This window comes from Anolis sagrei, chromosome Y, assembly GCF_037176765.1.
Source record: "Anolis sagrei isolate rAnoSag1 chromosome Y, rAnoSag1.mat, whole genome shotgun sequence".
Lineage (NCBI taxonomy): Eukaryota > Metazoa > Chordata > Lepidosauria > Squamata > Dactyloidae > Anolis > Anolis sagrei.
Window position 1 is genome coordinate 42,431,131 of NC_090035.1, and position 144,179 is coordinate 42,575,309.

At 44.4% G+C, this 144,179-nt stretch overlaps 1 protein-coding gene across 5 annotated transcripts; it reads left to right on the forward strand.

Moving 5' to 3' along the window:
* Positions 1-14,553: 14,553 nt before the first annotated feature.
* Positions 14,554-81,244, forward strand: LOC137095564 (thyroid hormone receptor-associated protein 3-like). Of its 5 annotated transcripts, XM_067462345.1 has the most exons (13): positions 14,567-14,622; positions 20,513-20,751; positions 27,979-28,059; positions 31,792-31,952; positions 53,420-54,286; positions 59,464-60,222; positions 61,118-61,290; positions 62,267-62,372; positions 63,578-63,662; positions 66,664-66,845; positions 67,702-67,897; positions 71,465-71,680; positions 79,959-81,244. In XM_067462345.1, the coding sequence occupies exons 4-13, from the start codon at positions 31,816-31,818 to the stop codon at positions 80,178-80,180; spliced, it is 2,943 nt and encodes a 980-aa protein (XP_067318446.1). In that variant the 5' UTR covers positions 14,567-14,622; positions 20,513-20,751; positions 27,979-28,059; positions 31,792-31,815; the 3' UTR covers positions 80,181-81,244. The 5 variants fall into 5 exon arrangements, with proteins under 5 accessions (XP_067318445.1, XP_067318448.1, XP_067318449.1 ...); XM_067462344.1 differs by lacking the exon at positions 20,513-20,751 and having other exon boundaries at positions 14,554-14,622; XM_067462347.1 differs by lacking the exon at positions 20,513-20,751 and having other exon boundaries at positions 14,554-14,622; positions 71,468-71,680.
* Positions 81,245-144,179: the final 62,935 nt, after the last annotated feature.

Sequence of the window (144,179 nt, forward strand, 5' to 3'; positions counted from 1 at the left end):
TGGTGATCGGGCACTTAGACAACATGGCATTCAGTCCAGTGGAGTTGACGGTGTAGGAGCATCACTTCAATGCTGGTAGTCTTTGCTTCTTCCAGCATGCTGACATTTGTCTGCCTGTTTTCCCAAGAGATTTGCAGGATTTTTCAGAGGCAACACTAATGGAATCATTCCAGGAGTAAGTTGTGAGTAAGTAAGTTGGATCAGGTACATTTTTAGTGTAACTCCATCCATAGGGAAGGGTTAACACCCCTGCAATGTTTGTTTTTTTGTTTTGTTTTGTTTTTGTTGTCTCAGCCCCTTTTCAGAAGATTCCTTCTCACTTTCTGTCCCTATGAGAATTAGATTTTGGAAAGTTTGGTTTCCTGTAGAAACAAGGATTGGAGATAAAGCTCCAGTGGAGACCTCTTTTTCCTTAATAATAACTTCCTGGAGTGAATTTCCCTTCCGAGGAGTAGATTCCTCTTGCTTCCTATTGTCTTAGCCTTGTTCTTAACTAGAAGCCATTTGTAACTCGGAGACTGCTTGTATACAAGCATTTCCGGTGGAGCTATTCCCTGAGGATTTGTTAATGCCTCTGTGTTGTGTAACCAGTCAGGTTTCCATGTCAGGTTCAATTAAAGTGGGGCAAAGGGCAAAACAAAGGGGAGCTGCTCTTTCGGAATTGCGAAGTTGTATAAAATCAAAATAAGAATTCATGTAGCTTGTGTTAAGTCCATCTTTTAGAGGTGTCAGTGTCCAATTTCCCGATAACAATTGCTCAATGCTCTGAGTCAATGGAGTTGCAGTGTTGCAAAGTCTTGTGCCTTCTCAACCCAAGAGGGCTGGTGCCTCAACAAACTGCAGATCCCATGATCCCCATAGCATTGACCTATGGATCAGGGAGAGGGGAGAGAAGGCAAGGGCCTCCCCGGCTGATTTCCATAGGGCCTGCTAGGCCCCGCCGTTGAGCGCCCCCCCTCCCGCCGCTCCGGGGGAGGGGAGAGAAGGCAAGCCCCCCCCCCCGGCTGATTCCCATCGGGCCTGCTAGGCCCCGCCGCTGAGCAGCCCCCCTCCCGCCACTCCGGGGGAGGGGAGAGAAGGCAAGGGCCCCCCGGCTGACTTCCATCGGGCCTGCTAGGCCCCGCCGTTGAGCGCCCCCCTCCCGCCGCTCCGGGGGAGGGGAGAGAAGGCAAGGCCCCCCCCGGCTGATTTCCATCGGGCCTGCTAGGCCCCGCCGTTGAGCGCCCCCCCTCCCGCCGCTCCGGGGGAGGGGAGAGAAGGCAAGGCCCCCACCCCCGGCTGATTCCCATCAGGCCTGCTAGGCCCCGCCGCTGAGCACCCCCCCTCCCGCCGTTCCGGGGGAGGGGAGAGAAGGCAAGGGCCCCCCGGCTGACTTCCATCGGGCCTGCTAGGCCCCGCCGTTGAGCGCCCCCCCCTCCTGCCACTCCGGGGGAGGGGAGAGAAAGCAAGGGCCCCCCGGCTGACTTCCATCGGGCCTGCTAGGCCCCGCCGTTGAGCACCACCCCTCCCGCCGCTCCGGGAGAGGGGAGAGAAGGCAAGGCCCCCCCGGCTGATTTTCATCGGGCCTGCTAGGTCCCACCGTTGAGCGCCCCCCTCCCGCCTCTCCGGGGGAGGGGAGAGAAGGCAAGGGCCCCCCCGGCTGATTTCCATCGGGCCTGCTAGGCCCCGCCGCTGAGCGTCCCCCCTACCGCCACCCTGGGGGAGGGGAGAGAAGGCAACGGAGGAGTGTGGAACATTGACAATATCCCCATCGTTGTTGCTGTGATTTATTTATTTATTTATTTATTTACTGCACTTGTAGACCGCCGTTCTCAGCCCTAGGGCGACTCACGGCGGTGTACAACATATAAAAACAGATTACAATATAGACAATATCACAAACAACAATAACAACATCACTATCAATAATACAATTACACTAAATCCTCGCCATGGTGATCCTCGCCATCTGACTCTTTTAATTTTGTTTGTTTATTTTCTTCCTACTTTTCTCCTTTTTTGGCTAGTCACTTTATAGTTATAGTATGGCTGTATGTTCGTATGTTGTATGTGTTGTTGCTGATTGTTTCAGGAGGCACGAAGAACTAATTAGGGTTATATATAGGAATTGGAAGTAGAGGATAGGATTGCATGAAAGGTGACCTGTACGAAGTGACCCAGGAGAGCGCATGAGACTGGCTGTGGTAAAGAAAGTGGAGACATAGGAAGGTGTGAATGGTAGTTGGATGTATATACTTGTGAGAAGTGTGAGGGTGAGTAAAAACTTCCGGTGTGATGGCGGAGAACTAAACAGCTGACTCGCAGAGCAGCCCGGTGAGATTACTAAATCGAAGCCTAATCCCCCCCATCCAGCCCTTCTACAATCACCAGCCGCCACTTTTGACACCCGGGGGTTTGAAGGAACCCTCTGGAGGTCTTTTTGGCAAGCTTAATCAAAAGAAGGGAGTCAAAAGGAAGGAGGAGGGAGGAGAGGTAGAACGCTGAGGCCTTCGCCATCTTAGGGCCTAGCAGAGCGTTCCCTCCCAACTGCTTACTGGGGCTGCCGGACCACCTAACCCCCAACCGACTCATGACCCACGGCCCGGGGTGTGCTGAAGCAAGTTCTGACCTGCACCGGCGCTGTGGATGCCATTGCTGCTCCAGCAATTCGGCCCGACATCTGGCCTGGCGCCTGCGATCAGCACTCGGCTGCCTTGACGTGTGGGTTGGCGCTTTGCTGCCGCCGCTCACTCTGCTGCTCGGCCGCCCTGTGGGCCCGGCGTGCTTGCTGCTCGGCGGCGGGGGACTGCTCCGGTTCCTTCGCGCTCCAGTTCCATCGCCCCTGGGTCCATCAGGAAGAGGTGGGCCACGATCTCCACCATTGTTATCACCGTGGCGGCCGCTGCGGCTGGGAGGCTGCCGCGTTGCTGCTCCTCGGCCTGGCACACTGCTTGCGGTTTCGGCCCGGCCTCTGGCGTACCTCGTGACTTCTCAGCACTGTCCTGCACCTGCCTTCCCAACACCCAACTTTTGCACACCAGGAGCTCGGCTGGCGGAGACGGAGGCCTGGGCGCGCTCCCACCTGTGATCTTCTGCGCGCCTATTACTGGGGCCCCCCGCGCTCTCGCCTCCTGTCCTTGCGACAGTGGCCCGGCCGCGGTCTGGATGAACATCTCGCCCGCTTGTACTACCATCTGGCGCTGAGAGTCGCTGCTGCTGCCTACGACCTGCGCGCTGCCGCTTGGTCGCCTCGGTTGGGAGAGCTAATCCATCTGGAGCCTAAAGCTCCTCTTTTCCATCGGGGGTGACTTGCTATTAGCGTAGTTCTGCCACCAGCCGCCATCTTTAGGATGCCATCTACCGCGTTATTGTTGATAGTGTGTATATGATTCTTTGTGAACTGTGCCATTATTGTAGTGGTAGTGTAATAACAGTGCAATAGCAACAATTAACAATAGTTAACACCATATCGCGGTTGTCTGGGCTCAAAATAAGACTTTACACCACGGACAGTTGAGCCAAATGGAAATCCGGAAGTTCTGTCCGCTCATGACTCGGGGTTTTAATGTAATCCGCAGAGATCCATTCCAAAGAACTAGACACTCATTCCTTCCATACTGCCCTCTGTGGCCAAGATAAAAAGTGCAAATAATATCTATCATACAACGGACAACCTGCAAACCGTGCTGCTAATTGCAACAATTGCATACACTGCCTTCATTACGCATACTACCATCTGTTCTGCTGGGTTATCCCCACCCAAGACAATCAAGAAGAACCGGAGACCTGACCCTGGGTGCCGGCTTGTTGTTCCACGGGCCCAGGGAGCTGGGTTTCCTTGGTGCGAATTGGTTTGTCCTGACTTAGTGGTTGGAAAGTGCTTTCACTCTTAGAAGTCAGTAATTTCTGCATTAGTTGCACTTTAGAATATTAGAACTACCTCAGCACGAAGTCACTTTAATCTGAGCACTTTAGGTCCTTTTATCAGAACCCATACCATTACTAAACGGTCAAGTGGTTACAACAATTGCACTTTATGTTCTGTACTCTGGGTACTCACACTATTAATTGGAGTAAGCACACTTATTGTTAACTTCGGTATATTATCTTTATGTCAATGTTTGCTCTACCTTTGCTGCTACTGTTATCCCTCCAATTTCCAGCACAAGTGCACTTTATAACAATCATTGCACAAGTGCACTTTATACCAACTTTAGCACAAGTGCACTTCACAGCCTTCGTTACACTGGAGGGAATAGATAGCATTAAGGGGGGGGGGGGGGAATTATTGGGACCCAGAGACAGATAACAATAATTGTAAGCATGCGCCTATCACTGAGATTACAACTGCTGGAAATGGAGGGAACATCCCCGGGGGGGGGGGGGGACCACGGGTGGGGGAGCTGCCATAGAGGTGGTGACTGGAAGAGGGAGATACGGGAAAGGGAGAATAAAAATTCCATTTCGGCCCAAAATTTATAGCAATAAATTGGCTACCCCTAAAGATGTTAGAAATCAAAGACAGAAGCAAATTCGGCCCAAAATTCTCAATAGGACATTGGCAACTCCAAAAATAAACATTATTATTCGGCCCAAAATTAATAAAAATAGATTGGTAATTCCAAAATCTACTCCCGACAAAATACAGCTGAGGTGCCAAGACGGTGGCCCCTCCAAGCTAAAGGTGGTGCTGTTCAATGCCAGGTCGGTAAACAGAAAAACTTCCATCATCCAAGATCTAATCCAAGAAGAACGAGCCGACCTGGCTTGTATAACAGAAACCTGGTTGGACGAGGGGGGAGGCGTTAATCTCTCCCAACTCTGTCCATCAGGCTATTCTGTTCAGCACCAACCAAGGCTTGGAGGGCGGGGAGGCGGAGTCGCAGTGGTCTATAAGGACTTTATCCCACTGATCAGGTGTCCCATCCCACAATCATCTTCTTTTGAATGTGCCGGCTTTAGGATAGGTGACCGGGACAGGATAGGGATTCTGTTAGTGTACCGACCACCCCGCTGCACTACAGTCTCCCTACCTGAGCTAGCGGGAGTGGTCTCGGACATGGCGTTGAACTCCCAACGGCTCTTGGTCCTGGGAGACTTCAACATCCATGCCGAGGCTGCTCTCACCGGTGCGGCTCAGGACTTCATGGCCGCCATGGCAACCATGGGCCTGTCCCAGCTAATATCTGGTCCCACCCATAGTGCTGGACACACCCTGGATTTGGTCTTCACTCAGGGATGGGATGAGGGTGACGGGATGGAGGAGCCGACCATCGCCCCTTTGCCATGGACCGATCACCACCTGATCAGTTTTAGACTAAATGTGCCTTCTAACCTTCGCAGGGGTGGTGGACCCATTAGAATGGTCCGCCCCAGGAGACTGATGGATCCAAATGGTTTCCTGATGGCTCTTGGGGATTTTTCCACCTTCTTGGCTAGCGACACTGTCGATGCTCTGGTCTCTGGCTGGAATTGTGAGTTGACCAGGGCAATCGACACTATCGCTCCGGAACGCCCCCTCTCGAGTAACCGAGATAAACCAGCCTCTTGGTTCACTGAGGAGCTGGCAGCAATGAAGCAAAAGAAGAGGAGGTTAGAGCGCGTGTGGCGCCAGAATCCCACCAATCCAGCCCAAACACACCTTAATGCCTTTTTAAGGTCCTACGGTGTGGCAATAGAGGCGGCTCAGAAAATATTCATCACAGCCAATATTGCATCAGCGAAGAATCGTCCAGCGGAGCTCTTTCGAGTTGTCAGGGGCCTGTTAAATCCGCCAAAAAGCGAGGCCTGGGATAACTCGGTGGCTCGCTGTGAAGCATTTGCTCGATTCTTCGTAGATAAAATTGAGCGGATTCGGTCAGCTTTTGACGCCATGTTAATGGCAGTCTCTGGGGATGTAATGAGAGCATCTGCTTGTCCAGTTTTGTTGGATTCTTTTCAATTGGTTCAGCTTGAGGATGTGGACAGGATCCCTGGAGAGGTGCGACCCACCACATGCATCCTAGACCCCTGCCCTTCCTGGCTGATCAAGGAAGCCAGAGGGGGTTTGGCAGAGTGGGTGAAGGTGATGGTTAACACCTCCTTACAGGAAGGAAAATTTCCAGCGAGCTTAAAACAAGCTATTATAAAACCGCTGTTGAAGAAACCATCACTGGATCCCACTCAATTCGACAACTATCGGCCAGTTTCCAATCTCCCCTATTTGGGCAAGGTCATGGAACGTGTGGTGGCAACACAACTCCAGGGGTTTCTGGTAGACACTGATTATCTAGACCCGGCACAGTCTGGCTTTAGGCCGGGACATGGAACTAAGACAGCTTTGGTCGCCTTGGTAGATGATCTACGCAGGGAGCTAGACAGGGGGAGTGTGTCCCTGTTAGTTCTGCTGGACCTCTCAGCGGCCTTCGATACCGTCGATCACGGTATCCTTCTGGGGCGCCTCATGGACATGGGGCTCGGAGGCACTGCTCTGCGGTGGCTCCGATCCTTCCTTGAGGGACGGACCCAGAAAGTGTTATTGGGTGACACCTGTTCGGCTCCGCAACCGTTGCTGTGTGGAGTCCCACAGGGTTCAATCTTGTCCCCAATGTTATTTAACATCTACATGAAGCCGCTGGGAGAGATCATTCGGAGTTTCGGACTAAGATGCTATCTCTATGCAGATGATGTCCAAATCTGTCACTCCTTCTCACCTGTCACCAAGGAGGCTGTCCAGACCTTGAACCGGTGTTTAGCTGCTGTGTCGGACTGGATAAGAGCTAACAAATTGAAATTGAATCCAGACAAGACAGAGGTCCTACTGGTCAGTCGGAAGGCCGAACAGGGTATAGGGTTACAGCCTGTGTTAGACGGGGTTACACTCCCCCTGAAGACCCAGGTTCGCAGCTTGGGAGTGATCCTGGACTCATCGCTGAGCCTGGAACCCCAGGTCTCAGCGGTGGCTGGGAGAGCTTTTGCACAACTAAAACTTGTGCGCCAGCTGCGCCCGTACCTTGGGAAGTCGGATCTGGCCACAGTGGTCCAAGCTCTTGTCACATCCCGGTTGGATTACTTCAACGCACTCGGTGGGGTTGCCTTTGAAGACTGCTCGGAAACTTCAACTAGTCAAGCGAGAAGCAGCCAGATTGCTCACCGGAGCGGCGTACAGGGAGCATACCACCCCCCTTTGCGTCAGCTCCACTGGCTGCCGATCCAATTCCGAGCACAATTCAAAGTGCTGGTCTTGACCTACAAAACCCTATACGGTTCCGGCCAAGTGTATTTGTCCGAACGGATCTCCCTCTACATCCCATCTCGAAGTTTAAGATCTTCTGGGGAGGCCCTGCTCTTCTGGGGAGGCCCTACCCTGGTTTGTATCATTTCGAGACCCCATCTGCCCCAGTTGTCCCCACACAATCAATCACTCTTTCCCGCCCAAGAACACGTCCCTTATTCAGCCCATTCAGTTCCCTCGATGACTCTCTGTCCTCCCCAACATCGGAAGCATCCCCATCTAACACCCAAGGGAGATCATACTCCAGCCCTACCTTTTCTGAGAGTTGACTAGCCACAGATTTCATCCATGTACGGGGGGAGGGGGGCCCGGAGGAGGGGGGCACCATTCAGGTTGTGTGGGGGAGGAGATTTGCGGGTCACCAACATCCCAGGGAGAAGCGCAACAGAGTTTTTGCGACCCTGGAGAAGGTAGGAAGTGGTAGGCTCCATGGCAGTCCCCTCGGTCTTAAGGTCCTGCTGATTAATGCTAGATCCGTTAATGGTAAGACTGCTGCCATTCAGGACTTGATCCTGGATGAGAGAGCAGACCTGGCATGCATCACTGAAACCTGGCTGGATGAGCTGGGGGAAGTAAATCTCACTCAGCTATGCCCACCGGGCTTCGGAGTGCATCAGCAGGCCAGACAGGGGGGGCGGGGAGGAGGGGTCGCAGTATTCTTTCGGCATTCCATCGCCGTAACCAGATGCGCTGTTCCGCAAGCACCTGGGTTTGAGTGTGTCCACCTGAAGGTGGGGAACCGCGACAGTGTGGGGTTTCTGCTGGTATACTGCCCACCCCGCGACCCAGCAGTTTCCCTGTCTGAGTTGGCAGAAGTGGTCTCCAATTCGGCCCTTGTCTCCCAACGCTTGGGTGGTGCTGGGAGATTTTAACATCCATGCCGAGACCTCTTTGTCCGGCGCAGCTCAGGACTTTATGGCCGCCATGACAACCATAGGACTGTCACAAATTATATCAGGACCCACCCATCAGGCTGGACATACACTCGACCTAGTTTTTGTGGCGGACAGTGGAATGATCAGAGTGGAAGAACAAAACATCCTTCCAGTGTCATGGTCTGATCACTATCTGATTAGTTTTAGACTTTCTGTGACCCTCAACCTTCACAGGTCCGCCCCAGGAGACTGATGGATCCGGATGGATTCCTGAGGAATCTTGGGGTTCTTCCTGTCATGGAGCCTGGTGATTCTATCGACACCTTGGTGGATCTCTACAATAAGGAGATTCCAGGGCGATAGATACGATCGCTCCCGAACGTCCCATCTCATTGCGTCGTTACAGACCGTCTCCCTGGTTCACCGAGAAGCTGGCTGTGATGAAGCATACGAGAAGGGGGCTAGAGCGCAAGTGGAGGAGATCTCGGGACGTGTCTGACCAAGCACGGGCTAAAGCCTCTCTTAAGGCATATTCCGTGGCTATACGGATGGCCAGGGAATCTTTCACGACCACCCGTATAGCGTCTGCAGCAAATAGATCATCGGAGCTTTTTCGGGTTGTCGGGGAGCTTCTTCACCCACCCGTGGTGGAGGAGACCGTTGACTACCCAGCAGCTTGGTGTTGCGACTTCGCACACCATTTTGCAGGCAAAGTTGCTCAGATACGCCTTGAGCTTGACTCCAATTCCATCGCAGTGCCAAGGGAGGTGACGGAGGCATCTGCTTGTCCAATTTTGTGGGATTCTTTTAGGCTTGTTCTTCCTGAGACCATGGGGGAGGTCCTTGGGGCTGTGAGGGCGACCGACTCTAGACCCCTGCCCATCTTGGCTTATTAAATCTGCCAAGGAGGGGTTGGTTGATTGGTTTGTGTTGATTGTTAACTGTGCTGTCGCACGCTGGGCCTGTGCATTAGACTGTACACAGGACATAAATTCTTTGTGCCCAGCGGGACGCCGGGGCTGCCTCAGAATAAAGGCCCTTAGATTCCCCCAAACAGAGTCTTTAGAATGCTTAAAGTAAATCCAACAAAGTTCTTTATTGATGAAACAAACAGGTACTTTCAAGCTTTCTTAACTGTCTATAGCCTCTTTCAATCTTGTCCACTAGGAACAGGCACTGTCTTCTCAACTGTAACTGACTGATGGGGAAATCCTAGCTTCTAATCTGGGCAGTCTGTATTTGCCTCTATTGACGTGGAGCCCCTGCATCCGGTACCAACTGCGTCTGGCTTCCGCGAGTGACCCTTGCCTCAACAGAGCTTTGTAGACCTCCAGGGAAAAAGAAGGAGTTCAGGTTGCTGTGATGGCCGGCTGGAGTCCCTCAGCCAAGCTGTGGCTGTATGTCTCCTGGCCAAGCCGTAGGGCTGTATAACCCCGGCCAAGCTGTAAAAGACGAAGCTTTTCTACAGGAGCCACTTCGTTCTATGTCCTGTGCGAAAGGCTTCTCTGTGAGAACTAACTCAAAATGGCTCCTGTTCCCTCCAAAACTCAAAAAGGGGTGGGATCAGGGAACCTAACTATTATTGACAGGTGGCTTACCCTATAAATGCAAATTATAACAGGAAACCCCCTGCTGCAAAACCCCAAGCATGGGATTGCACACAAACATTTAAACACAGCAAATAAATCTGGAGCTCCTGGAACAGCTGTTCCAGAACATTAACGCATCGTTGGAGCAAGGGATTTTTCCATCTAACTTGAAACCGGCTGTGGTTCGTCCACTCCTTAAAAAGCCTTCCCTTGACTCCACGGTGCTGAACAATTATAGGCCAATCTCCAACCTCCCTTTTTTGGGTAAGGTGCTGGAGCGGGTGGTCGCCTCTCAGCTCCAGGGCTTCCTAGATGACATCAATTACCTAGATCAGGCACAGTCTGGTTTCAGGCCTGATCACGGCACCGAGACAGCCTTGGTCGCCTTGGTGGATGACCTCCGTAGAGAGCTGGACGGAGGGAGTGTGACCCTGTTGGTTCTCTTGGATATCTCAGCGGCTTTCGATACCATCGATCATGGTATCCTTCTGGATCGCCTCTCTGGGATGGGTCTCAGAGGCACGGTTCTGTCGTTGCTCCGGTCCTTCCTGGAGGGACGAACCCAGATGGTGAAGCTGGGAGACGCCTGCTCGGATCCCTGGCCTTTGACCTGTGGAGTCCCGCAAGGCTCTATTCTATCTCCCATGCTTTTTAATATCTACATGAAACCGCTGGGAGAGGTCATCCAGAGTTTTGGAGTTGGGTGCTATCTCTACGCAGATGACACACAACTCTACTACTCTTTTCCACCTAATTCCAAGGAGGCCTCTCGGGTGTTGGACGAGTGCCTGGCCGCTGTGTCTATCTGGATGAGGACGAACAAGCTGAAGATCAATCCCGACAAGCTGAAGATCAATCCCGCAAACCGGACCGGGGTATAGGGTGGCTGCCTGTGTTGGACGGGGTTACACTCCCCCTGAAGCCACAGGTCCGTAGCTTGGGTGTCCTCTTGGACTCATCACTTACGCTTGAGGCTCAGGCGTCGGCAGTGTTCGGGAGGGCTTTTGCACAATTGAGACTTGTGCGCCAGCTGCGTCAGTACCTCGCGAAGGCCGATCTGGCCGGGGTGGTCCATGCCTTGGTCACCTCTAGACTGGATTACTGCAATGCGCTCTACGTGGGGCTTCCCTTGAAAACGGCTCGGAAATTCCAGCTGGTCCAACGGATGTTATCCGGGGCTCATTACAGAGAGAGGTCAACCCTCCTGTTTAAGGAGTTCCACTGGCTGCCGTTTATTTTCCGAGCCCAATTTAAGGTGCAGATGCTCACCTACAAAGCCCTGAACGGTTTAGGACCACCCTACCTGCGTGACCGTATCGCTGTCTACGAACCCACACACTCACTACGGTCATCTGGAGAGGCCCTCTCGTGATCCCGCCCGCGTCGCAAGCGCGCTTGGTGGGGTCACGAGACAGGGCCTTTTCTGTGGTGCCCCCCCGACTCTGGAACGCCCTCCCGAAAGATCTTAGACAAGCTCCTACACTGGCAGTCTTCAGGAAGGAATTGAAAACCTGGCTGTTCCAATGTGCCTTTTCAGATTAGGAACCTCTAGTACCAAATCCTAGAAGCACCTTAGTAGAACCAAGATCACTGCACACTGCACACCGCACTTATATTTAATCCCACATCCCTCCTGCCACATCAGCACTTTTAATCCTGTACCCCTATTTCGGCCGGCCCAGTTTTAATAGTGTTTTGTTGTATTGTCACTGTTATTGTTTTCCTGCTTAACTGTTTTTAATTTGCTTGGGTATTGTATTGTTGTACTGTGTTTTTTGAGGCTTTGGCCTGTGTAAGCCGCATCAAATCCCTCGGGAGATGCTAGCGGGGTACAAATAAAGTTATAATAATAATAATAATAATAATAATAATAATAATGGCTGTTAAACTGTGGCCAAACTGCATCAGGTCTACAGTGTAGAGCAGGCATGGGCAAACTTCGTCCCTCCACGTGTTTTGGACTTCAACTCCCACAATTCCTCACAGCCTATTAGCTGTGAGGAATTGTGGGAGTTGAAGTCCAAAACACCTTTACGAACAAAGTTTGCCCATGTCTGGTGTAGAGGCACCCTTGGACACACGTGCCCTGGTTGCAAATGCTATGTAAAGGGATCTAAGTGGGAAAATGTACTGTACCATTTCTGCCACAAGATGTCAGTGTTTGTTTTCCAGTGAAACCAATGAGAAGGAACCCTAAGGGAGAAATATCAATTCACATCTAAAATGTCATAAAAATCAATACACATATATTTTGTAAAAGTATAACTAGAGAGGAAAACGAATTAAAGGCATAAGCAGAGGTATAAAACCTCTCATAACAATTTGTAAGAAAAATGACATTTACAATCACATGGGCAACTTCTTTGCACTTACAAGAAATACAAATGAATTGGGTGTTTAAAAAAATTATTTTGCAAATAAAGGTACATTTCTCCACAATTTCCAATTTTTTCAAATGTATGGCCACTTCAAAGCCAGGCTGGTTGCTGCCTGAGGAAATCCTTTGTTGGGAGTGTTAGCTAGCCCTGATTTATTCTTGTCTGGAATTCTCCTGCTTTTTGGATGTTGCTCTTTATTTTCCTGATTTTGTTGTTGTTTATTTGTTCAGTTGCTTGACTCTTCGTGACCTCATGGACCAGCCCACGCCAGAGCTCCCTGTCAGCTGTCACCACCCCCAGCTCCTTCAGAGTCTCTACTTTTCACTATTTTATCAAGATTGATCATTGCTCTCCTCCCAAGAAGTAAACGTCTTCTGATTTCCTGGCTGCTGATTTTAGAGGGTTTTTTTAAATATTGGTAGTCAGATTTTGTTCATTTTTATGGTTTCCTCTTTTCTGTTGAAATTGTCCAAATGCTTGTCTAAAATCAGGACAGTAAATAAAGAGACATACTCTTTCAAATGTGAAGTGGGAATCTGTATACTTCATGGGAAGTCTCTTTTGATTAATCACTGATCCACAGTTTCCTCTCTCTCACACATACTCTGTGACATTCTCCACCTCCTTAGTAGGATTTTATTTTTCATGGTAATTTAACTTGACTTCTGCATTCTTTGGTGTTGCAAGTCTGATCTTCATTCGGTGAAAAATCAAAATTGCACTGTAAACTGTTTGCTTTACACATAAGAGACAAAAAAAAAACAGATCCCTCAAACAGAACAACAGATAGATAAATTAAATGAAATAAGACACATTGGAAAACATTTGAAGAATATATTGAAAATAAGTAATCAAAAATATACAAATTTAAAACAAGTGTCTAAAGAGATTAATAACTTTGGTTAGAGGGGGGGGGGGGGTATAGAAAAACTCTTTATTTTTTATTTACAATTTGGAACACCACCACCAAGAAGAAGAATGTAAGTCAAAATATGTGTTTGTGTAGTTATGTTTGATTTAGTGTTTATATATATACTAGACAGGCCCATAGCCAGGATTTTGATTGGGGGGCGGGGGCTGAGTCTGAGTGAGGGTCTACCCTAGCAAACCTTTTGTATCGTTACCCCAATACCCCCATGCATATGAGATATATTGAGCATGGTGATCAGATCATGATATGAATAAACATAACAGTTTAAATAATGCACCAGCAAGGCCTTCTTGCGGACCACCATGAGAATTTCAGGGGTGGGGGATGAAATCCCTCAAGCATGTAGCCGTGAGGAGGGGGGCTTAAATCCCTCAAGCCCCCCCCTCCCCCGCCGACTACATACCTGATACTAGATGTCCCCTGCCACGCGTTGCTGTGGCGCAGTCTGTGTATACGTGTTTTGTGTGTGTATATGTGTATATATGTGTTTGCGTGTATATATGCAGTTTTGCGCATGCATTGTAATGTATTTTTGTTTTTCGGCTTTTAAAGTTGCTGTGTTTTTCAGTATTTTTATGAGTGATGGTCACTCATTGGGTTGTTAGGCGTATTCTGTCCAAATTTGGTGTCAATTCGTCCAGTGGTTTCTGAGTTATGTTAATCCCACAAACGAACATTATATATATATATATCCCTTTCTTTTTTCTTTTTGTTTTTTATCCTTCCCTTTGTGTCCTTTCTCCTTTCAACTCACCCCCATACCCTTTACCCCACAACTGTCCTTCCCATAATAACTGTATTCTGAAAATTTCAATATTTTTTTAAAAAAAAGAGACAAACATTTATTAAAACACTGAAAAATAGCAGGGGAATTCCAGACAAGAATCAAACAGGACCAGCTAACAGCTCCCAACAAAGGAACCCCCAAGGCAGCAACCAGCCAGGCTTTGAAGTTACAAGGCCATTAAATGCTAATCAAGGTGGCCAATTGCAACATTCACACTTGCCTCCAACAGGCAAGAATTCAGTTAGGATTTCTGGGAGTTGAAGGCCAAAACATCTGGGGATCGACAGGCTGAGAACCACTGCATTAATGTCACGTCAGCTGTTGCCTAAACAACCACGACTGACATTTAACACCCTGACTTCCCCCTGAGGACCCCAAAGGAAGCCATTTTCTCTCGATAGCTCAAACCCCCTCCTCTTTCTGGAAGTTGTAGTTCTTAGCTCCCTGAGGCCTCCATAACAACTCATAGAACCGTTGTGGAGGGAAAGACTCAGTTTTCCATCCGCAAGCAAGAAAAAAAGAATATGGCGGACGAGGAAGAGCGGAGTGACAAGAAAAGGGGCCGGCCTTGAGGTCGAGCGGAAAGCGAGAGGGCGCGAGAGCGGCGAGAAGGTGGGCGCGGTGTATGCCGGTAGTTGCAGTTATTTCGGGTGGCGCTCTTCCCGGCGGCCGAAGGAAAGCGGGAGCAGGGAAAACTACGATTCCCACGATGCTCTGCGGCTAAGGCCTAGCCAGGGCTGCGTGCGCAGAGGCGCCTGGCCCTTTCGCTGTTACGGAGGCGAGGCGGCGAGAGGAGGCCGCGGCGGCGAGGTGAGTGCGGGAAAAGAGAGAAGAAAAGGAATGAAGAGCCCTGCCTTTCCCATCTATCTCCCTTAAAGGAGACAGATGGAGGGGCTGACTATGATAAAAAGAATACAATTTACAATTTGAGGCCTACAACATAAAAACAAATATATAGAACTAATAAGTTATTTTCCAGAGATCAGGGGACATTTCCCCTCATATGTCAGAAACTGGGGAACTTTGGGGCCTTGCCCAAACGCCTGATGCGGATATATATATATATATGGCGCCATTCCATCATCAAAGAAGAGTCTCAAACTTCGATGGGCATATTATCATTATTATTATCATTATTATATTTATATTCCACTTATTTCTCTTGAAGGAGACTCTAGTGCAGGCATGGGCTAGCTTGGGCCCTCCAGGTGTTTTGGACTTCAACTCCCACAATTCCTTACAGCCTCAGGCCCTTCACCCTCATCTTAGCGGCTGAGGGGGGAAAGGAAAGGGCTTGGGGCTGTTAGAAATTGTGGGAGTTGAAGTTCAAAACACTTGGAGGGCCCAACTTAGCCCATGCCAGCTGTAGTGGCTAGCAACGCTAGAAACAGTACTTTACAAATTACTAAAGCCTATAACATGTAACACTAAAGCAAAATAATAATAATTTACTAGCCGTCCCCTGCCACGTGTTGCTGTGGCCCACATGGGGGTTCTTTGTGGAGGTTTGGCTCAATTCTATCAGTGGGATTCAGAATGCTCTGTGATTGTAGGTGAAGTATACCTCCCAGCAATTACAACTCCCAAATGTCAAGATCCTATTTTCCCCAAACTACCAGTGTTCATAGAATAATAGAATCAAAGAATTGGAAGAGACCTCATGGGCCATCCAGTCCAACCCCCTGCCAAGAAGCAGGAATATTGCATTCAAATCACCCCTGACAGATGGCCATCCAGGCTCTGTTTAAAAGCTTCCAAAGAAGAAGCCTCCACCACACTCCGGAGCTGAGAGTTCCACTGCTGAACGGCTCTCACAGTCAGGAAGTTCTTCCTAATGTTCAGATGGAATCTCCTAGTTTGCAACCATTGTTCCGCATCCTAGTCTCCAAGGAAGCAGAAAACAAGCTTGCTCCCTCCTTCCTGTGGCTTCCTCTCACATATTTATACATAGCCAACACCTGTAGGGAAAAGGTCCTCAAGGCTAAAGCACAAAACGAGCTCAGGCTTGCCAGGGACATTAAAAACAATAAAAAGGGCTTCTTTTCTTATGTCAGTAGAAAAAGAAAAAACAAGGAGGCGATAGGGCCTCTTCGAGGAGAAGATGGGGCAAGGATAACAGGGGGTAGGGAAAAGGCAGAACTACTTAATGTCTTCTTTGCCTCGGTCTTCTCACAAAAAGAAGGTCATCTTCAACCTCAGCAAGATGGAGTGGATGAGGGATTAGAGGACATCCAACTCCAAATTGGGAAACAAGTCGTCCAGGAATACCTGGCTGCTCTAAATGAGTTCAAGACCCCAGGACCAGATCAACTACACCCAAGAGTACTGAAGGAACTAGCGGAAGTCATTTCGGGACCATTGGCAACCATCTTTGAGAGTTCTTGGAAAACGGGAGAAGTTCCAGCAGACTGGAGGAGGGCCAATGTGGTCCCAATCTTCAAGAAGGGAAAAAGGATGATCCAAACAACTACTGTCCGGTCAGCCTCACGTCGATACCAGGCAAGATTCTGGAAAAGATTGTTAAGGAAGTAGTCTGCAAACACTTAGAAACAAATGCGGTCATCGCTAATAGTCAACATGGATTTATCAAAAACAAGTCATGCCAGACTAATCTAATCTCTTTTTTCAATAGAGTTACAAGCTGGATAGATGCAGGGAATGCCGTGGATGTGGCGTACCTGGATTTCAGTAAGGCCTTTGACAAGATCCCCCATGACCTTCTGGCAAACAAACTAGTCCAATGTGGGCTAGGCAAAACTACGGTGAGGTGGATCTGTAATTGGTTAAATGGACGAACCCAGAGAGTGCTCACCAATGTTTCCTCTTCATCTTGGAAAGAAGTGACAAGTGGAGTGCTGCAGGGTTCCGTCCTGGGCCTGGTCCTGTTCAACTTCTTTATTAATGACTTAGATGGAGGGCTAAAAGGCATGATCACCAAGTTTGCAGAGGACACCAAAATGGGAGGGATAGCCAATACTCCAGAGGACAGGAGCAGGATTCAAAACGATCTTGACAGATTAGAGAGATGGGCCAGAACTAACAAAATGAAGTTCAACAGTGACAAATGCAAGATACTCCACTTTGACAGGAAAAATGAAATGCAAAGATACAAAATGGCGGACGCCTGGCTCGAGAGCAGTACGTGTGAAAAAGATCTTGGAGTCCTCGTGGACAACAAGTTAAACATGAGCCAACAATGTGATGTGGCAAAAAAAGCCAATGGGATTTTGACCTGCATCAATAGGAGCATAGTGTCTAGATCTAGGGAAGTAATGCTACCTCTCTATTCCGCTTTGGTTAGACCACACCTGGAATATTGTGTCCAATTCTGGGCACCACAATTCAAGAGATATATTGACAAGCTAGAATGTGTCCAGAGAGGGGCGACTAAAATGATAAAAGGTCTGGAGAACAAGCCCTATGAGGAGCGGCTTAAGGAGCTGGGCATGTTTAGCCTGAAGAAGAGAAGGCTGAGAGGAGATATGATAGCCATGTATAAATATGTGAGAGGAAGCCACAGGGAGGAGGGAGCAAGCTTGTTTTCTGCTTCCTTGGAGACTAGGACGCGGAACAATGACTTCAAACTACAAGAGAGGAGATTCCATCTGAACACGAGGAAGAACTTCCTGACTGTGAGTGCTGTTCAGCAGTGGAACTCTCTGCCCCGGAGTGTGGTGGAGGCTCCTTCTTTGGAAGCTTTTAAACAGATGCTGGATGGCCATCTGTCAGGGGTGATTTAAATGCAATATTCCTGCTTTTTGGCAGGGGGTTGGACTGGATGGCCCATGAGGTCTCTTCCAACTCTTTAATTCTATGATTCTATGACATGACTATCATATCTCCTCTCAGACTTCTCTTGGACATATTGAGTATTCGTGTAGAGGTTGGTCCAGATCCATAGTTGTTTGAGTCCACAGTGATCTCGGGATGTAGGTGAACTACAACTCCAAAACCAAAGGACACTGCGCACCAAACCCTTCCAGTATTTTCTGTTGGTCAAGGGAGTTCTGTGTGCCAAGTTTGGTTCAATTCCATCATTGGTGGGGTTCAGAATGCTCTTTGATTGTAGGTGAACTATAAATCCCAGCAACTACAACTCCCGAATGACAAAATCAATTTTTTTTAGTGAAGGACATACATTGGGTTGTTAGGTGTATTGTGTCCAAATATGGTACAAATTCATCCAGTGGTTGAGTTCTGTTAATCCCACAAATGAACATTACATTTTTATTTATATAAAATATCTATCTCGGTATAGGGCCCTTCCACACAGGGCCCTATATCAAGGTAGAAAATCCCACAATATCTGCTTTGAACTGGGTTATCTGAGTCCACACTGCCATATAACCCAGTTCAAAGCAGAACATGAGGGTTTTTATTTATGAGTGTAGAAGGGAGTTAGCTGACATACCATAGAATCATAGAGTTGGAAGAGACCTCATGGGCCATCTAGTCCAACCCCCTGCCATGAAGTAGGAAAATTGCATTCAAAACACCCCCGACAGATGGCCATCCAGCCTCTGTTCAAAAGCCTCCACCACACTCCGGGGCAGAGAGTTCCGCTGCTGAACAGCTCTCACAGTCAGGATGGAATTGAACCTAATGTTCAGGTGGAATCTCCTTTCCTGAAATTAAAAGTCATTGTTCCATGTCCTAGTCTTCAGGGCAACAGAAAACAAACTTGGTCCCTCCTCCCTATGACTTCCTCCTTCCACACAGTTGTATAAAATCCACTTGGAACTAGTTTATATGGCAGTGTGGACTCAAATAATCCAGTTCAAAGCAGATATTGTGGATTATCTGCCTTGATATTCGGGGTTATATGGCTGGGTGGACCACCAACTGGACTATATTGCAACTAACGAACTGGATACTAAGAGCCTTTAGGCAGACCTTGTACTCGATGGGACGAACCAATGGTTAAGCTATTCAACCAGAAATGGAAAAGAAAAGCACAGGATCGTATATTTTGGCAAATTGTAGATTTGTGTGAAGCCCAAAGGAGTGGATCGATGTCAAATTGGATAAGATAGGATATAGAATAGGATTTAATACTGGCATATGAACAGTGTTTACTCATATAAAATCTGTGTGATAACAGATCTTTGGACTATCAATTTTTTATGTCTGGTTTTATGCACTGTAGAAGGCATGATCAAATTGTTTATCATTAATAATAGAAAATACTTGCATCCCCTTTTATTTTATAAGCCAGATTGAGTTTCCAGTTTTGGGGGAAAGGTGGGATATGGATTGATTTGTTTGATTACAACCCATCAAACACATGGGCTTTGGCCGGGGGTGGGTGGGGGGTAGAATCCTAAGACTTTGAAGTGATTCAGAGGGTAATCTATTCCAGCCTACTTTCTACCAGGACAGAAAACCCATAGCTGAGAAAAGCAGAAAGGAAAGAGAGATCTCTACCTTGGTGATCTGTATCATCTTGAATAGCTTTTGCCATCAGAGCAATTGAATTAACTTTCTTCTTTCCCCATCCATTCAAATAAAACACTAATGGTGCAGTAATATATCAGTGGAAATAATACCCCATGCATTTGATTCAAAAGGTCGGGCATCCTGGGATGCTTTTATTTTAAGTGAAATATTCTCGTCTCTAAGGTGCCACAAAATCTCATTGGAGAAAGTGGATTTGGGAGTGGGTGAACAGCACCAACTGAGCCTCCTTTTATCGGAATGTGAGATTGTGCCAAAGCCTTCTCACTTACACTTATATCCTGTTTTCCATCACATCAGCACAAGGTGGGATACATACGTGGCACTATACTTGTCTCCCAGCCTTACAACATTCTTTGAAGTAAGCAGTAGGAGAGACAAAGTGGCTGCTCCAAAGTCATCCAGTGAGTTTTATGGTTCAGTGGAAAGTAGAACCTGCATATGCCAAGTCAAACTGCCTTAATCATAGCTGTTGAGAATCTTCAATTTTTGGGTCATTAGACCTTCAGCTAATCTTTAAAATGCCAATACAATGTAGCATTTCAAATTCAGCCAGCATTGTGACCCTTAAATGCATAGGTTGAGATATATTTTTGACCTTGTTATGACTAAGTAGTTGCTGAAACATCATAAGCTGTAGTTCTTTTTTGTGTGTGTGTGTTTAAAAATGGTTAGCACTGTAGGCGTTACTGAAAGTGGAACAGACCTTAATCAAGACCGCAAAATTGGTCTTTGCCATTTTCGGAACTGATTGTTTTCCGACATGGTAGAAAGCAGAAACAAGCCGTTCTGTTTCTCTCATGTGCAAAAGGTTGTAAGTTAACTGGCTTAACTGAGAAATGAAACAAAGACTTCATCCAATTGTGTTGCCTGTTTCTCTCATACTGTATGTAGTCGAGGCCATGGATTTTTTTCTCCCTGATCAGTTCAATGATTTATTTTTGAAACTTGCTTCCAGTGTCTGCTTAAGAGTAGTCGGTTTCAGAATTCCTTCTTACTTTGTCATTTGTTGGATACAATTTTTAGATCTAAATGGATTATAACAATAAATTTATTGCGTGTTAGGTCCTTTAGGGATTTTGGAAAGAAATGTTCTTTCCCTGTTTATTTGGCAGGATTTTTTCCTCTGTGTTTCAAAAGTATCTGTTGGGTTATTTAGTATTCTGGATTGAATTGAGGGGTTTGAGCAGTGGGGAGAGGAATACTATAGCATTTTGTATCTTGCTTGTTTCTAATTACCTTGTAGGGCACAAATAGAGACAACATACTGCTGCTTCACTGTTGGTATTCAATAGGACCGCTACAGAAGCTGAAAGTCTGAAAGAGATGGTCTTGTCGTGCCTGCCTCTGTCTGAGAGACTCCTTGAGGTGGATCTATGGCCTTACAACTGTTATCTCAAGAGGCTACTAGGGGATCATAGGAAAGACCCAGCTGTTGCCCCAAGAGGCCACTACAGTGTTGACATGGAGACCCTAATCAGCCAGGTATGGTCAGTCACTAAGGGACACAAAAACACTGCTTTGTGTTTCAGCCTGGTGATAGAATCATCCATGCAATCATAACACAAACAATTATTTTGACTAATAAATACCATTACAAAATGCAAACACAGACAACACCGGACACCCAAGCAAATCTACAGAAATAAAAATGTAATGTTTAATGTATTGTCGAAGGCTTTCATGGCTGGAATCACTAGGTTCTTGTGGGTTTTTTCGGGCTATAGGGCCATGTTCTAGAGGCATTTCTCCTGACGTTTCGCCTGCATCTATGGCAAGCATCCTCAGAGGTAGTGAGGTCCACTACCTCTGAGGATGCTTGCCATAGATGCAGGCGAAACGTCAGGAGAAATGCCTCTAGAACATGGCCCTATAGCCCGAAAAAACCCACAAGAACCTAATGTAATGTTTGCTTGTGGGATTAACAGAACTCAAAAACCACTGGATGAATTGACACCAAATTTGGACACAAGACACCTAACAACCCAATGTATGTCCTTCACTTAAAAAAACGATTTTGTCATTTGGAAGTTGTAGTTGGTGGGATTTATAGTTCACCTACAATCAAAGAACATTCTGAACCCCACCAACGATAGAATGGAATCAAATTTGGCACGCAGAACTCCCATGACCAACAGAAAATACTAGAAGGATTTGGTGGGCAGTGTCCTTTGGTTTTGGAGTTGTAGTTCACCTACATCCCGCGATCACTGTGGACTCAAACAACGATAGATCTGGACCAAATTCTACACGAATACTCAATATGCCCAAATGTGAACACTGGTGGAGTTTGGGGGAAATAGAATCTTAACATTTGGGAGTTGTAGTTTCTTGGATTTATAGTTCACCTACAATCACAGAACATTCTGAACCCCACCAACAATAGAAATGGGCCAAACCTCCCACACAGAACCTCCATGTGGGCCACAGCAACACGTGGCAGGGGATGGCTAGTCTATATATATAAAATCCGAAAGGGCGTCGTTAGGGGCCGCAAAACGTGAAAACCCCCAGACGAAAAATCACCAAACTTGGCGTACGCATACCTCAAACCACAAGGTATGCACAATACTCATTACAATTCAAAACAACATTACAACAAACTCACAATCACAGAAACAAACAGAGCATGTGCAGAGGGAAGGTGTAGGAAGAAAGGAAGGCAGGTATATCAGAGAAGAAAGGTAGGAAATAAACAAAAGGGGGGAAGGGAAGGTGTATGAAAAAAGGAAGGAGAAGTTGGGAAAGTATATGAGGGAAGAAAGGTAGGAAAGAAAGAAGAAAGAGGAGCATGAGAAAGAACGGAGAAAGGAAGGAAGAAGAAAGGAGCGGAAGGGAAGGTGTAGGAACGAAGGAAGGAAGGAAGAAAGGACAGAAGAAAAGGGAGGGGAGGAAAGAAAGCAAATGAAGAAGAGAAAGGGGGGAAGGAAAGAAAGAAAGAAAAGGAAGTATGGAACTACAGAGCGAAGGAAGGAAGGAAAGAGAAAGGGAAGAAGGGAGACAAAGAGGAAGGAAAAGAAAAAGGGAGGAGGAAGGAAAGATGTACAGAAGGAAGGAGGAGAGAAGGAAAGAAAAAAGGGAAGGGAGGAAAGACGCAGCAAAGGAAAAAGAGAAAGAAGGAGAGAAAGAAGCAGGGAAGGAAAGAAATAAGGAGAAGGAAGGATGAAAGCAATCAGCTAAGGAAGGAAGTAAACAGGTAGAGAAGGAAGAAAAGAAAGAAGAAAACGGAATGAAGGAAGGAGTGAAAGAAGCAGAGAAAGGGAGAGAAGGCTGGACACAGCAACGCGTGGCGGGTAAAGCTAGTATTTTATAAAATGACATTCCAAGCATCTCTTGGTGTTCTAAAATAGAATAGGTGTGGATTTGGCAGTAAGTCCATCGAATTAAAGATGAGGAAGGATTATATCCATAGCAGGCTATTCAGTGTTACTGAACCGTGCTCTGGCACTCTGCCTCTTAGCTGAGGTTCAAGCTAGCTTCCTCATTTTCTGAAGGCTTGTGAAGGCCAGATGAAGTGCTGTTGTCAGATCTCTAGCTTTGATAGAGGCTGCAGCTGAAAGGTCTGGTTCAGCGATGTGGTGGGCAATGATCAGGAAAGAAATGGAATGCAGGTCAGGCTCTTGCTCTGTCAAAAGAGGATCAGAAGACCAGCAGAGAAAAGTCAGAGCCAGGCAGAAGGCACTGTTTTGATTTGGGAAGGGGCCAGGAACAGATATGATGTCAAAATTGAGCAGCATCTAAGAGAAGGCAGCAAAACTGTAGGCGGATTACTCACCCATGAGACAAGTTTCTTGGTCTAATAAACTGACTTCACTGCATTGGATCTGATAACTCCCAAACGCCTTGGACAATCTACTGCTCTTATTCAAGTTGAGAGGTATCTGACTCCTCATGCAGGATCTGAATTCTAGACAGTTCTGTCTGTTCAGAAGCCTAGGTTTTGGTTTGAAATAAGGTCTTTTGGCAGACACATAGTCCCTTCTATTAGTTGTGTAGCTACAGCTTCTAACTGGATGTATAAACTATGTCCCTCAATCCTGTTTGCAAGATATCCTGTAGCAAAGAATATTTGGATCTGTAGGAAAGCATTTCAGTATATTCTTGCACTGTAACAGAATGCAATTCTATATATATAAATCTGTTAGGTTGGTTCAACAGGATAGCAAAACTCTAAAAAAAAAACCAACGAAACTTAACCAAAATTCCCATGCCCATAACACAACCCACAAGGTACAAACATATCTACTCAAAATGAAAAACAACACAACAACACACTCACAAAACGGCAAAACAACAAAACTCAAAAAAACCCAACGAAACTTAACCAAAATTCCCATGCCCATAACACAACCCACAAGGTACAAACATATTTACTCAAAATGAAAAACAACAACAACACACTCACAAAACGGCAAAACTAAAAAAAAAATCCCAATGAAACTTAACCAAAATTCCTATGCCCATAACACAACCCACAAGGTACAAACCTATCTACTCAAAATGAAAAACAACACAACAACACACTCACAAAACGGCAAAACAACAAACTCTAAAACCCCCAACGAAACTTAACCAAAATTCCCATGCCCATAACACAACCCACAAGGTACAAACATATCTACTCAAAATGAAAAACAACACAACAACACACTCACAAAACAACAAAACTCAAAAAAAACCCAACGAAACTTAACCAAAATTCCCATGCCCATAACACAACCCACAAGGTACAAACATATCTACTCAAAATGAAAAGAAACAACAACACACTCACAAAACGGCAAAACAACAAAACTAAAAAAAACCAATGAAACTTAACCAAAATTCCCATGCCCATAACACAGCCCACAAGGTACAAACATATCTACTCAAAATGAAAAACAACACAACACACTCACAAAATGGCAAAACAACTGAGCATGCGCATTGGCGCCCAGCTGCAGAAGAGAAAGAAAAAGGGGGAAGGAAGGAAAGAGGTAGAGAAGGAAAAAATGAGAGACATAGGGAGGGAAAGAAAAAGGGGGAAGGAAGGAAGGAAGGAAGGAGAGAAGGAAAGAAAAAAGGGAATGAAGGAAGGAAAGAGGGAGTGAAGGAAGGGCGAAGATGTAGAGAAAGAGGGAGGGAAGGAAAGAAGGAAAGAGAGAAGGAAGGAAAGAGACCAGAAGAGAAAGAAAAAGGGGGAAGGAAGGAAGGAAGGAGAGAAGAAAAAAGGGAATGAAGGAAGGAAAGAGGGAGTGAAGGAAGGGGGAAGATGTAGAGAAAGAGGGAGGGAAGGAAAGAAGGAAAGAGAGAAGGAAGAAAAGAGACCAGAAGAGAAAGAAAAAGGGGGAAGGAAGGAAAGAGAGAAGGAAGAGGAGAAGGAAAGATGGGAAGGAAGGAAGGAGGGAAAGAAGGGGAGAAAGAGGGAAGGTTGGCCACAGCAACACGTGGCGGGTAAAGGTTGTTATTTCTATTATTATTATGCTATTATTCCTATTAGACCCTGGGGGAATGGGGGAGGTGTCAGGTCCCAGAGGCAATGCATTGCATTATTGTTATTGTTATGATGGTGGTGAAATAAAAGGAAATAAAAAGAGAAAGAAGGAAGCAAACAGGGAGGGAAGAAAGGCAAAGGAAGAAAAGGGGAGGGAATGAAGGAAAGAGAGAAGGATGAAACCAAGTAGTGAAAGAAAGAAAGAGGTAGAGAAGGAAGAAAGGAGAGAAAGGGGGAGGAAAAGGGGGAAGGAATAGGTAGGTACCTCTCTTTCATAATAGTCCAGATATCTACCTCAACTTTGATATGTTTTACTATAGGCCACAGCAACGCGTGGCAGGGCACAGCTAGTAGCTTATATAGGTAACTAGAAATGCCTTTGTTCAGAAGAGTATGGCTGATATCCCATATGACCATGTATAGTGTCAGATGCCTTCATGCAGGACTATTGCAACAAAACCTCAGTTATGGCAATCAGAAGTTATAGTTGCCCAAAGACAGGAGTTGTCTAGGAGTTGATTTTTCTTCTTGGTGCTGGACTAGCCATTTAAATTCGTAGAGCTTTGCTGAAATTTTCTGGGTATAGCTAGAATGATGAAGTTGTGATCCCTATTTAGCTGCTCTGCCTGAGATAAATCCCCAGTGGAACAGCTGAAGGTGGATTAGACTCTTGTTCAGTTGGGTTCTGCTCAGAAGTCCCAAATCCAACAGGCCTGCCGATGGGCCGGGGCAGCTGCTGCCAGCTTCCTCAAAAGCTGTTCTATACAATCTTGCCTAGGCAGAATAACATTTCAGTATACCACTTCTCTGAGATTTAAAATTTCGTATGTCTGGCACAGCTTCAGGATATTGGTATACAAATGAAGCAATCAGTCCTTTGTCATAGCAATGGCAGTGTTTTCAGAATGGTTAGCCAACATTCGGCTCAGCTTGTGATCTTGTGGTAAGAACTTATTGAACGGTAATTATGATTTCTTGCAGTGTACCTTACCCTAGATTGCACGTGTGATTTTATGTGTGCTTCCTTGAGGATATGGTACAGAGCAAAGCCATATATCTTCTCACAATAATGCCTATGTTTTCTTGCCATCTAGTGACAGCGCTTGAATGTTCAAGCTTTCTGTGCATGCCTGATATTCAACCATTTCACTGCTTGCTGAGTTGTTTATGTTTTCACTTTATAGAGAGCAATTGGAAGCCACCTAGCTTACTGAATATTTTTTATAAATAAACCTGAGAATTCTCCTGCTGAAATACGCCGTGGTCTTGTTCGTTTTGCCAGCATAACACACTTTTTGGAGAGAGCACAGCAGCTTCAGCGGGGTAGAGGGGAATGTGGGTTTTGTTGCCAGAGAAAGCTGCTTTGCTGGTTCCTGAGCATCTTAACAGAGACAACCTGCCATGAGACCCACAGCCATTTTCACCACTCAGCTGTCCTGCACAAATATAGCTATGTTGGGCAGTAGGGTTGTGGCCCAAACAAACACATGTGCATCTAAAAGGGAGTACATTTTTCACATGAGAAAATGCAGATATTGTAGCTCCAGCGATTTCACAGACATGGCTATGATCCTACTATCCTCTGCAGTTCATTCATCCACGGAATCACTCAATTACAACTCTTCACTTTGCCTTAGAACAGGCCTGCACAACCTCCAGGTGCTCTGGCCCCCAACTCCTACTGACTTAGAATCACACAGGCAAAACCAAAGAAGTCTCTGTTTGCTGCTCTAATATATTACAGTCTACAATAGATAACATCCCACTTTGGGCTGTTGTGTATAGCAATAAGGACAGAAGTTCTGCTCATGAAGGGAAGCGCAATTGTTGTTTGGTGTCCATCCCTTCTGTATTATGTAGAAAATCCTCCCAAACCTGATAGGTCCCTGTATATCTTCATGTTTATATCCCTTTACATATCAATGAGTCTTCTCAAAATTCATAACTGCCCTTGCTCTACCAGGTTCAACTTACTCAAGAATATATATCAGTGGTTCTCAATCTGTGGGCCCCAGGTGTTTTGGCCTACAACTTCCAGACATCCCTGCCAGTTTACCAGCTGTTAGGATTTCTGGGAGTTGAAGGCCAAAACATCTGGAGACCCACAGGTTGAGAACCACTGACATATGGTCCTTCCAAACAAGACTTTAAAAATCATGGCAGAATACAGAAGTCTTCCTTTCTGCCTCCTTCCTGACTAGGAGAGACTTCAAAAGTAACAACAATATTCTGGGGAGATGAAAGGTGATAAAAATAACCACAATAAGTTTTGGGCAACATGTTATTTTGGTTTAGTGATTGCAGGGTAAGAAGATACATGGTACTCTCTTTTTAGATGCAAGACAATTAAAGCATCCCTTTAGATCTAGGTGGAACAGGTGGCAATGCCCTTGTTTTTCAAGCCTAGGTGGCTGGAGAGAAGGGCTAACTAACACTGAGAAGAAGGAGGAGCAGCAGCAGTTGGTGAGGGACCTTTGGGCCTCTCTGGGCTAAGGCAAAGGTGTTTTCCTCCCTTAGGCCAGCCCTCCCCCTTCCCGATTAAAAATTAACCTTGCAGGAGGTTTACATGCCTGGCACTCAGAAGACAAAGCAAAGGTCTTTCTCTGGCAGAATCCCAGGAGGGCCCCAGGAGCCCTCATGTCTTCGTGTTATAACAGGTAACAATACGTTACTACAGTATGGATAAAAAGTGCATTATATTGCATCACACAGAACGGCCATTTTGTGGGGGGACAGGGTCTCAGGGATTGTCTTTTCCAGGCATAAGTTGAAAGCTAGGGTCCAGCTACCTCTGTAAGATGGAGCCAGCCAAAAGTGACCTTTCTTGCTAACAGTAAAGCTGAGTTATTTTGGTTTATTTCTGCCCAGTGTATTTGTTATGTCACATGTTTTTGCATTTATGCAGTGGCTAGATCTTGATCTAGGTGTCATGTCTGGTCAAAATCATGTGATCTCTCAGTATGAATAGATTATTGATCCTGGATTTGGCTCATTTAGATAAATAATCTGCCCCTTATGGTTGTGAACATGTTCTCTTTGTTCTTCTGTGGAAAAGTAGGATGAAAGGGGAGAAGTAGTAGTACTAATAGGAAAGGGATCTAAAAGGACCTCATACCTGAGACCTTGGGATCATCCTGGGAAGAAAGGCCTGATTAATGCTTTCTGTTCACCTTTCAAAATAACAAAACAACACCATCCTGTGAACAGTTGTCATTTAAACCATTCCTTTTATTTTGCAGAGTTGATCTTTTGCATTTTGTTAAGTGGAAAGAGACTTGTGGCTTCTTAGTTGTTCCATAGGAGAGCCTCTTTCAAGTAAGGTAAGCTTCCAGAGTCACTTCAGTGTTCATTATAGACAAGGTCTTGGTAAGATATTGCATAACCTCCATGTAAAACCATTTCAGATTTCACAACTTAAATAAAAAAACATCACTTCGAGAAAAATCGTGTTCCTGCTTTGATAGTTGGTAATGTATTTCAGGTTTTCTAATTAACAAAACTATCGCTTAATCAAGCACAAAGACCTAGCATTAACACTTAAAGAAGTGTAGAAACTCTTGGAAGTCAGTGCAAGAGCATTTCTCAAGTTACTAACAGGAAACTTGGCCAGTTTGTTTGGTGCAAATGGGAACCGGAACCATAGCTCTAATGTAGCCAATTTGTCCAGAAGGTCACCCCAACTTAACAGCTTTTGTCTGCATTTTAGGTTGTGCTTGAGTTCAGGAGCTAAGGGAGATTAGAACTTGATTGGGAAGGAAAATAAGGAAAATGCTACTGACTGGGAGACACTAGAAAAACAACTGAGAACAAATTGGTGAAGAAAGAGGACTGGGTAATAATAATAATAATAATAATAATAATAATAATAATAACCAACAACAACAACAACTCTGGGACTTTCACATTCAGACTAATAGAGTTTTAGAGCACAATACTCCTGGAGGAAAGTTCTGAGAGTGCCTTGGACTGCGAGAAAATCCAACCAGTCCATCCTCCAGGAAATAAAGCCCGACTGCTCATTGGAGGGAAGGATACTAGAGACAAAGTTGGAGTACTTTGGCCACATCATGAGGAGACAGCAAAGCCTAGAGAAGACAATTATGCTGGGGAAAGTGGAAGGCAAAAGGAAGAGGGGCCGACCAAGGGCAAGATGGATGGATGGCATCCTTGAAGTGACTGAACTGACCTTGAAGGAGCTGGGGGTGGTGACGGCCGACAGGGAGCTCTGACGTGGACTGGTCCATGAGGTCACGAAGAGTCGGAGACGACTGAACGAATAAACAACAACAACTCCTGACCTCACAATTGTGGAAAGAAACAAAGTATGGATCATCGATCCATACAGCAGAACTAACAAGAAGCAACTGGAAAAGCTTACACGATGAGGATTTAAAGATAGACCTGGAAAGACTCAGGCACAAGTCAGTAAAAGGTCCCAGTGGTGCAGGCCAAGGTCCCAAAAGACTTTGGCCTGTAATTAAAAACAATTGGTGCTGATAAAATTACCATCTGTCAGCTGGAAAAGGCTGCCATAGTCAAATCTGCACACATTATTCACCAATACATCACATAATCCTAGACTCTTGGGAAGTATCTTGTTTGCTGTGAACTAATCTTGTTTTATATCAAATAATAATAGTAATAGTTTATTTTTAACTCACCCTCTGTCCCCAAGGGACTCAGGGCGGCTTCCAAACATAAAACATAAATTGGCAAACATCCATTCATTAATACATTTATACCTATAGTTAGAACAAAATAAAAGACATTGGCTGGTAATATGAATCAATAAGTCTTTAATGTGTTCTGAAAATTAATGGTGAGTTCCCTAAACTGTGTGGTTTCCATTTTGTATACAGCATTAGAAATGAAGCCATCTGCTTAAATATGAATTAGCAGAACACTGCATTGAAGTGTGACAGGTAGAAACCAGTTAAACTTTGCTGAAATAGTATCCCTATGCTCAGTAAAGTTTCTTGTAGATTATGGTTGCTCAGGCATCTTTGCCCTCTGATTGATTCCTCCAGTTTGTTTAAAAAGGGAAGAAATTAATGAAGCCTTGCTCTTGAAGGAGCCCCAAATTCAAACCAGGTCTCAAATCATGACCAGATTGCTGAAGAATGTGCCATACATTACTTTCCCTTATCCAGAATGTCTTATTTCTATATACAGAACTGAACATTGTGCAGTCATCTATATCAGATCCAGGAAGGATGATAGCTCCATTTTATCTTTAGTTTTTTTTAAAAAAAATCATAGAAATGTGCTGCTTGGAGCTTATTTTGATTTATATCTGTCCTTTTTTCTTTCTCAAATCTCTGTCTTTATATCCTGTTGGGTGCATGTCAGTGGCGGCTGAAATCTTGACATCTGCCAAGGCTTCCTGAATGCTCAGAGCATATCTGACTCTGAAATAGGAGCATTTCAGTGAAAGGGAGAGGTGGGGAGGGGCATGTATTAATTCCTGGCAACACGCTGTTTGGAAATCTCAATTCCATTGTTGTTCAGCCTTTGTTATTGCTTGGAATGGGTACAGATTGCAGGTTAGGCGGAGGGAAGCGAAGACAGTGGAACACATGAATTTGTGTCTGGTTTCAAAGAAAGAAAAGTTTCCCCAGTTAAGCAAATTGACTGAATTCTCTCAGTGCACACTCATGCTTCTTTGTAGAGCAAAAATGATGGGACAAGCCAGGTGTTGGCTTATAGGGTTAAGCCCCTGTCAGTCCGTCCCTGGCAGAAAGAGAGCCTGGGCCTTCCAGAGCCTTCTTTGCCAAGGATTACTTGAAGCATGCAGCTTCCCCTGCTAGCTTTCAGAAATGGCCAGGACTCCTTTTTGGGGTGCTTTTATTGCTACCCAGAACTAGATCTGTGTCAAGGGATGGAGTGTGTCAGATGAGGTTAACAGTGTTCTTTTCCTCTTGTTCAGTTTTGAAAACACATTCAGAGTGATGAATGATGAATGTGTGACTTTTTAAAAGTTGGCTCTTTTTCTGTTGCACTATATTCTATTCTTCAGAAATACTTCAGAAGTTCCTAAGGCTTCTTTGAGAAGCCACCGTTGAGAAGCCCATTCTATGTAATTTATCTTTGATAATAATTACTTTTGTATTTTGTGTACTGATTTTTTTTTTTAAAAAAACTGAGGTCTTTGCTTAAGATGTCTGTCTTGCATTCTTCCTTTGCAAATGTGATTCTTTAAAGGCAGTTAGGAAAAGTTAGTTTCCATCCCCAGTGTTTGAAATGTCGAAAGACTTGTAAGGGTTCCCAATTTATTTTGGCTGCAAGGGGACTCCCCTGAGACTGTGACAAATGTATAACTGGGGTTTCCAGCTGCAGATGGGGCTGGTCTGAAAGTCAGCACCTCATCCTTAATGTTGGTCTGTAAGTATTCTCTTGGTTAAATGAGGAGTGGGATAAGCAGTATCGCTAATTGGGATTTTAGAGAAAGACTATTCTTTCGTTGTTGAGAAAGGGGATATTGATATCATCTTAGAAAGAACCGTATTTTAAAAGTAACATTGGACACTATAATTATTTTACTGCTGTTTCAATATTACAACTTTGTTCTTCCTTTATCTTTTAATACTGTTTTGAGCTCCCTTTTGATCCCAGTCTTAGGTGAAAAACATAGATAATGTGCCTTTTGAGTGAAAGTAAAAGAGTCCCTAAATTAGTCCAGAGCAGAATCTATCAGCCAGGAAACCCTAAGGGAATGAAAGAACTTTGTACAGGTTCCTTTTCAATCACAAGAGATCATGATAGGGAAAAATATGTTTTTTGAGTGGTAGATATAATAATTTTTATGGTCAAGCAAAATTTCAAGAGTTTAGTGAGAGTGAAAAGATTGAAAAGGGCTGGTCCAGAGAGTTTTCAGGATGTCTGCCATCTTTGGGCTCTGGTGTTCCATTTAGGATTCCACTTTAAAGCCTGTTAGATCTATCTTCATAGATGTTTTCATTTTGCAAAGAGAATTGATCTATTCAACATATCCAGAAGAAAAGCTGGAAAACAGTTCACTTTCTGCTTTTTCTTGCTTTCTTCTGTGCTGACAGGCGTGGAGGAAGGAGTTGTGAGAGATGTCGAAAACAAATAAATCCAAATCAGGGTCCCGTTCCTCTCATTCGAGATCTGGGTCCCGCTCTTGCTCCCGGTCTTTTTCAAAGTCCCGGTCCAGGTCTCGGTCCGTTTCACGGTCGAGGAAACGGAGGCTAAGGTAAGATTGTGATATTATATTATTGGATCCTTTTTGTGTATCATGAAACCTTTACAAAAGGAGATTCTGCTTTGGAAAATCTTTGATTCCAAATGACTGAATAATCTGTCATCTTAACTTACTTCTTTTGTTTGCCAGCAAGTTCTGTAACTTGCCATACAAATGATTGAGGCATGGAAATATTAGTGTCTTAAACAGTTTGAGCTTCTTGCATTGTGGGGTGTATTGTTTCTCTTTGGATTTGGCATTCTGGATAATTTCGTCTGTTGGTCTGATTTGGAGGGATGCTATGTGCGATTTTGTATGAGCTTTTCTCTGTGCTTTGACAAGCATGATAAAATGAGTGCTGAAAACTTTGTTTCTAGATTTCTATCTATCTTAAGATTCCTGTGACTTGATTTTTTTAGTAGTATTTTTTTTCTTAGATGGGGCAGATGATAGACTGTCACCTCTCTTGCCTTTTTGGAAATGATGCAGAGCACTGACCTTTGAAAATATCTCAGTAACGCTTCCATCCTGGTTTTCAGGCCGTTGGAGCTTGCAGTTTGAGTGCCATCTAATCTTAAAACTGCAAGAACAGTTGTGTTTCTTTTTTTTTTTTTTTTTTTTTTTTTCTTTTTTTTTTTTTTTTTTTTTTTTTGAAATGATTTTTATTAAGTTTTTCACAATCCACACATGGAAAGAGGGGGAACAAAGAACAAGAAGATAGAACAGTAGGAAAGGGAGAGGTACACACACACAAAAAAAAAAAAGACACAGAAACCCACCATATCTAGCTACCATCTAATACATACAATACAACTACTCAAACTATTCTAAAATGACTTCCACTCCAACCTCAGGATCTTTTCAAGATATTTCTTCACCTTAATATCTATTCTCATCCCATTGTTTTTTCAGCTTTCTTTTCATAATCATATATCAGGGACCAATCTGTCCTCCTCAAAACTCTTCCTTCATTTCTTCTCAACAAAAAAGTTAGTTCGTCCATGTCTCTTATTTCTTTAATTTTCTTCCACCAGTCTTCAATACTCGGAACCTCACCATTCTTCCAGTATTTGGCAAAAACCATCCTAGCCGCCGTTGTGCAATAGGTAAATAATTTATCTTCATTCTCATCCAGTTTACAGTCATCATCTGTAAATCCCAGAAGATAATATTCAGGTTTCTTCTTAAAGCTTTTCTTTAATATTTTTTGTAACTCCTCATGAATAATAGACCAGAACTTTGTTGTTTCTTTACATGTCCACCACATGTGGTAAAAAGTGCCTACTTGCTCACTACATTTCCAGCACTTATCTGATACATTTTGATACATATGGCTCAGTCTACTCGGAGTCAAATACCACCTATAAAACATTTTATACCAATTTTCTTTTAAGTCCATAGCATATGTGTATTTCAATTTTTTATTCCACATCCTTTCCCATTCCCCAAAGTGGATGGGCCTTCTTATATTTTCCGCCCATTTAATCATAGAGGTTTTCACCTGTTCTGTTTCTGTCATCCACTGGAGCAATTTATTGTATAATATTGTAACCGTTTTCCTTTGTGTTTTTAGTATTCTATCCCATATATTCTCGTTCCAATCAAAACCTGTTTTTTGATCTTGTTTAAAATAGTCTTTAATTTGTAGGTAATTTAACCAAGTTATATTGCTAAATAAAGTCTTTAATTGTTCAAATGATTTCATCTCTATTGTCCCCTTCACCAATATATCCTTGTATCTTGGCCATGTCCTCCATCCTAGTAGTCTTCTTTGATGCGCTTCCATTGCTGAAATCCATAATGGTGTTGTTTTATAGAAAAGAGCTTTGTACCTCATCCATGTCCGTAGTAGGGAGGCTCGCACGAAATGATTACCGAAGTTTTTCTCCTTCATCTCTCTGTTATACCATATATACGCGTGCCATCCCACTCTTAAATCATAACCTTCTAGATTTAGGCACTTCTCTTTGTCTAAAGTCATCCAATCCCTAATCCAGGACAGTGCGCAGGCCTCATGGTAGGTCTTCAGATCGGGAAATCCCAATCCTCCTCTTGTTTTCTTATCTATTAAATTCATATAGTTAATTCTTGGTCTTTTTCCTTTCCAGACGAATTTCATTAAATCTTTCTTCCACTGTTTGAACAGAGTTTGACTTCTTATTATCGGTATATTCTGGAACAAGAACATAAGTTTTGGTAATACATTCATTTTTATCAAGGATATTCTACCCAGGAGGGATAGTTTCAGCCGGTCCCAGTTCTGCAGATCCCTTTGGACCTTCTTCCAAACTAATTCATAGTTATTCTTTAAAAGTTGTCCATTTCTAGCTGTGATCCAGACTCCTAGATATCTAATTTTCTTGACACCTTCAATTCCAGCCTGTTGTTGAATCTTTATTTGTTTCTCCTTATTCACATTCTTAAATAAAAGTTTAGTTTTTTTCATATTCATCTTAAAACCTGCCACCTTTCCAAAATCTTCTATTTTATTTATCCAACTTTGTAAATTTTTCTCCGGGTTTTCAATTGTACCTATTAAATCATCTGCAAACGCTCGTATTTTATATTCAAATTTACCAATTTTTGTTCCTTTGATCTTTTCATCTTCTCTGATTTTCTTCATCAGGATCTCCACTGCCATAACAAAAATTAATGGGGAGAGTGGACAACCTTGTCTCGTGCCTTTCGTAATTTCAAATTCTTGAGTCACTTGCCCATTTACTTTTACCTTAGCTTTTTGAAATTCATAAATAGCATTAATTGCATTATTAAATTTCTCTCCCATATCCAACTCTTGTATCAAAATCTTGAAGAAATCCCAATTCAAATTATCAAATGCTTTCTCGGCGTCTATTGACAAAAGGGCAAATTCTTTTTGATGGTTGGTCTCATAATATTCCAAAAGATCTAGAACGTTGCGTATATTTTCTTTCATATATCTATTTGGAAGAAAACCTGTTTGTTCTTCTCCAATCCACTTACTTAAAAAAAATTTTAATCTTGTGGCCATGATATTTGCAAACAGTTTATAATCCGTATTTAACAAGGAGATCGGCCTATAATTTTTAATATCATTCTCCGGTGATCCTTCTTTGTGTATCACAGTTATTTCTGCCTCCTTCCAGGAGTCTGGAACCTTTCGAGATTTTAAAGCTTCATTCGCTATAACTTTGAAAATAGGTATCAACTGCTGTTTAAACGTTTTGTAAAATCCTGCCGTAAACCCATCCGGTCCCGGAGCTTTATCTGCATTCATTTTACTAATGACTTTCTCGATTTCCTCTTCTGTTATTTCTTTGTTCAGTTCTTCTCTATCTTCATCTGTTATTTTATCCAGTTTCATTTGTCCAATATATTCCATAATATCTTCTTTCTTTATATCCTCCTTTGTGTATAGTTGTGTATAAAAAGTCCGAAACTCCTCCAGAATTTCTTTATCCGTTTTCAAGTCCTTGTCCTTGGTACTTATTTTGGCAATATGGTTGATTTGCCTCTTTTTTCTGACCTGGTTTGCCAACCATTTACCCGGTTTATTAGCATTTTCAAAAGCCTGTTGCTTTAGAAATTTCATCTGTCTTGATTGGAATTCCAGCTCCACGTAATTTTTTTCCTGTTTCAGTGTCACCAATTGTTTCTCTGTTCGTTTAGATGGGTTTTTCTTTAACTCCATTTCTTTTACTGCTATTTCTGCCCTCAACTCGTTTATTCTTTTATTTCTCTCTCTATTCCTTCTTGCTCCTTGTTGAATAAAGTGTCCTCTCATGACTGCCTTAAAGGCATCCCAGACCACTCGTGGATCCATTGAATCTAGTCTATTTGTTTGTAAGTAGTCCTGTATTAACTTCTTGAAATATTCTTTGTCATCTTCCATTTTTATTAAGTTCTCATTTAATCTCCATTTTCTATGATAATTTTTTTGATTTACGACAAGTTCCAGAGGGCAGTGATCTGATAAGTCTCGTGGCAGAATATTAATCTCTTTCACTTTAGTAGAGAGATTCTTAGTAATCCAAACCATATCAATTCTTGACCAGGATTGATGTCTATTCGAGAAGAAGGTAAAGTCTCTTTTATCTTTATTTCTAATTCTCCATGCATCTTCAAGATCGAAGTCTTTTTGTAAGTCCATGAATTTCTGGGGAAGTTTCCCTCCCTTAAACTTCTTTTTCTTCAAACTTTTATCTATCTGACAATCGACGACCCCATTAAAGTCTCCTGCCAAAATCAGTTCATCAAATTCTGTTTCCTTTAACTTAGTATTTAAGAATTCAGCAAATTTCTTCTTCGGTCCATTGGGAGCATATATATTACAAACCAATATTTTGGAATCTCCAATTATTATTTTCACTGCCACACATCTTCCTTCTGTGTCTCTAAATGCCAATTCTGAATCTATTGAGTCCTTTACATACGTAACCACTCCTCTTTTCTTTTTTTCATAGGCCGAATAATATTCCTTTCCTAATTTTTTATTCGGAAGGTGTGCCACATGTTTATCACAGATATGCGTTTCCTGTAACATTATTACATCAAAATTCTGTGTCTTCAGACTCCTCCATACTCTCTTCCGTTTTTGGGGGGAATTCATACCGTTAATATTATTCGAAAAACATTTTATTTGTCTCTCCATCATTTTATTTATCTTTATCTGGTCCCAATCCTGTGTCGCCAAAAGCCAATTCCATTGTTTCAGTTGCCGCTTGCTCCGAACTCTGACCTCCTTTTTCTTCCTTTTTCCGTGGTGTCATTCTCTGTGGTTTTGGTTCTTTTCCTAAAAAGCCATAATCCTTTGGTGATTTATATCTTGCCTTTTTTGCCTTTACTCCTTTCCTTGGTGTAGATAATCTTCTTTCTTCACCTTCCTCTACCTCTGCTTCCTCTTCCTCTTCTTCTTCTCCTAATTCTTCTTCTTCTTCCTCTTCTCCTTGCTCTTCATCTCCTTCCTTCTCTTTCATAAGTTTTTCATAGAAAATCTTGGCCTTGTGTTCTGTTGTCAACCAATATCTTTCTTCCTTGTATGTCACCATTATCCCTTCTTTTCTTTCCCACCTGAACCTTATCATTCTTTTCTTCAATTCTTCTGTTAAGAAAAAGTATTTTCTTCTTCTTGCTAAGGTTGCCTGTGGGAATTCTTTCAGAACCGCTATTTTCTTTCCTTTGTAAAAGATTGGTTTTTTATTATTATTATAAAGCACATCATCTCGTACCTTCTTTCTTGTAAATTTCACTATCACGTCCCTATCTGTCTTATTTCTTCTAGAATAAAATGATGATATCCTGTAGACTTGGTCCACTTCCTGTTCTAATTCATCTCCCTCACATTCCAAACAATCTGCCAGAATTTTGATTATCAATAATCTTATATCTTCTTTGTCGTCTTCCATTATATTTCTGAGTCTCAATTGAAAATCCATTTGCATTTGCAGTAGTCTTTCTTGTTCTAGTTCTATTTTTTCCCTTTGTCTGTCTAATCCTTTTATTTTTTGTGTCATCTCCTTTTGCGTTCCTTCTATTTTCTCTTTAGAGGCTTTCAATTCCTTTACTTCTCCATCCAGCTGTGTTATATCTTTCCTTATCTGTCCAAATTCCTCTTTTATTTCTGTTTTCATTACTTTAAATTCTTCTGTCATTTTAGTAATTATTCCTTCTTGTTTCTTATAGTACTCCTCATGTTTAGTCTTCATTTCCTCCTTCAATTCTGTTTTCAACGCATCTTGTTTCTCTGATATCTTTTTAATTTCTTTTAAAAGATTATCCATTTTAGGATTTATATCCAATGATCCTCTTCTTGACTCTGCTTTACCTGGAGTTGTCATTTCCCAATTGCCTCTTATTTCCCAAAAATCTTTATTCTAATTACATCTATTATCAATTATAGTATTGATTTTCAAAGCAAAAGTCCATCAATTTAATTTAATTTCATAGCCAATTGTGATATAAGTCAATTTCTTACTTCTTACTTCTTAAAGGTCTTCAATTATTCAATTATTAACAAATTATAAAGTTGGTTCATTCAGTCATAATATATCTACCCACTAATATTTAAAATCTAATACTTTCACCAATATTAATTAATTTTATTTATTTTATTCTAATTTTCCCCCTTTTAAAAAGGATATGACACTATCTTGTTTAAAGTCAATTTCATGTAATAGTATATTGACTACAATGGGTTATCAATTTATCACCAATCTAAAATTTCTAAAATATAAACTTTCTAATAGGAAGCACAGACTCTTTTCCTCCACTTGGGGGCACCAAAATTTTAGATTAGTCCTTTACTTATCTGTTCCTCTTTGTGATTGTTCCTTCAATGGTTATTTATCATCCAGTTCTCCTCCCAATTATAGTAATTTTCGTCTACTTCTCTTCCTGGTCCGATGTCATCTTCTTCTCTTCCTGGTCCGTCGTCGTCTTCTTCTCTTCCTGGTCCGTCGCCGTCTTCTTCTCTTCCTGGTCCGTCGTCGTCTTCTTCTCGTCCTCGTATCTCCTCTCCGTCACTTCTATTTATGACTCTTATGCTTGCACCGCCACTCCTTTGCTCCTCCAATTCTCCCTGTCTTCCAAATGCACAAATTCCTTCTCTACCAGTCTATAACGTTTTTTCTCTATGATCCAAAATGGCGCCAGCTCTCCTTCCGCCACGTCACTTCCTCCTTCACTCCTTTCCGGCCCCTCTTGGTTCCTCTCTTTTCTTAGTCCTCCAGAGTCTCCTGCCTTCCTGTTCCTGCTCCGTCACTTCCTTTACTTCATGCAGCCAGATTGTTTATAAAGAAGGCAGGGGTAGACTCAACAATAATGGCGTCAAGGTCGGTATTGTTTATCTTTCTTTCTTCCGTCTCTAGTTCCAAAAGGAACCTCCACTAGGATTGCGTGAGGTGCTCTTTATCCTCCTTACTTCTTTTATAGTAAATTATAGTATATATATACAGATTAATTTCCATAGATCAGCTTATTTTCCATTAATTTGATCTATTTTCGCCAAATTTCCTCTTATCCAATTTAGTCCAATTTGCCCAAGTTATCAAATCACCTATATATAATTTATGTTCCTTGATTGTCTTTATTCTTTGATTCTTTATTCTTTATTCTTATTGTTTGTTCCTTCTTCAGCCTTCCTTATCTTTCTCTTCCCTCCGTTCCTCCCTTCCTTCAAATATTATTAATTTGGGAACACCTTCCCGTTACCTGGGGTTGGGGTCTTTCTTTTTTCCTTTCCCCAGCCGGGGTTTCTTCTGTCTTCCTCTTCTTCTATTTTGAGTGGTTTTGGCGGCGGTTAGACAAGCCTCGCGGCTTGATCCTTGCGGGGTGGCTCGCTTCCCCTTCCCGCTCGGACCCTCTCGATTTCTCCTCCTTGAGGGGGGAGAGATCTTTGGGGCCTCAAGCGTCCTTGGGGTTCACGACACCTTTGCACTCAATCCGGCAAAGGGGGGAGCTTTTTTTTATAGCTCTACCTAACCACCCACGCTGGTCCTCGTCGGGAGCTCCCTCTCGACGAGGCTATCCCGTCGCCATGTCCACCGGAAGTCAAGAACAGTTGTGTTTCTGATGGATAGTTTAGCCTCAACTTACCAGGCAACAGTTATGTGGTAGAACTAGTCACATATCTCTCCAGCAAAGGATCACCGCCTTGTTGTGGCGCTGGAACTTGAGCACCTCAATGATGTCATGAGCAAAACCGTGAAGGGCCACCCAAGACAGGATGGTCGTGGCAGAGAGGTCAGACCAAGCGTGATCCCTGGGGAAGGCAATGGCAAACCACCCCAGTTTCCTTGCCAAGAAAACTAAATGGACCAGTACAACCAGAGATATGTCGGTATGCCATTGGAAGATGGGACTCCCAGGTCGGAAGATGGCCAAAATGCTACTGGGGAGGAGCAGAGGATAAGTTCAACTAGCCCCAGATGTGATGACGCAGCTAGCTCAAAGCCGAAAGGAAGGCTAGCGGCCGACGGTACTGGAGGTGAACGACGAATCTGATGCTCTAAAGATCAACACACCATAGGAACCTGGAAGGTAAGATCTATGAGCCAGGGCAAATTGGATGTTGTTATTGATGAGATGTCAAGACTAAAGATAGACATTCTGGGGGTCAGCAACTGAAATGGACTGGAATGGGCCACTTCACATCAGATGACCACCAGATCTACTACTGCGGACAAGAGGAACATTGAAGAAATGGAGCAGCCTTCATAATTAATAAGAAATTCGCTAAAGCAGTGCTTGGATACAACCCAAAAGATGACAGAATGATCTCAATTCGAGTGCAAGGAAAGCCTTTCAACATCACAGTGATCCAAATATACGCCCCAACCACAGCTGCTGAAGAAGCAGAAGTAGATCAGTTCTATGAGGAACTGCAGGACCTACTGGATAATACACCAAAAGAGACATTATTTTCATTACAGGAGACTGGAATGCCAAGGTGAGAAGTCAAATGACAACAGGCAAGCATGGTCTGGGAGAACAAAATGAAGCGGGACGCAGGCTGATTGAATTTTGCCAGGAAAACTCGCTGTGTATAACAAACACTTTCTTCCAACAACCTAAAAGACGGCTTTATACATGGACTTCACCAGATGGTCAGCACCGAAATCAGATTGACTACATCCTTTGCAGCCAAAGGTGGCGAACATCCATCCAGTCAGTGAAAACAAGACCTGGGGCTGACTGTAGCTCAGATCACGAACTTCTTATTGCTCAATTTAGAATAAAACTAGAGATCAGGGAAAATACACAGACCAGTTAGATATGATCTCACTAACATTCCTAGCGAATATACAGTGGAAGTGAAGAACAGATTTGAAGGATTAGATTTAGTAAACAGAGTCTCAAAAGAACTATGGACAGAAGTCCGTGACATTGTTCAGGAGGCGGCAACAAAGTACGTTCCAAAGAAAAAGAAAACCAAGAAGGCAAAATGGTAGTCTGCTGAGACACTGGAAGTAGCCCAAGAAAGGAGGAAAGCAAAAGGAAACAGTGATAAGGGGAGATATGCCCAGTTAAATGCGCAATTCCAGAGGTTAGCCAGAAGAGATAAGGAACTATTTTTAAATAAGCAATGCATGGAAGTGGAAGAAGACAACAGAATAGGAAGGACAAGAGACCTCTTCCAGAAAATTAGAAACATTGGAGGTAAATTTCAGGCAAAAATTGGCATGGTCAAAAACAAAGATGGCAGGGACCTAACAGAAGCTGAAGAGATCAAGAGGAGGTGGCGAGACTATACAGAAAATCTGTATAGAAAGGATAATAATATCGAGGAGAGTGTTGACGGTGTGGTGAATGAAATAGAACCAGACATCCTGAGGAGTGAGGTTGAATGGGCCTTAAGAAGCATTGCTAACAACAAGGCAGCAGGAGACGACGGGATCCCAGCTGAACTGTTTAAAATCTTAAAAGATGATGCTGTCAAGGTGATGCATGCCATATGCCAGCAAATATGGAAAACACAAGAATGGCTATCAGACTGGAAAAAATCAACTTATATCCCCATACCAAAAAAGGGAAATGCGAAAGACTGCTCCAACTTCCGCACAGTGGCCCTTATTTCTCATGCCAGTAAGGTAATGCTCAAGATCCTGCAAGGAAGACTCCAGCAATACATGGAGCGAGAGTTGCCAGATGTTCAAGCTGGGTTTAGAAAAGGCAGAGGAACGAGAGACCAAATTGCCAATATCCGCTGAATAATGGAGAAAGGAAGGGAGTTTCAGAAAAACATCTATTTCTGCTTCATTGACTATTCTAAAGCCTTTGACTGTGTGGATCATAATAAATTGTGGCAAGTTCTTGGTGCGATGGGCATACCAAGCCACCTTGTCTCTCTCCTGAGGAATCTGTACAAGAACCAAGTAGCAACAGTCAGAACTGACCACGGAACAACAGACTGGTTCAAGATTGGGAAAGGCGTATGGCAAGGCTGCATCCTCTCACTCAACCTTTTTAACTTGTATGCAGAACACATCATGCAATGCGCGGGGCTTGATGAATGCAAATCTGGGGTGGAAATTGCTGGAAGAAACATTAACAACCTCAGATATGCAGATGACACCACTCTGATGGCCGAAAAAGAGGAGGAGCTGAGGAGCCTTCTAATCAAGGTGAAAGAAGAAAGTGCAAAAGACGGGTTGCAGCTAAACATAAAAAAACCCGAGATTATGGCAACAAGAATGATTGACAACTGGAAAATAGAGGAAGAAAATGTGGAGGCCGTGACAGACTTTGTATTTCTAGGTGCAAAGATTACTGCAGATGCAGACTGTGGCCAGGAAATCAGAAGACGCTTACTTCTTGGGAGGAGAGCAATGTCCAGTCTCGATAAAATAGTGAAGAGTAGAGACATCAGACTGGCAACAAAGATTGCTCATTGGAGGGAAGGATACTAGAGACAAAGTTGGAGTACTTTGGCCACATCATGAGGAGACAGCAAAGCCTAGAGAAGACAATTATGCTGGGGAAAGTGGAAGGTAAAAGGAAGAGGGGCCGACCAAGGGCAAGATGGATGGATGGCATCCTTGAAGTGACTGGACTGACCTTGAAGGAGCTGGGGGTGGTGACGGCTGACAGGGAGCTCTGACGTGGACTGGTCCATGAGGTCACGAAGAGTCGGAGACGACTGAACGAATAAACAACAACAAAGTCACATATCTAGAGAAAAAAGGTATATCTATCCTACTAAAGGCTATGAAAGGGAATTGATTTTGTGATCTAGTTCTTTGCTCTACTTAGATTGGCTTCCTTACTTTTCTTTTTTTCTTCAAAAAACAAGAGTTAAATAATCCTAGGACCAAGTGTAATTGAGCTGTGCATGGTCTTGCTTTTTGAGAACTATTTGAGGCCCTGCTTAGACTTTTGCATTTGTTCTTTGCCTTGTTTATTTGCTTTTTAAATTAATTGTACTTTGTAAAAGGATAATAAAGATTCTGTGTTTTGTTAGGCTGGAGGCAGAAAGTGACTGCTAATAATTAGAGCATGCTTTTTTTTTACCACGATACAGAAGGGCAACAGTAAAAATACACGGAGGAGGAGCAGAGAACTAAGCCAGATGGAGGAGAAAGGTTGAAACTTAAGCAGAGGGTAAAAGCATTAAGGAAGGACTGACTGTAGGCTGGGAATATCCGGCTTCCTTCAGGAAAGCTGTGGCATATGGAGAGCTCACCCAGAATGCAAAATGCCTGTTCTGGTGGGCAGCTGTTGGGGGAGATTTGGCTTTGCGAATGACTTGGCTGGAGACACAGAATGGATGGGGTTTGTATGTACGATGCATCGGGCACGAGCATAGTTAACTCACAGAGATACGTTTCCTTTCTTACGGAACACACAGTTGTGGGTCTGAATGACGAGGCAGAGGGGGAAATAAGCTGCAGCAAGTGGTTGCTTTTGTAGAGCCAGCCAAGGAGAACAACGTGGCTTGTGTCAAAATTGTATCTCTCTCTCTCTAGGGCTGCGTTTCTCAACCTGGGGATCGCGACCCCTAGAGGGGTTGTGAGGCAATTTTCGAGGGATCACAACATGGCCTCCTTAGGCCCCGCCCCCTCCACCTCCCTGGAATGACTGCCGGGGCCCCTCTGCCAGTTTGGATCTGAACCGAACTACCAAACTGAGCACAAAAAGCAGCACGGGGGGAGGGGGGAAGGAGGAGGGAGCAAAGAGGTCCACCGCTGCACTCCCCCTGCCTTCCCTGCAGGCTGTGGGGCAGGCCGAGCTTCTGGCGCGAAAACTCAGTGCGGGGTGGGGGGAGTGAAGGGTCCGCTGCTCCTCCCCACAGCCTGCGGGAACTGGAGCCACGTGCAGCAATGGAGGGTCTCCCCAGGAGGAGGAGGAGGGAGAGAATGCAGGTGTTGACATTCAGTCTGTTTCCCAGATGGGTATGTTTTTGGGGGGGGGGGCAAGTGCAGGGTTTGGGCAAAGTTTTCTTTGGAACATTGTTCTCACTTCCTTGCCAATTCCCCCCCTTCCGACGACAAATGCCCTTTTTTGTTTTCTCCCAGGGCGCAGGACTTACTTCCTCCCTCCCTCCCTCCCTGGCTGCCTGCCTTCCTTTTTTCCCTTCCCTCATTCAATTCCTTCCCTTTCTTCTTCCCCTCTCCTTTCTCCTTCATTCCTTTTTCTTCCTTGCTTCCTCCTTTCTTCAATCTTTTCGCCATTCTCTTCCCTCCCCAATCCAAACTGCCTAAACACGTCCCATTTCCCAGGTTTACAGCCTCGGTGTTTGCAGCCAGACAGCCGTCCGTGTGTTGGAGGGAGGGAGAAAAGGGAGGGAAGAAGGAAGGCTGCTGCTGCCTTTGGCTGACCCTCAGTGCTGCTGGGGAGCTGAACCCAGTGGCATTAGTGGAGTCAAGCAGCACCCAGCCTGCACGGAGGATGCACTGGCTGCAGGTGACGCCAGCTGCTTCGCTGCCTCCTGGAGGGAGGGAGGGAGGGAGGGAGGGAAGAGGAGGGGGTGCCTCTCCGGGTGACCTTAGCTCAGGCATGGGCAAACTTGGGCCCTCCAGGTGTTTTGAACTTCAACTCCCACAATTCCTGACAGCTGGTAGGCAGTTAGGAATTGTGGGAATTGAAGTCCAAAATACCTGGAGGGCCCAAGTTTGCCCATGCCTGCCTTTGCCACAAATATGCAGTGAGAACCTCCTTGATTGTAGGTGAACTATAAATCTAATCAACTCCAACTCCCAAATATCACAGTCTTTTATTTATTTATTTATTTATTTATTTCGAGGTTTTATATACCGACCCTCTCACCTTCAAAGAGGGATTCGGACCGGTTCACAACATGTGTTAACATACAAAGAATATACAACACAATGCCACTTCATTACATGATTAAAATATCAGCACCATACACATTAAAACATTATCATCACAGTTAAAAGAGCCAAATCGTCCAACACCATCACAATACCATTCATCATCCTCCTTTCATGTAGGCAAAGAATTAAATCAGTTGTCAAATGCCGCGTTCCACAACCAGGTCTTTGTTAGTTTCCTGAATGTCATGAGGGAGGGGGCAGTTCTGATCTCTAATGGCAGGGAGTTCCAAAGTTGAGGGGCCACCATCGAGAAGGCCCTGTCCCTCGTCCACACCAGCCGTGCTTGTGCAGGCGGTGGGACCGAGAGCAGGGCTGCTCCAGACGATCTTAGTGGTCTTGATGGTTCGTAGGGGAGAATATGTTTGGAGAGGTAAACAGGGCCGGAGTCGTTTAGGGCTTTATAGGTTAACACCAGCACTTTGAATTTTGCTCAGAAGCTAATCAGCAGCCAGTGGAGCTGGTGTAACAGCGGAGTGGTGTGCTCCCTGTACCCAGCCCCCGTTAGTAATCTGGCTGCCGCGCGTAGTACTTGCTGCAGCTTCCGGGCAGTCTTCAGAGGCAACCCCACGTAGAGAGCGTTGCAGTAATCTAAGCGGGATGTAACCAAAGCGTGTACTACCGTGGCCAAGTCAGCCTTCCCAAGGTACAGACGCAGCTGGCGCACAAGTTTTAATTGTGCAAATGCTCCCCTGACCACCGCTGAAACCTGGGGTTCCAGGCTCAGCGATGAATCCAGGAGAACTCCCAGACTGCGTACCTGTGCTTTTAGGGGGAGTGTGACCCCGTCCAGCACAGGCTGTATCCCCGTACCCTGTTCGGTCTTACGACTGACCAGGAGTACCTCTGTCTTGTCTGGATTTAGTTTCAATCTGTTGTCCCTCATCCAGTCCGTGACAGCGGCCAAGCATCGGTTCATGACCTGAACAGCCTCCTTAGTGGCAGGTGAAAAAGAGTGATAAAGTTGGACATCATCTGCGTACAGATGACATTGCACCCCAAAACTCCGGATGATCTCTCCCAACGGCTTCATGTATATGTTAAACAACATAGGGGACAAAACTGAACCCTGCGGGACTCCACAGTACAATGGCCACGGAGTCGAGCAGGTGCCCCCTAAAGACACCTTCTGAGAACGACCCTCGAGGAACGACTGGAGCCACTGCAATGCAGTACCCCCAAGGCCCATTCCCGCGAGGCGTCTCAGAAGAATACTGTGGTCGATGGTATCGAAGGCCGAAGAGAGGTCCAGCAGAACCAGCAGGGACACACTCCCCCTGTCCAATTCCCGGCGAAGTACCATGTCCCAGCCTAAAGCCAGACTGTGACGGATCTAGATATTCCGTGTCCACCAGGAATTCCTGGAGTTGCGAGGCCACCACACGTTCCAGGACTTTGCCCAAGTAGGGGAGATTGGAAACTGGCCGAAAGTTGACAAATTGAGTGGGGTCTAGTGATGGTTTTTTCAACAGCGGTTTGATGACAGCTTGTTTTAAGCTGGCTGGAATCTTGCCTTCCCGAAGGGAGGCATTAACCACCACCTTTACCCACTCTGCCAAACCCCCTCTGGCTTCTTTTACCAGCCAGGAAGGGCAGGGGTCTACGATGCATGTGGTAGGCCTCGCCTCTCCCAGAACCCTGATGACCTCGTCGAGTTGAACAGATCGAAACGAATCCAACAAAACTGGACAAGCAGATGCTTGAGTTACATCCTCAGAGACTGCAGTTAATGTGGTGTCAAAGCCCGCGCGGATCAAAGCGACTTTGTCCGCAAAGTACTGAGCAAATGCTTCACAGCGCACTGCCGAGTCGTCAGGGGACCCACTCGAGGTGGGATTCAACAACCCTCTGACGACTCGGAACAGCTCTGCCGGACGGTTCCTTGCGGACGCAATATTGGCCAAGTAGAAAGCATTTTTGCGGCCTCTATTGCCGCGCCATATGCCCTTAGATAAAGGCGTAGGCGTGTTCGGTTTGCTGGGCTCTTTCCTCCACACGCTCTCTAGCCACCTCTTTGTTCGCTTTAGCTCCACCAGCTCCTCGTTGAACCAAGGGGCAGGTTTCACTCGGCGACTTAAGAGGGGGCTCTCCGGAGCAATCGTGTCTATTGCCCTAGTCAACTCCCTATTCCAGTGAGCGACCAGGGCATCGACAGAATCACCATCCAAAGCAGTGGAAACATCCCTAAGAGCCATCAGGAGTCCTTCTGGATCCATAAGCCTCCTGGGGCGGACCATCTTAATGGGTCCACCACCCCTGCGGAGGTTAGAAGTTGCAGCAAGTCTAAACTTGATCAGATGGTGGTCAGTCCATGGCAAAGGGGAGATTGATAACTCCTCCACACTGCCACCTTCTTTCCAGCCCTGACAGAAGACCAAGTCAAGTGTGTGTCCAGCACAGTGGGTAGGGCCAGATATTAATTGGGACAGCCCCATAGTTGCCATGGCAGCCATGAAGTCCTGAGCCGCTCGTGAAAGAGTGATCTCTGCATGGACATTGAAGTCCCCCAGCACTACAAGCTGCCGGGACTCCAATGCCAGGCCCGAGACCAACTCTGTAAGCTCAGTTAGGGTGGCCGTGGTGCAGCGGGGTGGTCGGTACACCAACAACAGCCCTATTCTGTCCCGGTCTCCTAGCCTCAGATGGACACATTCAAACAAGGTCAACTGTAAGGCTGGGCCCCTGACCAAGGAGATGGAATCTTTATAGACTATTGCAACTCCGCCTCCCTGCCCCCCGGATCTCGGTTGGTGTTGCACGGCATAACCTGGTGGGCAAAGCTGGGTGAGATTAACCCCTCCAGCCTCGTCCAACCAGTTCTCCGTGATGCACGCCAGGTCTGCCTTTTCATCCAGGATTAAATCCTGAATGGTTGATGTTTTACCATTGACAGACCTGGCGTTCAACAGCACCACCTTTAATCCGGGAGGACCGTCTACCTTGGTACCCAAGTTTACCATGTCGGGAGGACATTTTGTAATTTTTCTTAAGGTTTGCTCACGAATTGGCCGAATTGGTTTTTTAACTCTCCCTTTCCCGTATCTCCCCCTCCCCATCATCACCTCGATGGGGGGCCCCCCAAGCACCGGAACTCCCTCCCTCTCCCCCCCCCCCTATCGTTCTCCACATCCTGGTAGTTCACTAGTGCACTGTTATATGATATGCCAATAGCCCGGGCAGTTGTTAAACCATCATTTCCGCCATTATTGTAGTTCAATTCCTCAGTCTTTTCCCCCCAAACTCCAGCAGTGTTCAAATTTGGGCGTATTGCATATTCATGCCAAGTTTGGTCCAGATCCATAGCTGTTTGGGGTCACAGTACTCTCCAGATGTAGGCAAACTACATCTCCCCTAAATCACTGTCAATTCTTCCCAAACCACTCCAGTATATTCTGTTCGTCATGGCAGTTCTGTGTGCCAAGTTTGGTCCAGTTCTGTAATTCCTGGGGGTCTCAGTAGTCTGTGGAAATCAGAGCAGAATTGGTTGAAGGTACTGCAAATCGCATCAACCATTGCCCATACTCCCCCAAACATACTGTTTTTGTGATTCATTGCTATGCTTTAATTATATTCAATTTGTAATAATGAAAATACATCCTACATATCAGATATTTATATTACTGGATTGCTGTGAGTTTTCCGGGCTGTATGGACATGTTCCAAAAGCATTCTCTCCTGACGTTCAGCCCACATTTATGGCAGGCATCCTCAGAGGTTGTTGGGATCTGTTGGAAACTAGGCAAGGGAGGTTTATGTATTGGTGGAATGTCCAGGATGGGAGAAAGAATGATTGTCTGTTGGAGGCAACTGTGAATGTGGGAACCAATCACCTTGATTAGCATTGCAAAGCTTTGCAGCTTCAAGGTGTGGCAGATTCCTGCCTGGAGTAATTCTTTGTTGGGAGATGCTAGCTGGCCCTGATTGTTTCATGCCTGGAATTCCCCAGTTTTCAGAGTGTTGTTCTTTATTTACTGTCCTGATTTTAGAGGTTTTAATACTGGTAGCCAGATATTGTTCATTTTCATGGTTTCCTCCTTTCTGTTGAAATTGTCCATGTACTTCATGTGGATTTCAGTGGCTTCTCTGTGTAGTCTGACATGGTGGTTGTTAGAGTAGCTGAGCATTTCTGTGTTTTCAAATAATATGCTGTGTCCAGGTTGGTTCATCAAGTGCTCTGCTATGCCTGACTTCTCTGGTTGAAGTAGTCTGCAGTGCCTTTCATGTTCCTTGATTCAGGTTTGGGTGCAGCGTTTGGTGGTCCCTATTGAGACTTGTCCACAGCTGTAGGGTATCCAGTAGACTCCTGCAGAAGTGAGAGGACCTGCAGGACTTCTGCAGGAGTCCTTCATATAGCATGTACAGGGACCGCCAAATGCAGCATTTCCCAAAACACGAATTAAGGAACACTGCAGATTGATTCAACCAGAGAAGTCAACCATAGCAGGGCACTTGATGAATAATTGAATTTAATATTAAATAATTAAATAATAAGTAGTAAAATAAGTAGGAACGAAAATCATTTTATGGTTAGGGGTCACCACAACATGAGGAACTGTATTTATTTATTATTTATTTTATTTCATTTACTTATACCCCGCCCTTCTCACCCTGGGGGGGACTCAGGGCGGCTTACAGTGGGGGCACAATTTGATGCCCAAGACAATTCACAAGCAATACAGATACAATCAATTCAACAATTAACTAAAAACATCAATACATAATAAAATCATAAAACAATCTCATGCTCAGGGTTCAGAGTCCATATATTCATTCCATTCCATTTGTCCTTGTCTATCATCAGATCCTTCAGTTAGCTATCAGAGTGACCAAAGGCTTGATCCCAGATCCAGGTCTTCAGTTTTTTCCTAAACACCAAGAGGGAAGATGCCGATCTAATCTCCCCGGGGAGTGAGTTCCACAGGTGGGGGGCCACCACTGAGAAGGCCCTGCTCCTCGTCCCCGCCAGCCTCACTTGTGAGAGTGGCGGGGTCGAGAGCAGGGCCTCCCCAGAAGATCTTAAACTTCGAGGTGGGATGTAGAGGGAGATCCGTACGGACAAATACACTTGGCCGGAACCGTATAGGGTTTTGTAGGTCAAAACCAGCACTTTGAATTGTGCTCGGAATTGGATCGGCAGCCAGTGGAGCTGACGCAACAGGGGGGTGGTATGCTCCCTGCACGCCGCTCTGGTGAGCAATCTGGCTGCTTCTCGCTGGACTAGTTGTAGTTTCCGAGCAGTTTCCAAAGGCAACCCCTCATAGAGTGCGTTGCAGTAATCCAACCGGGATGTGACAAGAGCGTGGACCACCGTGGCCAGATCTGGCTTCTCAAGGTACGGGCGCAGCTGGCGTACAAGTTTTAATTGTGCGAAAGCTCTCCCGGCCACCGCTGAGACTTGGGGTTCCAGGCTCAGAGATGAGTCCAGGATCACTCCCAAGCTGCGAACCTGTGTCTTCAGGGGGAGTGTAACTCCGTCTAACACGGGCTGTAACCCTATACCCTGTTCGGCCTTACGACTGACCAGTAGGACCTCTGTCTTGTCTGGATTCAATTTCAATTTGTTAGCTCTCATCCAGTCCGACACAGCAGCTAAACACCGGTTCAAAGTCTGGACAGCCTCCTTGGTGACAGGTGGGAAGGAGTGACAGATTTGGACATCATCTGCGTAGAGATAACATCTCATTCCGAAACTCTGAATGATCTCTCCCAACGGTTTCATGTAGATGTTAAATAACATCAGGGACAGAATTGAACCCTGTGGGACTCCACACAACAACGGTTGTGGGGCCGAACAGGTGTCACCCAATAACACCTTCTGGGTCCGTCCCTCAAGGAAGGATCGGAGCCACTGCAAAGCAGTGCCCCCGAGCCCCATATCCATGAGGCGACCCAGAATGATACCGTGATCGACGGTATCGAAAGCCGCTGAGAGGTCCAGCAGAACTAACAGGGACACACTCCCCCTGTCCAGTTCCCTGCGAAGATCATCTACCAAGGCGACCAAGGCTGTCTCAGTTCCATGTCCCGGCCTAAAGCCAGACTGTGCCGGATCCAGATAATCAGTGTCTACCAGAAACCCCTGGAGTTGTGTTGCCACCACACGTTCCATGACTTTGCCCAAGTAGGGGAGATTGGAAACTGGCCAATAGATGTCGAATTGAGTGGGATCCAGTGATGGTTTCTTCAACAGCAGTTTTATAATAGCCTGTTTTAGGCTTGCTGGAAATTTTCCTTCTTGTAAGGAGGCATTAACCATCACCTTCACCCACTCTGCCAAACCCCCTCTGGCTTCCTTGATCAGCCAGGATGGGCAGGGGTCTAGGATGCATGTGGTGGGTCGCACCTCTCCAAGGATCCTGTCCACATTCTCAAGCTGAACCAATTGAAAAGAATCCAATAAATCTGGACAAACAGATGCCTTTCGTCACATCCCCAGAGACTGCCGTTAACATGACGTCAAAACCTGACCGAATCCGCTCAATTTTATCCACGAAGGATCGAGCAAATGCTTCACAGCGAGCCACCGAGTTGTCTGAGGCCTCGCTTTTTGGCGGATTTAACAGGCCCCTGACAACTCGGAAGAGCTCCGCCGGACGATTCTTTGCTGATGCAATATTGGCTGTGATGAATATTTTCTAAGTTATTGCCACACCGTAGGACCTTAAAAAGGCATTCAGGTGTGTTTGGGCTGGATTGGTGGGGTTCTTGCGCCACACGCACTCTAACCTCCTCTTCTTTCGCTTCATCGCTGCCAGCTCCTCGGTGAACCAAGAGGCTGGTTTAGCTCGGTTACTCGAGAGGGGGCGTTCCGGAGCGATAGTGTCAATTGCCCTAGTCAACTCATTATTCCAACGAGAGACCAGAGCATCGACATTATCACTAGCCAAGGAGGTGGAAAGATCCCCAAGAGCCGTCAGGAGTCCATTTGGATCCATAGGTCTCCTGGGGTGGACCATTCTAATGGGTCCACCACCCCTGCGGAGGTTAGGAGGCCCAGTTAGTCTAAATCTGATCAGGTGGTGATCGGTCCATGGCAACGGAGCGATGGTCGGCTCCTCCATCCCGTCACCCTCATCCCATCCCTGAATAAAAACCAAATCTAAAGTGTGCCCAGCACTATGGGTGGGACCAGATATTAGTTGGGACAGGCCCATGGTTGCCATGGCGGCCATGAAGTCCTGAGCCGCGCCGGAAAGAGGGGCCTCGGCATGGACGTTGAAATCTCCCAAGACCAGAAGCCTTTGAAAGCTCAATGCCATGTCCGAGACCACTCCCGCTAGCTCAGGTAGGGAGACTGTAGTGCAGCGGGGTGGTCGGTACACTAACAGAATCCCTATCCTGTCCCGGTCCCCTATCCTGAAGCCGGCACATTCAAAGGAAGATGATTGTGGGATGGGACACCTGATTTAGGGGTCACGGCATTAGAAAGGTTGAGAACCACTGCTCTAGGGAGTTTCCTTTGGGTCTGCTTCAGCTCAAGGCAGTTCATTCAGTTCTTTGCAGACAATAGTTGCTTTTTTCATGCTCTTTTTTTTTTTTCATCAGAGGAGTGGTGTTCAAATTTATCTGGGGTTTGTGGGAAATAAGAACACCTGTCTTGCTCATTTTTCAATGTCTTCTGCATCTCCACTGGGTCCTTCTGTACAAACAGTCTTCACAGTTCCTTGATGTGAAACCTCGTCAGAGTCTTAGTTGGCAGGAATGGATTGAGGAAGGAGCAGCAAGCAGGTCCCTTAGTAGTAATTGATAGCAAAGCGCAGCCACCACCTGGGGCCTGGCTCTTAGCTTTGGGCTTTTGGAGCACCCCGAAATTGGTTCAATTTCCCTGCCTGCTCTAGGCATCGTGCATGTCTTTTCACTCTTACGTTGCTGAAAGTGTTTGTGAATGAGGCAGCATCCAACGTAAGCATTACCCTTGTCCTCCCCCTCAACAATAGTCATGCAAGAGGCAAGGCAGAGTTGTACCAGATGTAGGTTTTGCATGTAAAAGATAGCTAATTCCAGCTTGTTGGGTTTCTGCGATAGCTCCTCATCCGCGTATCTTTTTATAAGCTTTGCCATTTGGCCTATTTTTAATGTCTTGTGGCTCTCCGGGGGATGAGTTTAAGATACTGCTTCTCCACATCACTTGGAGGACATTGTCTTGTCCAGCATTCATAGTACATAGTGGGATTTCTAGCAGCTTTGTTTCAGCTTGTGTGTTATAGTTGTATCTTGCTTTCTTTGATGAGGTTACATGGGCTTTTTATTTTCCATTCTCTATTAACAGCAACCTGCAAGGGTAGGTTAATGCAAGTGCTTAACAGGTCTATGTTTACTCAGTTTTGTGACCAGATAGGGATTTGAACCTATGTTTTTCCAGTCCTTGTCTGACTGTCCAACTGTACTGGCGCCCGGTGGATTCAGGACATTTTTAGGAAAAGAAAGGCAGTTGGACTTATCACATGTAGAATGGCCTTCAGACATCCTATACTTATGGCATGTGTTTTTTTCTAGTCAAGCTCTTTTGCTGGAGCGCACACATTTTAATATTTACATCATACAAAACTCTACATGACAAGAAGTATATATTCACCACAGTAAGTCTGCAGAGAGTCAGCTTTTGTCCTGGAGTCAGAAGGTTGATCTTTATTGTGAAGTGGTTTCTCATTAACCTTTTTTCTCTTCCCCCAGTTCCCGGTCCCGTTCGCGGTCATATTCCCCATCGCACAACCGGGAGAGGAGCCACCAACGGGTCTATCAAAACCGTGATTTCCGGGGCCACAACCGTGGATACCGCAGGCCCTACTATTTCCGTGGTAGGTACCGTGGCTTCTACCCATGGGGCCAATATAACCGAGGCAGCTATGGGAATTACCGCTCCAACTGGCAGAACTACCGCCAGGCCTACAGCCCTCGCCGGGGCCGCTCGCGTTCCCGATCGCCCAAGCGGCGCTCTCCATCCCCGAGGTCCAGGAGCCACTCTAGGAATTCCAACAAGTCTTCCTCTGACCGGTCGAGGCGGTCTTCCACCTCGCGCTCCTCCTCGAACCACAGCCGAGGTGACTCCTCCAAGCGTCGCTCCCTGAAGGAGAAGAAGGCCTCTTCCAAGGAAGGCCGGGCCTCTCAGGGCAGCGGTGACAATCAGGAAGATGACGGCAAGGAGCAGCCCTTCTCTGGGGGAGCGGCCCAGGATGCGAAATCCTCGGAGGCATCTAAGGCCTGGCAGGAGGTGGGCGCCTACGGCATGGGTTCAGCCACAAGGGAGCTTAGCCCGAAGGAGCGCAGCCTGGCCCTGAAGAGCCCCCTGCAGTCAGTGGTGGTCCGGCGCCGCTCCCCCCGGCCCAGCCCTCTCCAGAAACCCAGCCCCACTGCTTCCAAAGTGGCACTGGGTTCCAGCCTGCAGAGCAGTGGCTTTCAGGGAGGCTCTCACCCCTTTGAGCATGGTCTAGGAGGTCTGAGCCCCACGAGGAAGAGCCCCATGAGCAAAAGTCCCACAACCATCAGCTCCATTTATGGAAGCTCTCAGAAGGAGGAAATGGGGGCCACCTTCTCTAAGAGGCAAGTAGTCCTGATCCTTGGAACTAGGTGGTGCTTCTGTGTGGCTTTTGGTTGTTGCATAGCTTGGGTTGTCATTTAGTCAGCTATAGGAAGAAATTAAGCTTTATGGTGGAGAAACCTTCTCTAAAGATAACAAAGAGCAGGATTCCGTGACGTATGAAGCAAATTGCACACTAAACTGAATCCAGGCTCTAACCTAGTAATACTTCCATAACTATATCCAGTAGACCCTTTTTAATGAAAAGGGTTTGTTAGTCTCCATGCATATAAAATGAATTTATCCCCCCCCCCAGGTTTTCTTAGCGCCCATTGAATTCAATAAGACTCAAGCCATGATTAACGATTCTCACTGTTAATCAGAACCTAGCAGAACTGACGTGTCCTACTGTTTCTATTTCTCTGTTCCCTTCCTAATTGCTCAGAAGTCTGCAAGAAAAAAACATACAGTTAAAATAAAAATGACCAAATGATTTGCAGTAGTGAGTTTTCTGAAAGTGTTTTGCCACCCTCACTCAGTTGAAATCTCTCTTAGTTATGAAAAGTGTTAAAGGGTGCTATGTTAATTTTATGTGCTGTAGAAATTATCAGAAAAGATAGTTGGGTTGAAGCATTTGTATAGGAAGATGAAATCTATGAAGGATGATGGGTATGGTTTTGGTGTCATATTCAAAACTTTATTGTGTTTTTAAAAACTATTTAGAATAATTGAGAGCTAAAAACAGCGGAAGTATAATTGTTTCTGAGATTGAGAAGATTAGCTAAGGCAGTCAGGGATAAGACTTGTGCAGTTAATTGCATGTGCCGCCTAGTGATCATTGCATGAAGTATTAATTACAAATTTCACTTTATTCTTGACTAGCTGTGCCCTGCCACGCGTTGCTGTGGCCTATAGTAAAACTTATCAAAGTTGAGGTAGATATCTGGACTATTATGAAAGAGAGGTACCTACCTATTCCTTCCCCCTTTTCCTCCCCCTTTCTCTCCTTTCTTCCTTCTCTACCTCTTTCTTTCTTTCACTACTTGGTTTCATCCTTCTCTCTTTCCTTCATTCCCTCCCCCTTTCTTCCTTTGCCTTTCTTCCCTCCCTGTTTGCTTCCTTCTTTCACTTTTTATTTCCTTTTATTTTATCACCATCATAACAATAACAATAATGCAATGCATTGCCTCTGGGACCTGACACCTCTCCCATTCCTCCAGGGTCTCATAGGAACAATAGCATAATAATAATAATAATAGAAATAACAACCTTTACCCACCATGTGTTGCTGTGGCCAATCTTCCCTCTTTCCCTCCTTCTTTCCCTCCTTCCTTCCTTCCTTCCCTCCCATCTTTCCTTCTCCTCTTCTTTCTCTATCTCTTTCCTTCCTTCCCCCTTTTTCTTTCTTTTCTGCTGTCTCTCTTTCCTTTCCTTCCATATTTCCTTTTCTTTCCTTTTCTTCTTCCTTCTTTCTCTAACTTTCCTTCCCCCTTTTTCTTTACCTCCCTTTCTCTTTCTTCCTTCTTTCCTTCCTTCCTGTCTTTCCTAGATTTTGACAGGGCGGGAAGGGGCGGGGTGGGGTTTGGAGGGGGCGTGAAGTAAAAGGAGGTAAGATTGGGGTGGGGGAGTGATGGAGCGTGGGGTTGTGTGTGTGTGTGCAGCGGCGGGGGGAGTGATGGAGCGTGGGGTTGTGTGTGTGTGTGCAGCGGCGGGGGGAGTGAGGTTGCGTGTGTGCGTGCGGCGGCGGGGGGAGTGATGGAGCGTGGGGTTGCGTGTGTGTGTGCGGCAGCGGGGGGAGTGGGGTTGCGTGTGTGCGTGCGGCAGCAGGGGAAGTGATGGAGTGTGGGGTTGAGTGTGTGTGTGCGGCGGCGGGGGGAGTGGGGTTGCGTGTGTGTGTGCAGCGGCGGGGGGAGTGATGGAGTGTGGGGTTGTGTGTGTGTGTGCAGCAGGGGTGTGTGTGTGTGCGGGAAGCGGTGCAGCGGGGCTTGGAGTGGGCATGGTTTCCGCAGAGGGAACGTTGGCCGGAAGGGCATGTGCGCGCGCCAGGGAACTTGCGGCTGGGCGCCAATGCGCATGCTCAGTTGTTTTGCCGTTTTGTGAGTGTGTTGTTGTGTTGTTTTTCATTTTGAGTAGATACGTTTGTACCTTGTGGGTTGTCTTATGGGCATGAGAATTTTGGTTAAGTTTCGTTGGGGTTTTTTTGAGTTTTGTTTTTTTGCTGTTTTGAGTGTGTTGTTGTGTTGTTTTTCATTTTGAGTAATATGTTTGTACCTTGTGGGTTGTGTTATGAGCATGGGAATTTTGGTTAAGTTTCGTTGGTTTTTTTTAGAGTTTTATCCTTTTGCCGTTTTGTGTGTTGTTGTGTTGTTTTTCATTTTGAGTTGATATGTTTGTACCTTGTGGGTTGTGTTATGGGCATGGGAATTTTGGTTAAGTTTCGTTGGGGGATTTTTGAGTTTTGTTGTTTTGCCGTTTTGTGAGTGTGTTGTTGTGTTGTTTTTCATTTTGAGTAGATATGTTTGTACCTTGTGGGTTGTGTTATGGGCATGGGAATTTTGGTTAAGTTTCGTTGGGGTTTTTTTGAGTTTTGTTTCCTCGTTGGATGCCCCTAACAAATTTATATATATAGATTGGCATTGTATCCCTTCCCTGATTTGACTTGCATATATTCATTGGACTGTTTCAGACACAGCTAACATTGAATAATAGCTAGGGTTCCATGTATTCACTGTGGCAAGGCTTTGGCTTGTGTCCAAGGAGAATGTTAGGACTGTCAACTTCTTGCTTCAAGAATCCCAGCCTCCTTTGTTGAATTGGGATTATTGAATGATCATAAGACACACTTTGGCCCTGGCTTATTTGAACCCTGTCTTTTCATGTCTTGGGGTTAGTTTAATATTGATAGGAGAAGCTGATCATGAAAACAGCCCATGGGAATTTTGTATGAATATAGTGGTAGCTCCAGCTGGAGACCCGGGTGGTGCAATGGGTTAAACCCTTGTGCTGGCAGGTCAGCAGTTCGAATCCGTGGAGAGCGGGTTGAGCTCCCTCTGTCAGCTCCAGCCCCCCATGTGGGGACATGAGAGAAGCCTCCCATAAGGATGGTAAAACATTGAACATCTGAGTGTTCCCTGGGAAACATCTTTGCAGACAGCCAATTATATCACACCAGAAGCTACTTGAACTTTCCCAAGTCACTCCTGACAGACAGACAGACACACAGCTCCAACTAGAGTGGACCAGTTGAATCAGTGGGACTTCAGTAAGTCACATTCCCATTGATTTAGTGGCTGTACGTTGGGAGTGTCACTTGGATTTAGGCCCATGAAAGGAGCATATGCATGGCATGCATCCTTTAAAAAAAGATTGCATTCAGGAATGGTTTGGGTTTCTATTGTCTTGATAGTTAGAACTATTTATTGATTAGTCCACTGATCATATCAACAAAAAGAGAGACTGAAACCAAAAAAATACACAGACAAATAAACACTAATCACTATCCCAAAACTCCTCCAATAGTTAACTAAAATAAATTAAAACATGGTAAAATTTGATTAAATAATAGCTTTGGTAAAATGGGATTAAGTTACAAATTGAAAGCAGGGCGAGTAGAGTGGCAAGTGTAAAAGTATCAGAGAATTTATATAAGTTCATCGGCATGTTGTCTTGGTAGTTTTGCACATGATTTATTTCTGTTAGACATCTCTTCTCTGAGAGATATGTCCCTCTGGACATATGAGTATTAGTATGAGTATCTATATTATCTATATTAGTATTAGTATGAGTATCTATAAGTAGATTAAATATGGAGTAGAAAAACAAATCTGGTTTTGGTGGCCAAAGTGGTAGGCTCTGATTTGAATGTTTGCCATATATTTTGGAAACCGCCCTGAGTCCCTTCGGGGAAATAGGACAGCCACAAATAAATAAATAATTATTTTTATTATTATTACTATTATTATTATGGTTCCCTTTGAAGAGGAAAGTATTGCTTTTGTGTTGCCGGAATAAAGATGGCTGCTGCTTTATATACCAAAGCTCAGTTCTAGCTCAGCTGTAACATCAGAGCTACCTGTCAGCTCTACAGACTTCCAAGAAGAAAGATGTTCCATGACACTACCTTTGAGACCAAATCAGTATTTGAATGCACAGCAGCCCAATATTTCTGTTGTTTTTCTTCAACCTACCATCAGTTTTTGGTATATGAAGTTCAGTCTCACTTTTCCAAAACAGTTCTCAAGCACCTTCAATCATTTACATGATTTTTTAGAAATGACTATCACAAAAAACCAATATGACTAATTTCTAATTATTTCGTGCTTAATAAAGTCAAAATATTTGGAAAATAGAAGACCACATTGTAGATGGATTGGATCTATCAAGGAAGCCAAGCCCTGAGTTTAGAAGATCTGAGCATAGCTGGTAGTAACAGAATCTCTCAAAAGTACCTTTTGCATAAAATTGCCATATTTGAGGCCTATAGACATAACATAGCAAGTCATTTTCTCCTAGTGCTCGCTCCCACTTTTCAGGAGTCAGCCTAGATGTTTAGGTGCCAATACCTGCCCACCGATTTTTTTAAAATAGTCTTAACTGCTGTCATACTGCTGCTCTTCTATCCTTACCTTGCCATGTCGTTCACTGCTAGTTTTAGATAAAAATCTCTTACTATCAGTTCCCGTTGGGAATTGAAAGTCTTGATGACGTTGCTGACTATTCATGTTCCTCCCAACCAATCCAGTGTTTTCCCCTGTTAACCTTTTTGCTTTTATTTGTATTTTGAATCGTCTATAGCTTCCATAGGAGACTTTCCTCCAAAAAAATATTGACGTAGCTTTTGAGGCTTTTATTCCTACTGTGTGTTACTTAAAAGCACAACAGCCCAAGGTGTGAGAATATTGATGGGCAAAGTCTCTACAAGCAGGTTTGTAAGTGAATGTACAGGCTGGGTAAGACCTTTTATGTTTTTCCTACCTTCTAGCTGTGCCAAGTCGCTTCTGAAGCACCTGTTTATCGGTTTTAGTGAGCTCTGTGAGATTTCGAAATTGCATTATAAAAGAGCTGGAAGAAGAAGAGATGGAATAAACAAAACAATGACTTGATGTCTATTATCACGAGGATCTTCTGAAAGCTACTTGATCTAAATTGTCAGAGTAACAGTCTTTGATTTCTTGTCTTACCTTTCTCCTTCTGTATCTAGATACTTAGAAGAGCAAAAGAACGAGAATGGGAAAGATAAGGAACAGAAACTGGCCAATGTGGAAAAGGAAAAAATGAAAGAGAAGGGAGGTTTCTCAGAGATGGGATTGTCGGACAGCAAAGGGAAACTGGATCCATACACTTCCAAAGCCGACGCAGAAAAGATGTACCGCGGAAGCCAGTCCCCCAAACGTTATAAGCTGCGGGAGGACTTTGAGAAGAAGATGGCTGAGTTCCACAAGGAGCACTATGGCAAAGAGGAGGCGGATGAGATGGAGAAAAAGGCCAAGGGTAAAGGGCAGAAGGAGGCCAGTTTTGAGGAGGATGACGACGAGGATGAGCTGCACCAGTTCCTCTCGAAGACAGTGTCCACTTCCGGCAAGAGCCAGGAAGAAGAGCGGGGAGGGAAGTGGAAAGGTCTGGTCTTCCTGCCTCCTACCAAAGAGATGCAGCGGAAGATGGAGGAAGCAGAGGAGGAGCCCTACGGGGAGCCCTCCAAGAAGGAGGAACAGCAGGCAACCAAGAGGGCGAACCCTGGGCATAGGGGATTTGTCCCTGAGAAGAACTTCCGGGTCATGACCTTTAAAGAGGGCCAAAAGAAAAGCGCTTCCTCCCCTCCTCCAAGAAAGGCCTCCACCGAAAGCAGGGAGAAGCCTGGCACTAGGGGAGAGGGCCTGGCCTCAGGGAAGTCCTCTTTCTCCATCACCCGTGAGACCCAGGTCCACCTCCGCATGGATTCCTTCGATGAGGATCTTGCTCGGTGAGGGGCTCATCTGGTCTCCACAAAAGGGAAAAGGGAGGGGGGGCATCGCTCTCTACTGCAATGCACCTTCTGATCTCTCAGAAGTCCTTTAAAGAGAATCGGCCCAGAGCCCTTCCCTTCCCAAAACAACAAAATAGGAAACTGTAAGCATGTCTTCAGAGGTCACTTAGTAGTAGGGATTAGTCCAGGCATGGGAAAATTTGGGCCCTCTAGGTGTTTTGGACTTCAACTCCCACAATTCCTAACACCCTCAGGGCCTTTCCCCCTCAGTTTAAGTGACTGAGGGGGAAAAGAGGCCTAGGGCTGTTAGGAATTGTGAGAATTGAAGTCCAAAACACCTTTATTGAAGGCCCAGTTTGCCCACACCTAGATTAGTCCCCAAATACATGCAAATAAACAATATCCAATACAGAGCTAGATAAAACAAAGTGGCTGGAGCTGCAGTCTCTCTATGGAAGGAGAATTCATTGGTCTTAAAAAGTGTACTTCAAGCTCTAAATGGAAGTTTTTATTGTATCTAGTTTTGCTTTGTTTATCACTTGTGGAAAATATTGCATTCTCGAAGCACAGTTCTCTAATAAAGTTCAGAGGCCCTGTCCTCTCTCCACTTTTCATCCAGACTGGATTGGAATGGTGATCTAACTCCACAACCTGAAATGTGAAATTGAATTCTAGCTATCCATATTCATAACCATGGTTTGGAAGAGTTAGGAACAAGCAGTGAAAACTATATTAGCAGTAATGTGTGGTTTAGCCTAAAAAATAAATTGGTTCCTGGCATTTAGGTGAATTTGCTTGCATCTGTAATTGGTTGCAAGCAAAGTAATAAGGCTACTGCCATGTCTTATTGACATGTCTGTTAAAGCATTGTCTGTCTCTGCTCCACATACAGCCCCAGTGGGATCTTGGCCCAGGAACGCAAACTGAGCCACGACTTAGTGCACAGCAGCAAGAAAGAGCAGGAGTTCCGCTCCATTTTCCATCACATCCAGTCGGCCCAGTCTCAGCGGAGCCCCTCTGAGCTTTTTGCACAGCACATCGTGACCATTGTCCACCATGTCAAAGGTGAGTGGTGTGAGAGGCGGAGAGTAGGTAAGCTGTGGCTTGGCACTACTCTGCTTCATCACTGATCTGTGGCAGATGGGATCACAGTGGGCTCCACGGTTGATTTTTCCTTCTTTTTGTTGTGTCCTCTTTCAGTGTTATTCTCCAGAGTAGCCAGAGTACAATTTGCTTACTATTTCAAGAATTCTGGAATGGTCTATTTTGACCTCCTTTTAGGGGTTTACTTTTTGTTCCACCTCCAGAGAGAGTGGGCTGACTCAAAGAGGCCAGTTGGCAACTATTAAGCCATTTCCCCCGTTCCCTGGTGAACTCGGCTGAATTGTAAACAAGAGGAGGGCCAGACAGAAAAGGAAAATGTTTTTTTTACTCATAGAATCGTTTGCCAGAGTCTTTTCTTTGGAATCTTGGATGCCCTGCCCCAGCTGCGCATGAAATGTGAGCTTGGTGGTTCTACCATTATTATGGAGACCAGGCATCTACAAAAGAAGTTTGCAGTAAATGAGAAAGGAAACCTTGGCCCCTATTTCTATCTAGGAGGTCATTTGCTCCTAAGTGCCATTGGGAAAGTGGGATTGCCCTGCAAATGATATGCACATGATATGGGTTCCTTCTTATATCATATCTCTCTATTCAGGATGGCTTAAAAATGAAAAGCAAGATCCGCTTTACCTGAAGATATAAACAGTTCAGAAACAGGATGGATAGGAGAGTGGCATGATGTAACATTGGGTCATTTTGTTATTCAGTAGATTCAACTGTCTTGGACACTGGCTGCTTAAGGGCTGTTGAATTTCTTATTTATTGAAAGGAAAGGGAACAGGACTCCTCTCTTTCTCTTTCTCTCCTTTCTTCACCTTTTCATCTATTGTTTGCTTCCTGAATCTGTTGCAGACCTTCTTGCAGAGCTCACTTTTATGTTGCCCAAAGTTCAAACGCAGTATAATAATAATGTGGTATTTCCTCAACACAAATGCAGAGCATCACTTTGGCTCCTCGGGAATGACGTTGAATGAACGTTTTACAAAATACCTAAAGCGAGCGGAGCAGGAGTCAGCTAAGAACAAAAGTCCTGAAATTCACAGGTGAGTAGCGGGCAGCAAGAAGGCATGGTTCCCAAAAAGTGGAGGAGAACTCGAGAACTTCGCCCCAAAGCCCTATACGTACTCTCTCCTGAGTTTCAGGTCATAGCCTTTAGAATCTAAGAAAGACTTGGAAAGACTTGGTGGGTGTTAAGCAGGATGCGGTGGACAGGTTGCTACAGAGCTTGCAGGCCCTGAGTTACGTTGGGTGAGTAGGCTTATTAACAAAAGATCCTCCTCATAAATGCATAGCAGCAGCGTGACCCAGCACCAGTAGCCCAAAGTGATGAAAAGAACAAAAACACATAGACCAATGTTATTTCTTCCATTGAAGGCTATTATTTATAGAAAAATAATATGGTTGCACTGAGTTCAAACTTCACTTTGGAGCTTAACACATGAGGCCTTCTTATACCGAGGCCTACCCCACACTCTGAGGCCACTCTTCCACAATGAGGCCTACTACCACTGAGACCCATTCGTCCTCTGAGGCCTTCTCTCACACAGAGAGGCTTTTTTCACACTGAGAACTCTCAGACTGGGTCGTTGCTAAGCAACGTGCACACCTTCCTTTATTGAACTACAGCTTTTGCTGAGTCATTGCATCCATTTAACCCTTTCAGTGTTTAACTAATATTTTTGTAATTAAAAGTACTAATATTTCTGACTAGTTATGCATCACATTTGCCATCTTTTTTGGGAAGCAGGTTGAAGTCATAACCAAATGAGGGAGTCACTGCTTTGGTGCAACAAGAAGCATTTTCCAGTTACTTGCCAAAAAGTATTTTTAACTTGACATTAGCTGGTTCTTTGCTCTTCCTTTATTGATCCTCCGTTTTAAAAAAAGTAACGGAAATTATTAAATATTTGGGAATAAAAATATCTTCCCAAGTGACCGGAAAACATGTATTCCAAGTATTGAGAAACCCTAAGAGAAGAATCCTAGTCTTCATTTATCCTCCTTTAAAAAAAAGAAAGAAAGAAAACAGTGGAAAGTGTTAAAAATATGGGATAAAAATATCCCCTCAAAGTGTTGAAAAACATTCTGGGAAGCTGGAGCGTAACCCTCCAAGCCTTGCTCATATAAATTGGTGCTTTTATAGTCAATGCATTGGGACTGAAGTCTGTTTTGCTCATTATATAAATACCAAAAGAAGTGGTGTTTCCATGGCATTTTCTTAACCCTGCTGTGCCTTTTTTGTTTTTAGGAGAATAGACATTTCCCCGAGTTCTTTTAGAAAACATGGATTCTCTCAAGAGGAGACCAAAAGTTCCAAAGAACCCAGCTACAAGGTGAACTGTTACCCTTGTGCTATAGTTTAAATACATATAACATATATATGCTTGAGGCATGAACCTTTTATTTCTATTTGTGTAAATATATATCTATAAATATATATATAAAGTGATATATTTTTTCATTTTACTTGCTCTCTACTTAAGTTTGTGTTTTTCTTTCAAGGATGGGCATAATTCTAAAAATGAACTACAAAGGGTTAATTTTTAATAAAAAAAATGTATCAACAACCTTTGTGAAGTGAAGTGGTTAGAAATATGGTATAAAAAAAAGATCCCCAAAGTCAATTGAGGTTGAGCTTGAGACAAAAAGAGTGGATTTTTGGAAACAAGTGACCTTGATGATGGAAGAGGCTTTTTGTGATATTTTGCTGCTTGTAAGTATGACTCAATCCCTTGTCTTTCCGTGATATTTCCAACCATGTTTTCAGACAGACAGACAGAGGTGCATGTCAGGAAAAGAGGAGTAAAGCACAGCTGTATCTGAGCCAAACACAGAGATAATCCATATTCTTTTGCTCCTAATGTGTTGTATACTGTTGAATGTTGTCAAGAATTCTTAAAAATGTGACGCACTTGGGAGTATTTCACACTGAAATGTTTATAAGCCCCATGGGCATATTGTTCGCTATTTTTTTCAAGCCAAACCAAAAGGAAATGGAAAAACTCATTGAATTTAAACACTGGATGTTAATGTACGTTTTGGGCAGTGCTGCCAAAGTGTTTCTATATTATGCCTGTATTACATTGCTCATTAGTTTTGAAAGGTAAAATAGCCGTATCTCTGTTCTGTGACCTTATCTCTGTTCTATACTATCTCCAGTGCATGCAGGTGAGTAAATGCGCATAAATACTCCATGTTTAGCAGGTTTTTGTCAAGATGAGTCTTAAGATGAAAAAGAACTAAGCAAATTAATGCCTATTAACTGCCTGGGATTTGCCAGCGGCTCTTCATGGCAAGTCTGTTGTGGTGTTACCAGATGAAAACTTTGTGTTCTCCATGAAAAAGAAAAGAGTTCTCCTTCATGATTGGGAGTCAAAGAGAACCAATAGAGCTCACAAAAACCAACTTCTGTAATAATGGAAGCCACCCTTTAAGACTTGTATGAGGAAGACTTTTGAAAGAGAGCTGCTGGTGGCTTGCCTTTAAACTGAAGCAAAACTGACTGCTATATCTGAACTGAAAGTGACTGTAAAATCAAGAGATCCTGCGCATCCACCTTTTTGGTAGAGGAAGCAAAGAGACATGAAACAACTTTTTAAAAGTGCATTTTTAGTCCTTGAGCAACCTCCTAAAAGCTATTCTTCTTTCTATCTTATCCCTTCCTTGCCACTTAAAGCATACAAATTAATATTAGTGTTGGGAAAATAAAGAGTATTGGATTATCATGTATAGTCATTGCATGTTTGGGAGGAGGAATCTGATTCTGTACTCTTTAGAGATCCCTGACACTTCGAACCATGGCTCAGAGCACAAAAGTCAGCGCCCAATGCAAGCTATCTTTCAGAATAGTTTGAACATGTCCTGCAGAGGCTACAAATAGTGGGACTGGTAAAGAGTGAGCCGGGAAGAGTTGACTGTGCCATAGTTGTACACAAGAAGCAAGGAGCTCTTAGTCAAAACAGAGAGTACTTGAACTCCAGTCAAATCTGGCTCCCTTTGGCTTTGGAATTGTCAGTGACCGGTGCATTTTTGAACCTCTCCTCCCTACCGCCGAAGTGCAAGTAACACAATGCTGAGTTTGTGCTTACTGTGCAGAGCGTTGAGTCTTGAGAGGTGAGACTGAGCACGAAGCATGGCTGCAAAGTGGTGGTTCAGGACAAGAAGACTACAAAGCCCGTTCCCCACGTAAACATTCAGGAGGCCAGGAAAAATTAAACTATCCGTAGCATTTTTACGGACAGTAGCTCTTTAGAGGCCTAGCAGAATAGTTTCTTTCTTTGCTGGATGGCTGGGACCTTGATGCTGGCTTTGTTTCCTTTGTTCCGTTGAATAATGACTTCTTTCTGGCACACAAGAAGTGAACACAGTGTAGGGATATTTGGTATCTATAGCAGAGCGGAGTGCAGCATAGCCAGTTCTATGTATGAGCTTATGGTCAGAAACAGGAGAGAAAACTCACAGGTAAGGTTTGCAAAAAGATAAACAGTTTTATTGTTGAGGGCAATTACTTCTCAAATAAAAAAGTAGATAGCCAAGAGAAAATTACCTAATTTTAGTAGAAGAATCCCTAATACTGACTGATGTCTGTGTATCAAGCATCTTGAGGAAGAGAGAGCATTCTGCTCCTTCTTTGAAGGCTTTTAAACAGAGGCTGGATGGCCATCTGTCGGGGGTGCTTTGAATGCAATTTTTCTGCTTCTTGGCAGGGGGTTGGACTGGATGGCCCATGAGGTCTCTTCCAACTCTATCATTCTATGCTCCCTTCTCACACAAAGAACCATAGAGTAGGGTTGCTGTGAGTTTTCCGGACTCTATGACCATGTTTCAGAAGCATTCTTTTTTTACATTTACTCACATCTATGGCAGGCATCCTCAGGTTGTGAGGATGCCTGCCATAGATGTGGGCAAAACGTCAGGAAAGAATGCTTCTGGAACATGGTCATGCAGCCTGGAAAACTGGCAGCAACCAGTGATTCCAGCCATGAAAACCTTCTGCAACAAAAGCCATAAAGCACATTAAAGGGCTTTGGGGAAAATGGGGGAAGAGACCTCTTCATTCATGTAGGAAGCAAAACATAGATATAGGAAACAGGTGAAACAAGACAGCAGGTCTGTCCCACAGAGTTCCCTCTGTCTCTCATGGCTTTATATACAAGTGTTGTCACTTCTAACACAGTGGAAGTGTCTTCCTTGTTGCAAAGTGTATCATGACATCGACCTGACTTTTCCCACTGAGTCCTCTCCAGTCCTGAGGAATGTTAGGATGCTGGGATGGTGAAGGAATAGCTGGAGGTCCAGGCATGAAACCTTTTCTCCCTGTCCCTCTCCTTCCAGGCTGAAAGCAAATATAAGGATGACACGGTTGACCTCCGCCTTGATATTGAGCGGCGCAAAAAACATAAGGAGAAGGACAGGCGGGGCAAGTCCAGGGAATCAGTGGACTCCAGGCCCTCGAGCCATTCACGGGAGCAGTCAGCAGAGAAGGCGGAAAGGTCTCACAAAGGGTCCAAAAAGAAGTATGTGCGAGAGGAGTTGCCTCGTACTTTGTTATATGTTTTCCATAGGATGGTTGGCTGCTGATAGAAGCACCTGATCATACTGAATAGAAGAAACAGCATGGCACCGTAGTCTAGGATGCTGCAAATGATAGGCTGTTGGAGGAGGCCTCTCCACATTGAGCCTCCTTTAAATTTGGAGGAAGGAGCGCCTGGAGTTTGTTGGTATGTGTCCGTACCTCCTGTGTGTTCAGGAAGCTGCAGCGTCTCCCAAAGAATGCCAGAGATAGAAGTCGATTCTGAGGACAAGAGGGTAATGTAGGGTTCATTTTTGTTCACTTCAGACCCATTTGCCCAGTCTTTTGGAGCCAAGCACCACCTCATATGTAAATGTGGGCCTTTTGAGAACGTATATTCTCCAATGAAGCCTATAGGTGGTGGGCCAGATGTATTTCTGGGTCTTAGGAGCAGCAGACTTCTCATTGAGCGAACCATTATCAGCTCTCAATGATACCAGAACATAGATGGCCAGTTGCAGGTGGAAGGGGCACATTGGGATTGGCACATTGATTCTTGGTCCCTTTGCATTTGCGAAGCAAGTATTGCTGGCTCACAACAGCCAGGAGGGGAGTGCATTTGGGTTGTGCAGCACCACAACTTTTTCAGCTGTAAAGGGCAGCAGGAATGTGGAAAAAAAACCTACCAGTACCATTTATACTGGGTTTCCTAAGGATGCTGATTTCTAGGCAGCTAAAGCGTAATTCTGAATGGGTTATGTATCAATTTCTGACAGGTAACTTAGATATGGCTAAGCAGAGGTCTGGCTGCTCCTGACTGACCTTGATCTTTTCTTTTTCCTTTCTTTGTCCTGGCTTAGGAAGCACCGCCTTGTCCAGGAGCGCTCTCGATCCAGCTCTTCCTCCTCTCGGTCCTCATGTTCCTACAAGGCGGAGGAGTACCCCAAGGAGGCCGAAGAGCGAGAGGAGCCTGCTCCCCCTGGTTTTGACAAGTCCCGCCTCGGCACCAAGGAGTTTGCTGGCCCCAGTGAGAGGGGCAGAGCCCGGGGGACCTTCGTAAGTGGCCCTTCCAGGGAGCGGGAGCAGAGGGCTGGGGTGGCATCTTTGGGCTTCCCTTCATTCTTGTAAGGTTTTTGAAGAGCCAGGCCTTTCGGGAAGGCTTCTGCACATCTTGCAATAGCTGCCTACCTACCCAACCCTTTGCCTATTTAGAGAAATGGGCCTAATTCAAGTAAAACATAGTTGAAGTAAAACATGAGAGAAATGAGTTGTCATGAAATTTTGTGAGGGTTTAAGACAGTGCTTCTCAACCTTCCTGATGCCGCAGCCAATTAATACAGTTCTTCATGTTGTGGTGACCCCCAACCAAAAAATTATTTTTGTTGCTACTTCATAACTGCAGATTTGCTACTGTTATGAATTGTAATGGAAATATCTGATATGCAGGGTGCATTTTCATTCGCTGGACCAAATTTGGCATAAATGCCTGATACGCCCAAATTTTAATACTTGTGGGATTAAGGGGGATTAATTTTGTCATCTGGGAGTTGTAGTTGCAGGGATTTATAGTTCACCTATTATCAAAGAGCATTCTGAACTCCACTAACAATGGATTGAACCAAACCTGGCACACAGAACTCCCATGACGAACAGAAAATTCTGGAAGGGTTTGGTGGGCATTGACCTTGAGTTTTGTAGTTCACCTCCATCCATAGAGCACTGTGGACTCAAACAATGATGGATTGGACCAAATTTGGCATAAATGTTCTATATACCCAAATATGAACACTGGTGGTTTGGGGAAAATAGACTTGACATTTGGGAGTTGTAGTTGCTGGGATTTATAGTTCACCTACAATCAAAGAGTATTCTGAACTCCACCAACGATAGAATTGGGCCAAATTTCCCACACAGAACCCCTGTGACCAACAGAAAATATTGTGTTTTCTTATGGTTTTGGGGACCCCTCATGACACCCCCACGGGTCCCAACCCTCAGATTGAGAAATGATGACATTCTGCAACCCCACCAGCCATAGAATTGGGCCAAACTTCCCACATAGAACCCCCAGGAGTATCAGAAAATACTTCTGACACCCCTTCACTACCCCCCAGGGGTCCTGACCTTGTAACCTGCATCCCATTTTAAAACTTCCTAAAATCGAACAGATTTTTTTTATTATTATTATTAAACTTTATTTGTACCCCGCTAGCATCTCCCGAAGGACTCGATGCGGCTTACAAAGGCCAAGGCCTCAACACACAATATAACAATACAGAACCAAAGCAAATTAAAAACAATTCAGCAATTGAAACAACAAGCAATAAACAATAACAAAGACATAATAAAATTGGGCCGGGTCAAAGTAATGGGTACAGGATTAAAAGTACTGGTGTGAACAGGTGATATACAAGGCATTATAGGGCAAGTGCAGTGTGTGGTGTACAGCAGTCTTAATTCTAGTAAAGTGCTTAAGGACTTGGTGACAGGGATTTCCTAGTCTGGGAAGTTACATCGGAACAGCCAGGTCTTCAAGTTCTTTCTGAAGACTGCCAATGTAGGGGCCTGTCTAAGGTCTTTGGGGAGGGTGTTCCAAGTCGGGGGGCCGCCACGGAAAAGGCCCTGTCTTGAGTCCCCACCAAACGTGCTTGCGACGCAGGCAGGATCACGAGCAGGGCCTCTCCAAATGATCGGAGTGAGCATGTGGGTTCGTAGATGGAAATGTGGTCCCGCAGGTAGGATGGTCCCAAACCGTTCAGGGCTTTGTAGGTAAGCACCTGCACCTTAAATTGGGCTCGGAAAATAAACGGCAGCCAGTGGAGCTCCTTAAACAGGAGGGTTGACCTCTCTCTGTAAGGAGCCCCGGTTAACATTCTGGCTGCTGCTCGTTGTACCAGTTGGAACTTCCAAGCCGTTTTCAAGGGCAGCCCCACGTAGAGCGCATTACAGTAATCCAACCTGCAGGTGACCAAGGCATGGACCACCCCGGCCAGATCAGCCTTTGCGAGGTACTGTCGCAGTTGGCGCACGAGTCTCAGTTGTGTGAAAACCCTCCCAGACACCGCCAACACCTGAGCCTCAAGCGTAAGCGATGAGTCCAGGAGGACTCCCAAACTGCGGACCTGTGGCTTCAGGGGGAGTGTAACCCCGTCCAACACAGGTTGCCACCCTATACCCCGGTCAGGTTTACGATCAACCAGGAGGACCTCTGTCTTGTCGGGATTGATCTTCAGCTTGTTCCTCCTCATCCAGATAGACACAGCAGCCAGGCACTCGTCCAGCACCCGAGAGGCCTCCTTGGAGTTGGGTGGAAAATAGTAGAGTTGTGTGTCATCTGCGTAGAGGTGGTACCTAACTCCAAAACTCCGGATGACCTCTCCCAGCGGTTTCATGTAGTTGTTAAAAAGCATGGGAGACAAAATAGAGCCTTGCGGGACCCCACAGGTCAAAGGCCAGGGGTCTGAACAGGTGTCTCCCAGCTTCACCATCTGGGATCGACCCTCCAGGAAGGATCGGAGCCACGACAAAACCGTGTCCCCGAGACCCATCCCAGAGAATCGTCCCAGAAGGATACCATGATCGATGGTATCGAAAGCCTCTGAGATGTCCAAGAGAACCAACAGGGTCACACTCCCCCTGTCCAACTCTCTGCGGAGGTCATCCACCAAGGTGACCAAGGCTGTCTCGGTGCTGTGACCAGGCCTGAAACCAGACTATGACTGATCTAGGTAGTTGATGTCATCTAAAAAGCCCTGGAGCTGGGAGGCAACTACCCGCTCTAGCACCTTGCCCAGGAAGGGAGGTTGGAGATTGGTCTGAAATTGTTCAACACTGTGGAGTCGAGGGAGACCTTTTTAAGGAGTGGCCAAACCACAGCTTGTTTCAGGTGAGATGGAAAAAACCCCTGCTCCAACGACGCATTAATGATCAACACAAACCAATCAACCAACCCCTCCCTGGCCGATTTAATTAGCCAAGACAGGCAAGAGTCCAGAGCAGACGTGGTCGCTCTCACAGCCCCAAGGACCTCCTCCACGGTCTCAGGAAGAACAAGCCTAAAAGAATCCCACAAAGTTGGACAAGCAGATGCCTCAATCACCTCCTCTTGCACTGTGATGAAATTGGAGTCGAGCTCACGGCGTATCTGAGAGACTTTGTCTGCAAATTTTTGTGCGAAATCGCGACACCGAGTTGCTGGGTTGTCTGAGGTCTCCTCCACCACAGGTGGCTGAAGGAGTTCCCCGACGACCCGGAACAACTCCGATGATCTATTAACTGCAGGCGCTATACGGGTAGTCATATACGCCTCCCTGGCTACTCGTATAGCCACGGTATACGCCCTGAGAGAGGCTGTGGCCCGTGCTCAGTCAGACACGTCCTGAGATCTCCTCCAAGTGTGCTCTAGCCCCCTCCTCGCATGCTTCATCACAGCCAGATTCAAAGCCTGTAAAGATTCATCTGACTTCATCCATGGAAATGTTGAATAGCATTTAGGTACCTTAGTTGGGATTCAGTTCCCTCTTGATTTAAGCAGCTTGAACCAAGAATGAAGAGGAGGCTATCTTCCCAGCCAGTACACAAACCTTTCTCTCTCATGTCCCTTCCTCTCATGACGCCAAACAGCAGTTCCGGGCCAGGGGCCGTGGCTGGGGAAGAGGCACCTTTTCCAGCAACAGCAACAACAAGAGCAGCAGCAGTGGTGGAGTTGGTGGTGGCAGTGGCGCAGTTGGTGGCAGCAGCAGCGGCGTTGGATGCGGTGTGAGCACCAATTTCCAGAAGCGGCCCCGAGAGGAGGAGTGGGACCCCGAGTACACACCCAAGAGCAAGAAATACTACTTGGTAGGTGTGCTGAGAGTAGGCCTGTCTTGTGGAAACATTGTACTGGTATGGTTTGGGGGCTGTGGGCCCTTCGTTTGGGCACCTTGTCTTGACCCTTGAGGATTGATACGCACACAGTGGGCCTCTCCCAGGGCAGTATTGTGGGTTAGATCTGTACTGCACAGTGATAACAGTGTTGAGGTTTGGTGCCCTGCCTCCAAAAACCTGCTATCCCAATCAGACACCAGAGACAAGGAGATTAAAATGCAATAGATTTATTCTGGCTAGAGCAAAGCCACTGGGCATGCAACAGGAAAAATAGTGCCACGAGGCTGAGATGTAACTCAGCCCTTTTATTGTAGAGCTTTCTAAAATTTATAAACGTGCATGTGCAAGTCTTTTCCCTCATTCACATCCCAAGTTGCCATCCAATTAAACCCCTGTTTGCCAGACAGGAAAAGCACCATGAAATTGGGAACACTGACGGCCATAGTGCCTTCTGTAAAGCCCTGGGATATATATTTTTGTTACTACTGTGAAAGAGAGCACTTGCACTTGATTGAAGATGATAAGAATGTGGTAGATAACAGGATGAGGGAATAAAGGAGTAAATTCTAAGAAGATGGTGCTGTGCAGCCGCTCCCCTGACTAAAGAGAATGGCATAGGATGGGAGCCATTGGAGTTAAAATATCCAACTGATACAGCTATGGTCCACAATCAATGACACAGCACTGTACTTTCATTCCATGCCCTGGGACTATCCCATTCCCTTCTTTTGTTTACAGTTTGGCCATTCCGTATGGTAGTTGTTACCATAGGTCATTGGGCATTGTTCTGAGTTGTTTTTATATGTTATAGTTTTTACTTTATTGTATTGTACTATGTGTTTATTTTATGCTTTGTCTTGGCACGTTGTGCCATATGTAAGCCACCTCGAGTACCTTTGGGGAGATGGAGGCGTGGTACAAAAATAAAATTATTATTATTATATTTGGGGACTTCCGGTTTGGCGACAATGGCGGCTGGCTGGACTCTAGTGGAGCTCCGCTGACTCAACCTCCAACCGAAGGCTAGCGGAGGCGACATAACCTCCAATATCGTGCCGGATCGAAGGCCTGAGAAACGCAAAGCCTCCTAACTCCGATCCGACGGTCTCGAGAGCCGATCTCCCTCAAGGAGATCGGCCAGCAGACCCGGATGGGAGGAAGGCAGCGGCTAGTGGGGAGGTATCCCGTCCAGGGACCTGGATCCGGGAACGACAGCTGACCGAGCGCCAAAACTTTTAAGGACGTGGAGAAGAACGCTAAAGGTGAGCGGAATCAATAGCAACAGTAACAACAAGTAACCCCCAGGATATGTTATAATGTAAGAAGGAAGGAAAGGCAGGAAAAAGCTAGAAAAGCTTGAAAGCCGAATAGAAAAGAGACGGCATAAGAGCGATTTGAAGAGAGTGAAAGAGGAGCCTGGGGTGAAAGAGTTACAAAAGGTTAAAAGTTAACAAGATAAAGGAGAAAAGCAAAGCAAGACAAAAGCTAAAAGATGATAGAGGCGAGAGAGAAAAGCCAGGAATGAAAAGAATCAGAGAATAAGAGAGTAAAAGGGCAGGAACCAGGAGAAAAGAAGAAATAACACAGTGCGCGACTCAGGGTACAAAACAAGGCGAAACAGGAAGGAAAAAGCCGAGCGCGCAAGAGGGAGAGAAGGGGTCAAGGATTTGAACAGAAAGTGACCAAACCTTGCCTGCCTGCCATATTGTCCTTGAAAACGCCATCCCTTCTAAGGCACCTCGCATTGCTGGCCTCTGAAACCAGGGAGTCACGAGGCGCGCTCCTCCGGAAGCAACAAGACCGCGGCGGAAGACAGAGCTACCCAAAGTAACCTGGGAGGGAGAAGGCGGAAGTGGGACACCACGAGGCGCGCTCCCCCCAGAACCAGCCAAATCCACGCGGCTCCGGAAAGGAGAAGGCGGAAGTGACATCAAAGGGAGGCGGAAAGCAAGGAAAGAGAGGAAAGCCTAGAGAGGGAGGAAGTGAATTAATCAGTGGAGAATCAACAGAGAGTGAAAAAGCAAACCAACTATAGAGCTACTAAGACAGGAAAGCATAGAACCAGGAAGAACCAGGAAGAAGAAAGCACTGTGGAAACTCAAGGGTACTAAAGGAAACTATAGAGCTAGTAACTCTAAGAAGTAAAAGACATAAAGAATAAAATAGACACACGAAAGTAAGAAAAGAATATAGGAATAAGAAACGAACGAAGAACCCAGAAATTAAAGAACAGACTCACAGAAATAAAGAAATAAAGCAAGACAAATTAAACAAAAAGTTACTGAAAAATAAATAAATAAATAAATAAAATAAAAAATAAATAAATAAACAAATAAATAAATAAATTAAATTTTTTTTAAAAAAACCAAGGAACTGAAATACGGACACAAAATCGACTAAAATATCGGAAATCAAATAGAGGACCGATTAAAAACAAGAACAAACATCAATTACCCTACCACCCAAACAAAGCAGAAAATTGCAGGAAAATAAACAAATAAAAATAATTAACTAATTATAATATTAAAAAAAAAAAAGGTACGGACAAGTATAAGCATTCAAATATATATTATACAGATACCAACCTATAAATTTACCAAAACGGGGACAAAAGCATACATAATAGAGACTCTGAAGAACTGGATCAAAATGACAACGCCCAAGAATAAAGGAGAAAAAACAGGAAATACAGAAAAGGTGGTGGAACAACCAGAACAAAGGAGAGGCCCAGTATCAGGGAACCCAACAGGAAAGGAAATACTAAAGGAGATACAGAAAATACTAGAACAACAAGAAGCGTACCAAGAGAAACAAGATGCATATCAAAAAGTAGCAGAAGAACAAAGAAAGAGACTCAAAAATGACTTGACTGAAGAACTAGCAAAAATGAGGAAAGAAATAACCAACGAATTAGGAGAAATGAAAAAAGAAATGGATGCGATGAGACAAGACATGAGGAAAAACCAAACGGATGTAGCCAAACTAGAAGAAGCACAAGAAACAATCAATCGAAAGCTAGAAGATATAGAATTAAGAGAAGAACAAATAGAAACGAAACTGGACCAGGCTGAACTAAAAGAACTGGAGTACTATCTAAGATTCCGAAACATACAAGAAGAAGCACAAGAAAATCTAAGGCAAATAATAGTGTCAATAACAGCAGAACTGCTGGAAATTGCTGAAGAGGATGCAGAAACAAATATCGATAGAACTTATCGAATAACGACAGGATATGCCAAAAAATATAAAGTAGAAAGAGATGTGATAGTGCAATTCGGAAGAAAACACATACGTGATGAAATTCTTAAGCGAAGTTCTAAAAATCCACCATACTTCAAAAACAAAAAGGTTACTATTCTGAAAGAACACACCCAATCGACAATCCAAAGAAGAAGAAAATACAAGGAACTGACTGGCGAGCTCAAACGGCAAAATATCAGGTTCAGATGGGAGAGAGGAGAGGGCTTAATGACGACCTACAAGAACGAGAGGATCTGGATAACATCGGAGGAGAAAGCAAAAGATTTCCTAATCTCCCATTATTATCAGGTGGTCATGTTCTTCTATTTTGGAAATTAGGGAGTGTGTAGCCCAGATCATGTCGATTCGCGACCAACTCCTATGTCTCCCCGAAAAATATGTGTAGTCTTGTTCATTAATCATCGTTTGGGGGAGGAGGTTTGCCTTTAATGTTTTTTGTTTACTGAGTTCAGATTTTCTATCTTGTTTGCTGCAAACAAGATAGAAAATCTGAACTCAGTAAACAAAAAACATTAAAGGCAAACCTCCTCCCCCAAACGATGATTAAACTACTAAAAGAATTCAACTTGCAAGATACATGGAGGACACACCACCCAAATGAACAAGACTACACATATTTTTCGGGGAGACATAGGAGTTGGTCGCGAATCGACATGATCTGGGCTACACACTCCCTAATTTCCAAAATAGACAGAATAGAGATACAAACAAGGAAAGATTCAGACCACAGCCCCATAGAATTTATCTACAACCAAAAGAGAAGACAAGGCAACTGGCGACTAGACGACAATTTATTGAAGGATCAAGAAGTTAAACAGTTTATCGGATCTCGACTAGCAGAATTCTTCGAATTAAACGAAACAGGGGATACAGATATCCAGACGATATGGGACGCGGGAAAAGCAGTAATAAGAGGTGTCTGCATACAACAAACAGCGAGAAGAAACAAGAAGAGACAAGAACAGATGAACAAGATAACAGAGGAATTAGATGAAGCAGAACGGAAATTGAAAAAAGACCCAAAAAACACCAAGTTGACAGCCGAAATAGAAGTACTCCAGAGAAGGAGAATAGAGCTAGAAACAGAAAATATGGCAAAAAAACTGAAATTTGCAAAACAAACACATTTTTACAACGCGAACAAAGTGGGTCCGTGGCTAGCAAGGAGGATTGGAAAAACGAAACAAAAGCAGTTCATTACTAAGATCAGCACGAATGGAAGAGAATTCACAAAAGACCAGGACATAATAAATCAATTTAATGAGTACTATGGAACACTGTACTCAAGCGGAAAACCCAAGATAGATGAAATTACTCATTACCTGGGGGAACAAAAACTTGACAAGATCTCAGAAGAACACAGAGGAATTTTAAATAAGGAAATAACAAACCAAGAAATCCAAAAAGCCATTAAGAAGCTAGATGCTACAAAAACACCGGGACCAGACGGCTTCTCGGCAACTTATTAGAAGATTTATGAAGAAGAATTAACACCTAAACTGAAGAAATTAATGAATCAGGCACTAGAAACTCAAAGAATTCCCAATGCATGGAAACAAGCAAGAATAACAATGATTCATAAAGAAGGGACTGATAGAACGGATGTAAAAAATTACCGCCCCATATCCTTGCTTAATGTAGACTACAAAATTTATGCAAACATAATTGCCGAAAGATTAAAACAATTCTTCAAAGAATGGATCCAGGAAGAACAAGCCGGATTCCTCCCACAGCGACAAATTAAAGACAACATACGAACAGTGGTAAATGTGATAGAATATTACGAGAAGAATGTTGATAAAGAATGCGCATTGCTTTCATTAGATGCAGAGAAAGCTTTTGATCGAATAAATTGGGAGTTTTTTCTAGCATTAAGTAAGGAACTAGATATGGGGTATCACTTTATTAACTCCCTAGAAGCGATTTATAGCACCCAGGAAGCAAAAATATCAGTAAACGGATGCACTACAGAGAACATAAAAATACAAAAAGGCACTCGACAAGGGTGCCCACTGTCACCGTTACTCTTTATTATGTCATTAGAGATACTTCTTAACAGCATCAGAAAAGACGATAGGCTCAAAGGTGTAAAAATACGAAAACACTCTTACAAGCTAAGAGCATTCGCAGATGATATAATCTGTGTGATTGAAGACCCTTTAGAAAAATTTGGACTGTGGCTAAAGAAAATTGAAGAATTTGGTGCGGTGGCAGGGCTCATAATAAACAAAAACAAAACAAAATGGCTAACAAAAAATATAACCAAAGAGAGGCAAAAAGTATTGGAAGCAAAAAGTGGGATACAAGTAGTAGATAAAATAAAATATCTCGGCGTAACCCTAACTGCAAAAAACTCCCATCTAATAAAAAACAACCATGAAGCAAAGTGGAAAGAAATTAGTAAAGAAATGGAAAATTGGAAACATCTAAATTTGTCCCTATTAGGAAGAATCTCCGCTATCAAAATGACAATTCTGCCCAAGATTCTTTTCTTCTTCCAAGTATTACCAATAATCAGAAATGCCCAGGTGATTAAAAATTGGAACAAAGAAATATCGAAATTCGTGTGGAGGGGAAAGAAACCAAGAATAAAATTTACAAGTCTAATTGAAGATAAAGAAAGAGGTGGACTGGGACTTCCAGATTTGCAATCATATCATGATGCATGTGGACTAAATTGGATTAGAGAATGGGTCAATATCAACAAACCCAAAACACTAGCACTGGAGGGGCACGACCTTCGAAGTGGGTGGCACGCGTACCTATGGTACGACAAGAAGAAGATCGAAAAGAATTTTGGAAACCACTTCGTAAGGTCATCAATAATTAGAATTTGGGAAAAATACAAAAATAAAATCTATCAAAAGACTCCACTATGGATATCCCCGTTAGAGGCTACTCAAAGAAGAGAACTAGGTTAGGAAAAATGGCCCAAATACAAAGATATACTAAAGAAAGATAGAGAAGGTCTTAAACTAAAATCATTAGAAGAAGTCAGAGAATTGTACGAGGAAATCTCGTGGTACCAACACAGACAGTTCATTGAGGCATTCAACAGAGACAAGAAAGGTGGATTTGAAACTAGAGAAGGATTCTGGGAAAAGATCATGGCAACAGAAAAGAAAGGAATAACAAAATTATACAAAATCCTTCTAAATTGGAAAACAGAAAAAAATGGAACAAACAATTATCTAACAAAATGGACGGACAATTGCATTATCGGCCTGGGAAAAAACATGGAAGATAAAACTGAAATGGACTAACTCTTACAGTTTAAGAGAAAATTGGATCAAAATGCTATACCAGTGGTATCTAACACCAAGTAAACTGGCAAAATTCTACAAAAATGTAACCGAAAAGTGTTGGAAATGTAAAGACAACAAAGGCACCTTCTTCCATCTCTGGTGGACCTGCAAGAAAGTAAAAAAAATCTGGCAGGAAATACATGATATAACGACAAAAATACTAGCACTAAGAATGGAGAAAAAAGCAGAATATTATTTGCTAGGAATTCTCGATTTCAAAATAGAAGAAAACAAAGACAAACTCTTTTTCCACATGGCGACCGCCGCGAGACTAGTGCTGGCAAGTAAGTGGAAAAACGAGGATATCCCAACGATAGACGAGTGGAGACTTAAGCTGATGGACATAATGAATATGGACACTTTGACACAGTACTTAATATCCAAACAGACGACAAGAAGCAAGACAACAGACTGGTCTCCTATAAGGAAATATTTAGAAGGAAGGTGAGAAAAAAAACGAGGAAAGGCAAAGAAAATAAGAAGAATGAAGAGATACGCAGAAAGATCACATGAATACTAACCAATCAACGGGGGTAAACAATGAATCAGAGGGAATATATATTTATTAAGACTATACTAACACACTTCACGTCCCACCTCCTTTATCACTTACTACCCTCCCCCCTTTACCTTTCCCGAGGAGACAGGGACATCCTTATTGTTCACTCTCACCCCCCTACCCCATCCTAGAGATAGCCTCCCCCATCCCGTTCCTCCCCTCTCCCTCTTATCCTGCCCCTTCCAAATTTTAGTAATTTAGTATGTCAATGATCAACACCTTACTGATGTACTGTCATAAAAAAAAACTTCAATAAAAAATATTATAAAAAAAATATTATTATTATATTTTATATATACTTACCCTGTATACTCATTGGGAGCCCCCGGTGGCGCAGTGGGTTAAAGCACTGAGCTGCTGAGCTTGTTGATCGAAGGTCACAGGTTCAATTCCAGGGAGCGGCGTGAGCTTTCACTGTCAGCCCTAGCTTCTGCCAACCTAGCAGTTCGAAAACATGCAAATGTGAGTAGATCAATAGGTACCGCTCCGGCGGTAAGGTAACAGCGCCCCATGCAGTCATGCCGGCCACATGACCTTGGAGGTGTCTACGGACAACGCTGGCTCTTTGGCTTAGAAATGGAGATGAGCACCACACCCCAGAGTCAGACATGACTGGACTTAATGTCAGGGGACTACCTTTACCTTTACCTATACTCATTAGTGCAGAAGTCAGCCTGATATATAAGTTGATGGCATGTTTGGAGACCAAAACTATGGATTTTAATAGGACCAGTGGATACGTTGAAGGTCATTGCACAGAAAGGAGGGAAAGCACTGGTGCCCTCTCACAGGCCAGCCACTATTTCCTGGCCTAAATGTTCAAAAAGGCCCCATACTACAGAGAATAGAGGAGGTCCGTGCTTCTTAAAGTTTCTCCCAGGACAGACTAACCTCTTCCCTTTTGCTAATCTTCTCAGAGAAGGAGTTAAGGTACAGCACTCACATTGACCCATGGATAAATCAACCCAGATTTTGGGGGTTGATTTTTTTTTTTACTGAAGAGTGTATAGAAAGGATAAGTATCTGGGAAACGGACAGAGATGGAAAACGCTTAGATAACGCCACATGTGCTGCAGACCAAAATTGTCCCCTTCCTTTCTTTCTTTCTTTCTTTCTGTGTTTGTAGCATGACGACCGCGAGGGTGAAGGCGGGGAGAAGTGGGGCAGCCGGGGCAGGGGCCGGTGCATCTTCCCCCGTGGACGGGGCCGCTTTCTCTACCGGAAGTCCAATGCCAGCCCCAAATGGGCCCACGACAAGTTCAGTGACGAGGAGGGCGAGATCGAGGATGATGAGCGCGGGGCCGAGACCCGGGAGGAGAAGGAGCCCCTGCCGATGGTAGCCGAATAGCAAAAAGGAGGAGATGGTCCTGTCAATCTGGACTGTCATTGAGCCTTATTGGCTAGTTGGATGTTTTGTTTTACAGACCCCTGTTTTTTCCCCCTCCTCAATGACCCCAGAGGACGGTGGAGTGAGTCGTGCCCCATTACTCCTCTTGGCAGTCATTTCTTTCTTTCTTCCTTTCTTTTTTAATGATTATGGAGTCAGGGAGCTGTTTCCTCACTTTTTTTTGCCCCGTTTGTAGATGTTTTTTAAATCCCTTTATTTCGAGCATTTGCATCTACTTAGACCGTGCTCTCTGAAAAGTGGTTACTTTCAGAAACAGCTTCCTAGTTCTTAACGTGACAGCAGAGCAATGCATGTGAATCCTCAAGACCTGGCTCGAAACCATTGGGACCAAATCCAGGTGTTCTTAAGTTCAAGGAACTGTTCCTCTGACTTGAATTCAGAGCCTTTTCTTTTAATGGAACCGGCATTTGTTTCTTTGTTTGTTTTCCTTTTGTGCTGGAATTTTTAAAGTTTAGCATGGCGCACCGGAGGACCCTCTTCTTCCTCTTCCTCTTGCCGGATTCCCCCAAAATGCAAAGCTGCTCTGGGCTGATGTTCGGTCACCTCACTCTCTTGTTTCTTCCTTTTGCATCCTCTTCTTGCCTCAACTTTGAGGTCCATGTTGTTTTCTAAGAAACTTCTGAATATATTAGTTTAAAAGAAAAACCCAAAATAAAGCCTGTAGCATGAAAAACATGGAATTCCTCCAGTATTTTTATTAATGTTTTTATAAAACAAGATTGACTCATTTCTTGTGGGTGGCTGACGAGTTGTCTTTCAACTTCAGCATAATGAACTGAAGGTGATCCTTTGGTGTTGATGACCAGTGATGAAAAGCACCATTGCTATGTTGAGGGATTGTTCCTCTTGAAATATGGTTTTTCTCTTCCACTTCACTCCAGCCACTTTCTCCTCCTTCCTGTACTATCCCCAGAGCTCACTTTGTGCGATTGGTGTACTTCTTGCTTAGCATCCACAAGTTTTTGTTTTTGACTTCCTTCAAATAAAACTATGTTAAAACAATGGCCTGTGTGTCCCTCTCCTGATGATTTCTTCCATGCCTTCTTTCAGACAAAGCTGACAGCAAAAGTGTTGGAATTCAACCCCACATTGCCCAACTCTCATCAAACGGTGTGGGCAGACAGACTAAGCACTTACACTAGGTACACAAACTGGGCCCGTAACCCTTTTTGTTAGGGAAAACTACCCTAAATAAAGCAGAGCGTGAAGTGCTGTGTGATGAGGCTGTAAATATGAGATCAGAATGAAGAGAGGGGCCATGAAGGCAGTTCCATCTTGCCTCCAATGTCATCAGTTAGGACTCCTCCCCCCCCCCCCCCAGCACCAACTGCTGCTCTGAGATCAGAGTGAAGAAAGAGGCCAGGAAAGCAGTTGCATCTTGTCTCCTGCACCATGCTTATAATTAAATATAATATAATATACTAGCGTCTCCTGCCACGTGTTGCTGTGGCCGAGTCTGATGATCTGGAAAATAAAGTAATGAGAAAGTGTTGGTTTCTAATATATATAATTTATGCTTGTGGGTAAACAGTATTTCTTGCTGGTTTTTTGCCAGTGTTGATGTGGAGAGTGTCTGGTTTGCCTACTCTGGAACATGCAACATATAATTGTCCTTCTATGATACCATATCTGTGTGTGAGAGAATCATATATTTCTATCTGTATCTATGGCTGGATGGCTCTTTGTCAGGAGGGCTTTGATTATGTTTGCTTGTCCTCATGAAGGGAGTTGAATGGCCTTAAGTATTTTCTGTTGGTTATGGGGGTTCTGTGTGCAAAGTTTGCCCCAATTCTATCATTTGTGGGGTTCAGAATGCTCTTTGATTGTAGGTGAACTATAAATTCCAGTAACTACAACTCCCAAATGTCAAGGTCTATTTCTCCCAAACTGTGATCTTCCGGGGGAGATACGGAAAAGGGAGAGTTAAAAAACCAATTCGGCCAATTCGTGAGCAAACCTTGAGGAAAATTCCAAAATGTTCTCCCGACATGGTAAATTAGGGTACCAAGGTTGAGCCCCCCCCCCCCGGATTAAAGGTGGTGCTGTTGAACACTGGGTCTGTCAATGGTAAAACATCAACCATTCAGGATTTAATCCTTGATGAAAAACAGACCTGGCGTGCATCACAGAGACCTGGTTGGATGAAGTTGGAGGGGTTAATCTCACCCAGCTTTGCCCACCAGGTTATGCTGTGCAGCACCAACCGAGATCTGGGGGGCTGGGAGGCAGAGTTGCAGTAGTCTATAAAGATTCCATCTCCTTGATCAGGTGCTCTGTCCTGCAGTCGACCTTGTTTGAATGTGTCCACCTGAGGTTAGGAGACCGGGACAGAATAGGGATGCTGTTGGTGTACCGACCACCCCGCTGCACCACAGCCGCTCTACCTGAACTTGCAGAGTTGGTCTCGGGCCTGGCATTGGAGTCCCAGTGGCTTAAAGTGCTGGGGGACTTCAACGTCCACGCAGAGGCCACTCTTTCAGGGCCGGCTCAGGTCTTCATGGCCACCAGATGGCAGTGTGGAGGAGTTGCCAATCACGCCTTTGCCATGGACCGACCACCACCTGATCGGTGGTGGTCGGTCGGACTCTCCGCAACTTCTAACGTTCTCAGGGGTGATGGACCCATTAAGATGGTCCACCCCAGGAGGCTTATGGATCCAGAGGGATTCCTGACAGCTCTTGGGGATTTTTCCGTCACCTCGGTTGGTGATTCTGTCGATGCCCTGGTTTCCCACTGGAATAGTGAGTTGACTAGGGCAATAGACACGATTGCTCCGGAGCACCCCCTCTTAAGTAGCCGAACTAAACCATCTCCTTGGTTCAATGAGGAGTTGGTGGAGATGAAGAAAACTAAGAGGTGGCTAGAGAGCATGTGGCGGAAAGACCCTAGCAAGTCAAACCGAACATGCCTGCACCTTTATCTAAGGGCGTACGGCGTGGAAATAGAGGCTGCACAAAATTCATTCTATTTGGCTAATATTGCGTCTGCAAGGAACCGTCCGGCAGAGCTGTTTCGAGTAGTCAGAGGATTGTTGAACCCCACCTCTCAGGATGGGTCCCCTGACTACTCGGCAGCTTGCTGTGAAGCTTTTCCTCAGTACTTTGCGGACAAAGTCACTTTGATCCATTCAGGCTTTGACACCATGTTAACAGCAGTCTCTGAGGATGTAACACAAGCATCTGCTTGTCCAGTTTTGATGGATTCGTTTCGATCTGTTCAACTCGAAGATGTCATCAGGGTTCTTGGAGAGGCGAGGCCTACCACATGCATCCTAGACCCCTGCCCATCCTGGCTGGTAAAGGAAACCAGAGGGGGTTTGCCAGAGTGGGTAAAGGTGGTGGTTAATGCCTCCCTTCGGGAAGGCAATATTCCAGCCAGTTTAAAACAAGCTGTTATAAAATCACTGTTGAAAAAACCATCACTGGACCCCATTCAATTCGTCAACTTTCGGCCAGTTTCCAATCTCCCCTATTTGGGCAAAGTCCTGGAACGTGTGGTGGCCTCGCAACTCCAGGAGTTCCTGGTAGACACGGATTATCTAGATCCGGTGCAGTCTGGCTTTAGGCCGGGGCATGGTACTGAAACAGCCTTGGTCGCCTTAGTGGATGATCTTAGCTGGGATCTGGACAGGGGGAGTGTGTCCCTGCTGGTTCTGCTGGACCTCTCATTGGCCTTCGATACCGTCAACCACGGTATCCTTCTGGGACGCCTCGCGGGAATGGGCCTTGGGGGTATTCCTTTGCAGTGGCTCCAGTCCTTCCTCGAGAGTCGATCCCAGAAGGTGTGCTAGGGGACTCCTGCTCGACCCCACAGCCTTTGTACTGTGGAGTCCCACAGGGCTCGATACTGTCCCCTATGTTATTTAATATTTACATGAAGCTTTTGGGAGAGATCATCCGGAGTTTTGGGGTACGTTGTCATCTGTACGCAGATGATGTCCAACTCTGTCACTCCTTTCCACCTGCTACTAAGGAGGCTGTTCAAGTCCTGAACCGGTGCTTGGCCGCTGTAATGGACTGGGTGAAGGACAACAGATTGAAACTTAACCCAGACAAGACAGAGGTACTCCTGGTCAGTCGTAAGGCCGAACAGGGCATAGGGTTACAGCCTGTGCTTGACGGAGTTGCACTCCCCCTGAAGGCACAGGTTCGCAGCCTGGGAGAGATCCTGGACTCATAGCTGAGTCTGGAACCCCAGGTTTCAGCTGTGGTCAGGAGAGATTTTGCACAATTAAAACTTGTGCACCAGCTGTGCCCGTACCTTGGGAAGTCTGACTTAGAATCATAGAATCAAAGAGTTAGAAGAGACCTCATGGGCCATCCAGTCCAACCCCCTGCCAAGAAGCAGGAATATTGCATTCAAATCACCCCTGACAGATGGCCATCCAGCCTCTGTTTAAAAGCTTCCAAAGAAGGAGCCTCCACCACACTCCGGGGCAGAGAGTTCCACTGCTGAACGGCTCTCACAGTCAGGAAGTTCTTCCTCGTGTTCAGATGGAATCTCCTCTCTTGTAGTTTGAAGCCATTGTTCCGCGTCCTAGTCTCCAAGGAAGCAGAAAACAAGCTTGCTCCCTCCTCCCTGTGGCTTCCTCTCACATATTTATACATGGCTATCATATCTCCTCTCAGTCTTCTCTTCTTTAGGCTAAACATGCCCAGCTCCTTAAGCCGCTCCTCATAAGGCTTGTTCTCCAGACCCTTGATCATTTTAGTCGCCTTCCTCTGGACACATTCCAGCTTGTCAATATATCTCTTGATTTGTGGTGCCCAGAATTGGACACAATATTCCAGGTGTGGTGTAACCAAAGCGGAATAGAGGGGTAGCATTACTTCCCTAGATCTAGACACTGCTCCTATTGATGCAGGCCAAAATCCCATTGGCTTTTTTTGCCGCCACCTCACATTGTTGGCTCATGTTTAACTTGTCCACAAGGACTCCCAAGATCTTTTTCACACGTACTGCTCTAGAGCCAGACATCCCCCATTCTGTATCTTTGCATTTCGTTCTTCCTGCCAAAGTGGAGTATCTTGCATTTGTCACTGTTGAACTTCATTTTGTTAGTTTTGGCCCATCTCTCTAATCTGTCAAGATCGTTTTGAATACTGCTCCTGTCCTGTGGAGTATTGGCTATCCCTCCCGATTTGGTGTCATCTGCAAACTTGATGATCATGCCTTCTAGCCCTTCATCTAAGTCATTAATAAAGATGAACAGGACCGGGCCCAGGCTGGAACCCTGCGGCACTCCACTTGTCACTTCTTTCCAAGATGAGGAGGAAGCATTGGTGAGCACCCTCTGGGTTCGTCCATTTAACCAATTACAGATCCACCTCCCTGTAGTTTTGCCTAGCCCACACTGGACTGGTTTGTTTGCCAGAAGGTCATGGGGGATCTTGTCGAAGGCCTTACTGAAATCCAGGTACGCTACATTTCCTGCATCTATCCAGCTTGTAACTCTATTGAAAAAAGAGATCAGACTTGGCCACGATGGTCCACACTTTGGTGACATCCCGTTTAGATTACTGCAACGCTCTGTACATGGGGTTGCTTATGAAGACTGCCCGGAAGCTCTAACTAGTCCAGCGAGCGGCAGCCAGAATACTAACACGAGCGGGGTACAGGAAGCATACTACTCCTCTGTTGCGCCAGCTCCACTGTCTGTCAATTAGCTTCCGAGCACAATTCAAAGTGCTGGTGTTAACCTATAAAGCCCTAAACGACTCCGGTCCAGTTTACCTGTCCGAACGTATTCTCCCCTACGAACCATCTAGATTGTTAAGATTGTCTGGAGGGGCCCTGCTCTCGGTCCCACTGGCCTCACAAGCGCATCTGGTGCGGACGAGGGACAGGGCCTTCCCGGTGGTGGCCCCTCGGCTCTGGAACTCTCTCCCACTGGAGATCAGAACTGCCCCTTCCATCTTGACGTTCAGAAAACAGGTGAAAACCTGGCTATGGCGATTGGCATTCGACGAGTGAGTCAATATTCTGTGATATGGATGGATGACGACAAATGACGAACAACGATTTTATTGTGACGACTGACCATTGTAATTATTTGTTTGCATTTTGCTATTTTAATGTTTTATTTTAATATGTAATATTATGTTTTAATGACTGTTCATGATATTACTGTAGGGAAACCGGCCCGAGTCCCTCGACAGAGGTGAGAAGACCGGTATACAAAATTGCTACATTAAATAAATAAATAAATAAATAAATAACCTCCATCTGTGTTCATATTTGGGTATATGGAATATCCATGCCAAGTTTGGTCCAGATCCATCATTATTTGAGTTCACAGTGCTCTCTGGATGTAGGTGAACTACAACTCTCAAACTCAAGGTTAATGCCCACCAAAACCTTCTGTTGGTCATGGGAGTCCTATCTGCCAAGATTGGTTCAATTCCATCATTGGTGGAGTTCAAAATGCTATTTGATTGTAGGTGAACTATAAATCCCAGCAACTACAACTCCCAAAGGACAAACTCAATTTTTTTGAGTGAAGGACATACATTGGGTTGTTAGGTGTACGCTGTCCAAATTTGTTGTCAGTTCCCCCAGTGGCTTCTGAGTTTTGTTAATCCCACAAACGAACATTACATTTTTATTTATATGGATTGTATATACATATAATATTGATAATATTATAATGTAATACAATATAATACTAATAATATGATATTATAATTGTATATTTTAAATGTAATATTACTAATAATATTACAGTATATAGTACAATGTAATATATAATATTAATATTGTGCTATGGTAATAATATAACATATTGTATTTACTTGTATGCCACTGAGTCACCTTCGGGGTGAGAAAGGCAGCATATAAATATCATAAATAAATAAATAAATCAGAGCTTAGTTCTTTTCGGGCTATATGGCCATGTTCTAGAGGCATTTCTCATGACGTTTCGCCTGCATCTATGGCAAGCATCCTCAGAGCTTAGGAGGCAAACATGTCAGAACAGCTTATCACAACGTTCTAGGAGGCCCTAAAGGCCAACCAGGTCCAACCCTTCTGCCAGATAGGAAGATACCATCTAAGCTAGTGGTTCTTAACCTGTAGGCCGTGGACCACCAGTGGGCCGTGAGGATGACAATCTGGTCTGCAGACCTTCCTCTTTATTTTATTTTATTTCTTCTCCTTTTGCACCACCTGCCACTTCTTCCCTGTTGCTGACCATGGCATATGCTCTGCATCAGAAACTAGAGCTGATGTGGTCTATCCCATGCAATTTTCTGAATCAGCACACCAAACCAAATCTGAAGTTGACCATAAACTGATTCGTAACCATTTGGTACTAAAGTTGGCAAGTGGTCCCTGGTCAAAAAAAAGGTTGGGAACCACTGGTCAAAGCCCTCCTGACAGATGGCCATCCAGTCTCTGCTTCAGAGTCTCCAGGAAGCATGACTGCACCACATTGTGGTTGTGAAACCTTTTTTTTTTCTGGAAATGGGCCCCATTCTGTGTTCCTTCTATTTAGCACCAACATGTAACTTTAAAAATTGTGATTGAAATGGGACATTGCAACCAAAGGCTCCTCCTCCACATCCAATCTAACCAGCTTTGCACAAGAGTGCAATTGCAGAATTTGGAACAGCTGTGTTTGGGCAAAGCTAGTCTTGGATTTGTGCAATTTCCAAGTTGAGCAAAACTTGTAAATCTACACCTGGGTGGCCCAAATGGGAGCAAAGCCCTGACTTGCAGAGGACCCTATGAAAAGGGACTGTTTCACTGGAAGGAAAGCAGGCCTTGGGCTTTTGTCTTCCATGGAGAGCACTTTTGTAGGCCTCGCCTGCCCCCTGCCTGCCCCACTTGGTCGGGCCTTTCTTGCCTTGGGGCTTGACTGCAGAATGAAGCCAGTAAAACCACTTGGCAGTTACTTTTGACCTCTGATTCACCACTGAGACTTTTCCTGTGAGTGCCTTTGGGGCTACCTTAGCAGAGAGTGAAACCTTTACAGTTGGGTTTTGTAAGGAACGTGGTAGAACCCAATGCAAGCGCTCAAGGACCTTGCGGGGATTTGCTTCTCTCAAGCTTGGTGGCTTGAGAGACAACAGAAGTAAACAAATAGTTAAAAGGAAACTCACCTTTTCGGGAGCCAGGCTAGACAGTGGAGCAGTGAATCTATGTGAGGCTTGGAAAGAGCTCTCCAAGGTACCCCCACATAGGAATTTGCATTTGCAGGGTATTTTAGAGTTCAGGCAAAGCTGTTGGTGGATATTTCAAGAAGCTATCCCTTTCAATCTTATCTCACACCCCATAATAAACAGAGATGTCCAGTCCTTGATTTGACTAGATCAGTGGTTCTCAACCTTCCTAATGTCATGACCCCTTAATACAGTTACTCATGTTGTGGTGACCCCCAACCATAAAATTACAGTACTTTCAATGCTACTTCATAACTGTAATTTTGCTACTATTATGAATTGTGCAGGATATATTTTCATTCACTGGACCAAATTTGGCACAAATACCCGATACGCCCAAATTTGAATACTGATGGGCTTGGAGGGAGGATTGATTTCATCATTTGGGAGTTGTAGTTGCTGGGATTTATCGTTCACCTATAATCAAAGAGCATTCTGAACTCCACCATTGAATTGAACTAAACTTGGCACACTGAACTCCCATGATGAACAGAAAATAGTGAAAGGGTTTGGTGTACACTGACCTTGAGTTTTGGAGTTGTAGTTCACCTACATCCAAAGAGCACTGTGGACTCTTAACTATGATGTATTTGGACCAATCTTGGCACAAATATTCAATATACCCAAATGTGAACATTGGGGGAGTTTGGGGGAAATAGACCTTGACATTTGGGGGTTGTAGTTGCTGGGATTTATAGTTCACCTACAATCAAAGAGCATTCTGAACCCCACCAATAATAAAATTGGGCCAAACTTCCCACACTGAACCCCTATGACCAACAGAAAATGCTGTGTGACCCCTCTGGCACCCCCTTGTGACCCCCCCCCCATGGTTCCCAAACCCCAGGTTGGAAAACACTGGGCCAGCTAGAGAAAGGAAGCTGGGAAGGAGAAGTGGTTTTCCAACCTGGGGTTTGGGAACCATGGGGGGGGGGGTCACAAGGGAGTGAAGAAGAAAATAGCAGAACATATGTGTAACAATTTAATAGTGGTGAGAGACTTCAACAGAGTATTGGATTGTAAGCTGGACAAATCAAAGGAAAGGAGGAAGGCTACCACAATTTTTTTGCAATTACAAAAGGAATTCCAACTAAAAGATATTTGGCAGATTAAGAACCCTGAAGTTATATTACACCTTTTACTCGGATAGAGACCAGACATGATGTCGCTTTGATATGTGTTGGGCTTCAAACTCACTTGGTCAAGAAAACAATAAGAGATGAAATCCTGAGACTGAATGGGAAAAAACAGATTTTTAACAAAGGTGAGAAAGTCATAATATTGAAAGAATTTCCGGCGACAGTCCTAAGAAGAAGGAAATATGCATTCCTTACAGAGGAATTAAAAAAACAAAAAATACGCTTCAGATGGGAAAAAGAAGAAGTATTAATGACTACATATAAGGAACAAAGATACTGGATTACAAATAAGGAAAGAGCCAGTGAATTTTTCAACGAAATTAAAAGAGATAGGGATAGAGAAAGAGGCAAAGAGAGAAGATTCGGGAACAAAAATAAGAATAACCACCCAGACACATCAGCCAAAGAAGAAAGCGACAGAGAAGACTATAGGAGGAAACTAAGAGACTGGACCAGAAATACTGTAAATCAAAAAAGGAATACAAAGGTCAACCATTGGAAAATGAAGAAGACGAGGAAGAGGATGAAGGAGAAGAGGAAGTAGATGAAGAGACGGGAGAAGAAGAGAGAATGGAGGAAGAAGTAGAAGAAGAAACAAAATGCATGGAGAACTGAAAATCTACTCGAACAACATAAATGGTTTAAACTCACCAAATAAGAGGAGTAAAGTTTTCAATAAATTAAAGAAAAAACATTATCACATAGTAGCGTTGCAAGAAACGCATATAGCCCAGCGATGGGGGACATGAGAGAAGCCCCCTCGCAGGATTGCAAGACATCCGGGCGTCCCCTGGGCAACGTTTTCGTAGACGGCCGATTCTCTCGATCCAGAAGCAACCAGAGACGACTTGCAGCATGCAAACAAGGAAGCAAAACAAGCAACGGTCCTTTTCAGGACCAACCATGACAATAATCTCCATCAACATCGAAGGCATGTCAGCTGCCAAAGAACAACTGCTCTATGAACTGTGCCAAGATAAGAAATGTGACGTGCTGTGTGTCCAAGAAACACACAGGGATGAACGACAGAAACGACTCAAAGTTCCAGGAATGATCCTAGCAGTGGAAAGACCACATACGCAGTATGGAAGCGCTGTCTTTGTCAAACCAGGCCTCCAAGTCAGCAGTGCCCACAATACTGAAGAAAACAATATCGAGGTTATAACAGTATCGAGGTTATCACCATCACCTCTGTGTGCAAGCCCCCAAATGAAGAGTTCTGCTTCTCCTCCCTCAAGAACTTTGACAGGCGCCAAAGGGCGGTAGTAATTGGTGACTTCAACAGCCATAGCCATGTATGGGGCTATACCCAAGAGGACAGAAATGGAGAGGCTGTCCTGTCCTGGTCTGAACTGCACAAACTATCACTCATCCATGATAGCAAGCTCCCACCATCCTACAACAGCGGGAGATGGCACTGAGGTTATAACCCAGACCTCTTATTTGTGAGCGACAGCATTGTACAGCAATGCACTAAATCAGTGGGACCACCAATTCCAAACACACAGCACCGACCAATAATATGCCAACTGTTCCCAATAATAAGGCCTCAGGAAGTTCGATTTAAATGAAGATACAACTTCAGAAAGGCAGATTGGACTAAATTCTCAGACATGTTAGATGACATGATCACATCGGTCGTGCCAATCCCTGAGGAATATGAATATTTTATTGAAATAGTGAAAACCTGCACACGGGCCTCTATACCAAGAGGCTGCAGAACCCACTACCTTCAGGGCATTACTCCTGTTGGAAAACTATTACAGGCTCCACAACGAAGACCCATTTAGTGAGCAGACTCTTCAGACAGTGCAGAACATTGTGTCCTCCATCTCTGAAGCCAAGAAAGAACAGTGGATCAGGCTGATCACAGAGGTTGACATGGGCAGGAGCAGCCAGAAGGCGTGGAGGTTGCTAAGACGGCTGAGCAATGACCCCTCGCAAACTAATACCCATGCCAACATAAAGGCAGATCAGATAGCACACCAACTCTTGAAGAACGGGAAACCCAACCTTGCCACCAAAGTAGGAAAGAAACCAATAGCCAGACAACAAGAGATTGAGAACAACAACCTTCATGAACCCTTTACATCTACTGAATTGGACATGGCTCTCAACAAATGTAAGAATGGCAAAGCAGCTGGCTTGGATGATCTACGGATGGAACAAATCAAGAACTTTGGTCCAAAAGCAAGGCGCTGGCTGCTGGAGCTGATGAACAACTGCACTGCAACCTGTCAGATCCCCAAAATCTGGAGGAAAGCAAGAGTCATCGCCATCTTGAAGCCAGGCAAAGACCGTAATGACCCAAAAAGCTACAGACCAATCTCCCTGTTGTGCCACCTCTACAAAATTCTGGAGAGACTTATTTTGCATAGAATTATGGAAAATATAGACCCCTGTCTGATTCCACAGCAAGCTGGCTTCAGAAAAGGCAAAAGCTGCACATCGCAAGTGCTGAACCTGACTCAGCACATAGAAGATGGCTTTGAAAGGCAGCAGATCACAGGAGCTGTCTTCATAGACTTGTCAGCAGCCTATGATACTGTGAACCACCGCCTCCTCCTGAGAAAAATGCATAATATCACAAAGGACGACCACCTCACCCGCCTCATAGGAAACCTGCTACAAAACAGGAGTTTTTTTGTTGAGTTCCAGGGCCAGAGAAGCAGATGGATTTTAGATGGATTAGGGATCAGTTGGTTTTCCCTGTAATAGGCAGTAAGAGCACCTAGAGCTTTGGAGAGCTTCTGTTCAACCATCTCAAAGCTCCCTGCTTGAGCAGTAATGGCACGATCATCAGCATAGATGAAACTCTCTGTCCAGAAGAACGGCCTGCCTCAGGGGAGCGTGCTTGCTCCATCCATGTTCAACATTTACACAAATGACCAGCCACTGCCAGAAGAGACAGAGAGTTTCATCTATGCTGATGATCGTGCCATTACTGCTCAAGCAGGGAGCTTTGAGATGGTTGAACAGAAGCTCTCCAAAGCTCTAGGTGCTCTTACTGCCTATTACAGGGAAAACCAACTGATCCCTAATCCATCTAAAACACAGACATGCGCCTTTCACCTTAAGAACAGACAAGCTCTGAGGATTACCTGGGAAGGAATCCCACTGGAGCATTGCAGCACACCCAAATTCCTGGGAGTCACTTTGGACCGTGCTCTGACCTACAAGAAGCACTGCCTGAATATATAAAAAAAGTGGGCGCTAGAAACAACATCATATGAAAGCTGACTGGCACAACCAGACACAGTGAAGACATCTGCACTTGCGCTATGCTACTCTGCTGATTAGTATGCATGCCCAGTGTGGAACACATCTCACCACACTAAAACAGTAGATGTGGCTCTTAATGAGACATGCCGCATTATCACAGGGTGTCTGCACCCCACACCACTGGAGAAATTACACTGCTTAGCCGGTATTGCACACCTGACATCCGCCGGAAAGTAGCAGCCAATAGTGAAAGGACCAAGGCAGAGATATCTCCAGCTCATCTCCTGTTTGGGTATCAGCCAGCACGTCAACGACTTAAATCAAGACATAGTTTTCTTAGATCTACAGAGACACTCGCTGGAACACCCCAGCAAGCGAGAGTCCAAAAGTGGCAGGCCCAAACCCAGCACCTCAATTCATGGGTGATACCAGATGAGAGACTCCCCCCGGGCACTCAGAAGACTGGGCAACTTGGAAGGTGCTGAACAGACTGCGCCCTGGCACCACGAGATGCAGAGCCAATCTTAAGAAATGGGGCTACGGGGTGGAATCCTCGGCATGCGAGTGCGGAGAAGAACAAACTACTGACCACCTGCTGCAATGCACCCTGAGCCCTGCCACATGCACAATGGAGGACCTTCTTGCGGCAACCCCAGAGGCATTCCAAGTGGCCAGATACTGGTCAAAGGACATTTAACCAAATACCAAATTTGCAAAATCTGTGTGTTTTTTTCCTTTCCCTTTTTAATCTGTGTGTTTGTTTTGCTATGTTAGAATTGTAACACAATGGTTGCTGATGACACGATAAATAAATAGCCCAGCAACATGCTGCACATCTAGAAAATAAAAACCTAGGGAAATTATACTATGCATCGACTCAAGAGAAGAAAAAAGGTATAGCAACATACATAGACAGAAAAATTACATCAACATTGGCCTTCAAAGATGAAGATGGTAAATATCTCGGAGTGATTTTACAAAATCAAGGCAAGAAAATTCTAATTTGCAATATGTACACCCCAAATGACTCAAAAATCAATTTTCATGAAAAGTAAAAACGCAGATAGAACAAGAAGAGTTTGATCGACTAATAATACTTGGGGACTTTAACGGAGTTATAGATGGGGAAATAGATATGAGCAAGAAAAGTAGACAAAAAAGGAAATAAGAAAACAAGTGGAAATCTACCAAAATCAATAATAAATTGGATGAAAGAATTTAATCTATGTGAGGTATGGAGGACAAAAAATGAGACGATAAGAGACTACACCTTCTTTTCAGATAGACACAAAAAGTGGTCCAGGATAGATATGATTTGGTTGTCAAAATCCTTATTGATTGAAGTCAAAAAGATTGAGATTGAACCTGTATGTGGACAATGCAATAATTTTGACACAGAGACCAAGGGAAATGATTAAATCAATTCAATTAATTTTGAGGGAGTTTAAAAAAGAATCAGGCTATCAGTTAATATGGAGAAATCAGAGATATTATTTATCAACACGGCCCCAAGCGAACAATTAGAGATAAGGAAGGAATCAGGGTTAAAATTGGGTATTAAAAAGATTAAGTATTTGGGAATCTGGATATATAAGACACTTGATAAAATAATAGATGGAAATTACAGAATGGCATGGAAGAGAATGTTAAAACAATTGAGTAGGTGGAAGAATAAAAATTTGAGACAGATGTCTAAGATAAGGGCATTGAAAATATTGATAATTCCAAAAATTATGTATTTATTTCAGGCTCTCCCAGGAATCCCTCCCTTGGCAAAATTAAAGGAATGGGTTAGGAAACTAAATTATTGGGTTGAAGGGGGGGAAAGACCAAGAGTAAGGAAAAAATTGAGAATTGCAAAAGAAATTGAGGAAGCAAGAAGCCATCTTGTTCCCTTCTGCTTCAGGATAAGCCTTGTCTTAAAGGCCACTAGAAATCTGAGTAAGTGTTTAAAATTAGTTGCTTTGAGTGTTGCTTTGTTAGAGTTTAAGTTTGTTAGAGTTAAAGTTTAAGTTTGTTAGAGTTTAAGTGTTTAAAATTAGCTGCTTGAGTGTTGCTTTGTTTGAGAGGCGGGGCGAGGCTACATTCTTTTAGCCAGCAGTGCAGGCCAGCAGTTAGTGACCCATTGTTCTGCTTCCTATTTACCATATATAAGCCAGGGTCGTGCACGCCTTATGGCGCACGCGAACTCACACTCACTAACTTACACTTTCCCCACTGCATACAAACAACAACATAAAACACACACCAACATAAAACACACACCAATTAGCAATCTCCAGATGGAACAAACACAAAAATCTTCCTGTCTTATGCACAAGCTGTGGTGTGTTCAGCTTTTTCATGCAACAATTACTCAATTACATTTGCCCCAAGTGTAAACAGATCACTCACATGGAACACAAGATCCGACAACTCGAGGACCATATTAAGACCCTTAAGGGCATTCAGGAACTCGAGCCGTTCTTAGACCGCATCTCAGCTTATGTACCCACATGCTCCCTTTGGTCATCTGGAGAGGCCCTGCTTGCGATCCCATCTGCGTCGCAGGCGCGTTTGGTGGGAACGAGAGATAGGGCCTTTTCTGTGGTTGCCGCCCGACTTTGGAACGACCTCCCCAAAGACATTAGACTAGCACCCACGTTGGCAGTCTTTAGGAAGAATTTGAAGACCGGGCTATTCCGATGTGCCTTTCCAGAATAGGATAACTCAGCACTTTGTCCGAGAAGCACTTTACCAGAGCTTAAGACTCTGCACATTGCACTTCCCCAGAATTTCCAATACAACTCCTGTCACACCCAGGACTTTTAACTTGTACCCATCATTGTCCCGGCCATGGTTTTATTGTGTAATAGTGTAATGTTTGCTATTGCTTATGTTTTTAATTTGCCTTGTATTGTATTGTATTGTTTGCTGTTGCTGTGTTTAGGCCTTGGCCTTTGTAAGCCTCATCGAGGCCCTCGGGAGATGCTAGCGGGGTACAAATAAAGTTTAATAATAATAATAATAATAGACACCACACAGCATGCTGTCCTAGACACGCAGCCCATATCACATCATTATGGGGAGGCTCAACAGGAGATCACCTCAAATGTGGACAACCCTCAGGCTTGGAGGAATGTCACCCTTAGAAAGAGACATAGGCCCTGGAAGCCTCCTCAGAATACTTCTGCTCAGCTGCAGTTACACAATAGATTCCAAATTCTCACACAGCTATCACTTGACCAAGAAACACAACACATTGAGGAAGAACAGAATGGCTTAGATACTGATCAGTGGCTCGTCCTTGATCAGTGTGCAGGGGATAGCCCTGATTGTGACAACACTTCACAACATTCACACTTACACAATCATGCAGGTGTACCATCCCCAACCATAGACCAGGTGCAACAGGAACACATACAGGAGAACACGAGGCTCTTAGACGAATCTCAATGGATTGTCTTTGACGAATGCACTGGGGATGTTGAGGAGGAGAACAACACTTTAAACCTACACAATTCACACCAACAGGATCACTTTTCTGAGGACCTACACACTACATTGCGCAAAAGGGGCCCTGTCAGTCCTGAAAGTAAACAGGTCTTGGTAGTAGGCGACTTAGAGGAACGGAAGCCGTCATTTCCAGACCGGATGGGAGGGCTCAAGAAATATGCTGCCTACCGGGGGCAAAAATACATCATATCATATCATATCACTCAGAGGCTCACCAGGCTCCTCAAGCCCCATCACCGTCCTCCCCTCATGTTGATTCATGTAGGAACCAATGATACTGCTGGACATACTTTTCAAAAGATCACAAATGATTTTCGAGCTCTAGGAAGAAAGCTAAAGCAATCTAATGTACAGGTGGTCTTTTCATCCCTCCTCCCTGTTGTAAGACACGGACCCACAAGAGCCAGAAAAATAGTACAGGTCAATAACTGGCTTAGAAAATGGTGTCAGGAGTAACGCTTTGGCTTCCTTGACCATGGCCTGCTTTTCCAGGAGGATGGCCTACTAGCAAGGGATGGGGTGCATCTCACACAAGTAGAAAAACACCTTTTTGCTCACAGACTCGCAAACCTCATTAGACGTACTTTAAACTAGGCCCACTGGGGAGGGGGACAACAGCCTTGGGAACACTACTTTACCCACAATGTCAGGGAACCGCCAGAAGGCTAAACAGAGGGCTGCACAAACACAAAAAAGACCAAGTACCGAAAGCACAATAATCCCAATTAAACAGCTCAGGGGAAGATCTCAGTGGCTCACATCTTTACACTACCTGCGTGACCGCATCACCATCTACGAACCCACACGCTCGCTTCGGTCATCTGGAGAGGCCCTGCTCGTGATCCCACCCACGTCGCAAGCGCGCTTGGTGGGGACACGGGACAGGGCCTTTTCTGTGGCGGCCCCCCGACTTTGGAACGCCCTCCCAAAAGATCTCAGACAGGCCCCTACTCTAGCCGTTTTCAGAAGGAATTTAAAAACTTGGCTGTTCCATTGTGCCTTCTCAGACTAGGAACCCCCACCCCAAGTCCTAGTAGCACCTTAGCATAACTAATCGTCGCTGCACACCGCACTTTTAATCCTACGTGCCTCCTGCCATTTCAGCACTTTTAACCCTTGTACCCCAGTGCGCCGGCCGAACCAGTTTTTAATAATGTCTTGATGTACTGTCATTGTCGTTATTTTGCTTATTGTTTTGATTTGATTTGCTATTGTTGTGTTATGTTCTCTATTGTATTGTGTTTTGAGGCTTCGGCCTGTGTAAGCCGCATCGAGTCCTTCGGGAGATGCTAGCGGGGTACAAATAAAGTTAATAATAATAATAATAATAATAATAATAATAATAATAATAATGCACAGAGCATGGGAAATAAACATGACAAACTCCAACTTTTAGCACAACACCACAAATATGATATCATAGGCATCACTGAAACCTGGTGGGGTGACTCCTATCGCTGGAATGTAGACATCGAGGGGTATAACCTCTTTCACAGAAACCGAACAAAGGGGAGAGGAAGCAGAGTAGTCTTATATGTCAAAAACTCTTATGCTGCAGAAGAAATGCATGACAGCAATCCGGGAAACCAGCTTGAAAGCATCTGGATAAGAATCAAGGGAACTGGGACTCAAAAAGATCTTGTTGTAGGCGTCTACTACAGACCTCCAAGCCAGGAGAAAGAACTTGATGAAGTCTTCTGCCAACAGTTGACCAAACAGGCACAGAGAAGAGATGTAGTAGTCATAGGCGATTTCAACTATCCCGATATTTGCTGGAAAACAAGCTCGGCCAAGAGTACAAAGTCCAACAAATTCCTCGCTTGCCTTGCAGACAATTTCATGGTCCAGAAGGCAGAAGAGGCAACAAGGGGATTGGCTACTCTTGATCTCATCCTAACAAATGCGGAGGACCTGATTGATGCAGATGAAGTGGTAGGATCCTTGGGGGCAAGTGACCATGTGCTTCTGCAATTTGAGATACAAAGGAAGGCCGAGACTAAGACAAGTCAAACCCGCATTTTGGACTTTAGGAGAGCTGATTTCCAAAAAATGAAGGAAACACTGAGCAGCATTCCGTGGACACAGATACTAAAAGACAAGGGAGTTATGGATGGATGGGAGTTTCTCAAGAGTGAAATACTCAAGGCGCAGTTGCAAACTGTGCCAACAAAAGAAAAAAAAAGGACAAGTGCAAAGAAGCCAGAATGGATGTCCAAAGAACTTCTAACTGTGCTGAGACACAAATGAGACATGCACAAGAAGTGGAAAAAGGGAGAAATCACCAAAGAAAAATTCAAACAAATAGCCAACACCTGTAGGGAAAAGGTCCGCAAGGCTAAAGCACAAAACAAGCTCAGGCTTGCCAGGGACATTAAAAACAATAAAAAGGGATTCTTTTCTTATGTCAGTAGAAAAAGGAAAAACAAGGAGGCCATAGGGCCTCTTTGAGGAGAAGATGGGGCAATGCTGACAGGGGATAGGGAAAAGGCAGAATTACTTAATAACTTCTTTGCCTCAGTCTTCTCATAAAAAGAAAGTAATCTTCAATCTCAGCAAGACGGAGTGGATGAGGGATTAGAGGACATCCAACTCCAAATTGGGAAACAAGTCATACAGGAATAGCTGGCTGCTCTAAATGAGTTCAAGTCCCCAGGGCCAGATCAACTACACCCCAGAGTATTAAAGGAACTAGCGGAAGTCATTTCGGAACCATTGGCAACCATCTTTGAGAGTTCTTGGAGAACGGGAGAAGTTCCAGCAGATTGGAGGAGGGCCAATGTGGTCCCAATCTTCAAGAAGGGAAAAAAGGACGACCCAAACAACTACCGTCCGGTCAGCCTACGTCGATACCAGGCAAGATTCTGGAAAAGATTGTTAAGGAAGTGGTCTGCAAACACTTAGAAACAAATGCGGTCATCGCTAATAGTCAACATGGATTTATCAGAAACAAGTCATGCCAGACTAATCTGATCTCTTTTTTCGATAGAGTTACAAGCTGGGTAGATGCGGGGAATGCAGTGGATGTAGCATACCTGGATTTCAGTAAAGCCTTCGACAAGGTCCCCCATGACCTGGCAAGGAAACTAGTCCAATGTGGGCTAGGCAAAACTACGGTGAGGTGGATCTGTAATTGGTTAAATGGACGAACCCAGAGGGTGCTCACCAATGCTTCCTCTTCATCCTGGAAAGAAGTGCCGAGCGGAGTGCCGCAGGGTTCCGTCCTGGGCCCGATCCTGTTCAACATCTTTATTAATGACTTAGGTGAAGGGCTAGAAGACTGGATCATCAAGTTTGCAGATGACACCAAATCGGGAGGGATAGCCAATACTCCAGAGGACAGGAGCAGGATTCAAAACGATCTTGACAGATTAGAGAGATGGGCCAAAACTAACAAAATGAAGTTCAACAGTCACAAATGCAAGATTATTTTGTATATTATGCTGTTAATGGTTTTAAATATTGTATGTTGTTCGATTGACTTTTGCTCTTGTGAACCGTGTTGAGTCGCCTACGGGCTGAAAAACTGTGGTATACAAGCAAAGTAAATAAATAAATACTCCACTTTGGCAGGAAAAACAAAATGCAAAGATACAGAATGGGGGGTGCCTGGCCTGAGAACAGTACATGTTAAAAAGATCTTGCAGTCCTCGTGGACAACAAGTTAAACATGAGCCAACAATGTGATGTGGCAGCAAAAAAAAAAGCCAATGGGATTTTGGCCTACATCAATAGGAGCATAATGTCTAGATCTAGGGAAGTAATGCAATCCCTCTATTCTGCTTTGGTTAGACCACACCTGGAATATTGTGTCCAATTCTGGGCACCACAATCCAAGAGAGATATTGACAAGCTGGAATGTGTCCAGAGGAGAGCGACTAAAATGATAAAGGGTCTGGAGAACAAGCCCTATGAGGAGCGGCTTAAGGAGCTGAGCATGTTTAGCCTGAAGAAGAGAAGGCTGAGAGGAGATATGATAGCCATGTATAAATATGTGAGAGGAAGCCACAGGGAGGAGGGAGCAAGCTTGTTTTCTGCTTCCCTGGAGACTAGGACGCGGAACAATGGCTTCAAACTACAAGAGAGGAGATTCCATCTGAACATCAGGAAGAACTTCCTGACTGTGAGAGCTGTTCAGCAGTGGAACACTCTGCCCCAGAGTGTGGTGGAGGCTCCTTCTTTGGAAGCTTTTAAACAGAGGCTGGATGGCCATCTGTCAGGGGTGATTTGAATGCAATATTCCTGCTTCTTGGCAGGGTGTTGGACTGGATGGCCCATGAGGTCTCTTCCAACTTTTTGATTCTATGATTCTATGATTCTATGAAATGAAAGGGGATGGGGCTGCCCATGCCTAGAGCTATATAGCAATGCCTTCCAAATTGAAAGAGCAATAGAATTACAAGTGACAAATAAAAAATGGGTGAGATTTGAAAAGGAAATGAATGGAGTTAATTGTGAAGAAATAATTTTTAGAAAATGGGATAAGAGAAATATAGATAAATTAACAGGACCAATGAAAGGAACAATGCAAGTGTGGAAGAAATGGCAAGAGAGAATAAGATGTTTAAAATCCAAAATGTCAACAGTATGGATAATTAACAAGGATAAGGAATCAAATATGAATAGAAATATCCAGATATTGAAGGAAAAAGGAATAGAGAGAGTAGAACAATTATATGACAGAGAGGGAAAGGTAAGGAGAATAACATTAAACAATGGCTTGGGCAAGAAACCTGGTTACAGATAAGAGCAATCTGTGCATATTGCAAAACAAAAGAAAATATCAATATGGTTAAGAGAGAAGATACCGCCTTTGAAAAGATAATAAGAGAAAAAGGGGAAGGAAAGAAGGCACAGGCCAGCAAAATATATACAATGCTAATAGAGGCCGATGGACATACAATACAGGACTTGAAAACTATGTGAGAAACGGAGTTACAAATCTCAGAACAAGAAATGAGAAATGTGGTAGAGATAATAGGGATGGAAAGGAATACTAAAGTACGAGAAACGAGGAGGAAAATATTGCACAAATGGTATCGCACACCCTGCCAATTAGCATACTACTATAAAGATGGGCGTAGTCAGTGCTAGCATGGATGCTACCAGAAAGGGCACTTTATGCACATGATGTGGGAATGTGAATATGTACAAGATTTTTGGCAGACTATACAAAATGTGTCAAATCAAATACTAGGAAATGAGTGGGTCATAACAAAGGAATTAGCGGTATTAGGGAAAAGAGAGGAAATGGGAAATAAAAGGGAAATAAAAGAAGCAATAATTGAATGTGCACAAGCAGTAATAGTATTAGGGTGGAAAGATAAATCAAAATGGACAATAAATAAATGTACCATTATATGGTGGAGCAAATGGAATTTGAAATTATGAATGTGAAATTAAATGATTTAAAAATCAATGAAAATCGAATGAGAGAAATGGAAGATAGATGGACAAGGGTAATGAACTATACATGAATCATTCCGGAGATCAGGTCATAGAAGTAAGATATAAATGCTATATAACATACAGGATGGAAATGTATAAAGGTAAAGAAATAATGATTGTCTCAAAAAGAAATAAATATGTGAAAGATAATAATCCTCATGTTGGTGGTGGGAATTGTAAATGTTTTGTGTGTGCAAGGTATGTATTTTCTGTATTGTAAAAATAAAAAGTTGGGGGAAAAGATAAAAAATTATTCAAGAGAAGATTCAGATCATAGTCCTCTAGAATTAGTACTAAACGAGTCAAAAAAAAGGATGATGGAAATTAGGTGAAAATCTATTGGCGAAAGAAGAAAATATTGAGAGAAATAGAGAAATTTTGAAAGAATTTTTTGAGATAAATGGCAGAAACACACCTGTTCATGGTATGGGAAACAAGCAAAGTGGTCATGAGGGGATATTTTATCCAACAAAAAGCAAGGAAGAAAAAATAACAATACAAAAAAGGGAAGAAATAAGACAAGAAATTGACCAAGAAGAAGCCAGATTAAAAAGAAACTCAAAGGGGAAAAAGGATAAAAGAAAACCTTATATTACTACACAAAAAAAGAGAATTTCTGGAAATGGAGGAAAGAGCAAAACTGAAATTTATGAAACAAGATTACTTTGCAAATGCAAATAAAAGGGGAGGAAGGATAAGGAAGAAAAAGGAAGCATCCTACATGACGAGATTGAAAGAAGGTGACAAAGTTTATACAAAAGAGGCGGAAATGAGAAACCAATTCAGGAACTTCTATAAGAGCCTATATCAGGAAGAAAAGATAAAAGAAGAAGATGTAACAGAATACCTGGGCAAACAAAAAATCAAAAGAATATCAGACGAGCAGAGAGAAGAGCTAAACAAAGAAATAACAGAACAAGAAATAAAAGAGGCAATAAGAAGTTTGAAGGCAAATAAAGCACCAGGTCCAGACGGACTAACAGCTCTCTATTATAAAGTTTTCCAAAATGAACTAATACCCTACCTAAAAAAAAAAATTATGAACGAAATAAGACAAACCAAGAAGATTCCGGAAACCTGGAGGTGAGCAACCATATGTTTAATCCATAAAGAAAACACAGACCCCAATAACGTAAAAAATTATAGACCTATCTCTCTCTTAAATTTAGATTATAAAATATTCAGTTTCATAATTGCAGAAAGATTGAAGAAATTACTAAGCAAGACAATAAAATCGGATCAAGCAGGTTTTCTACCCAAAAGAAATCAAAATGTAAAAACAATTGTGGATTTAATTGAATACTATGAAATTAAAAATCAAAAGAAAGTGATGTTATTGGCCATAGATGCGGAAAAGGCTTTTAACAACGTCAATTGGAACTTCCTAAAAAATTTAATGAAAGAAATGGATATTGTTTATTATCTCCAAAATATAATAAATGCCATCTATGAAAGACAAGAAGCAAAAATACTGATAAATGGATACGAAAGAGAAAGCCTAGAAATCCAAAAAGGAACGAGACAGGGTTGCCCTCTGTCACCTTTGCTATTTATCTTGATCTTGGAAGTTCTAATGCACAAAATACAAGGAAAAGAATACAAAATTAAAGCGTTTGCCGACAATTTAATCTGTATTATAGAAGACCCCTTGGAAAAATTAGGAAATTGGTTAGCAACAATAGGAGAATTTGGAACAGTAGCAGGATTTAAAATAAATATAGAAAAGATGAAAGCATTAGTGAAGAATATATCCACTAAAGAATAGAAGAAGATAGAGGATGTATGGAAGATAAAAATTGTGAAAAATTAAAATATCTAGGGATCATACTGACAACAAAAAATTTACATTTGCTACAAAATAATTATATAGACACATGGGAGAAAAGACATGGAAAATTGGAAAAGCCCAAATTTAAGTTTATTAGGGAGAATAGCTACAGTGAAGATGAAAATATTACCAAAAATGGTCTTTCTCTTCCAAAATTTGCCAATAATAAGAAATCAAAAATGGTTGAAAGAATGGAATAAAGATATGATAAATTTTATATGGCAAAAGAAAAAACCAAGAATAAATTTCAAGAATATGATTAAGGAAAGAAAAAGAGGGGGCATGGGAGTACCAGAATTTAAGATATACTTTGAAGTATGTGCACTATTGTGGATACGGGAATCCACAAAATTAAAAAATGAAAAATTATTGAATCTAGAAGGGATAGACTTAAGAGCAGGATGGCACGAGTATTTATGGTATGAGGAAGTCAAAAAAAGGGGAAAAAAGTTTGGGAATCATTTTATACGATTGGCTATATAAAAAATTTGGGGGAAATATAAGAAGAAAATCTGTGTGAAAACCCCATTGTGGAAATCACCGCTGGAAGCAGTACAAAGAAGGGAGTTAGGATGGAACAACTTGCCGAAATATAAAGAATTGGTGAAAAAAGAAAAGGGAAAAATCATTCTAAAAACCCAGCAAGAGATGAAGGAAACCAATGAGAAAATCTCATGGTTGCAATTCTGGCAGATAAGAGAAAGTTTCAAAAAAGGTGAAAAATTTGGCTTTGAAGAACAAACAACATTCTGGGATACTATAATGCAGACGGAAAAAAAATAACAAAGATATACAAAAAATTAAGAGAATGGAATAAAGACCCGAAGCAAGAAAAGGAATATATGAAGAGATGGAAAGAAAATATTGGAAGGAACATAAGAATAGAGGAATAGAAGGAAATTTGGACGAAGAAATTAAAATATACGTATGCAACAGATCTTAAGGAAAATTTGTTAAAAATGGCATATAGATGGTACATGACACCGTATAAATTAGGCAAATGCTATAGCAATGTCAACACAAATTGTTGGAAATGTAGAAAGAAGGAAGGTACTCTGTTTCACATGTGGTGGACATGTGATAAGGCAAAGTCTTATTGGAAAAAAAAATACATGAGATAATGCAAAAGATGCTAGGTATTAATATTCATCTAAAACCAGAATTATTCCTGTTGGGAATGACAACATCAAAAAGGAAAAAAAATACTGACAAACTACTATTCCTGTTAACAACAGCGGCGAGGATGTGCTGCACAACATTATGGAAGAAGGAAGAAATACTAGAACCAGAAGAATGGCTACAAAAGGTGTATGACATTAGAAATATGGATCAACTTACATATCTAATATCCAGAAGTAAGGATAAACCGACACAAGAGACAAACTGGGGAAAAATTACTGACTATTTAAAAGAGATAAAATATAAGACAATTATCTAAACAAAGGACTATATCCCTGGGAAGAAGGAAGGAGAGAAGCCTATTATGGGGGGAAAATTTTAAAAAACCAACGAACGATAGAAGACAGAGAAAAGGAGAACATCTCCACCAAATTACTCAGGAAGTCAAGATCTTCAATTTTTTTGTTTTGTTTTGTTTTTTGTTCTTTTGGTTTTTCTATGCTATCTTTTCCCACACACTTTTCTTCTTTTTTCTGTTTTTGTTTCTTCTCTTCTTTTTCTTTCTTTCTATCTGTCTTTTAATATTGTCACAGAAAATTCAATAAAAATATATATTTTTTAAAAAAATGGAACAAAGACATTCTAAATTTTATCTGGGATGGGAAAAAAACCCTAGGATTAAATTTTAAAACCTAACAGACACAAGAAACGGGAGGATTGGCTATGCCAGATCTGCAGATATATTTTGAAGCATGCACCTTATCCTGGGTTAAAACGTGGGCCACCCTAGAACAGAAAAAAAATCCTAACTCTAGAAGGGCATGACATCAGAAGAGGTTGGCATGCATATCTATGGTACGGTAAAGCGAGCATAGAAAAATTTTTCACCAACCACTACATCAGATCTTCTCTATTAAAGATTTGGAATAAATACAAGAGCTTCGTTTATAATAAAACACCTATGTGGATATCTCTGGCCGAGGCATTTCACAGGAGAGAGATACCGAGGGATAGATGGCTCAACTACAAACAACTTCTAACAAAGGACAATCATGAATGGTGCCTGAGGCCTATGGATAAGTGGATAAGGAAGTAAGTGGATAAGGAAGTAAGTTGGTTCCATTTTTTACAAATTAAAGAGTGTTTTAAGAAGGACCAAAAAGTGGGCTTCAACGAAAGAGACACTTGTTGGGATATTGTAATGAGGAAGGGAAAAAAATTGATAAAAATACTATATCAAAGCCTGTTAGAATGGAATAATGAGAAAGAAATAGTTAAGGAAAATATGACTAAATGAGTAGAGATATAGGACATTCTATACTTCTAAAAGAATGGAAACATGTCTGAAAGACTAAGCTAAAATTTACAAGAGCCATTAACATAATAGAAAATTGGCATAAAGTGTTTTATCAATGGCACTTGACACCGGTCCAGCTTTCTAAATTTAACAAAAATTGCAATAGCTTATGCTGGAAATGTAGGAAGGAGACCGGAACTTATCATTTATTTTGGAGCTGTAAGAAATTTTTTTTAAAATGGCTATTAGTTCGTAAACATACACAAAATATAATTGAAACAAAATTTGATATGAAACCGGAGTACTACTTATTGAATATAACAGATCTAGATCTAAAGAAAAATGAAGAAAAGAACCTGTTTTACCTATCATCAGCTGCAAGAATATTAATTGCACATAAATGGAAAATCAAGGAAATCCCAACCAACGAGGACTGGATCAAGAAAATAACAGAATTTATGGACTTGGATAGGCTTTTGTTCTTATTAAAAGAACAGAGTAAGGAAAAACAAACAAACTGGAACCAACTTAGAGAGTACTTGAGAGGAAAAGTTAAACTTAACATATAAGCTATTAGGAGTGAAATCGAATATAGAACATACTATGCTATAAGAAGAAGTGCATAATTTGTTGATCAAATCTCTGTGGACTGAACTGAAGGTCAAATATATATATATATATATATATATATATATATATATCCACCTCTTTCCCTCCTCCCCAGGTGTCTAGATCCCCCCCCACCCCACCTCCCCATCCTTACCCCCATCTTTCCTTCTACCCTCCAATACAATTTCTCACTTTTCTATCATGATGATTGTTCCCTCTCTTTCATTGTTAAAGGAAAAAAACCCACAATAAAAATTGTTTTAAAAAAAGGCAAGATAGAGGTAACTAGATTTTTTTTTTCATGTCAGGAGCGACCCAAGAAACTGCAAATCATTTCTGGTGGGAGAGAATTGGCTGTCTGCAAGAACGCTGCCGGGGGACGCCCGGATGTTTTACCATCCTGTGGGAGGCTTCCCTCATGTCCCTGCAAGGGAAGCTGCAACTGATAGATGGGAGCTCACCCCGCTCCCCAGATTTGAACTGCAGACCTTTTGGTCAACAGTTTTGCCAGCACAATGGTTTGACTCATTGTGCCACCAAATTACTCAGGAAGTCAAGATCTTCATTTTTTTTGTTTTGTTTTGTTTTTTGTTTTTTTGGTTTTTCTATGCTATCTTTTCCCACACACTTTTCACCGGGGGCTCCACTAGATAATAAATGAGATAGAAAGATAGATAACACAGATATACAACAGACAGTACATCTTTATATATAAAAACAGAGCTTGCATATTTTTGTGCTCGCAAAACTCGAAAAGTAGTCGGCCGATTGACATTTTGACATAACCTTGTATTCCAAAATGCACATGTTTTAATTCGCTTCAATGGATGATGGGACTTACATGACCTTCACTCAATTCCACTACAAACCACACCAATGGCGGATAAAGACCAAACTTGGAACACAGAGCCCCAATGAACCACTTTACATCCTAGTGCAGTTTGGGGGAGGACAGACCATGAATCATGGGATTTACAATACCTTCACTCACTTCCAGAGATGACTGCGACCCCCATGCATGGACCTGGACCAAATTTGGCACACAGAACGTCCCCCGCCCACATGGTACACTTTAGGTCCTGGTCTCTTTGGCAGAGGATGGACCATGGATGATGGGATACCCAGTACTTTCACCTGCTTTGGATCTGAATTCAAACGACCACGATGACCCCCATGAATGACGGGCCAGGACCACATTTGGCATTCAGGCCCCCCATGACCATCTAGACTTTCTTTCCTTTTCTTTCATTCTACACAGATGTGTTTCCTCAGGGAATCTATGTTCGCAACATTACTTTATTTACTTTTACATTCATTTCATATCAGACTGAGCCACAGTGGTTGGGTCTGTGGACGGGTTTAGTAATAGATTATAGATAGACAGATGGAGAGATACATACATAGTTGATGGAGAGGGAGAAAAAGAAATGGTAGATAAATGATAGATAGACAGATAAATATATATAGACAATAAATATATATGATGGGTTGATGATAGATGATACAGAGACACAATATAGATAGATCAATTCAGAACTCCTTACTCAGAGCCAAGGCTGTTTACAGGAATACCGCTAACACTTCCGGTATGATGGCGGCGCGATAACAGCAAACTCTCTCCACGGGTAAGAAAGAGAACTTATAATCTGAGCTAAATCAGCGCTTACCCACCTCATCCCGATCTCCCCTCAACTGTTCCTTTACCGACATCATCCCAGGGTCCCGAAGGTGGCCTTTGGATGTTGACTGGAGGGAACACCATTGGTAAAGGGTAAAAGAAGGTTGGGAGAGGAAGAAGTTAGAGCGAAGGGTGCCGCCATTAGCGGCCCTGAGTACGCTCCCTTCCTGGCTGATCTTATCGCCTTACTCGGAACTTACCAAACTTTCAACCTACTGTTGCCGCTATCGGCAAGGAGACCAGGACTGCCTGCTTTTCTGGGAGCTATTATTTGCCATCTTCTCGGCTCCTGCTCGTGTCTGGGGCTGCCGGAACTCGGATTGCTAGGCTCCGCTCCTTTGTGTTCCTCTATGTTCCACTCTCCTGAGGGAGGCCTGGAGCGCAGCCTGGCATCACGCCGCTGCCGCTTGAACCGCCGCCTTGCCGCTTGGGACCCGTGGCAGCTTGGATCTCTTGCCTGGCTGCGGGGGATTCGGACCCAGTTGGCTCCCTGTGGCGCCGGCTGCCCCTGGCTCTGGCGCTTGGTGAGGCCTCACTATCTGGGCCTCGGCATCGGCATTCGGCGCTGGAGTGCGTTGGAGTGGGCTCCTTCCATCTGGGGTCCGGAGTTGCCTCTTTGCATCAGCCGCAGCTCTCCATAATAACACAATTGGATTGCTCCCCCCATCTTCCCCCCATCTCCACCCCATCTCAGTTGGTTTGTTTCCCCCCCCCCATCTCTACCCATCTCTACCCAATTCCACCTGGGGCCCGAACGGGTGGTGCTGTGTCCAGCGGCCTCCTTCTGGGTGCCTGGACTGGAGGTGGAGGGAAGGAGCTGAGTTGCGGGGGCGATCTTGGATCTGTTTTGGAACTGAACAAGTGAAGGACCTTCCCCCCCCCCATCTGCCGGACTGGAGGTGAGGGTGTAGGAAAGAGGAACAAGCCAGCAAGAAACTTACTTCACTGATGTTGCTGTTAACCCGCTGTTCAGCCTTACTCAGCCTCCGGTTATTGAACAACTGTATGGGGGGAGTATCATCGCGTCCTGAGGCTAGCGGCTTTTATCCTCGCCACCAATAACAACAATTTAACATCAAGACTAACACCACAGTTGCGGACGGTTGGTGTTGATACCAGTCGGAAGATCTGTCCGCCATTACCACCCAGCGTTCACTGTTCAATCCATTGGTATTGGTGCTAATTACCATCTTATACTGCCCTCTCTGGCCAAGCCGAGCTGTGTAAACAACATCTGATCTCCAGCTTTGAAGCTCTTGGCAAACTGTGACGTCAATTAATAGATATTGCCTCTTGCTCGAGTATATCATCTGTTTCGTGATCAGTGCCACTACCCATTGGTTGGTCAGAAAGAGTCGGGAGTCTGGCCAAGGGGATGCCGGCTCGTCTTCCACGGATCCTCAGAAGCCGGTCTCCTGAATCCGAACTACCCTTTGATTGAGAAGTGGCCTAGCCCAAGAAGGCAAAAGAACTTTTTTGAACTGTTTCCACCACTATGTCACTTTAGCCTAGAGCACTTTAGACCTACCATTAGTCACTTTAGCTTAGAGCACTTTAGACCTACCGTATATCCTGCCAGAGCCCAGCTATTAACTGGTCCCAGTTATTTATCTATGTCTGTGTTGGTATCCAGGCATTAAGGTATTATTAGATCAGCACCTTAGACTATTGTCTGAGGCCCTGCATTAGCACTTTAATTTGTAATTCTAGGATATTGATAACTACTGCACTTTATGTATCCAGCTGCTTTACTATTTATAGTTATTGCCTCAATTTCTAATCATTGGTATAATTGCATTTACTGTTTTCTGGAACATTGGAGGAGGCAGGAAACAGGGGAGGGAATGCTGGGTTCCGGATATAATTAAGCATGTAAATGATCTCTACCAAGAATTAACAACGGGAACAAAAACTGAGAATGGAGGTGGGAACTTCCTCGGGGGGAGGGGTTCCACAGGCGGGGGACACACTATAGAGGTGGTGACAGGTAGGGGGAGATACGGGAAAGGGAGAACAAAACATCTAATTCGGCCAAAAAATTATGACAATAGATTGGCAGCCTCTAAATATATTAATAATCAGAAACAACATCAAATTCGATCCAAAATTTACAATAGAATATTGGCAATCCCAAAGATCAATCATGATGTCACTCAACAACCAATTCGACTCAAAATTGACAAGAAAACATTGGCAGTTCCAAATCATTCTCCTGACAAGATACAGCTGAGGTACCAGGATGGTGGTCCCTCCGGGTTGAAAATGGTGCTACTTAACGCCAGGTTAGTAAAAGGGAAAACATCTACCATTCGGGATCTAATCCTTGAAGAACAAACTGACCTGGCTTGTATAACAGAAACCTGGTTGGATGAGGGGGGTGGGGTAAACCTCTCCCAACTCTGTCCGACAGGTTATTCTGTGCAGCACCAACCAAGATCCAGAGGGCGGGGAGGAGGAGTTGCAGTGGTCTATAAGGACGTTATCCCCCTGATCAGGTGCCCCATCCCTCAATCATCTTCCTTTGAGTGTGTCGGCATCAGGATAGGAGACCAGGACAGGATAGGGATTCTGTTAGTGTACTGACCACCCCGCTGCACTACAGTCTCCCTTCCTGAGCTAGCAGGAGTGATCTCAGACATGGCGTTGAATTCTCAGCGCCTCTTGGTGCTGGGAGATTTCAATGTGCATGCCAAGACCTCCTTATCAGGTGTGGCTCAGGACTTCATGGCCGCCACGGCAACTATGGGCCTGTCCCAATTAGTGTCTGGTCCCACCCATAGTGCCGGACACACATTGGATTTGGTTTTCTACCAGTGATGGGAAGAAAGTGGCGGGGTGGAGGAGCTGACCATTGCTCCATTGCCATGGACCGATCACCACCTGATCAGGTTTAGACTTACCGTGCCTCTTAACCTCCGCAGGGGTGGTGGACCCATTAGAATGGTCTGCCCCAGGAGACTTATGGATCCAAACGGCTTCCTGACGGCTCTTGGGGAATTTCCCACCTCCTTGGCAAGCAACTCTGTTGATGCTCTGGTCTCGCACTGGGACAGTGAGATGACTAGGGCAATTGATACAATCGCACCGGAGCGCCCCCTCTCAAGTAACCAAGCTAAACCATCTCCTTGGTTTACTGAGGAGCTGGCAGCGATGAAGCTAAATAAGAGGAGGCTAGAGCGTGTATGGCGCCGGAACCCTTCCAAATCATCCCAAACATGTCTGGAGACCTTCTCAAGGCTCTACGAAGTGGCAATAGTGGCGGCACAGAAATCATTCTCTGCCGCCAATATTGCATCTGCAAAGAATCATCCGGCTGAGCTATTCCGAGTCGTCAGAGGACTGTTAAATCCACCGATGAGTGCGATCCCTGACGACTCGGTGGCTCGCTGTGAAGCATTTGCTCGATTCTTTGCGGATAAAGTTACACTGATTCAGTCCGGATTCGATGTCATGTTATCTGCAGTCTCTGAGGATGTAACATGTAACCTGCCTGTCTGGTTTTATTGGATTTATTTCAATTGGTTCAGCTTGAGGATGTGGACAGGATTCCTGAAGAGGTGAGACCTACCACATGCATCCTAGACCCCTGCCCATCCTGGCTGATAAAGGAAGCCAGAGGGGGTTTGGCAGAGTGGGTAAAGGTGGTGGTTAATGCCTCCTTACAGGAGGGAAAGTTTCCAGCGAGCTTAAAACAAGTTATTATAAAACCGCTGTTGAAAAAACCATCACTGGACCACACTCAATTAGACAACTTTCGGCCTGTTTCCAACCTCCCCTATTTGGGCAAAGTCATGGAACGTGTGGTGGCTACACAGCTCCAGGAATTCCTGGTAGACACTGATTATCTAGATCCGACACAGTCTGGTTTTAGGCCGGGACATGGAACTGTGACAGCCTTGGTCACCTTGGTGGATGATCTTCGCCGGGAACTGGACAGGGGGAGTGTGTCCCTGTTAGTTCTGCTGGACCTCTCAGCGGCTTTCGATACCGTCGACCACGGTATCCTTCTGGGGCGCCTCGTAGATATGGGACTTGGGGTACTGCTCTGCAGTGGCTCCAATCCTTCCTCAAGGGTCGGTCCCAGAAGGTGTTACTGGGTGACTCCTGTTCGACCCCACAACCATTGTTGTGTGGAGTCCCACAGTGTTCAATTCTGTCCCCGATGTTGTTTAACATCTACATGAAGCCGCTGGGGGAGATCATCCAGAGTTTCGGAATGCAATGTTATCTCTACGCGGATGATGTCCAAATCTGTCACTCCTTTCCACCTGTCACCAAGGAGGCTGTCCAAACCTTGAACCGGTGCTTGGCCGCTGTGTCGGACTGGATGAGAGCTAACAAATTGAAATTGAATCCAGACAAGACAGAGGTCCTACTGGTCAGTTGTAAGGCCTAACAGGGAATAGGGTTACAGCCTGTGTTGGACGGGGTTACACACCCCCTGAAGACGCAGGTTCGCAGCTTGGGAGTGATCCTGGACTCATCGCTGAGCCTGGAACCCCAGGTTTCAGCGGTGGCCGGGAGAGCTTTTGCACAATTAAAACTCGTGCGCCAGCTGTGCCCGTTCCTTGGGAAGTCTGATCTGGCCACAGTGGTCCACGTCCTTGTTACATCCCGAATAGATTACTGCAACGCACTCTACGTGGGGTTGCCTTTGAAGACTGTTCGGAAACTTCAACTAGTCCAACAGGCGGCAGCCAGATTAATCACTGGAGTGTCATACAGGGAGCACACCACTCCTCTGCTATGGCAGCTCCACTGGCTGCCGATCCAGTTCCGAGCACAATTCAAAGTGATGGTTTTGACCTTTAAAACCCTCTACGGCTCCGGCCCAGTGTAGTTGTCTGAACGTATCTCCTTCTATGTCCCACCATGGAGTTTAAGATCTTCTGGGGAGGCCCTGCTTTCGTCCCCACCTTTATCACAAGTGAGGCTGGTGGGGATGAGAGACAGGGCCTTCTCAGTAGTGGCCCCTCACCTGTGGAATTCACTCCCCGGGGAAATTAGGTTGCCAACATCCCTCCTCTCCTTCAGGAGAAAGCTGAAGAAATGGATATGGGACCAGGCATTTGGGTAGTCTGGCAGGGTAACAAGGTAATGATGACTAGAGTTGGAAAGGATTATGGCAATGCTAAACGGATTGACGGATTTTAGAACACAAGGAATGCAGGCTTTAGAGCAGTTTTAGTTGATATTGTATTGTGTTATATTGTACTGTATTAATTGTCTGTTTTTAATCTACTGTGTTATTGTTATTGCATTTTATTGTAATTGTGGGCATCGAATTGTGCCAGATGTAAGCTGCCTTGAGTCCTCCCTAGGGGGTGACTAATGCGGGGTACAAATGACCGAAATAAATAAATAAATAAATAAATAAATAAATAAAGTTAGCTAGATGATAGTTTAATGACAGAAAAAGCTACACAATTCATAGACGATTCCTGGTTTAAAAGTCCTTACTTTGAAATAAGTTGTTCTACTCCAGAACTTTCGTTTTGTGGCTGCTACAAACTAGGTTGAATTGGTTGAGACTTGATGAGATATTAATTGAAAAACTATAGAAAAATAATAATAATTAATAAACTTTATACCCCATCACCATCTCCCTGAAGGGACTCAAGGCAGCTTACAGAAACACTCCAAGTACCGGACTTAAAATAAACAATACATAAACATATACATGATGACAACATAAATTTACAACAGTAAACACATTTAAAACATCATATAATAACATTTTTAGAATTCATAAAATGCAGCAGTGCCTGCAGATAAACTCTCTTGAATTTACAATCCAAGTGCCAGAGTGAAACAATCACTAAGTCCTAAACGCTACATTAAAATCTACTCAAGATCAAAGGCCTGTCTAAAAATCCATATTTTTTAGTATAGAGTGAAAAGCTTGTAAAGTGGGGGCTAATCTAATCTCTCTAGGGGGGGGCATTCCAGAGTTGGGGGCCACCACTGAGAAGGCCCCCTTGTCCCCACCAACCGCACTTGAGACGGAGGTGGGACCGAGAGGAGGGTCTCCCTGGCAGATCCCAGAGCCTGCTCTGGTTCATAGAAGGAGATGCCATCCTGAAGATAGGTTGGACCTGAAGCTGTATAGGGCTTTATAGGTAATAGTCTGCACTTTGAATTGTTAGAGGCCAGTGGAGCTGCTTTAATAGGGGTGTGGTATGCTTCTTATTGACTATTCTATTGACTATTCTAAAGCCTTTGACTGTGTGGATCATAATAAATTGTGGCAAGTTCTTGGTGGGATGGGCATCCCAAGCCACCTTGTCTCTCTCCTGAGGAATCTGTACAAGGACCAAGTAGCAACAGTCAGAACTGACCACGGAACAACAGACTGGTTCAAGATTGGGAAAGGCGTCCGGCAAGGCTGCATCCTCTCACCCAACCTTTTTAACTTGTATGCAGAACACATCATGCGATGTGCGGGGCTGGATGAATGCAAAGCTGGGGTGAAAATTGCTGGAAGAAACATTAACAACCTCAGATATGCAGATGACACCACCCTGATGGCCGAAAGCGAGGAGGAGCTGAGGAGCCTTCTAATCAAGGTGAAAGAAGAAAGCGCAAAAGCCGGGTTGCAGCTAAACGTCAAAAAAACCAAGATTATGGCAACAAGAATGATTGACAATTGGAAAATAGAGGGAGAAACCGTGGAGGCCGTGACAGACTTTGTATTTCTAGGTGCAAAGATTACTGCAGATGCAGACTGTGGCCAGGAAATCAGAAGACGCTTACTTCTTGGGAGGAGAGCAATGTCCAGTCTCGATAAAATAGTGAAGAGTAGAGACATCAGACTGGCAACAAAGATCCGCCTAGTCAAAGCCATGGTCTTCCCTGTAGTCACCTACGGATGTGAGAGCTGGACCATAGGGAAGGCTGAGCGAAGGAAGATCGATGCTTTTGAGCTGTGGTGTTGGAGGAAAGTGCTGAGAGTGCCTTGGACTGCGAGAAGATCCAACCAGTCCATCCTCCAGGAAATAAAGCCCGACTGCTCACTGGAGGGAAAGATACTAGAGACAAAGTTGAAGTACTTTGGCCACATCATGAGGAGACAGGAAAGCCTAGAGAAGACAATTATGCTGGGGAAAGTGGAAGGCAAAAGGAAGAGGGGCCGACCAAGGGCAAGATGGATGGATGGCATCCTTGAAGTGACTGGACTGACCTTGAGGGAGCTGGGGGTGGTAACGGCCGACAGGGAGCTCTGGCGTGGGCTGGTCCATGAGGTCACGAAGAGTCGGAGACGACTGAACGAATGAACAACAACAACATGCTTCTTATAGCTGGTGTCCTGAGATGGTTTTTAAGCAACTGATGTTAAAGTGGATATAAGTGATTTTAATGTTGGTATATATTTATGGTTTTATGTCCCGGCATTGAATGTTTCTTGTGCTCCGCCCTAGGTCCCCTGCGAGGTGAGAAGGGCAGAATATAAATGTTTTAAATAAATAAATAACCCAGTTAGTAATCTGGCTGCTGACCTTAGCACTAGCTACAGTTTCCAAGCCATCTTCAAAGGCAGCTCCAAGTAGTGCATAGTAATAGTCCATTCTGGATGTAACTAATATATGCACCACTGTGTAATAATATAATAATAATAATAATAATAATCTTTATTTAATACCCTGCCACCATCTCCCTATTGGGGACTCAGGGCAACTTACATGATGTCAAGCACAACAGGATATTACAATAAAGTAAAACCAAAACACAATAACAACACAGTAAAATCCATACAACATATGAGTACAAAAATGATAACAATGAGCGGGCCTCATCTGCAAGATAAAAGTAAGATACTAGAAATGCTAAAATCAGTATGAGATAGGTATGGAGCAGATTGTGGGGGAGAAACTCATAAAGGAACGGGTCATAAATATAGGCCTTCATACAGGTGGGAAAATATACTCTGGGGACAAAAACCGTTGAGGGGAAGAAACTGGGTATGATAATATGGCTACTCTCCAAAAGTGCATTGGAAAAACCAGGTTTTGAGATCCCTCTTGAAAATTTCTAAGGTGGGGGCCTTCCTAATCTCACCGGGCAATGAGTTCCAAAGTCGGGGGGGGGGGGGGGCACAGAGGAGAAGGCTCTCTCCCTTGTGGTTACAAGATGCACCTGTGATAATGGCAAGGATGAAAGGAGAGCCTCCCCCAAGGATCTAAGAGGTCATAGAATCATAGAATCAGAGAGTTGGAAGAGACCTCATGGGCCATCCAGTCCAACCCCCTGCCAAGAAACAGGAATATTGCATTCAAATCACCCCTGACAAATGGTCATCCAACCTCTGCTTAAAAGCTTCCAAAGAAGGAGCCTCCACCACACTCCGGGGCAGAGAGTTCCACTGCTGAACGGCTCTCACAGGAAGTTCTTCCTAATGTTCAGATGGAATCTCCTCTCTTGTAGTTTGAAGCCATTGCTTCGCGTCCTAGTCTCCAAGTCTTCTCTTCTTCAGGCTAAACATGCCCAGCTCCTTAAGCCGCTCCTCATAGGGCTTGTTCTCCAGACCCTTGATCATTTTAGTCGCCCTCCTCTGGACACATTCCAGCTTGTCAATATCTCTCTTGAATTGTAGTGCCCAGAATTGGACACAATATTCCAGATGTGGTCTAACCAAAGCAGAATAGAGGGGTAGCATTACTTCCTTAGATCTAGACACTATGCTCCTATTGATGCAGGCCAAAATCCCATTGGCTTTTTTTGCCACCACATCACATTGTTGGCTCATGTTTAACTTGTTGTCCACGAGGACTCCAAGATCTTTTTCACATGTACTGCTCTCGAGCCAGGTATTGCCCCCCATTCTATATCTTTGCATTTTGTTTTTTCTGCCTAAGTGGAGTATCTTACATTTGTCACTGTTGAACTTCATTTTGTTAGTTTTGGCCCATCTCTCTAAACTGTCGATAGTTTTGAATTCTGCTCCTGTCTTCTGGAGTATTGGCTATCCCTCCCAATTTGGTGTCGTCTGCAAACTTGATGATCATGCCTTCTAGTCTTTCATTTAAATCATTAATAAAGATGTTGAACAAGACCGGGCCCAGGACGGAACCCTGCGGCACTCCACTTGTCACTTCTTTCCAAGATGAAGAGGAAGCATTAGTGAGCACTCTCTGTGTTCGTCCACTTAACCAATTACAGATCCACCTCACCGGAGTTTTGCCTAGCCCACATTGGACTAGTTTCCTTGCCGGAAGGTCATGGGAGACCTTGTCGAAGGCCTTACTGAAATCCAGGTACGCTACATCCACGGCATTCCCCGCATCTACCCAGCTTATAGCTCTATCGAAGAAAGAGATCAGATTAGTCTGGCATGACTTGTTTTTGATAAATCCATGTTGACTATTAGCGATGACTGCATTTGTTTCTAAGTGTTTGCAGACTACTTCCTTAACAATCTTTTCCAGAATCTTGCCCGGTATCGACGTGAGGCTGACCGGACGGTATTTGTTTGGGTCATCCTTTTTTCCCTTCTTGAAGATTGGGACCACATTGGCCCTCCTCCAATCTGCTGGAACTTCTCCCGTTCTCCAAGAACTCTCAAAGATGGTTGCCAATGGTTCCGAAATGACTTCCGCTAGTTCCTTCAATACTCTGGGGTGTAGTTGATCTGGCCCTGGGGACTTGAACTCGTTAAGAGCGGCCAGGTATTCCTGGATGACTTCTTTCCCAATTTGGGGTTGGGTGTCCTCCAATCCCTCATCCACTCCATCTTGCTGAGGTTGAAGACTCTCTTTTTGTGAGAAGACCGAGGCAAAGAAGGCATTAAGTAGTTCTGCCTTTTCCCTATCCCCTGTCAGCATTGCCCCATCTTCTCCTCGAAGAGGTCCTATTGCCTCCTTGTTTTACCTTTTTCTACTGACATAAGTATAGAAGCCCTTTTTGTTGTTTTTAATGTCCCTGGCAAGTCTGAGCTCGTTTTTTGCTTTAGCCTTGCGGACCTTTTCCCTACAGGTGTTGGCTATTTGTTTGAATTCTTCTTTGGTGATTTCTCCCTTTTTCCACTTCTTGTGCATGTCTCTTTTGTGTCTTAGCACAGTTAGAAGTTCTTTGGACATCCATTCTGGCTTCTTTGCACTTGTCCTATGTTTTCTTTTTGTTGGCACGGTTTGCAATTGCGCCTTGAGTATTTCACTCTTGAGAAATTCCCATCCATCCGTAACTCCCTTGTCTTTTAGTATCTGTGTCCACGGAATGCTGCTCAGTGTTTCCTTCATTTTTTGGAAATCAGCTCTCCTAAAGTCCTAAAGTCTCACCCAACCTTTTTAACTTGTATGCAGAACACATCATGCGATGTGCGGGGCTGGATGAATGCAAAGCTGGGGTGAAAATTGCTGGAAGAAACATTAACAACCTCAGATATGCAGATGACACCACCCTGATGGCCGAAAGCGAGGAGGAGCTGAGGAGCCTTCTAATCAAGGTGAAAGAAGAAAGCACAAAAGCCGGGTTGCAGCTAAATGTCAAAAAAACCAAGATTATGGCAACAAGAATGATTGACAACTGGAAAATAGAGGGAGAAACTGTGGAGGCTGTGACAGACTTTGTATTTCTAGGTGCAAAGATGACTGCAGATGCAGACTGTGGCCAGGAAATCAGAAGACGCTTACTTCTTGGGAGGAGAGCAATGTCCAGTCTCAATAAAATAGTGAAGAGTAGGGACATCAGACTGGCAACAAAGATCCGCCTAGTCAAAGCCATGGTCTTCCCTGTAGCAACCTACGGATGTGAGAGCTGGACCTTAGGGAAGGCTGAGCGAAGGAAGATCGATGCTTTTGAGCTGTGGTGTTGGAGGAAAGTGCTGAGAGTGCCTTGGACTGCGAGAAGATCCAACCAGTCCATCCTCCAGGAAATAAAGCCCGACTGCTCACTGGAGGGAAAGATACTAGAGACAAAGTTGAAGTACTTTGGCCACATCATGAGGAGACAGGAAAGCCTAGAGAAGACAATTATGTTGGGGAAAGTGGAAGGCAAAAGGAAGAGGGGCCGACCAAGGGCAAGATGGATGGATGGCATCCTTGAAGTGACTGGACTGACCTTGAGGGAGCTGGGGGTGGTAACGGCCGACAGGGAGCTCTGGCGTGGGCTTGTCCATGAGGTCACGAAGAGTCGGAGACGACTGAACGAATGAACAACAACAAAGTCCAAAATGCGGGTTTGACTTGTCTCAGTTTCGGCCTTCCTTTGCACCTCAAATTGCAGGAGCACATGGTCACTTGCCCCTAAGGATCCTACCACTTCGACCGCATCGATCAGGTCCTCCGCATTTGTTAGGATGAGATCAAGAGTAGCCAATCCCCTTGTTGCCTCTTCTACCTTCTGGACCATGAAACTGTCTGCAAGGCAAGCGAGGAATTTGTTGGACCTTGTACTCTTGACCGAGTTTGTTTTCCAGCAAATATCAGGATAGTTGAAATCGCCCATGACTACTACATCTCTTCTCTGTGCCTGCTTGGTCAACTGTTGGCAGAAGACTTCATCAAGTTCTTCCTCCTGGCTTGGGGGTCTGTAGTAGACGCATACAACGACATCTTTTTGAATCCCAGTTCCCTTGATTGTTATCCAGATGATTTCAAGCTGGTTTCCCAGATTGCTGTCTTGAATCTCTTCTGCAGCATAAGAGTTTTTGACATATAAGGCTACTCCGCCTCTTCTCCCCTTTGTTCGGTTTCTGTGAAAGAGGTTATACCCCTCGATATCTACATTCCAGCGATAGGAGTCATCCCACCAGGTTTCAGTGATCCCTATGATATCATATTTGTGGTGTTGTGCTAAAAGTTGGAGTTCGTCTTGTTTATTTCCCATGCTCTGTGCATTAGTGTAAAGACATGTGAGCCCCTGAGATCTTCCCTTGAGCTGTTTAATTGGGATTATTGTGCTTTTAGTACTTGGTCCTTTTTGTGTTTGTGCAGCCCTCTGTTTAGCCTTCTGGCGATTCCCAGACATTATGGGTAAAGTAGTGTTCGCAAGGCTGTTGTCCTCCTCCCCTGGTGGACCTAGTTTAAAGTGCGTCTAATGAGGTTTGCGAGTCTGTGAGCAAAAAGGTGTTTTCCTACTTGTGTGAGATGCACCCCATCCCTTGCCAGTAGGCCATCCTCCTGGAAAAGCAGGCCATGGTCGAGGAAGCCAAAGCGTTCCTCCTGACACCATTTTCTAAGCCAGTTATTGACCTGTACTATTTTTCTGGCTCTTGTGGGTCCGTGTCTTACAACAGGGAGGAGGGATGAAAAGACCACCTGTACATTACATTCTTTTAGCTTTGTTCCTAGAGCTCGAAAATCATTTGTGATCTTTTGAAATGTATGCCTTGCAGTATCATTGGTTCCTACATGAATCAACATGAGGGGAGGACGGTGATAGGGCTTGAGGAGCCTGGTGAGCCTCTGAGTGATGTGGTGTATTTTTGCCCCCAGTAGGCAGCATATTTCTCGAGCCATCCCATCCGGTCTGGAAATGACAGCTTCCGTTCCTCTAAGGAGGAAGTCACCTACTACCAAGACCTGTTTACTTTCGGGAATGACAGGGCCCCTTTTGTGCAATGTAGTGTGTAGGTCTCCAGAAAAGTGATCCTGTTGGTGTGAATTGTGTAGGTGAAAAGTGTTGTCCTCCTCCTCGACATCCCCGGTGCATTCGTCAAGGACAATCCATTGAGATTCGTCCAAGAGCCTATGGTTCTCCTGTATGTGTTCCTGTTGCACCTGGTCTATGGTTGGGGATGGTACACCTGCACGATTGTGCAAGTGTGAATGTTGTGAAGTGTTGTCCCAGTCAGGGCTATCCCCTGATCAAGGATGAGCCACTGATCAGTATCTAAGCCATTCTGGTCTTCCCCAATATGTTGTGTTTCTTGGTCAGGTGATAGTTGTGTGAGAATTTGGAATCTATTGTGTAACTGCAGCTGAGCGGAAGTATTCTGAGGAGGCTTCCGGGTCCTGTGTGTCCTTCTAAGGGTGACATTTCTCCAAGCCTGAGGTTTGTCCACATCTGAGGTGCTGTTCTCTTGAGCCTCCCCATAACCAGGTCGGGCTGGTTCATGGAGAGAGGCTTTTCAAATCAGGCTTTTCAAGGTCCAGTTGAAGCTGGCACACAAGTTTTAATTGTGCGAAGGCCCTCCCAGCCACCACCGACACCTGAGCTTCAAGCATCAGTTCTGAGACCAGGAGGACCCCGAGAGTCTGGACTTGTGTCCTCAGGGGGAGTATTACCCCATTGAGTACAGGTTTCCACCTTGTATCCCGATGGAATGCGACTGACTAGGAGGACCTCTGTCTTGTCTGGGATTAAGCTTCAATTTGTTGGCCCTCATCCAGTCCATCACAGCTGCCAGGCACCAGTCCAAGATCCAGAGAGCTTCCTTGGAATGGGGTGGAAAGGAGTAGTAGTGAGGCCCTGCTCGCGATCCCCCCTGCGTTGCAAGCGCGCTTGGTGGGGACGAGGGACAGGTCCTTCTCTGTGGTGGCCCCCCGACTCAAACACCCTCCCCAAGGACATCAGACAAGCCCCAGCCTTTAGGAAGAGCTTGAAGACCTGGCTGTTCCAGTGTGCCTTTCCAAAATAGGAAACTCCCAGCATCATGTCCCAGTCGCACCTACCCTAGAATCCTTACATTTCATCTGTCATGTCTAGCACTTATAGCTGTACCCATTACATTAGGCCCGGCCCTAGTTTTAAATGTGTTATGGTGTATTGTTTTATTGTTTTTATTGATGCTTTAATGTTTTTGGTTTGCTTTATGAGTTTATTATGTATTTGTTATGCTGTTGTTTTATTGAGGCCTTGGCCTGTGTAAGCCGCATCGAGTCCTTCGGGAGATGTTAGCGGGGTACAAATAAAGATAATACTAATAATAATAATAATAATAATAATAATAATAATATCTGTGTAGAGATGACATCTGACTCCCAAACTCTGGATGTTCTCGTCCAGCGGTTTGATGCAGATGTTAAGGGAAAGAAAAGAGCCTTGCGAAACCCCACAGTCAGGGATCTGAGCAGGTGTCCCACAGCATCACCATCTGGGCACGATCCTCCAGGAAGGAAAGGAGCCACTGCAGAGCATTGCCCCCAAAACCCATTCCAGATTGCCGTCCCAGAAGGATATCAAGATCAATGGTATCTAAAGCTGCTGAGATATCATATTCTTTGATTTCTATGGATCAATCCTAATATTTGGATTTTGGGTTTTTATACTATTTTCCTGAATTACTTATCATATATATTCTTCAATAAACTGCTTTGCTATTTTATTTTGGACTGGAGAGTGTGTTAATTTACAGAGCTTTAGGGCTTCATAGGCTAACGCGAGCACTTTAAATTGTGCCCGGTAGCAAACTGGCAGCCAGTGGAACTGGCAGCCAGTGGAGGAGTTGTATGCTTCCTGATTGCCGCTCCTGTTAGCATCCTGGCTGCCGAGCATTGGACCATTTGATGCTTCCGAGCAGTCTTCAAAGGCAACCCCACGTAGAGAGCATTGCAGTAGTCTATATCGGATGTAACCAGAGCGTGGACTACCGTGGCCAAGTCAGACTTCCCAAGGTATGGGCGCAGCTGGCGCACAAGTTTTAACTGTGCGAATGCTCCCCTGGTCACCGCTGAAACCTGAGGTTCCAGGATCAGTGATGAGTCCAAGATCACACCCAAGCTGCGAACCTGCATCTTCAGGGGGAGTGTAATCCCATCCAACACAGGTTGTAACCCTATGCCCTGTTTGGCCTTACAACTGACTAGGAGTACCTCTGTCTTGTCTGGATTCAATTTCAATTTGTTCACCCTCATCCAGACCATTACAGCGGCCAAGCACCGGTTCAGGACCTGAACAGCCTCTTTAGTAGCAGGTGGAAAGGACTGACAGAGTTGGACATCATCTGCGTACAGATGACATTGTACCCTGAAACTCCGGATGATCTCCCCCAGCGGCTTCATGTAGATGTTAAACAACATGGGAGTATTGAGCCCTGAGGAACCTCACAAGACAATGGTTGTGGGGCAGAACAGGTGTCCCCAGCAACACCTTCTGAGATTGACCCTCTAGGAAGGACTGGAGTCACTGCAGAACAGTGCCTCCAAGGCCCATTCCTGTGAGGCATCCCAGAAGGATACCGTGGTCGAGGGTATCGAAGGCCCTGAGAGGTACAGCAGAACTAATAGGGACACACTCCCCCTGTCTAGCTCCCGGCGTACATCATCCCCTAAAGCGACCAAGACTTATAAGTTGCTTACCTGTAACTGTAGTAGTCACCTGTGAATTCGTACATTTGATATTTCTGTGCCTGCGCAGTTCAGCTTTCAGAACCTTCTAGAATAAGATAGACATTTTTAACTCCCAGCTGGACCCACCCATCTCCCTCGAGTATAAATGGCCCATGGGCGGGGCCAGCCGACAGTTCTCTTCCACTGCAAAGCAGCCAGAAGATGTGGCATGAACTCGAGGGGAGGACGGGCGGGTATGTACGAATTCACAGGTGACTACTCAGGAAACTACAGTTACAGGTAAGCAACTTATAATTTCCTGTCGTAGTCACTGTGAATCGTACATTTGATAGATTAGCAAGCTCCTAACCTTGGATGGTGGGTGTCATGCCACTGCCGAAAAAAGGACTGCCCTGCCGAACTGTGCATCTCTCCTGGAGTTGACATCCAGCTTGTAGTGGGTGACGAATGAAAGAGGTGACGACCAGATGGCTGCACGGCAGATCACATCTAACGGAACTCCTTTCCAGTAGGCAGATGTCGTGGAGACAGACCTTGTGGAGTGTCCCCTGATGATAAGAGGCAGCTGCTTGCCGGCTATACTGTAGGCAAGCTGTATTGTGGAGACGATCCAGGAGGACAACCTCTGTGAGGAGACAGGTAAGCCTAAAACATCAGTACGATACTTAACAAACAACCAAGAGGTCTTCCTAAGAGAGGAAGTCCTATCAACATAAAAAGCAAGAGCTCTGCGGACGTCTAGTAAATGCAAACTCTTTTCCAAAGGAGTCGTGGGGTTTTGGAAAAAGGAAGGTAAAACTAGGTCTTGAGAGACATGGAATCGTGTAGCCACCTTAGGTAAAAGGGCTATGTCGGTCCTCAAAACAACTTTGTCTCTATGGAATTTGAGATATGGTTGGTCTGCTCAAAGGGCGCATAACTCGCTAGACCGCCTGGCTGACAAGATTGCTACCAAAAAGGTGGTCTTCCACAAAAGGTGTGAAAGATCGACCGTAGCCAAAGGTTCGAACGGCGGCCTCATCAACGCATTTAACATGAGTTCCAAACTCCAAGATGGAGCGATGGGAGCTGCAGGAGGTCTAATGTTCATGAGGCCCTTCAAGAAGGTCCTAACCAGGGGGTCCAAGAAATATGAGGGCAAGCCGGATTTTCTCCTGAACCAGGAGATTGCAGCCAAATAGCACTTTAGAGAAGGGAATGTCAAACCGGTGTCTGACAGGGATACCAGAAAATCCAAAACAAGGGGAATAGGGGTGGAGCCAGGGTCTATCCCCTGAGCTCTTGAAAAGGAACAGAATCGAGTCCATTTATAGAGGTATGAGTGTTTTGTGGATGGTCTATGTGCCGCTTCAATAATGCCCAACACTGGTTGAGACAAATCGGAGAAGGGAATCAGGCGGTGGGCAGAATTCGCCACGCCGTCAATTTCAATCTGTGTACCTCTGGGTACAGTACTTGGTCTTGTTGGGATGATAACAGATCCCCCTGCCAGGTAGACGCACAAAAATCCCCCTTGCCAGCTGATTGAGAGGAGCAAACCATGGTTGTCTCGGCCACTAGGGTGCCACTAGGATGCACTATGCGCCGTCCCTCTGAAGCTTCGCTACCATGCATGACAATAGGGGGGATGGGGGGAATGCATAAGTTGTCCGGCCTGTCCACGTGTGCAGGAAGGCATCCCCCAGGCATCCCACTTCCAGGGAGGCATGTGTCCTTGCACAAAAAATTGGGCACTTGGCATTAGCACGTGTCGCGAACAAGTCCATCTCTGGTGTGCCCCACGCTAGAAAGAGTCTCCGTATTTCCTCTCTGTAGAGGGACCACTCGTGGTGTGTGAGAGGACTCCGGCTGAGGGAGTCCGCCAGCAAGTTCTGTTCCCCAGGAACGTGTGTCACTAATAGGTGGATTCCCCTGTCTAAGCACCACTCCCAAATCTGTAGGGACAGAGTCAGAAGGGTCTGTGAGTGGGTGCCCCCTTGCTCATTTAGGTAATACATTACCGTGGTGTTGTCGGTGAGAATGTGTATTACCTGACCTGTTATTACCTTTTCGAAGGATCTCAGAGCCTTTTTGATGGCCATGAGTTCTAACACGTTTATGTAAAGTGTGCCCTCTTGTTCTGTCCAGGTGCTGTGTGCTACCAAACCTTAGAAATGTGCCCCCCACCCCGTAAGGGAAGAGTCCGTAGTGGCAGTTCTTGTAGCTGATGGGGTATGGAATGACATCCCCGAACATGCCCATACTGGGTCAGACCACCACTGGAGGGAAGAGCGGACCCAGACAGGGGGGGACAACACTATGGAAGGGCTGTCCAGTAGTGGGTTGAAGTTGGACAGGAACCAACACTGCAGGGGCCGCATGCGCAGCCTGGCGTAGGGAATGACTGACGTGGTTGAAGCCATATGTCCCAGCACTATCTGGATTTGTCTGGCTAACATGCGATGGGCAGTCGTGACCTGTTTGACTAGTATCTGAAGGTTGGCGAACCGGTCCTCCGGGAGGAAGGCCCTCTCGCATCTCGAGTCCAAGAGTGTGCCGATGAACTGGATGCGTTGCAATGGCACCAGAATGGACTTCACCCGGTTGAGGACAAGGCCAAGGGACTGGAGGAGAGACAAAACCATGGAGATATGTATTTGAAGTTGGTGGCGGGTCCTGGAGACTATCAGCCAATCATCAATGTAGGGGTGTACCATGACCCCCCCCCCCCGGGTTCTAAGATATGCTGCCACCACGGCCATACATTTCGTAAAAACCTGTGGGGCTGTGGAGAGGCCGAAAGGGAGGACATTGAAACGATAAGTTTGACCATTAACTCTAAATGACAGGAACCTCCGGTGATGCTGGGAAATAGAGATATGGAAATAGGCATCCTTGAGGTCCACTGTAGCAAACCAGACGCCACAAGACAGTAGAGGAGTTAAAGAGGCGAGAGTCACCATGCGAAACCTTTTGGGCTTAATATGTTTATTTAGCACCCTGAGATCTAGGATGGGATGCAGCCCACCCCCTTTCTTAGTGACTAAGAAATAACATGAAAAGAAACAAAAGGGCATAACTGCAGGGTCAACAAGAGAAACTGCCCCTTTTTCTAACAATATGTTAATCTCCTGTATCAACTGAGGGGATGGGGGAGTATCCTGAACGTGACCAACCCTAGGAAGGTCCTCAAACTCAGTGTGGTATCCCCTTGCAACAATAGACAACACCCAAGCATTCGAAGTAATCTTAGCCCAATTGGGATAGAAAGGTAGGAGTCTGTCCCTGAAGTAGGGGAGCAGACCTGGCCCATCTTCTAAAACTGGAACACTCAAACAATGGGGAAAAGGAAGTTGGGCTGGTGGGTCAACTTGGGGGGAAAGGGGGGGGGGTTGGAACAGGTCGGCCTCGGATTCTGGTGGAGAAGCATCAAAGACGCTTCTTGGAGGCGCCCAACAGCTTAGGCTTCCCTTGGAAATTCTGTGACCTTGCCCTTTTGAAGTAAGGGGTTCGCTTTCCCCCTTGGAATGTAGACTGGCCCCCCAATCTGTTTCTAATGTCATGCGCTAGCATGAGAAGCATGCGGATTGACTCTAGCCCAGTTAACAGTGTGTGATGAATTGGCTCATAAAAGAAAAATACATGAGACGTTGACTTCAAGTAGAAAAAAAATATTGTTGTATTGGCAGCATACAAAATAAAGTAGCAGGATTACTGTTTCCACAAATGTAACATAAAACAATATCTTCTGAGAGATATCACCACTCAGCTGAGATAAGCAGGAATCCTTGTCCTCTTCTCAAGGCTGTGTCTTCACAGGACATCTGCAGCATAGTCCCCGACAGAACGGCACAGAGGCAAACACGCACAATGGCATTAAGGCACAATGGCAAAAAACTAAACACACAGTAGCTATCTTTATACACATGAAAATAATACTCTCAATTAACTCTTCAATTAACTGAAACAGCTGTAGGACAAACAGCCTTGAACCTTACAGTAAGTTAAAGGTATAGCACAAACAACATTGATCCTTACAACAACTTAGATAAAGTACATTGCAACCTCTTAGTAGCAACATGCCCCTTCACTTTATCTAAGTTACATTATTTACAAATTTTGTTTTAATTCTATTAGGCCTAACTTTCTGGTTGCTTCACCATGCTTAGCTGCAGTTAAAGGTTTTGTAAAAATATCTGCCAAGTTATCTTCAGACCTACAATAAACCATTTTGATAAATCCTTCCTTGATTAAGGTTCTTATATTTTGATACTTCACAGCTATGTATTTTGTTGTATTTTTTAAACTTTCGCTTTCTGACATAGCTATACACGTTTGAGAATCGTCATACACAGTAATAGGCAATTTACATTCTACACCTAAATCATCAAATAACTGTTTAATCCAAAGTAACTCATTTGCAGCTTGAGACAACGCCGCATATTCTGCTTCGGCCGTAGAAACTGCAACAGTTGTTTGCTTTCTGGACCTCCAGCAGATGGGAGATTTTCCATGTAGCACTATATATCCAGTTATAGATTTTCTATCTTTTTCATCAGCAAAAGAACTGTCAGCGTACATTACCAGTTCTTTGTCAGCCTCTTTAGAAAAACACAAACAATAATTAGCAGTTCCTTTTAAATACCTAATCAACCTTTTTAATGCTAGCCAGTCACTTATAGTTGGTTTTGATACTTTCCTACTAAGTAAACTCACTGCATATGCAATATCTGGCCGAGACCAATTTGCAATGTGCAAAAGACTTCCAACAAAAGAATGATATAACTTTGCGTTTTTTAGTTCTCTTGTGTCTTCCATTCTTAAGAAATCTCCTGTTAAAGGAGTTTTAACAGCATTAGCATCTTGTAAACCTGCTTTGGTTACAAGGTCTAAAATTTTCCTTGTTTGATTTAGAAATATCACCCCTTCATTGTTTACTACTTCGATGCCTAAATAATGTTTCAAACATCCCAAATCTTTTAGCCTAAAATGTTTTGAAAAATACGTATATACAGTTTGTATTTTAGAGTCAGTTTGTGCGGCTATACATAGATCATCTACATAAATTAACACAATTATCTTATCTTTGCCTTCACCTAGTGTATAAACACATGCATCGGCCACACTTTGTTTAAATCCTAATTTCACCAATACTTCATGTATACACTGGTTCCACCTCCGGGCCGATTGTTTCAAACCGTACAATGCTTTCCGAAGCCGACAAACCTTTCCTGCTTGAATTTCGTATCCAGGCGCTTGCCTCATATATATCTCCTCATTAATTGTGGCATTTAAATACGCTGTTTCAAAATCAAAATGTTTTAACTTAAATCCTTCTTGCTCAGCTAAAGCAATTATAATTCTCATTGATTCAGCTTTTGCTGTAGGGGCAAAGGTGTTATCATAATTTACGAATTGCTTTTGCGCAAATCCTTGAGCTACTAGCCTAGCTTTATATTTACAACTTCCATCGGGTAATAGTTTCTTCCTAAAAACCCATCTGCACCCAATCACTGGCTTATCTATGGGAACATCAACAATATCAAACACTTCTAAATTTAGCAAAGATTCAAATTCATCGTCCATTGCCTTTTTCCAATTTCTTTGTTCTTCTGGACTACAATTATTTAAATCCTGAAAGGTTTCAGGTTCCATTTCAGGCTGACAAGTCATTACCCCCTGAATCACGAACCTATCTGGAGGTACACCTTTGTTAGATCTTTGTGACCTTTTTGGTATTACAATTTGCTCCTCAGCATCAGCTTCCTGTAAACTTAATTCAGGCTCTTCTTTTATAACATCCTCACTTTGTTCCTCAATGTGTTCATCAGACTCAGATTTTAAATCTATCTTTGATGGCGTATGTTCCTTTAAATGAAAAAACACTTCACTATTCTGATGAACATGTTCCCAACCTGTATTCTTTTCAAAGTTTGCACTTCTTGAAATCACAATTTTATTATTGTCTTTAATAAAACGATACCCCTTGGTATCATCCTGGTAGCCGAGAAAACGTAGTCTCTGCCATTTTTTCTGACCTTTTGTTCTAGTTTGTCTAGGTACCAGCACGTTAGCATAGCTTCCAAATATTCTAAGATGTTTTAGAACTGGCCTTTTCTTATACAACAAATAATATGGAGTATTATTTACACATGAACTCCAACTTCTATTTAAGATATATGTAGCAGTGGAAATTGCTTCTGCCCAATACCTATTAGACATTTTCGCATCTACTAACATGCAGTCTTTCATAGTTTTCAAAACGCCTATTTTTCTTTCTGCCACACCATTCTCAGCAGGTGAATATGGGTTTGTTTTATGGTGTCTAATTCCTCTCTTTCTTAACCAGTCTTGAAATTGTGTCCCCATAAATTCTCCACCACGATCAGTCCTTAAACATGATACCTTAAAAGGAAATCTTCTCTCAACCATGGCTACCCACACTTTGAATTTACTGAAAGCTTGAAACTTTGATTTCAAAATAATACAATAAGTAAATCGTGAAAAATCATCCACTAACACAAATATAAATTTTGCAATTCCAAGTGAAAGAGGAAATGGTCCTGCTAAATCAGCGTGAACTAATTCAAATGGTCTGGTAGTTGTGTTTAAACTTTTCTTAGGTATTGGATGTGCCTTTACTTTTGCTTTAGAGCACACAGCACAGTCTAAATACTTTTGACATGGCTTTACCTCTAAATCAGTCACTTTTGATAATTTTTGTAGATAATTAAAGTTCACGTGACCAAAAACTCTATGCAAGTAATGAATACAATCATTATGTATAGGTTTGTTATTTACACAGGAAACATTTGGTGAACTATCTTTGTTACTCATCACATATACTTTGTTAACTAATTTACCTTTGGCACATAACTTATTTTCTTTCCATACAGTACACCCAGAACTATTAAGTTTGATGTCATATCCTTGCAGACACAAACTTGATGCACTTAATAAACAAAAATCAAGTTTTTCAACCAACATAACATTATCTAAATATCTTCCTAAACTAGGAACAAATGCTGAGCCTACAAGCTTGCACTCAGCTAATGATCCATCTGCTAAAGTAACATGATTGATATCTGGCTTTTTAGTGTCCTTTAACAATTTTAAGTTATTAACACAATGCTCTGCACACCCAGAGTCAAGTAACCATGTGGCCTCATCATACTTAGCCTTTGATAACACAGTCATTACATCAGCATTTCTTCCCCTTGCATTTCTGTCATGCCACCCAGGGTTCCTCTTCATTTCTTCTTTCTTCTTCTTCTTCTTGGGACAGGCCTTGACAAGATGGTTCACATCTCCACAACTGTAGCACTTCCTTACGTTACACACAGCAGGGTTCTTTCTGCATCCAACCCCTTCACAAGCTGCATTTTCTGAAATGGTGTTTGTTTCTTTAAGAAACTGCTTTCTTCTTTCTTCCTCAAGAAGCCTTGCAGAAACCAAATCCAAGGTTAATTGTGCTTCAGGCACACTCTGCATACTGAACACAAAATTGTCCCAACTAGAGTCCAAAGAAGATAACAAAATGAAAGCTTTATGGGTTTCGGTAAACACCATTTGTCTATTTTCCAACTCCATCAACAAATGCCTGAGCTTTTGCAAATGCTCAGTTATGTTGTCACCCCTTTTTAGCTTCAAATTATAAAGCTGCCGGGTCAAAATAATTTTTATGCCAGAAGTTTCAGTTTGATAAACTTCCTTTAACTTCTGCCAACAGTCTGCTGCAGATATAGTGTCCCTTAAGTAAATTAATTGCCCGTCCTCAACGGCGAGAAAAATGCTCGCCCTGGCAATTCGGTCTTGCTTTTTTACCTCTTCACTCGAAGCTTCTGTGGGTGGGGTTTCAACCACAGTCCACAAATCTTCTCTTATGAGAAAACTCTTCATTTTCACATTCCAAGCCATGTAATTGTCAGCATTTAAACGCTCAAATGGTAAGCTTGCCATATGATGAGCCATAGCTGCTTACTTTTCTATTTAAGCACAAAAAACACACACAAAAAAACTCTCCCAAAGTCTCAGAGTTATGGGCTTTGGAGTCCTTATGCCGCTATGCTGGGCCCATAACCTATGTCCTGCGCTAGCATGAGAAGCATGCGGATTGACTCTAGCCCAGTTAACAGTGTGTGATGAATTGGCTCATAAAAGAAAAATTCTACGTCCTTCTACGTCCTTTCAGATTGCCCCAGGAAGGGCCCCTATGTGTGGACCGCCTACTGTGTTGAACTCTATTAACATGAACTCATGTAATACTTCTTCTGTGTTGGCCTCATCCCACCCCCCTCCCATGTGCCTGCCTCTACCCGAGGCAACCTGACTGGAGGTGATTCTACTACTGTGGTTGCGACTTTACCTCACTCACAAGGTGATTCCACCCCCATGGGGCCATCTGGGGTTTCATTGGCTGAAGGTCCTGCACTTAGAGCCACGGAGCTGGATAGCTCTGATTCAGAACAAGAACCCACTGATGGGGCTCAACTTGGGGAGGGCGAGAATGCTTCATTCATACATACTGCTGATGTTAACAAATTTGCAGCTCTCATCGATAGGACGATAAAAGCCTTAGATATCCCAGCCCCCAAGCCTCCCGAACATGTGGAGGACTCCATGTTTCCTTCCGAAGAACAGGTTGTTACCCCGGCCTCTCCACTACCGGTATTACCATACCTCTTAAAGCTAGCAAAGGTTGCAGATATGTCTCCTGCCTTAGTCCCAGCCATCCCTAGGAGGTTGGACTCACTTTACAAAAGTGCTGTTTCCTCTGCGAAATGGGTCACGGCCCCACCCAGACCTAACACGGTGGTGGTCGAAGTGGTAAAAACTAAATGTCCCAAGAATTCTCTCACTGCTCCCCCAGACAGGGAGGGCAAGAAGGTCGATGCCTGGGGAAAAAAGCACACTTCTCCACAGGGTTGTTCACCAGGATGGCGCATTATGCCACCTATGCTAGCGGCTATGAAACGTTCCTGTGGGGAAAGATTTTACCGTATATTGACTTACTGCTAACTGATCAACAGTGATTTCCCAGGGCGTTACAGGCTGAAGCCCTCGCTTTGTCAAAGATGCAAAAAGACTTTGCAAAGCATTTGGCTGACGCCACAGGCAACCTTTACTCCACTGCCACCTCAATTAGGAGGCACGCATGGCTGCGTGCCTCCAATTTGTCCAAGGAAGGTAAGGCCCTCGCAGAGGACCTGCCGTTTCACAAGGAAGGCCTCTTTAATCCGCAAACGGATGACAGGCTGAAGCAAAAACAGGACTTTAGGCAGGCCGCAGGTAAATTTGGTTACGTATGGCAACCGTATACCCAGCAACGCCAGAGATGGAACCTACCTTCTTCAAACTTCCGTAGGAGCTATGGTAACTCCTACAGAGATTCCTTTAGGAACAGGAACAACAATTCTTCGAGGTTCCAAGGTGGGAGAAGGGACCCTTACTTCCCAAGACCCCGTAATCAGGCCTTTGGAAATAAAACCAAATCGCAGTCAGGCCCCAAGAAGCATCTTTGATGTGTCTACTCCGCAGGCCACCACTGAGCCTATAGGAATGTCCCTGCCTGTTGCAGCGGACTCCACCCCAGTTGTTCAGGCCCGTTTGCCTACAGTTCCTCAGCAGTTTGGAGACAGGTTATCTCTATTCTACCAGGCATGGTCTGATATCATCACGGATAGATGGGTTCTTTCCATCATTGCCCAAAGATACGCAATTGAGTTCTTTGACCATCCAAGGGTGGGCCATGTCTGATGTACTATACGTTCCCTCTTTTGTTGGATGAAGTTAAAATGTTATTGGATAAGGGTGCGATATCTCCCATGAACCTGTCTATGTTTCCATACTGTTTCTTCTCCCGGTACTTTTTGGTCGCAAAACGTGGAGGTGGGCTGCGTCCCATCCTCGACCTCAGACGTCTGAATAAATATATCCGGCCTAAAAAGTTCCAGAGGGTTACTTTGGCCTCCATCTTGCCTTTATTGTCCAGGGGTGTATGGTTTGCCACCATTGACTTAAAAGACGCATACTTCCATTTGGCAATTGCACAGCACCACCGTAGGTTCCTCGCATTTATGGTGGGAAACTGGGCTTATTGTTTTAACGTCCTCCCGTTCGGGTTGTCCACTGCTCCACGGGTTTTCACGAAGTGCATGTCGGTGGTGGCCGCTTATCTGCGTACATGGGGGTGACGGTGTACCCTTACATTGACGACTGGTTGATCATTTCAAAGTTGCGGGACTAGCTTCAAACCCAGATCTCTTATGTTCTATCTCTTCTACAGTCCCTGGGCCTCGTGGTCAACCTTAACAAGTCGTCTCTGGTCCCCTCCCAAAGGATCCACTTTATTGGTGCTCTGCTGGACTCAGTCGCTCAGAAGCCTTTCTTCCACCGGAGTGCTTCGCCAACCTGAGGGAACTTATACAACAGACTATGCATTCCTCCAGTGTGATGGCCAAACAAATACAGGCCACATGGCCTCTACCACCACTGTCACACCGTATGCCAGACTGCGCATGCAACCCATCCAGTCATGGTTTGTCTCAACCTTCAACCCTATCTTGGACAGCCCCTCTGTACGCCTTACGCTACCTGCCCATGTATGCCATTCCCTCCACTGTTGGCGGGATGCACTCTGGGTTTGTGCGGGGCTTCCCTTCCACTTGCCTTGTCCTACAAGAGTGATTACCACGGACTCCTCTCTCACGGGGTGGGGAGCTCATTTCCAAGGTCTCATCGCTCATGGCGTTTGGGCAGGAGAAGAAAACACTTGCCACATAAATGTCCTAGAACTCCTAGCGGTGGAGAGGGCGTTGATGTCATTAGAAAGGGTCATAAAGGGACACGTGGTGCAAATACTCACCGACAACACCACGGTGATGTATTACCTCAACAAGCAGGGAGGCAAGCATTCTATTCCCCTACTGAACTTGACCATTCGAATTTGGGATTGGTGTCTGGATCGGGGGGTGCACCTTCTGGTGACGCACCTCCCAGGGGAACAGAATCTGTTGGCGGACTCACTCAGCAGGAGTCCCTTGACACACCACGAGTGGTCCCTCAACGAGTGGGAAGCCAGGAGACTCTTTTGGGCACGGGGGACTCCAGAAGTAGATCTATTTGCAACGCAGGCCAATTCAAAGTGCCCTCTATTCTTTGCCCGGACTCAGGCTTCGGCCAAGAGGGGCTGCTTAGGAGATGCGTTCCTTCAAGACTGGTCGCTTCGCCCTGCATACACCTTCCCTCCCTTTCCCCTTCTCCTGATGGTGTTGGCCAAAATTCAGAAAGAGGACGCTCGGTTCATTTTGGTAACTCCTTGGTGGCCTCGGCAGCCATGGTTCACCCCACTGCATCAGATGGTGAAGGGAGCGTTTTTCCGACTTCTGGACAGAGTGGACCTCTTGACATCACAGGGCGGTCAGGTCCTTTATCTGGAGATGCACAAGTTGAAGCTTACGGCGTAGAGGATCACACCGCTCCATTAGTTCTGTTTGAAACATTGTCTTCGCCGGTGTTGGCAATTCTCGAGGCTGCACACAGGGCCTCGACGAAGCGGTCTTATGTATATAAGTGGTCGAAGTTTAGTTCCTTTGTTCGTTCTAGGGGATTGGACCCTGTGACTGTTCCTACCCCTGTTGTGTTGGATTTTTTAGTGTCCCTGTCGGATACGGGCCTTTCCCATTCATCTTTGAAATGCTACTTAGCTGCCATTTCATGGTTTAGACGAAAGTCGGGCCTGCTGTCACGTTTTACTGACCCGTTGGTCAAAACCTTTCTGAGGGGGTTCGCTAATCTCAGACCTTCGGTTGCACCCATTGCTCCTGCATGGAGTCTGGAAGTGGTGTTGTCCTGCTTATCAAAGCCCCATTTTGAGCCATTGGCCAGAGTTGATTTTTCCTTTTTATCATGGAAAACTGCCTTTCTTATAGCTATTACAACAGCTAGGCGTTCTAGTGAGTTACGTGCCTTACTGGTAGATCCCTCATACCTCAAGTTTCATAAAGATAGAGCGGTTCTGTGAACCGACATCGCCTTCTTACCTAAGGTCTCTACCTGATTCCACATGTCTCAAGAATTGGTGTTCCCAGGGTTTTTCCAAAACCCAGTTACCCCGGCAGAGCGTTCTCTGCATTCACTTGATGTACGCAGAGCTCTCGCCTTTTATGTGGAAAGGTCGGCACCTATTAGGAAGACAAACAGGTTGTTTGTAAAGTATCGTAAGGACTCATTGGGTCTTCCCTTGTCTTCTCAGAGGTTTTCCTCCTGGATAGTTTCTGTGATCTGTTTATGTTATCGCCTGGCAGGCAGAGAATTACCATTACAGATTAGGGGCCACTCCACGAGAGCTGTAGCAGCATCGACAGCTTTCCTAAAGGGGTTCCCTTTGGATGCCATATGCCGGGAAGCTTTTTGGTCATCCCCGTTGACATTGTATCACATTATAAGGTGGATGCAGTTTCTCAAAGTGATACAGAGTTTGGTAGAGCAGTGCTTTCTTCGGCGGTGGCATGATTCCCACCAGCTGGAGTTAGTAGCTCGCTAATCTACCAAATGTACGATTCACAGTGACTACGACAGGAAATTATAAGTTGCTTACCTGTAACTGTAGTTTCCTGAGTAGTCACCTGTGAATTCGTACATACCCACCCGTCCTCCCCTCGAGTATCATGCCACGCCTTCCAGCTATTTTGCGGCAGAAGAGAACTGTTGGCTAGCCCCGCCCATGGGCTATATATACTCTGGGGAGATGGGCGAGCCTAGGTGAGGGCTAAATTGTTCCCTTTTACTTTCTAGAAGGTTCCAAAAGCTTGGCTATGCAAGCGCAGAGATACCAAATGTACGAATTCACAGGTGACTACTCAGGAAACTACAGTTACAGGTAAGCAACTTATAATTCTCCGTGACTCCTTAATACAGTTCTTCATGTTGTGGTGACTACCAACCATAACATTATTTTCATTGCTACTTCATAACTAATTTTACTACTGTTATGAATTGTCATGTAATATATGATATGCAGGATGTATTTTCATTCACTGGACCAAATTTGGCACAAATACCCAATACACCCAAATTTGAATATTGGGTATCTATCTATCTATAAACATTGCTCTATAGATGAATGTATTGCATTGACCTTTGGCTTCACGTTTGCTGGCAAGACGTGTGCTTCTGCGAACTCTTAACTGTAACGATCCCGTCTACTCATTAATTCACTATTATCTTCAAGGCTAGACAACACATTATCTCGGCCGAGCTGGGCCTGATCATCCTGGGAACCGAAAGGAGTCTCCACTTGCAGTCTGGAAGTGGTGTTGTCCTGCTTATCAAAGCCCCACTTTGAGCCATTGGCCAGAGTTGATTTTTCCTTTTTATCATGGAAAACTGCCTTTCTTATAGCTATTACAACAGCTTTATCTAAAGGCACATTCCTTCATCCAGGGGAACAGTCTTACTGTTTCTTTCTCAGAAGCCACACTATCAGCCCTGTCTGGAACATGTACATAAATCTGTAACCCAGCAGCCTCCTCATCATCCTGCTCAGGCTCAGAAGGCCCAGCAGGCCCAGAATAAGGCCCAGACAGTTCAGTCTCAGACTCAGGCTCAGACTGAGTCACAACACCACAGCATATTTTGCTCTAGGTTTTCAATGAATATCTTGAGTATTGTTGAAGGCTTTCATGGCCAGAATGAATGGGTTGTTGTGAGTTTTCCAGGCTGTGTGGCCATGTTCCAGAAGCATTCTCTCCTGCTGTTTCACCCACCTCTATGGCAGACATCCTCAGAGGCTCTTGGAAACTAGGAAAATTGTGTTTCCGGGCCATACAGCCCGGAAAACTTACAACAACCTAATATCTTGAGTGTCAAGTAATTCATCATAGTTTGTAGCAGCCACAAAAATGTAATTTCTGGAGTAGAACAACTACTTTCAAAGTAAGTGCAAAGAAACAGGAAATAACACTTTCAAAACAGAGACAGATTTTTCTCGAATTTTGTTACATAGTGTTGTCATTATTATTATTATTATTATTATTATTATTATTATTATTATTACTGTTATTATTATTTCCCTACTTGTATCTCTTGACTGAGCGGCTCTCAACTTCAAATAAAAACCATTGATCAGGATTAAGAGTTTACTTTGGGTAGAAGATCCAATTGCAGAGCTGAATCTAGTCCTGAGTTTAGCCTGAAATTTGAAGGACCGATCCAAGACTTGGAATCTCAGTGTTGAATCTGCTTTGGTTTTTAGTCTTAACTTTAAAGAAACTATCCCAAAGCATGAACCCCTTTCCTTGTTTACTTTCAGACGGAGAATCCATTGGAGAAATCAGCAATTTCTCCTTCAGAGCCAGAGACTCCCAAAGTACGGACACCATAGGAACAGAGTAAGTGACCCTATGGTCACATAATGGGGCAGATGGGAATGGCAGTATCTGCTTTTTATTTTGGAGCAGAGAGCAATACATCCAGTGGTATAGATACCAAATCTTTATAAGGTTATGGGCCCAGCATACTTCTGTTTCCAATTTCTTCTGAAGTAGGAGGTTCTTATGGCAGCACTGGGTCGTCTTTGTCTCCAGCTGCTCCATATACAAGTGTTGATGCTTCTTCCCTTCGGTGATGTGGCCATATACAGTATTGATTCGAGTCTCATGTGTGATCGAATCTATTTCCAAAACCTTGAAACCAAAATAAAATATTTGCTGCCAAATGTAATGCACAACAGCCAAAAGTGCCCTCTTTGTCATTTGGCTAAAGAAAAGGTATGCATTACAATGGCTGCCTGATTATAATTCCGTCTTCAAAACACAAAAGTGTTGTAATAGCACTTCCAGCAATGGAAAGGAAAACATTGGAATACTTCTTTTATGTAGAATGAATCTACTTTAATTAGACTGGCTCAATGTTATAGAGTCGTAGGGGCTGTAATTTTACAAAGCCTTGGGCCTTCTCTGCCAAAGGATACTAATGACCAAACTACAAATCCCAGGATCAAATAGGATGGAGCCATGGCCATTAAATGAGAGATGGCATCCCTCAAAGAGGAGCTCCTGAAAAAGCTTCCGGGTTGGCTTTATTTATTTATTTATTTATTTAATGGGTTGTTGTAGGTTTTTTCGGGCTATATGGCCATGTTCTAGAGGCATTCTCTCCTGACGTTTCGCCTGCATCTATGGCAAGCATCCTCAGAGGTAGTGAGTTCCTCACTACCTCTGAGGATGCTTGCCATAGATGCAGGCAAAACGTCAGGAGAAAATGCTTCTAGAACATGGCCATATAGCCCGAAAAAGCCTACAATAACCCAGTGATTCTGGCCATGAAAGCCTTCAACAATACATATTTATTTAATGTATTTGTATACCGCCCTTCTCAGCCCTCAGGGGACTCTGGGCGGTTTACAATGGCAACGATTCGATGCCCAAAAACACATTAAAACATTTAAAAACATTAACACATAATATAAAACTGTAACAAGAATATTTAAAACATATATCATTTGCGTCTCTTAATAAAAAACATTGTCCCATATTGTTGTCTAGTCGTTCCAATTCCTATGTCTGTTACCTTGCATTTTCAAACACTTGCTCGAACAACCAAGTCTTGACTCTTTTCCGAAATGTTAAGAGGGAGGGGGTGAATCTAATGTCCCCAGAAATGGCGTACCATAGTCGAGGGGCCACCACTGAGCAGGCCCTAGATTCAGCATGACTCAAATCTAATGTGCACCCTCATTTGGGTGAAGTCATGTAACTCCAAGAGGTGAGTATTAAATTCGAGTCAGTAGGGAATGTGCCGTTGCATGTGCCCCTGACTCGCCTTGTGTTTTCCTTTGTAGCCCCAAGCAACGATGTGCCCCGCTATTGTCGGGCCATGTTTGACTTTGAACCGGAGCATGAAGACGAACTGTTCCTCCACAACTCGTCTCCTGCGTGGGCCTCTTGGGACAAGAGTACAGGTTTGGAGAGGCCATAGGGTCTGATGGAGCCCCACTAAAAGTCCCCTCTGGAAGGGACACAGCTGCAGGACCAGAATCGTCCGGTGCATGGTCCGGAAGTGTGTCCCTTGGAACTCTCTTCCAGCTCCGATGGGATTCCTGCCGCTCTTGGAGAAGAGGAGAGGGAATGTGTTTCCTTTCCACCTGGGAAGGCACTCTTACCCTCTTTTGGAGCCCCCCTTTCCCCATTTCAGCATCTTTTCTTTTTCCTTTTGCAGGAGACTGTGGGCCTAGGCTGGTGGGAAGGAGAGATCCGGGGCAAGAAGGGCCTCTTCCCAGACAACTTTGTCATGCCACTGACCAACTTGGATCCTGAAGTAAGAAGTATTCAGATAGACAGGCACCCCACTTCTTTCCAGGGACAAATGGGAGGCAGATGGGTCCTGGTTTTGGAGATGGAGCAGGATTGGTGAGCCCAGGAAGGACTCATATAGAGCAGTGTTTCTCAACCTTCCTAATGCTGCAACCCCTTAATATGGTTCTTAGAATCATAGAATCATAGAATCAAAGTTGGAAGAGACCTCATGGGCCATCCAGTCCAACCCCCTGCCAAGAAGCAGGAATATTGCATTCAAATCACCCCTGACAGATGGCCATCCAGCCTCTGTTTAAAAGCTTCCAAAGAAGGAGCCTCCACCACACTCCGGGGCAGAGAGTTCCACTGCTGAACGGCTCTCACAATCAGGAAGTTCTTCCTCGTGTTCAGATGGAATCTCCTCTCTTGTAGTTTGAGGCCATTGTTCCATTGTGTCCTAGTCTCCAAGGAAGCAGAAAACAAGCTTGCTCCCTCCTCCCTGTGGCTTCCTCTCACATATTTATACATGGCTATCATATCTCCTCTCAGCCTTCTCTTCTTCAGGCTAAACATGCCCAGCTCCTTAAGCCGCTCCTCATAGGGCTTGTTCTCCAGACCCTTGATCATTTTAGTCGCCTTCCTCTGGACACATTCCAGCTTGTCAATACCTCTCTTGAATTGTGGTGCCCAGAATTAGACACAATATTCCAGGTGTGGTCTAACCAAAGCAGAATAGAGGGGTAGCATTACTTCCCTAGATCTAGACACTATGCTCCTATTGATGCAGGCCAAAATCCCATTGGCTTTTTTTGCCGCCACATCACATTGTTGGCTCATGTTTAACCTGTTGTCCACAAGGACTCCAAGATTTTTTTCACACGTAATGCTCTCGAGCCAGGCGTCCCCCATTCTGTATCTTTGCATTTTGTTCTTCCTGTCAAAGTGAAGTATCTTGCATTTGTCACTGTTGAACTTCATGTTGTTAGTTTTGGCCCATCTCTCTAATCTGTCAAGATCGTGTTGTGCTGACCCCCAACCATTAAATTATTTTTGTTGCTACTTCAAAATTACATAACAGTAATTTTGCTACTGTTATGAATCATAATGTAAAAATATTTGATATGCAGGATGTATTTTCATTCACTGGACCAAATTTGGCACAAATACCCGATACGCCCAAATTTGAGTACTGGCGGGGTTAGGGGGTCCCCCCCTTGATGGACAGTACCCCCTCAATGGACTGTCAGCTTGTCATGGTGAGGGGGCTTGCGTGTTCCAATGAACCTGTGGGCACAACGACTGGAGTCGTGCACTCCCAGGAGTGGCCGCAGGGGAGGTTCCAGACCAAGCACAGTCCGAAGACTCAAAGACCTCAACGGCAGAGCACGCGGAGGATAACATGGTACATGTTACAACGGCTGTGAAGGCGGAAGAAAGCTGCAACAGATTGAGAAGCCACGGTCATTGTGTCAAACTACATCACCAGTGGAACTTCACTCTATGAAGACTGTGTGTTAATCAGTTGTGCACTGACCTCCACACATTAAAAAAACCCATGCATAGGCGTCTTCCAAAGAAAATAAAAAAACAAACCAACCAAAGTCCCATGGCGATCAGCGAGTGGTGACTGGGGCAGGACTGTGAAATCTGGAAGCCCCTAGTCACAGACTGGCACATGGGCGGTGGGTACAGACTCAGTCGTTCTACCTCAATGTCCGAGGCAGTTGAGTAGTTCGGCAGCTGTATCCGCAACTGAGCAGCCCTTTTGAGGACCACTCTGCTCACCCCACATGGGGAGGGGGCTAAAAAAGGTGCCCTAAACATAGTCTGCCTCTCTTATCCCTGACTGGACTGCCGCGTCCAGTGGGGTCACCACCCTGCGGCCAAAAAAGAAAAATGAACTTCAGTATGTGGAATGTACGGACTCTGATGGACAACAGTGGCAGTGAATGCCCCAAACGCAGAACTGCCATCATTGCAAGGGAGCTGGGACGCTTCAACATCGACATAACAGCCCTTCAGGAGACCCGGAGAGCAGGAGAGGAACAGCTGAAGGAAGAAAAAGGAGGCTACACCTTCTTCTGGAAGGGACTGCCCGAAAAAGACCAAAGAATACATGGAGTTGGCTTTGCTATCAGAAATGATCTGGTGAAACATCTGACCAAAGCACCCACTGGCATCAACGAATGACTCTCAACCCTCTGAACTGATCTTGCTAAAAACCAACAGGCAACCATCATAAGTGCCTATGCACCAACACTAGATGCTGATGAAGAAATCAAAGAGAAATTCTACTGTCAGCTGGACACTGTCCTATCGGGGATACCTAAGCAGGACAAAATAATCCTCCTGGGGGACTTCAATGCAAGAGTCGGGCGAGACTTCGACCTGTGGCCAGGGACCATCGGAAAAGACGGGGTTGGAAACAGCAACTCAAATGGCATTCTGCTTCTCACCAAATGTGCAGAACACAACCTTGTCATCACCAACACGCTCTTCCGCCAGAAAAACAAGTTCAAGACATCATGGAAGCACCCCAGTCAAAGCATTGGCACCTCTTAGACTATGTAATCACACATGCCAGAGACCGCCGTGAGGTGCTCCTCACAAGAGCTGTGACAGGTGCTGACAACTGCTGGACTGACCACAGGCTAATCCGATTCACGATGGCTATCAAGATCGCCCCCAAGCGCAGACTCCAAGGAAGAAAGACAAGGCGCAAAATGAACACCCAAGCCCTTCAGGAGCCCTCCAGGCGAGCCCATCTCCAAACAGCACTCAAGGACCATCTACCCACAATACACCCCGAAAATGTTGAGGAACATTGGAACTGAAGACCTCCATCATCCAAGTCTGCGAAGAAACTATTGGATATCAAACCAAGAAACATTAAGACTGGTTTGATGAAAATGACATTGAGATCCAACAGCTAATTGACAAGAAAAGGAAAGCCTTCCAAACTTGGCAGAGAGACATCAACTGTGCTGCTAAGAAAAAGATCTACGCCAGTGCAAAAGCTGAGGTTCAAAGAAGGACAAGAGAACTCAAGAACATCTGGTGGACAAAGAAGGCTGAAGAAATCCAACACCTGGCAGATACCCATGATGCTCAGGGATTTTTCAAAGCCACAAAGGTCATCTATGGACCAAGAAACCATGGCATACAGCCTCTATGCTCATCAGATGGAACCACACTCCTGAAGGACCAAAAATCAATCGCACTCCGCTGGACTGGCCACGTTGTCCGGATGCCTGACCACCATCTCCCAAAGCGGTTGCTCTACTCTGAACTTAAGAACGGAAAACAGAATGTTGGTGAACAGGAAAAGACATTTAAAGATGGCCTCAAAGCCAACCTTAAAAACTCTGGCATAGACACTGAGAACTGGGAAGCCCTGGCCCTTGACCGCTCCAGCTGGAGGTCAGCTGTGACCAGCAGTGCTGCAGAATTCGAGGAGGCACGAGTGGAGGGTGAAAGAGAGAAACGTGCCAGGAGGAAGCCTCATCAAGCCAACCCCAACCAGGACCGCCTTCCACCGGGAAACCAATGCCTTCACTGTGGGAGAAGATGCGGGTCAAGAATAGGGCTCCACAGCCACCTACAAACCCACAAAAATAGTCATCAAGGAAGACCATCTTACTCGTCCAACGAGGGATCGCCTAAGAAGAAGAAGAAGAAGAAGGGGTTAGGGGGAGATTGATTTTGTTATTTGGGAGTTGTAGTTGCTGGGATGTATAGTTCACCTACAATCAAAGAGCATTCTGAACTCCACCAACAATGGAATTGATCCAGACTTGGCACACAAAACTCCCTTGACCAACAGAAAATACTTGAAGGGAATTGACCTTGAGTTTGGGAGTTGTAGTCCACCTACATCCAGAGAACTCTGTAGACTCAAACAATGGTGGATCTGGACCAAACTTTGCATGAATACTCAATGTGAACACCAATGGAGTTTGGGGGGAATAGACCTTGACATTTGGGAGTTGTAGTTGCTGGGATTTAAAGTTCGCCTACAATCAAAGCGCATTCTGAACCCCACCAACGATACAATTGGGCCAAACTTCTCACACAGAACCCCCAGAACCAACAGAAAATACTTTAAGATCATTGACCTTGAATTTGGGAGTTGTAGTTCACCTACATCCATAGAGCACTGTAGACTCAAACAATGATGGATCTGGACCAAACTTGGCACAAATACTCAATATGCCCAAAAGTGAACACTGGTGGAGTTTGGGGGAAACAGATGTTGATATTTGAGAGTTGTAATTGCTGGGATTTCTAGTTCACTTACAAAGAGCATTCTGAACCCCACCAATGATAGAATTGGGCCAAACTTCTGACACAGAATCCCTGTGACCAACAGAAAATACTGTATTTTTGGATGGTCTTTGGGGACTCCTCTGACACCTCCTCATGAACCCCCCAGGGGTCCTGACCCCCAGGT

Bases quoted from the DNA above. Each gene is read 5' to 3' on its own strand.
- LOC137095564 (XM_067462344.1), top strand. From the start codon at position 31,816: ATGTCGAAAACAAATAAATCCAAATCAGGGTCCCGTTCCTCTCATTCG. The intron at 54,287-59,463 runs GCAAGTAGTCCT...TTCTGTATCTAG, and splicing joins GGGGCCACCTTCTCTAAGAG to ATACTTAGAAGAGCAAAAGA. The intron at 61,291-62,266 runs GTGAGTGGTGTG...ACACAAATGCAG, and splicing joins CATTGTCCACCATGTCAAAG to AGCATCACTTTGGCTCCTCG.